The sequence below is a fragment of the Loxodonta africana genome, chromosome 18 (genome assembly GCF_030014295.1).
Source record: "Loxodonta africana isolate mLoxAfr1 chromosome 18, mLoxAfr1.hap2, whole genome shotgun sequence".
NCBI classification, from domain to species: Eukaryota; Metazoa; Chordata; class Mammalia; order Proboscidea; family Elephantidae; genus Loxodonta; species Loxodonta africana.
The window spans coordinates 68711698-68849593 of record NC_087359.1 but is presented as its reverse complement, the minus strand read 5'-3'; the positions used below and the strand labels follow the sequence as shown (position 1 = coordinate 68849593).

The window sequence follows — 137896 nt, the reverse complement described above, 5'->3', positions numbered from 1 at the left end:
CTTATTTGGAAAAAGTCTTTGCAGTTGCAATTAAGGATTTTGAGATGAGAAGGTTACTTTGGATTATCTGAGTAGGCCCTAAATGCAATGAGAAGTGTCCTTATAAGAGACAGAAGAGGACAGATACCAACACAGAGGAGAAGACGATGTTAAGACAGAGGCAGAGACTGAAATTATGCAGCCACAAAACAAGGAAAGCTAAGGAATGACAGGCAGCCACCAGAAGCTTGAAGAGGCAAGGAACAGCTTCTGCCCTAGAGACACCAGAGGAAGCATGGCCCTGCCAACACCTTAATCTTGGACTTCTGGCCTCCGAAACTGTGAAGGAATAAATTTCTGCTTTTTTTTTTTTAAGCCACTGAGATTGTGATAATTTGTTTTGGCAGTCATGAAACTAGTACAATATTCATGTTCATTTATGGGAGACTTTGAACATAGCTTTTAAACAAAGTAAAAGTGGACAGAAATATGAGGAGAAATTGAAAAATCCACACAGTTGACTTTAACATACTTCCCAGAGGCTAACGGATCAAGTACATAAAAAATGAGAAAGATTTTAGGATATTAAAATCATAGACCCTTGAATCTATTGCCCTGAGAAAAGCTTCAAACCATGAACTGAAATTATTCTCTGAAGCCATCTTTAAACTAAAGGACTGTTTAGCTAAACTAGTAAAGAATGTTAGACATGAGCATTTTGCTGTTTTAAAGTATTATCTGTATGAGACCAAATTGTCAACAGTAACTTTAAGGCATAAATGAGAAGTTTAGGAGATAGTGAGTCTAAGTCAACGGTGGTGAAACAATACAGGTAGAGATAGCAAGAATGGTGACACAACATGTAGAATGTAACCAATGTTATTGAATTGTACGTGTAGAAACTGGTGAATGGGTGTATGTTCTGCTGTGTATATTTTCACCAAAATTAAAACTAAAAAAATCTTAGAGGATTTAAGCTATTATACCAACAAGAAATACACATTATTTTTAAACACACATGGAACATTCACAGAAATTAACCATGTATTATGACTTAAATGACATCTCAACAAATTCCAGAATGTTGAAACCATGCATGGAATATATAAAGTCAACTGCAATACATTCAGAAGTTTGCAATAAAAAGGTAGCAAAAATCCACCTGCGAGACTCTACTTCTGAAAAGATAGAGTAGGCATAATTTTCCCTATTCCTTCCATTAAGTGGAACTAAAAACCCTGGGTATTATATATAAAATAAACTTAAGAAGATGAAAAGCAGAGAGAAAAAGGCAGATAGGCTTTGGTGAGTAGCATCTGAGGTGTTAAAAGCCTGTGAATGGCCATCTAAGATACTCCACTGGTCTTACCCCATCTGGAGCAAGAGAGAATGAAGAAAACTAAAGACACAAGGGAGAGATTGGTCCAAAGGACTAATGGACCACAACTACCACAGCCTCCGCCAGACTGACTTCAGTACAACTAGATGGTGCTCAGCTACCATCACCGACTGCTCTGATAGGGATCACAACAGAGGGTCCCAGACAGAGCTGGAGAAAAATATAAAACAAAATTCTAACTCATAAATAAAGTCCAGGCTTACTGACTTGACAGGCACTGGAGAAACCCCGAGAGTATGGCCCCTGGACACTCTTTTAGCTCAGTAATGAAGTCACTCCTGAGATTCACCCTTCATTCAAAGATTAGACAAAAAGAGACTAAAGGGGCACATCAGCCTAGGTGCAAGGACTAGAAGGCAGGAGGGGACAGGACAGCTGATAATGGGAAACCCAAGGTCAAGAAGCCATTTCTTCTCATTTTGAGTCATGCCACACCAGCAAAAGAAGGTCCCAAAAGCTTTACTCCATCCACGTCGTTAAGGTAGACTCTACTTTGAGGAGGCAGCTCTTCCCCAGTCATCTTTTGAGTGCCTTCCAATCTGGGGGGCTCATCTTCCAGCACTATATCAGACAATGTTCCGCTGCTAGTCATAAAGTTTTCACTGGCTAATGCTTTTCAGAAGTAGACTGCCGGGTCCTTCTTCCTAGTCTGTCTTAATCTGGAAGCTCAGCTGAAACCTGTCCTCCATGGGTGACTTGCTGGTATCTGAATACTGGTAGCTTAGCTTCCAGCATCACAGCAACGCTCAAGCCCCCACAGTACGACTGACAGACATGTGGGGGAACCTGGAATTAATAATCAGAACCTAGAATGTACGAAGAATGAATCTAGGAAAATTGGAAATCGTCAAAAATGAAATGGAACGCATAAACATCCATATCCTAGGCATTAGTGAGCTGAAATGGACTGGTATTGGCCATTTTGAATTGGACAATTATATAGTCTACTATGTTGGGAATGACAACTTGAAGGGGAATGGTGTTGCATTCATTGTCAAAAAGAATGTTTCAAGATCTATCCTGAACTACAATGCTGTCAGTGGTAGGATAGTATCCATATGCCTACAAGGAAGACCAGTTAATACGACTCTTATTCAAATTTATGCACCAACCACTAGGGCCACAGATGAAGAAATAGAAGATTTTTACCAGCTGCTGCAGTCTGAAATTGATTGAACATGCAATCAAGATGCATTGATAATTACTGGCAACTGGAATTCGAAAGTTGGAAACAAAGAAGAAGGATCAGTAGTTGGAAAATATGGCCTTGGTGATAGAAACAATGCCGGAGATCGAATGATAGAATTTTGCAAGACCAACGACTTCTTCATTGCAAATACCTTCTTTCACCAACATAAACAGTGACTATACGCATGGACCTCGCCAGATGGAACACACAGAAATCAAATTGACTACATCGGTGGAAAGAGACAATGAAAAAGCTCAATATCATCAGTCAGAACAAGGCCAGGGGCCGACTGTGGAACAGACCATCAATTCCTCATATGCAAATTCAAGCTGAAACTGAAGAAAATCAGAGCAAGTCCACGAGAGCCAAAATATGACCTTGAGTATATCCCACCTGAATTTAGAGACCATCTCAAGAATAGATTTGACACATTGAACACTAGTGACCAAAGACCAGGCGAGTTGTGGAATGACATCAAGGATATCATACATGAAGAAAGCAAGAGGTCATTGAAAAGACAGGAAAGAAAGAAAAGACCAAGACGGATATCAGAGGAGACTCTGAAACTTGCTCTCGAATGTCGAGCAGCTAAAGGAAAAGGAAGAATTGATGAAGTAAAAGAACTGAACAGAAGATTTCAAAGGGCGTCTCGAGAAGACAAAGTATTATAATAACATGTGCAAAGAGCTGGAGGTGGAAAACCAAAAGGGAAGAACATGCTCGGGATTTCTCAAGCTGAAAGAACTGAAGAAAAAATTCAAGCCCCGAGTTGCAATAGTGAAGGATTCTATGGGGAAAATACTAAACGATGCAGGAAGCATCAAAAGAAGATGGAAGGAATACACAGAGTCATTATACCAAAAAGAATTAGTTGATGTTCAGCCATGTCAAGAGGTGGCATATGAAGGCATTGGCAAAAAACAAGGCTCCAGGAATTGATGGATTATCAACTCAGATATTTCAACAAACAGATGCAGTGCTGGAGGTGCTCTCTCATCTATGCCAAGAAATATGGAAGATAGCTTCCTGGCCAACTGACTGGAAGAGATCCATATTTATGCCTATTCCCAAGAAAGGTGATCCAACCAAATGTGGAAATTACAGAACAATATCATTAATATCACACACAAGCAAAATTTTGGTGAAGACCATTCAAAAATGGCTGCAGCAGTATATTGACAGGGAACTGCCAGAAATTCAGTCTGGTTTCAGAAGAGGACGTGGAACCAGGGATATCGTTGCTGATGTCAGATGGATCCTGGCTGAGAGCAGAGAATACCAGAAGGATGTTTACCTGTGTCTTATTGACTATGCAAAGACATTCAACTGTGTGGACCATAACAAATTATGGATAACATTGTGAAGAATGGGAATTCCAGAACACTTAATTGTGCTCATGAGGAACCTTGACATAGATCAAGAGGCAGTTGTTCGGACAGAACAAGGGGATACTGATTGGTTTAAAGTCAGGAAAGGTGTGTGTCACGGTTGTATTCTTTCACCATACCTATTCAATCTGTATGCTGAGCAAATAGTCCGAGAAGCTGGATTATATGAAGAGGAACAGGGCATCAGGATTGGAGGAAGACTCATTAACAACCTGCATTATGCAGATAACTCAACCTTGCTTGCTGAAAGTGAAGAGGACTTGAAGCACTTACTAATAAAAAACCACAGCCTTCAGTATGGATTGCACCTCAACATGGAGAAAACAAAAATCCTTGCAACTGGACCAATGAGCAACATCGTGATAAACGGAGAAAAGATTGAAGTTGTCAAGGATTTCATTTTACTTGGATCCACAATCAACACCCATGGAAGCAGCAGTCAAGAAATCAAAAGATGCATTGCATTGGGTAAATCTGCTGCAAAGGACCTCTTTAAAGTGTTGAAGAGCAAAGAGGTCACCTTGAAGACTAAGGTGTGCCTGACCCAAGCCATGGTATTTTCAACAGCATCATATGCATGTGAAAGCTGGACAATGAATAAAGAAGACGGAAGAAGAATTGACGCCTTTGAATTGTGGTGTTCCTGAAGAATATTGAATATACCATGGACTGCCAAAAGAATGAACAAATCTGTCTTAGAAGAAGTACAACCAGAATGCTCCTTAGAAGCAAGGATGGCGAGACTGCGTCTTACATACTTTGGACATGTTGTCAGGAGGGATCAAGCCCTGGAGAAGGACATCATGCTTGGCAAAGTACAAGGTCAGCAGAAAAGAGGAAGACCCTCAATGAAGTGGATTGACACAGTGGCTGCAACTATGAACTCAAGCATAACAATAGTCGTAAGGATGGCGTAGGACCAGGCAGTGTTTCATTCTACCTGTGCATAGGGTTGCTATGAGTCGAAACCAACTCAACGGCACCTAACAACAACAACAAGGTCAAGAAGGGAGACTATTGTCATGTCATTTTAGTACACATAAAATAATATGTGTACTAACTGTTTAATGAGAAGCTAGTTTGTTCTAAAAACCTTCATCTAAAGTACAATAAGAAATAAAAATAAAATAACACAGGTAAACAAACAAAAAAGTACTTAAAAAAAAATGGCTGAAAACTGCTCAAATTTGGCAAGAGACCTAAGCCTACAGATGCAATTAGCTGAGTGAACCCAAAATAGGATAAAACCTAGAGAAATCCACACCAAGATTCATCATAATTAACATTTTTTAATATTTTTAAAAAATAGTTTTTATTGTGCTTTAAGTGAAAGTTTACAAATCAAGTCAGTCTGTCACATATTAGCTTATATACACCTTACTCCATACTCCCACTTACTCTCCCCCTAATGAGCCAGCCCGCTCCCTCCTTCCAGTCTCTCCTTTCGTGACCGTTTTGCCAGTTTCTAACCCTCTCTACCCTCCCATCTCCCCTCCAGACAGGAGATGCCAACACAGTCTCAAGTGTCCACCTGATACAAGTAGCTCACTCTTCGTCAGCATCTCTCTCCAACCCATTGTCCAGTCCCTTCCATGTCTGATGAGTTGTCTTCGGGAATGGTTCCTGTCCTGGGCCAACAGAAGGTTTGGGGACCCTGACCGCCGGGATTCTTCTGGTCTCAGTCAGACCATTAAGCCTGGTCTTTTTATGAGAATTTGGGGTCTGCATCCCACTGTTCTCCTGCTCCCTCAGGGGTTCTCTGTTGTGCTCCCTGTCAGGGCAGTCATCAGATGTGGCCGGGCACCATCTAGTTCTTCTGGTCTCAGGATGATGTAAGTCTCTGGTTCATGTGGCCCTTTCTGTCTCTTGGGCTCATAGTTATTGTGTGACCTTGGTGTTCTTCATTCTCCTTTGATCCAGGTGGGTTGAGACCAATTGACGCATCTTAGATGGCCGCTTGTCAGCATTTAAGACCCCAGACACCACACTTCAAAGTGGAATGCAGAATGTTTTCTTAATAGAATTTATTTTGCCAATTGACTTAGAAGTCCCCTTCAGCCATAGACCCCAAACCCCCGCCCTTGCTCCGCTGACCTTCGAAGCATTCAGTTTATCCCGGAAACTTCTTTGCTTTTGGTCCAGTCCAGTTGAGCTGACCTTCCCTGTGTTAAGTATTGTCCTTCCCTTCACCTAAAGTAGTTCTTATCTACTAACTAATCAGTAAATAACCCTCTCCCACCCTCCCTCCCTCCCCCCTCTCGTAACCACAAAAGAATGTGTTCTTCTCAGCTTATACTATTTCTCAAGATCTTATAATAGTGGTCTTATACAATTTTTGTCCTTTTGCATCTGACTAATTTCACTCAGCATAATGCCTTCTAGGTTCCTCCATGTTATGAAATGTTTCACAGATTCGTCACTGTTCTTCATCGATGCGTAGTATTCCATTGTGTGAATATACCATAATTTATTTAACCATTCATCTGCTGATGGACACCTTGGTTGCTTCCAGCTTTTTGCTATTGTAAACACTGCTGCAATAAACATGGGTGTGCATATATCTGTTTGTGTAAAGGCTCTTATTTCTCTAGGGTATATTCCGAGGAGTGAGATTTCTGGGTTGTATGGTAGTTCTATTTCTAACTTTTTAAGAAAACGCCAGATAGATTTCCAAAGTGGTTGGACCATTTTACATTCCCACCAGCAGTGTATAAGAGTCCCAATCTCTCCGCAGCCTCTCCAACGTTCATTATTTTGTGTTTTTTGGATTAATGCCAGCCTTGTTGGAGTGAGATGGAATCTCATCGTAGTTTTAATTTGCATTTCTCTAATGGCTAATGATCGAGAGCATTTTCTCATGTATCTGTTAGCTGCCTGAATATCTTCTTTAGTGAAGTGCGTGTTCATATCCTTTGCCCACTTCTTGATTGGGTTGTTTGTCTTTTTGTGGTTGAGTTTTAACAGAATCATATAGATTTTAGAGATCAGGCGTTGGTCAGAGATGTCATAGCTGAAAATTTTTTCCCAATCTGTAGGTGGTCTTTTTACTCTTTTGGTGAAGTCTTTAGATGAGCATAGGTGTTTGATTTTTAGGAGCTCCCAGTTATCTGGTTTCTCTTCATCATTTTTAGTACTGTTTCATAATTAACATTTTGAAAACTAAAAATTTTGCAAACAGCCAGAAAAATAATGACACCTTACCTATGGGGAAAAACAATTTGAATGATAGTGAATTTCTTATCAGAAACCATCAAGGCTAGAAGGAAGTGGTTCCATATTTGTTCAAGTAAAAAGCTAAAGGGAAAGAACTGTCAGCAAAAATATCCTACAGGACTGAAGGGGAAATGAAGGCATTCTCAGGTGAAGGTAAACAAAATTTTCACCGGCAGACCTAGCCTAAAAGAATGGATAAAGGAAGTTCTCTAAACAGAAAGAAAATAATAAAAGAAACATTGGAACATCAGGAAGGAAGGAAGACATGATAAGCAAAAATATGGGTAAATACAACAAGTTTTCCTTGTTCTCTTAAATTTTCAAAATCATGTTTGACAGTTGAAGCAAAAATTATAACACTGAAGTGGTTCTAAATGTATCGACAGGAAATATTTAGGCCAATTATAAATGCAGGAGGGAAAAAGGGACATAGTAGAGGTAAGATTTCTACACTTCATTCAAACTGGTAAAATGACATCAGTAGATGGTGATAAGTTACGTGTTTATAACGTAATACGTGGAAAAAAAAAAAACATTGCCATCGAGTCAATTCTGACTCATAGTGACCCTATCACTAAAAATGTTATTTAAAAAAAAAATGTTATAGAAATAGATAAATTCAAAAACAGTATAAACTCATGGCCATCAAATTGATTCCAACTTACATCAACCCTATAAGACAGAGTAGAACAGCCCCATAGAGTTTTCAAGGAGCAGCTGATGGATTTGAACTGCCAATATTTTGGTTAGCAGGCAAACTCTTAACCACTCTGCCACCAGGACTCCATAGGAGGCTAGAATTCAGGGCACTAGCTCCAGGGGAAGGCTTTCTCTCTCTGTTGGCTTCGGGGGGTGGTTCTTGTCATCAATCTTCCCCTGGTCTAGGAGCTTCTCAGCACAGGGACCCCATGTCCAAAGAATGTGCTCTGCTCCCAGCACCTCTTTCTTGGTAGCATGAGGTCCCTGTCCTCTTTGCTCATTTCTCTCTTTTATATCTCAAAAGAGATTGACTCAAGGTACAACCTAATCTTGTAGATTAAGTCCTACCTCATTAACATAACTGCCTCTAATCCTGCCTCAATAACATCATAAAAGTTAGGATTTACAAGACATAGGATAATCACATCTGATCACAAAACGGACAACCACACAATACTGGGAATCATTGCCTAGCCAAATTGCTACACATTTTTGGGGGGACGCAATTCAATCCATAGCACAGGTTAAAAGTAAAAGGATAGTAAAAAGGTATATCAGGCAAACATTAATCCAAGGAAAGCAGGAGTAGCTATCTTAGTATCAGGTAAAGCAAATTTCAGAGCAAAGAAAATGACCAGACAGAGAAGGATGTTGTATAAAAGGATCAACCCACTAAGATGTAGCAACTCTAAATGTGTATGGACTAAACAACAGAGCTGCAAAATACATGAAGCAAAAACTGATAGAACTGAAAAGAGAAATAAACAAGCGCACAGTTAAAATTGCAAACTTCAACACTACTCTATCAATAAGTGAAAACTACCCAAGTTTGGCAAGATATCTAAACCTAGAAAGAAGATCATCAAGGATAAAGAATAATCTTGAAACGCTTGGAAACTAAACGACATATTTATAAGCCATGCTGAGAGGGAAATTTATAACACTAAATGCATACATTAGAAAAGAGGATAAGTTTCAAATCAATGTTCTAAATTTCCACTTCAGAGCCTAGAAAAAGAAAAGCAAAATAAATTCAAAGGAAGCAAAGGAAGGGGATAATAAAGAGCAGAAATCAATGAAATCGAAAATATAAACACAATGGAGAAAAATCAATAAAACAGAGAGTCAGTTCTTTGCAAAGATGACTAAAATTGACAAATCCCTAGCAAGACTGACAAAGGAAAAAAACAAAAGAGAGCAAGAGGAGACACAAAGCACCAATATCATGAATGAAATGGGCTAACACTATAGACTATAGAGGCACCAAAAGATTGATAAAGGAATACTTTGAACAATTCCACACACATAAATCTGACAACTTAAGTGAAATAGACCCCTTTCTTGAAAACACGAACTGTCACAGTTCACCTAATATAAAATAGATCATTTGAATTGCCCCGTAGCTATTTAGGAAATTGAATTTTTAATTAAAAAACTCCTCCTTCTCCCCCCAAAAATCTCAAGGCTCAGATTGTTTTGCTTGGAAATTCCACCAAATGTTTAAAGAAGACTTAACAGCAATTCTACACAAGCTCTTTCAGAAAATAGAAGAGGAGGAAACACGTTCCAATTCATTTTATAAAGCTAATATTACCCTGATACCAAAAACAAAGTCAGTACAAAAAAATTAAACTACAGACCAATATCTGTCATTCATATGTATGCAAAAATCCTCAACAAAATATTAGCAAATACAATTCAGCATTATATTAAAAGAATTATACACCATGACCTAGTGGGATTTAGTCTAGGCATGCAAGGCTGGTTCAATATTTGAAAAATCGGTCAATGTAATCCAGGGTATTAACAGGCTAAAGAAGAAAAAAATCAATTGATCATATCAATAGTTGTAGAAGAATCATTTAACAAAACTCAACACCCACTGATGATTAGAAAAAAAAAACTCTCAAAGAAATAGGAACAGAGGGGAACTCCCTCAACTTGGTAAAGAGTATCTACAAAAAAAGCCTACGGCTAATTATTCACTAAAAGACTAAATTCTCTCCCCCTAAGATTGGGAATAAGGCAAGGATGTCTGCTCTCATCATTCTTATTCAGCATGGTGCTAGAAGTTCTAGTCAGTGCAATAAGGTAAGAAAATGAAGTAAAGGCATGTGGATTAGAAAAGGAAGAAATAAAACTGTTACTATTTGCAGAAGACATGATTATCCACATAAAAAATCTCAAGGAATCTACTAAAAGGAAAAAAAAACTCTTAGAATAAGTGAGTTCAGCAACATTGCAGGATACAAGATAAACATAGAAAAATTAATTGTACTTCTATATACTGGCAATGAACATGTGGGCACTGAAAAATTAAAAAAAAATACCATTAACCATTGCTTAAAAATACTTGGGTGTAAATGTAACAAAACACGTACGTGTATGACAAAAGCTACGCACACCGATAAAAGGAATCAAAGACCTAAGTAAATGGAGAGATTCTGTGCTCCTGGATTCAGAGACTCAACATACTGAGTTCTCTCCAAATTGATATATAGGTTTAACACAATTTCTATCAAAATTCCATCAAGATACTTTGTAGATACAGACAAGGTTATTAAAAAATTATACAGTAAGACAAAGGCACTAGAATTTTTTAAAGAATCAAGCAGGAGGAATCATTTTGCATTAGGCAAATCTGCTGCAGAAGACCTCTTTAAAGTGTTAGAAAGCAAAGATGTCACTTTGAGAACTAAGGTGCCCCTGACTCAAGCCATGGTCTTTTCAATCACCTCATATATGCACGTGAAAGCTGGACAATGAATAAGAAGACCAAAGAGGAATTGATACATTTGAATTATGGTGTTGATGAAGAATATTGAATATACCATGGACTGCCAGAAGAACAAACAAATCTGCCTTGGAAGAAGTACAATCAGAATGCTCCTTAGAAGCAAGGATAGCGAGACTGTCTCATGTACTTTGGACATATTATCAGGAGGGATCAGTCTCTGCAGAAGGATATCATGCTTGATAGAGGGTCGGGGAAAAAAGAGGAAGACCATCAGTGAGATGGATTGACACGGCGGCTGCAACAATGGGCTCAAACGTAGCAATGACTGTGAGGATGGCACAGAAGCGGGCAGCATTTTGTTCTGTTGTACATAGGGTTGCTGCTATGAGTCAGAACCAACAACAAAATAAAATATAGAGAAAAGAACTTCACCTGAGATTTTAAAAACATCCTTGTAAGTAACTTGGTTTAAGAAGAAAATAGAAAATACAATCTTTATGCCTTAATGCTCATTATGTTGTAAGTAACAATTCCAATAACAGCCAACTTAAAAAAAAATAAGGGAATTTTTGGCTTACTGAACTTCAGAATTGGTTTGACACAGCGGCTCAAAAACACCATCGAGGACTTATTTTCTTTCCATTTTTTCATTGTATCTTCTGTGACATCAGCTTTATCCAAAGGCCAGAGCCCCCTGTGATCACAAGATGGGTGCCACAATCCACCTAACCAGTTAACCAGTTGCCATTGAGTCAAATTCAACTCATGGCGACCCCATGTGTTTCGGCGTAGAACTGCGTCCCACAGGGTTTTCCATAACTGATTTTTCAGAAGTAGATTGCCAGGCCTTCCTTCCAAGGTGCCTTTGGGCAGACTCAGACAGCCACTGTTTTGGTTAGCAGCCACATACATTAGCCATTTGCACTACCCAGGGACTCTACAGTTGACCTGGGGCTACATACTTTCTTGTTCACAACCAGAGAGACTATTTCTACTTCAACCATCACACAATAGTTTTGGGCTTCACTTTGAAAGGACCAACTTACTTCTCATTTCTGTCCCTGGACCAATCACCATGACTTATGTCAGGGTAGTTGTTTGGGCCCTTAAGTGTGTCATGAGGACGGAGTCTAGTGAATGATTTAAGTCCAGTCATGCAAATGGGATGGAGTCAATGCCACCAAAAATGCTAAGGATGGCTTAGGAGTAGTTTCCCAAAAGAAAGAAAGGAAAAGTTAAATGGAACTTGGGTACACCTCCAACTAACGTCTTGTACAAAGACTCTTTAGAAATGAACCACACCTAGAGCACTGGATTAGATTTCTTTGGATGCATGCAATAGAAATCAACTCTAACTACCTTAATCCAAAAGAGAAGTCTTGGAAAGATAATGCAGGAGCTCACAGGATTCAAGAAAACATTGACAATCCAGGACTACTCAGGAATCAGAGAGTTCTGAGGGCCTTAGTAACAGGAACGTCTCTCCTGCTTTCCTGAGCACTTTGCTGAAATGAAGGAAGTCCAGTTCTACTTTGTCTTCTTCTGTCACTTCACTCACCATTGAAAATCTTAGGAGAGTGAGTTCAGCTGTCCATGATTAGTTCATACACCTGGGCTGAACTCAGGTGGTGACTGGGACGATCTAGTAAAAGGAACTTCCAAAGATGTCTTTGGTTTCCATAGTGAGAGGCCAGGGTGGCTACTTTTATAGTCCCATTAAGTTTGCCCTCATTTGGGAAGACATAATCTACTATAAGGAAATTGGAGTGCTCATATCAAGGAAGCCAGCACCCGTCTGTCAGTTTGTCATACTGTGGTGGCTTGCATGTTGATCCAATGCCGGAAAACATGCCACCAGTATTTCAAATACCAGCAGGATCACCTATGGTGGACAGGTTTCAGCAGAGCTTTCAGACTAAGACAGAATGGGAAGAAAGGCCTGGCAATCTACTTCTGAAAATTAACTAATGAAAACCTTATGGCTCACAAAAGATCACTGTCTGACTTGCTTGCTTTGGGCACGTCAATAGGAGGGATCAATCACTGAAGGAGGACATCATGTCTGATGAAGTAGAGGGCCAAGTGAGGGTTGGGGAGAGCCTCAGTGAGATGGATTGGCACAATAGCTCCAACGATGGACTCGAACATGCCGGCCATCATGAGGGTGACACAGGACTGGGCAAGACATCATCCTAGTCTACATAAAGTCACCATGAGTCTACTGAATGGCAGCTGCCTATCTACCTATCTCTATCAAGGAGGAATGGACGCTGGGTGAAAATTTTTAAATATTGCAAATAATTATGTGGGGTGTCACAAAGCAGTACTCATACAAAACATAATTTAAATGCTTTTACTGAAAAAGCAAGAAAGGTTGAAAATAAGTGAACTAAGATTTCAGTTCAAGGCAGAACTATAACTTTAAAATAAGCCCAAAGTAGGAGAAATTATTAAAAATAAAAATAGACATTAATCAAAAAGAAAATTAAAAAAATAGCATTTGATTAATAAAACCAGAATGTGATTTTTTTTAATAAATCCAATAAAGCAGACGAATCTTTGCCAAGTGTGATGAAGGAACGAAAGGGAGAGAGAGAGAGAATACAAATAAATGACATTAGAGGTCATGACTACAGATATGGAGATTTTAACAAGCGGTAAAAGTATAAATCTAAAACCTTACGATAATAAATTTGAGCACCTGCACAAAATAGATGATTTTCTAAGGAAATATAAATTATGAAAATTGACTCAACATTAGAAATCTAAACAGACCAATAATTATTGTAGGGGTTATAAAGGTATTCAAAGAGCCATCCTTCAAATGACATCAGGTCCAGATGGTTTTATAGGTGAATTCCAACCAAAACTACATAGAACAGAAAATGATCTATAAACTGTTCCAGAGAATAGAAACCTTACTAATGGATTTTATAAAGCTATCATAACCTTAATAGCAAAATAAACAAACGAACAAATAGGCAAAGCCTCCAAAAAGAAATCTATGGGGCACTCCGATTTTTGAACTTAGATGCAAAAGTTCTAAATAAACTGTAAACAAATCATCCAGAATTATATTAAAAGAAAAATTTATAATGACCAAGTAGGGTTACTCCCAAGCATTCAAAGAGGCAAAATTTGAAAATGTATTAATTCAGGACCCTTGTGATTTGAGGAAGGTAAGACATAGGATCATCTCAGTCGGTGCCAAAGCATATGAATCTCATTTCTATGTTTGGAAAGTCCTTCAACTTAGGAATCTCTGGAGAAGCAGAACCTGCCTCTTACTACATAAGCTGAAAGTGCTAGATGCTTGCTTTCCCAACTCTCTTGGAGCAGAGACAAAAGCACGTGACCAGATGGACTCCCACCTAGACTTTGAATCAGGGACTAACATCACGAGGAAGCAGGAATGGTGCAGGGTTCTCTCTCTGCAGCAGTGGAGGTTGTGGGAATGCTGAGTTCCGGCTCAACAGTTCAGTGGTTGGTGCAAACTCCAGTGACCTGGTCTTGCATCAGGAAGAGTTTTGCTCACCAGACTGGTTCTGCAGCCTGGCTCTGGGCACTGTTCCTGGCTACCTAGCTCCAAGCCTGCTTGTCCAGCCCTTACTGAGAATTTTGTGAAGTAGCCAATGTATTTTTAATAAATTTCTTTTCAGCCTAAATTAGCCAAATTTCTGTTGCTTATAACTAAAACCCTAATGGATACCAACGCAGTGAAAATCAACAGCCTCAGAGCTGTCCTCCATGCCGTGCCTTTTCCCCACTTAACGTTCTACTTCCCTTCCCAATGCTCACTGCCTCACGTTCTCCACATCTTCAATTTTTTTTTAGTTATTTATATAAAGGGCAAATCTGTGGATTAACTGCATCTGGCTCAAGCATCCACCCCAGGTCCAGTCACCAGTGATGCAGCAGGCTCATGTGGTTGCATTTGGTGTCCCTACTGGGGGACAGTAGGTGGGGCATTTTTATCATTCAAAGGGGTAGTGACCAACTAACATGGCAGCTGACTTTCTGAAATAGACACCAGGCCGGGCCTTGGGAAGTCAGAAAAGTCTTCCCAGAGGAAGAAATTCTAAGCTGGGCCTGCCAGATGAGTTAGAATTAGGCAGGAGAGGGTAAGAGGTGCGGAGAAAAACCAGGCTGGGAAAAGAGCATAATCCCAAGTAAAAAGTGGAAGGGAAAGAGATGGGGCTGGACCGCAAAGGTCAGCTTCATGCAGGACCCTGTGGGCCCTGTTGGGAATTCTGGACTTCCTCCTGAGAGCTCTAAGGAGCCATTGATAGGTTCTGAGCAGCAGCAGGACAGGAGCAAACGTGCAGGTCTGAAAGACAAGTCTGGTGGGAAATAGAGAGAAACGGAGGCCAGATGCGAGGCTGTGGCAGTGAAGCAGTAGAGAGAAGATGGCCCATGGACTAGGAATGATGGCAGTGGGGATGGAGAGGAGTGGACTCAAGAGAGATTAGAAAGTAAAATCACCAGGACTTGGTGATAGGTTGGTTGTGGGGATGAAGGAGGGAAGGAGTTAGGGATGACCATCAGGGCTTTTGTCTGTATTGATTGACTGGCTAGATAAATGAGTAGAAGAGGGTCCCTTCACTAGGCTGGAGAACACAGGGGAAGGAGCTATTTGGAGAGATGAGGTCTTAGCTTCCTAGTGCTGCTGTAACAGAAATACCACAAGTGGGTGGCATTAAAGAACGAAAATTTATTTTCTCACAGTTAAGGAGGCTAAAATTCCGAATTCAGGGGGCCAACTCTAGGGAAAGGCTCTCTCTGTTGGCTCTGGGGAAAAATCTTTGTCTCTGTCAGCTTCTGTAGTTCCATGATTGATCTCCATGTGGCATCTGTCTTCCCTGTTTCTTCTCTTTTGTCTCTGTGTCTATGCTACGCCTTATAACTCAGATGCAATTAGATTTAGGACACACATACACTGATACAGCCTTATCAGCATAAGAAAGAAAATCCTATTTCCAAATAAGATTCCATCCATAGATACAGGATTTAGGATTCCAACACATAATTTGGGGAGACACAATTCAATCCATAACAGATGATAAGCTCTGCTTTGAGCATATCGTTTTAGTGCCTGTGGAACATCCACGTGGAGAAGTACAAAAGGCAGTTGGACATATGTGTTTAGGTCTCAGGAGATGGGTCTGGGTCAGAGAGAAACGTTTGAGAGTTACTGGGGATAGGCAAGGAGTACTAACAAGTCTGTCGTGGAAGAAATATAGGCAGAATGTTCCTTGGAAACAAGGATGGTGAGACTCGATCTCACTTACTTTGGACATGTTATCAGGAGGGGCCAATCCCTGGAGAAGGACATCAGGCTTGGTAAAGTAGACGGTCAACAAAAAAGAGGAAGACCCTCAGTGAGATGGACTGACACAGTGGCTGCAACAATGGGCTCAAACATAGCCAACAATTATGAGGATGGCGCAGGACCGGGCGGTGTTTTGTTCTGTTGTATATAGGGTCACTACGACTCAGAATTGACCTGATGCCACATAAGAACAACAACCAGGAGCCCTTGTGAGGCAGTGGTTAAAAGGTGAAACATTGGTGGTTTGAACCTACCTGCTGCTCCATCGCAGAAAGATGTGACAGTCTGCTTCCGTAAAGAATACAGCCTTGGAAACTCTATGGGGCAGAGTTCTACTCTGTCCTATGGGATCGCTGAGTCAGAATCAACTTAACAGCAATGTGTTTGGTTTGTTTTGGGGTATAGGTGGCAAGGAACTGGATAAGGTGCTTGTGTAGCAGAAAAAAGAAGAGGGCTCATGGACACTATGTTGAGTCAATCACAAAAGGACAAATATTATATGAGACCACTATTATAAAGAAACAAGAAAAGGTTTGCACATGAGGGAAGAAAACAAAAAAACTTTGATGATTACCAGGGATGGGGGAGCGGAAAGAGGGAGGGAAAATTACCAAATAGTAGGCACATGTTAATATTGATGAAGGGAAAGGCAACACGAAATATGGGGGAAGTCAGCAAAACATGACCAAGGCATGGGAGGACACTGAAAGGAATGAAAGAACAAAGGGCAAAAACGTAGTTACTGCAGCCTAGACAATCTTGCAACAATAGTATAACAAACACTAATTCACAAACGGACACATAGGTAGATATATATGCCAAGAGGTGTGCGAGGGTATAAGGGAGCACACTCATCTGCAGATATAGGTTTGGTGGTAGATATTTCTACATACATTATTATAAACAATAGGCCACACAAGGGATACTGTCAGGGCAACTTCTTAGAAATAACCAAAAACCTCAGGGGACGAAGTTTCTAGGCTCAAAGGTGAAGGACCATAGACTCGGGAGACATCTATGTCAATTGGCACAACATAGTTCATAAAGAAAAGTTCTGCATCCTACTTTGGCAAGTACCTTCTGGGGTCTTAAGAGTTTGAAAGCAGCCATCTAAGATACAACTATTGGTCTCTTACCGTCCAGAGCAAAAGAGAATTAAGAAAACCAAAGACCCAAGGGACAATTAGTCCAAAGGACTAATGGACTAATGGACCACATGAACCACAGCCTATACGACCCAAGACCAGAAGAACTAGATGGTGCCCCACAACCACTACTAACCACTCTGGCTGACATCACAACAGAGGGTCCCAGACAGAGCAGGGGAAAAATTGTAGAACAAAAAATCAAATTCACAAAAAATATCAGACTTACTGTCCTGACAGGGACTGGAAGAACCCCCAAGACTATGGCCCTAAAACATCCTTCTGAACTGGAAGTGAAGCCATCCCCAGAGACCATCCTTATGGGCCTGTCACAGCATAGACAGGCCCATAAAATAGTAACACCCGAGAGGAACATGCTTCTTAGCACAATCAATTACATGAGATCAAAAGGGCAACATTTGTCCCAAAGCAAAGACGAGAAGGCAGGAAGGGGGAGCAATTCAGGACGAGAGGAAATAAGGAACCTAGGATGGAAATGGGGGAGTGCTGGCACACTATGAGGAATGACACCAACATCATGGAACCCTTAATGTACAAACTATGGAACAGGAAACGAATTTGCTCTGTAAACTTTCACCTAATGCATGATAGAAGACCAAAATAAATAAATCTCAGTGATAAAAACCAAAAAACAAAAAGAAGAAGAAGTGGGCTCAAGGTCAAATCCTGGGGCATGTTAAGTTTTCAGCAAGTGCAGAGGAGTCCATAAACGAGACTGAGAGGTAAGGGGAAACCAGGGAAGTCACAGTGTCATAAAGGCCAAATGGCAATTCCAAGGACGGTGTGGCCATGAGCTTACAAGCTACATCAAGTACGATCATACTGGAGAAGTGTCTGGAAGATGGAGGGCACTGGTGGCCTTGGCAAGAACTGAGTCAGTGGAGCAGGGGGAGAAGCCAGCCTGGAGTGGGATGAGGAGGCAGAGGGAGGCAAGGCACGTACAGAGTTAAAATTAGGCAACTCTAAGAATGTAGCACAAACAGTTAAGTGCTCAACTACTAGCCGAAACATTGGTGGTTGGAACCCATCCAGAAGCACACTGGAAGACAGGCCTGGCAATCTGCTTCCAAAACGTCACCGCCTTGAAAACTGTATGGAGTAACTCTACTCTGTAACACATCAGGTCTCCATGAGTCAGAATCAACTCAAGGGCAAATAAGACAACAAAGAATGTAGCTGTGAAGAGGAGAAGAGACAGGGTGGCAGCTGGGGAGGTTTTTAAAAGATGGATACAGGTGGCTGAAAGTGTCCATCCTGATCTCCCCAGTGTGGAAGGAAAGTGGAAGAGTGCAGAACCAAACGGAGTGTTTGGGGGAAGTTGTGGAGGGAGTTGATAAGGGCCTGTGTCTGGGAGGGACATTCTGTTCCTAGGTCATTGGGGACCCTATCAGGCTGGCATTTCCTCCCCATCCCCAGCCCCTTCCTGCCCTTTGCCAGGCCCTCCCCGGGGCTGGAAGACAGAAGGACCAAGTCACACCCTAGAAGAAGCTCTGTGTCTTCAGATGTCTTTCTGCCTCTCTGTAAGCTGGGGCTGGGGTGCAGGGAGGTGGTGGTGGTGGGGTCTGAGGGAGGGATAAGAGCCAAGGACTTGTGAGGAGTAGTTTGGGCTTTGGGTGCAAGGGTGGGAAGGCTGGGAGGTGTGGAAGCTGAGTTTTGGAAAGGGAACCTGGAGGCTGCAGCAGGGCCAAGGGACAGGGGGAATGATGCCAGTGGCTGGTGGTGCATCCGCTCAAGTCCCCCTCGCCCACAGGTCCCCATGCTTCTCCTCTTCTTGCTGCTCCTGTTGCCAAGCCCCTCACATCTCCACTCCATCTGTAATGTATCCGAAGTGGACAGCAAGGCGTTAGTGAACTGTCAGAAGCGGGGGCTGAAGGTGCTGCCCCCAGACCTGCCAACAGACACAGCCATCCTGTACCTGGATGAAAACCCGCTGGCCACCTTCTCCACGGCATCCGTGGTGAATCTAACTCACCTCATCCAGCTGCACCTGGAGCACTGCCAGCTGGCCAACCTGCAGACTGATGGGATACTGTCACAGCTGAAGATGCTGGATCTATCACACAATCAGCTAAAAAGCCTGCCCCCACTAGGGCGGGCACTGCCAGTTCTCATTAGCCTGGACGTCTCCTTCAACCAGCTGGCCTTATTTTCAGGGGCCCTGGATGGCCTGAGCCAACTGCAAGAGCTCTATCTTCGTGGCAATCACTTGAAGGCTCTGCCCCCAGGGCTTCTGGCAAGCACACCCAGGGTGAAGAAGCTCAATCTGGCTAACAACGAGTTGGACGAGCTGCCCCCTGGACTCCTGAATGGGCTGGATGACCTAGACACACTCTACCTCCAAGAGAACTGTCTGCGCACAATACCAAAGGACTTCTTTGGGGACTCCATCCTGCCTTTCGCTTTCCTCCACAGCAACCCCTGGGTCTGCAACTGTGAGATTCTCTATTTCCGTAATTGGCTGCGTGACAATGAGCAAAATGTCTACTTATGGAAAGAAGGTATGGAGGTCAAGGCCATGACTCCCAATGTAGCCAGTGTGCAGTGTGCCAACTTATCTGACGTACCCGTCTACACCTACGAAGGGAAGGGTTGCGCCACCCTTGGTGATGACTCTGACTATGACAACTATGATGATGAAGAGTACCAAAACGTTGATAAGGTACCTGCCACCACGGCTGTGGTCAGACTCTCTACTGACACTGAAGCCCATACAGAATCTACTGCTTCTTCAGGTAACCATACGCTCTACTCGACTCTACTCCAACGATTCCCTATAATACAGACTACATTCACAACCGAAGAGCCCTCAGATTCCACCATATTCCCAAATACCGCAGAATCTATCACATTTTCTGAAATTCCAAAACTCACTAAAGAACACACCACAACCGCAGCCACCCCAGAAATGACTACTATGCCAACCAGTCCAGAACCCACCTCACTCCCTACTACCTTTGAACCTTTCAACTTCCTGAACATCCGTGGGGTGGCTCAAGGGAATGTGGATACTTCCAGAAATGACCCTTTTCTCCACCCCGACTTTTGCTGCCTCCTCCCCTTGGGCTTCTACGTGTTGGGTCTCCTCTGGCTCCTGTTTGCCTCTGTGGTCCTCATCTGGCTGCTGATCTGGCTGCAGCGCCTGAGACCCCAGGCTGCAGCTGTGTACACCGCACATCTGGAGCTGCAGAGGGGAAGGCAAGTGACCGTGTCCCAGGCCTGGCTCCTCTTTCTTCAAGGATCACTCCCCACTTTCCGCTCCAGCCTCTTCCTCTGGGTACGGCCCAGTGGCCGTGTGGGGCCTCTGATGGCAAGACGGCAACCCTCAGCCCTGAGTCTGGGTCGTGGTCAAGACTTGCTGGGCACAGTGGCTATTAGGTACTCTGGCCACAGCCTCTGAGGGTGGGTGGTTTGGGGACCTTAGAGAGGCCCTGAGGAGCTTTCCTGTGGAGATCTAGCTGTGGGTAGGTGGATAAGGAGCCAAGCGTCAGGGGGAGGTCTTAATTACTTTTTATCACAAGCCTCCTCTTCACACCACAGGCACAGCAAACCAGGAAGGGCAGCAAGATGGGGGTTGGGTGGGCCACAGATTCAGTTGCATGGGTGGGGGTGGGGTGGGGCGGGGTGGGGGGTGTTCTTAGGCCACGTAGTTATTACCATCTCTGTCGGGAAGAGTTTTAGGAAAAAGCAAATAATAAACAGCACACCACATGGTTTCCCCGTGTTCCATGCGTAAAGGAAAGCTTAGAAAAAGCTTTATCAAGATGTGAGCATTGGTTGTCTCTGCGTGATGTAAATATGGGTTTTTTTTTTTTTTTTCTCCACTTAGCATTTCCTAGTTTTTTTCCATCATGGTATATTATTTGTATAACAAAAAATAATAAAAAAGTTCATTTTCTTCTGAAGAGAGAGTGGCTGGGGCACCTGCCACTAGAATTCCCGAGGCCCCAAGGGGCCCCTGCTATTCACTATTACTCATGCAATCAGCCCCTAGTCTCAGCCTGCGTTTCCCCTGCATGTGGTGGTATCTTCCTCACCCAACTCCTGCCCTCCCCTCTCCTTCAGGCCACCCCAAGAGCCATAGGTCTCCCTGGTGTTTAGTGACACCGCTGAGGCCTACTGTCCGCAGCCTGCAGTGCTGGGGGAGGGAAGCGGGGACCCGCTCACATCTGCAGGCCCAGAAATGCAGCTCTCTCGCACCACTCAGGCGGCCTGGCTGTGTGTTCCATCTTGGTGGGTTTCATTGAAGGGTCTCGTTTCCTGCTCTCAAGCTAGGATGCAGGCAAATGGAACCACTTAATCCCTGTGCCAGAGGTGCTGCCATTCCCCTTATTACACTTGGCAGGGCATTCTCACCTGCTGCCTGGTCTCCAGCCCAACCCAGGGTTTCAGGCCCAGGAAATGGGGGTAAAGGCTGGGCCTTCTTGGCTCCATGGAGACTCCTCCTCCAGATGGTGCTACATCTTCCTAACTTGAAACTCTGACCGAAATTCTCCTGCTCTGACCTCTTCCCTGGTACAGGCCACGCTCCTCAGCTCAGCAATCGAGGACGTCCACGCACTGACTCCACCTAACAGTCCAGCGTCGTCTCTCCCGACACAGTTCACAATTTATGCTCCAGCAGTTACACACTTACCAGTTTACCTGCTCCCCAGCACTGCCTCTCCTCTAAGCCTTTGCTCTCGCTCTAGCCAGGGCTACTCCCGTCCCCTCCTCCTGCCCCAGCCAGTCTACCTGCCACTGTGTAAGCCTCTCCTGCCCTTGGGCTAGGCCAGGTGCTCCAAGCTCTCCTGCACCTACCTATTGCTTCACTCCCGGCTCCTAATCACTTCTGTGACATCTTCCCATCTCACCCTGAAACTCAAGAATGGTCTGGGCTTCAAGTATCTCGAAGTGGCCACTACAGCCCAGCACAGGGTATGCATGGAGATGAGAAGGGAAGCAGGGCTAGGAAGAACCAAGCAGGATACCAGGCTGCTGGGCACTACCGCTTCTCTGACCACAAGGGGACTCTGCCAAGGGGAGAGCTCCCACCTGCTGCCTGCCTGTCCCCCAGCCTGGCATGAAGCCCTCAGCCCTCCTGCTGCCCAGATCTCCTCCCAGTTTGACCTTCCCATGCCTTTATATGCCCCAAGAGGATTTTAGGTTTCTTGATGGCAGGGCTTGGGAACCACAAATCTCAAGAAACGGCGAAGGCAGTCACTTTCCTCAGGCAGGGGACCAGATCAAGTCTCCAGCCAACATCCTCCCTTTCCTCAAGCCTCCAGGCTTTGGGGGCCTGGCTCCTGTGCTCACCCCAAGCCCTATCCCCTCATCCCCCACTGGCTCCAACCTTCAAACATCTGTTCCCCTCTCAGTCTCTTTACTCCCTCCCCCATCAGGCTGCAGAAGCAGGGACCAGACCCCATAAACTTTTACAGGGGTTAAGTGAGATGATTTGAGCCGTCTGTCACATTCTTGGGCAAAAAGCTGGAAAGCAACAGATGAACCTGGAGTTTTGGGTTTCCTCACTCTATCAGCTTCTGAGACTTGGCTAATTTACACAGTATTTGCATAATACCCGTGGGTGCTTTTTCTTTAATGATTTTTCTGAAACACTCCAGTTCCTGTTCTCCAGGGGCACCAGCTTCCCTGTCCAGTCTCCTCCCGCTTCTGACCCCTACGATGCTCCAGATTTGGGGGTAGTGTCATCAATCCAATTTATTGAGTAAGCCCTCAATGAGATGGAAGGAGGGAGGGCCACATCCTCCCACTGCAGCCGCTTCAACCACTGTGAGTAGCTTCTGCTCTCTCCTGGCCCCTCGGCTTGGCCTTAGCGTCTCCACTGAGGAAGAGGCCTTCTGCTGTCCTGAAACTAACACCCAAGAGGAGGGAAGATCTCCTTGGAAAGGTCATGAGGATCAGGACAAGCAGGGCAAACTGGAACAAGGGTAGAACAGACCAACGTCCTTTATGACAAAGGAACAAACCACACACTGTGGATGGGAAATAAATAGAGGGGCCCGGGGCAGCAGAGTCCAGGCCCCCCAGGGGCACACCAACTATGGCAGTATTGGCCCCCCACCCGCCTCAGCCACTGAGGAAGAGCCGCTTGTAGGCCTTGTTCATCTGCTCCAAGAAGATGAAGGTGAGGACAGTGTGGGGACCCAGGCGGGCATAGTACGGCGTGAAGCCCTTCCACAGGCTGAAGAAGCCCTCGTAGCGAATGACCTTCACCAGCACGTCCTAGACAGACAGGCAGGGGGCTGGGGCCAGGACCTGGCCTCGATGGCTCTGTCCCACATCCTCCCCCCGCCCCGTTACCCTCGCAGCCCTCCCCAGGGCATCCGACCCTCTAGTCCGGGGCTCCTGGCCCTGCTTCCTCACCAGTCCGTTCTTGTATTCCGGTTTCCCATCAATCGTTCGCATGTTTTGGATCCTGGTGGAGAGAAGATGGGGTATAACAGACATAAGGGGGGCCCTCTCACCATTCTCAGGCCCAGGCCTACACACTCACCGAGTCTTGACAATGTCCACGGGCATGGAGGCGGCAGTGGTGACAAGGCCGCTTATCATGCTGGCACAGAAATGGCACAGGATGTTGTCAGAGAAGTACCCTGTGGGAGTGGGGCAGGGGGTGGCACACCGTCAGCTTGGAGCTGGTCAGGCCAGGCTCGGAGCTGAGGGCCCAGCTCTGGATCTCACCTGAGTCCAGCAAGAACTGCTTGGACTGGGAGTAGGAAGCAAGCTGGGCAGCGTTGACGACGACAGCCCGGGCCATGGTAGGGATGCAGCCCTGATGTGGGGGAAAAAGGGAGAAGAGTCAGAAATGTCCAAGATCAGATCCCATGCCCCTGCAACCTCCAGCCCCTCCAGTCCACTCACCCGCCACAGTGTGGCGACCCCCTCCTCCCGGACAATTCGAAACAGGGCATTGAACACGTTTTTGTAGCCACGGCGCTGGTCAGGTGGAAGCCTGGCAGGAAGGTAGGAGGAGCCCAAGCTCAGGATGGCCCACCCTGCCCACGGGAGCAAAGAAATGGAGGCCAGAAAAAGAAAACACTCTGCTCTAAACCAGGTGGCAGAAATCCGACCTTTGTGTCTAGATTCCAAGAACAGGCCTGGGGGAAGGCTCAGGACTGGAACTCACCGGCCATCAGCGGTCATGCGGATGAGAGCCACCTCGGCTGGTGTTCCCACAAAGGCACCAGTTGCACCTGCAGTCATGCCAATCACAGCCTTCAGCAGAAACCCAGGGGGTGTACCATCTGCCCCAGTCAGGCGCTCAAAAAGCACGGTGTAGATGCCAAGGCGAGTGGTGGTGTAGGTGGCCTGGCGCAGCAGGCCAGCTGACAGACTAGGGAGTGAGGGGCCAGCACATTAGGCCAAGGTGTGGAGCTGTCAACCCCAATCCCACCCCCCATCCTGTGGCCCCAGTACCCGGTGTAAATGCCCCGCAGTCCTTCGGCCCTCAGGATGCTGGCGAGGGCATGAAAGCTGGTTTTGTACTCCCGTGTCTTGGCCCCTTCGCCGCTCAGCTGCATCCGGTTCTTCACCAGGTCCAGGGGCTGCACAAAAACTGTAGCTCCCATCCTGGGGGAAGATGGGAGTGGAGTCAAACACCAGGTGTCACAGACCTACCAACGATCACTGGAGCCTGGCAGTAAAGGGGTTACAACAGACAAGGCCTGTCGTGGGCCTGACAGAGTCCAGGTAGCTGGCAGGCATGTAAGTCTCTGTGTGTCTGAAAAAGCCAGTGGTCCAGAGAGGCCCTGCAATGAACGGGCTTCACGCAGCTCCATGGGGCTTAAGCAGTGACCTGGGGGTGCGTTCGGGGACGGAGGCATGCAAGACTGAGACTCCACGTAGTCCAGCAAGAGTCATGTAATGACCTGGGACCCCACACGGCCCGGCGAAAACAACCAATGGGTTGGGAAGCTCTTGTGGCCTGGACGGGACCGTGTAAGGACCTTGCATGCAGTCCAGTGAGGGGCCCTGCAATGCGTGAAAAGCCCATCAAGGGCCTTGCAATGCGCTGGCGACCACGGTGACCCGGCGCCGGCTCGGTTCACTGCAACAGAACCAATGATGAACAAGGCCCAGTTCTTTGCGCCCGTTTCTTTCTCCTTCTTTCCCATCCTTGGGGCCTGAGCTTACCCGGCCAGGCCCCCAAACAGGAACTTGACGGACTTAGGGGAGGTACGGGGCTTCCCGTCTATCCCGCCGGCCCCGGAACTCGCCGCCGCCGCCATCGCCTCTCAATGCCCCTCGGCTCCCGGTCCCGTGCGCGCGCGGCCCCGCTCGCGCCCAAGGTGACACCGCGCGCGCAAAGGGGCGAGGGCGCGCGCGCACGCCCCTCCGGCTCACAGGTTCTGCACCCGGGGAAGTTCTCGCAGGCGCGCAACGCAATGGAAGCCGGGAATAAGGCGAAGTCGAAGGAGGAGCTTGTAGGATGGGTGGGGAAAGAGGTGTGGCATATTGGGAAACCAGAATGTGGGCGCAATTTGTACCGAATTGGAATCGCGGGAAAATAGACAAGAAGCTGTTCGAAGGTCTCGCGAGATCGAGTGAGCCAGGCCCGCCAAGGTTAGGCGGTCTCTCGCGATAAATGTAGCAAGATTTCAACCGGGGCGGGGGGGGGAGGGGGAAAACGTAGTCAGCGCTCTCGCGACACTTGAAGTACCGCGGCGGCGGCGGCGGCGGCAACCAGAGGGAGGAGGAGAGGTTTGTAAACAGGGGTGTTTCAGGATCCCGAGGACTAGAGGGGAAACCATCAGGGCGTCTTTTGGGGCATCGGTGCTCCCTACATCTTCTCAAGCACTTCCTCTGCCTCTAACCTTTCTCTTAACCGGCCTTTTAGGACCGGAAGCCCTTCCTCTTGAGCGTCCAGTGCTTGAAGCTGCTGCCTTTCTCTACCGGAAGCCTTTTTCCAGGGGCTAGGAAGACGGCCCACCCGGCCGGAAGTCCCACCTCCTTGCGCTCCCCCACCCTTCCAGAAGTTTTTCTGTCACCCCTGCTTCCTTCAATCCCCTCTCCCGGTTTTATCCTCAACCTAGAAACTAGGAAAGGATACGTTTAGTGTTTCTCTACCAGCTCTACAAAACAGGTTGACTCCCTCACTCCCTGAGTCGAGGTTCCTTCTCCGGCGCCCCCATGTAGCTAGGAAGTGGAACCTGGGGGTAGTGGGACCCCTGGGATCCTGAGGGAGGGGCGAGGAGGACGCAGAACCCCGCTTCTGCTCCTGCTACCCAGGCGGCGGCTCCTCAGCCTCTCCCCTCCCGCTGCCATGCACCCTGCGGCCTTCCCGCTTCCTGTGGTTGTGGCCGCTGTGCTGTGGGGAGCGGCCCCCGTCCGGGGGCTCATTAGAGCGGTGAGTCTGAGGGGCGGATGGGGGAAGGGCGCCGTAGGGAGGGCTTGCAAGCAGAATAGGGACGTGGACTCTCTGGCCGCAGACCTCGGACCACAACACCAGCATGGACTTTGCAGACCTCCCGGCACTTTTTGGGGCAGCCCTGAGCCAGGAGGGACTCCAGGTGATTTTCTTCCCTTTTCTCATTTCCTCAAATCCTCGGTCTTGAGTAGGGGTGGAGAAGCCTTGCCACTAGTGAAGCTGGTGATAGTCAAGTTAGGAACGAAGGGTATGAGGACGTCAAGCGTGGAATTCAGAAAAGAGGGAGAGACAAAAGAGCCCACCTCTGGAACTCCCAGCCTTGCGAGGGAGCCTGAAAGCGGACCAAGAGAAAAGGCATGGCGATGTGGCGCTTATCAGTAGAGTCTCTGAAGCCAGCTATTACTGGTCTGACCTTGGGCGAGTTAATTATTTTCAGAACCTTATTTTTCCCATAAAGTGGGATAATGATAGAAATCCTGTCAAGTTGTTGTTAGGATTAAAGTGGATAAACAGTTTTGTTAATACTTCATCACAAAGATTGCCAATAGCAAGACTTCATTTGGGTCATGGATAGTATAGTCGTTTATGAGATGGGCTGGGAGAAATGGAAGTGAGGAGCCTGCTCTCTGAGAGTGTTTACTGGAGAAGGGAATGTGAAGCAGAACTTGACAGAGTGGCACGGACGGATAAGTAGAATTACAATTAGTGGGAAACGTGAATTAAGCATGGAGTATGGGATACTGGTCAGGCCATCTAGGACAGGGAGAGGGATGCTGGGAGGATCTGCTAAAGGGCTGTCGTTTGCTGTAGTTGCATCCTCTGGAGGGTAAGGGAAGATTAGACTTTTGATTGGGGTAGGATGCTCAGACCCAGGAATGACCAGGGAAGTGGGGATGGAGGATGTGAAGCATGTGGGAGTCAGTGTGTTTGAGGGGCTCTGTGGGAACAGAACCTAGGGAGGAGATTTCCAACTGTTGTCTGCTTCTCTCCCTCAGGGGTTCCTTGTGGAGGCTCACCCAGCCAATGCCTGCAGCCCCATTGCGCCACCACCCCCAGCCCCAGTCAATGGGTCCATCTTTATTGCACTGCTTCGAAGATTCGACTGCAACTTTGATCTCAAGGTTGCTGAATGTGAAGTGGGAGCTGGGAAGCTGAGGGTAAAAAAGTCACCAGGAATGAAGGGAGACAAGGCCCATGATGGCTTCTTATCCCCTGCCTTGTCCTTAGGTCCTGAATGCTCAGAAAGCTGGTTATGGTGCAGCTGTGGTACACAACGTGAATTCCAACGAACTTCTGAACATGGTGTGGAATAGCGGTAAAGTCGGGATGTCTGGACAACTGAGTTTTCAGTAGCGCTCAGACCAAGGGGTGGTGGGAGGGCTGAAGGATTAGGGAAAAGAAACTGATCCCGGTGTAACGCCCTGGTTCCTACAGAGGAAATCCAGCAGCAGATCTGGATCCCATCTGTGTTTATTGGGGAAAGGAGCTCTGAGTACCTGCGTGCCCTCTTCGTCTACGAGAAGGGGTAGGACGTGTGCCTCCTTCCCACCCTTCCTTTGGCAGTTCCATGCCAACCGGAGCCCAGGCCTTGCAGCCCTGACCCATTGAGTTTCAGCCCTATCTTGCCTTTTGACTTTTTTCCCACCCCCCTCTCCACCCATGGGCCTTGTCTGGAGCCAGTTACTTTGTCCTTCTTTTTTAACCCTTTGTCAGTCCTGTTCTTCTGACACTGGTCTTCTTTTCGCCAGGGCTCGGGTGCTGCTGGTCCCAGACAATACCTTTCCCTTGGGCTATTACCTCATCCCTTTCACAGGGATTGTGGGACTGCTAGTGTTGGCCATGGGAGCAGTGATGGTGAGTAGCTCAGAGAGCATGATAGGAGGAGGTGGGGCCTATAAGGCCGGGCTGGATCTGGAGTGGGAGGTGAGGTGGTTTGTACTAGGTTGTCCAGTTTTGAAACCCAGTGCAGTCGAGTCGATTCCGACTCATGGCAACCCTATAGGACAGAGTAGAACTGCCCCATAGAGTTTCCAAGGAGCACCTGGCGGATTCGAACTGCCGATCCTTATGGTTAGCAGCCGTAGCACTTAACCACTTCACCACCAGGGTTTATGAGTCAGAATCAACTCGACGGCAGTGGGTTTGGTTTTTTGGTTTTGGTCCAGTTTTGTTCCCTAAGGCTGGTCCGTCCGCTCCCCAGATAGTTCGTTGTATCCAGCACCGGAAACGGCTCCAGCGGAATCGACTGACCAAAGAGCAGCTCAAACAGATTCCTACACATGACTATCAGAAGGGTGAGTAGGTTTGGGGGCAGGAGGGCCTCTCCCACAGCTTACCCGGTTCTGAAGACATTTGAGCCCAGGAGATGAAAGAGTAACAATGGCAGGGAGAGGTATCAGGGAGTTCTGAGATGCCACCTTCTTTTACCCACAAATACAATGAGAACAGGAAAGGAGATGAAGAGCAGAGTAGGACAGGAAGTAGAAAGCAAAGATGATTAAGTAAGATATTTGAGGGAAAAAAAAAAGGAGGGACAGGCCCTGCTTATGAAAAAGAGGGTAGAGGTGGAAAATGGGGTGGAGGAATGAGAGGACTCAGCCTGAGAAGGAACAGGTGAGGAGGGGCTGGGTCAAGCCCTGGAGCCTCCAGTGTCCATATAAGGCTACGGCAGAGGGCCAGCCCCCATTTCCACTCCTTCTACTCCGGATTGCTCTACCCTCACCACCGCCCCCCCCGCCCCCCCCCCCCCCCCGCCGCAAAAAACCACTTCCCTTCTTACCTCTGCTTTTCTTTGCTTGTTTCTTCTAACCCCAAATTCTTCTGTGTCTGCCCTGGCCTTACCCTACCCAGATTAGCTCTTCCACTGGCTCTGAAGACGAGAAACTCATTTTGCAGAACTTAGCTCCACCCTGAGCCTCCAGAACGAGTTCTTGTAGGCCTTGGTTCAGAATGGGTCAGTGACTGCCCCTCTTCTCTTCCTTCTCCAGGAGACCAGTATGATGTCTGTGCCATCTGTCTGGACGAGTATGAGGATGGGGACAAACTGAGGGTGCTCCCTTGTGCTCATGGTGAGGTCCTCACCCCGTGTCCACGCACCCACCCCCCCAGCAGGCGTCAGGGGCCTCACCTCATTCTTCTCCCCAGCTTACCACAGCCGCTGTGTGGACCCCTGGCTCACTCAGACCCGGAAGACCTGCCCCATCTGCAAGCAGCCCGTCCACCGGGGTCCTGGTGAAGAGGATCAGGAGGAAGAAACTCAGGGGCAAGAGGAGGGTGATGAGGAAGGGGAGCCAAGGAACCACCCAGCCACAGAACGGACCCCACTCTTGGGCTCTAGCCCCACTCTTCCCACCTCTTTTGGCTCCCTAGCCCCAGCCCCTCTTGTTTCTCCCAGGCCTGCAGATGCCCCACCCTCTCCTTCTTCAGCTGCCATACTGGTCTAATATCCCTTCCCCCCATCTCCAGTGACCTATTTGCACAGCCCCTCTTCTTCCCTCTGGTCTTCTATGTGGAGGTAGGGGACATTCCAGCCCCAGGTTTCTCCTTTACCCCACCCCATCCTTTTGAGCGGTTTGGGGAGGGGCAAAGGGACTGGGTCTTCACTTTTTAATAAAATTGTTTTTCTGGACTAAGGGTGAGATCAGCCTTACACAGGTGAACTTATCCTTTGGGGTAATCACCCCCTTTTTTGCCATAGTTTTTTCTAATCCTGCTTGGCAGAGGGTTCTGGGAGAGACTAACCTGTAGTCATGGGGACAGCCCCAGTAGGCACTCACTGACTCAGAGGGGGAGCCCCACCCACACGTGGGGATGACTCAACTTGTCCTGCCTTGCCTGCAGGCCTGGGCCCATTCTCTGGCCTGGATGGCTCTATTCCATTACCCCCCAATGCACCCAGCACGCTGAGGAGTAAGAACCTGTGGCACTGCCACTCTGGGAGGCTGGGCCCCCAAGCCAGGAAGGCCTGAGGCAGGTGCGTCTTGGACATGGAGGCAAACTCAATTCCTGAACTCAGTAGTGCCTCAATCTTCCTCCCAGTCACCAAGCCAGGACAGAGACCGTTCACGGTGCCTTTCCCCGATCCTGACACTCAGGCTAAAATCACACAGCACCTTGTTAGTAGAATCTTTTTTATTCAGAAAAAAACCCAAAAAACAAAAAAATTTTCCAACCACACACAGGAGGGGTATGGGTAGGAGGAGGTGTCTGTCCGTCCAGCCCCGGCCCCCGCCCCACATGGTTTTGGCAGCAATAAGGGGTGTGGGGTAATGGCCCAAAAAATAAAAATGGTGTATGTGTGTATGGGCAGGAGAGGGGTGCAGAAGCAGTGGGAAGTGGTGGGGGGAAGGGGCAGACGAGGTCAGTACTGGGAACGCCGCAGGTGGGAGGCCATTTCATAACATTTCTTGTTGATCAAACCACCGTGGACACCTTCTTTGCCCATCAGCAGGACTAGCGCTGGAGAAAAGAGAAAGGAGGCTAGTACCCAGGTGTCACAATTACACCCCCTGCCAGCTGTTCAGCAGCTGTCCAGCCCTGGGGGCTGTAACCCAACCTCATCCCTTCCAACCCCTCCCCTCCCATACACACAGGCAGGCTGTCAGTCACCCTGAAACAATAGGGCTTTTCAAAAGGAGAAAAATCAAGCTTAAAAGGCTGGGGAAGAACAGGCTAAAATTTAGGGGTCAAAGGCTAGTGGACTGTTGACTCATGTTCAGGCCAGAGAGGGCTCTGGATGAGCCTGCCACCTCAGGTTTTAACAACAAAAAAAAAAGGCTCAAAAGATGAGAGCTTAAATGATGGCTTACAACCCCAACATTCTACCTCTTCTGTGAAAACAGTTTCTAAGCAGAAAAGAAGGCTCAAGGCAGAAATGAACTCAGGAGGTAATGTGGTTTCAGCTTCTTTAAATTACGAGATGAGGAACTGAGACAAAACATCCTAGCATCCAGAACTGGGAGTACTGGTCTGCTTCCCTTCACATTGGGAACCACAGACAGAAAACAAAAACTGAAGGAAATATGTTAAGGATCTCAGAGGCAGAGCAGTGGTAAGGGTCAGAAACTCACTCTTGGCAGTCATGGTGACAGTGAGGTTGAAGGTGGGGGCTCCGCCAGTGCTCTTGGTGCGAAGATCCATGGTATATTCCCCATCCAGCAGCAGTGAGTCCCGGATCACAGAACATTTCTGGCCCCCAAGTGTCAGCCCATTCACGAAAAAACTTGACCGATCTTTGCCAACCAGAACTGCAACCTCTGCTGGCTGAAAAGGGAACCAAGGACCTATCAAGGGAGTCAGTGCACCAAGGTTCCCACTCTGTTCTACAAGGACCCACCTTCCTTCCACTTCTCAGGGAGCTAGAACCCCCAGGAAGGAGAGATATTCGCTTTGTGTAAATCCATGAAATTTGAGAAACTCCTAAGGCTGGGAAGTTAATGCACAAAAAATCATGATCCTCAAACCTAGAGAATGGTAATAGGGAAAAGAGGGTGCCATATCCCTCTGGAGACTTAGATCTCGGATTTTAATAAGGGAGGCAAACCCAGGAATTAAAGGGGACCAAAAGTCAGGGAGAAGACTGGGGTGGAATAGAGTGGGGAGCCTTTGGATGCTCAAAACTCTCCTTCAGGAAAAGCAGAAGCAGAGAGGAGAAGGGAGGGGGCGGGTGAGGCATGAGAAGCAACTTTGTCCTTATTTGGTCAAAGGTTCTGCAGTTGTTGTTAGGGACCCGGACGCCTGGGTCTCCAAGTAACCTAGAGTTTAGGTCCAGGTGTCTGTGCCCCAAGATGAGGAAGCAGACCCCTGGAGGCTCTCTGGGAAAGTTGGAAAACTTCTGAAGTATGCCCCAGGCCATACCCGGCCAGTCAGCTCTCCCTTCTAGCTACCCCAGGGAACCCTTCTCCCCCTTACACCCCAAACCCCCACATCCGGTCCCCTCCCGCCCGGAAATCCCCTTCCCCCCTTTCGAACTTCCGCTCCCCCTCCCCACTTCCGGGCAGTGTGGACTGGGGAGGTGGTGATGGGACAGCGATAGTCATCCCTTATTCCACAACTTGTACTAGACCAGAACTTCTCACAAAGTTCCCCGCTCTAGGCCCCAGTGGGTGGCGGGAACGGAGGGCGAGGGGACTTCCGGGATTGACCTCAGAGGAATGTTGGGTCCTACGTGCCGAGTTAGGGGGGCGTGTGGCGGCCTCGCCCTCTCTAACGGAGCTGGGAGGGGCACGGAGCCCATGGAAGGCCGGCATGGGACCCAGACCACGCGTCCGGGGCTCCCTCCCGTGTAGGGGAACAATGGTGGAGGGGACGCGTGCTGGAAGCCGGAAGTAGTACAGGGGATTCAGGGGTCCCCTAGCCCCTTCTCAATCATCATTTCTGCTGGAAATTGCAGCGCGTGCCCGCCGCGCCCTGGAGGAGGCGGAAGTGGGCCGCCGCACCGGGAGGCGCGCCCCTCCCCGCCCTGTGCCCCGGATGTAACGCCCCGTCGCGGAAAGCGGGGCGGCCGGCGGGATGGGCGCCGCCGCCTGGGGCGTAGGACCCTGGCGGGCAATGCATGGATGCGTTCCCATGCAGCCGCCATTCGTGCCGCTTCCCGGGCAAGGACCGGGTCACGGCCTTTCACCGCTCTCCTCAGACCGCGCCCGCCCCCACCCAAGTCCCTCCCTCAGGCTCCAAGCCCCGCCAGTCCCCCAGACCGCGCAGGCTTCGCAGTACCGTGATGTTGACGAAGGTTTTCCCGGGGACGGCGGCCCAGACGGAGGGCGAGTCCTTATAGCCCACGATGGCCGCGTCCTGACAGGTCCCGTCCGCCATGAGGTTGTCGATGTAGGCGTTCCACCCGGCCATGGCGCTGCTACTGGGGCTGCTCTCGGTGCTGCTGCTGGGGCCGCGGGCTGAGCTCGGACTGCCTGGGGCTGGCGGGCGCGGGGGGAGGCGGGGAGCTTGGGGCACGCGCTGCCGTCCGGACCGCGGCTCTGCTAGCTGTGCAGCAGCCCTCGCACCGCCACTTCCTGCTCCTCCTCCCCCCGCCAACTAGATTTTTATTTGCAATGGGCGGCAGGGGCGGGGCCTGCTCCTGTTCCCTCCCTCCCCCCTCGCCTGCCCAGATACCGAACTTCGCAAATGCAATTTAAAAAATCCCTCCCCCTATTGCAAAATTTGCAGAGTTCGATGGAAAGCTATGTAAAAAGGATGGGGGGAGGGAGCGAGGCTAGGGTTAGGGCTCCGCCTCGCATTGAGTATAAACCAGATTTTGGTATAGGGGGAAGGGAGTGAGCCAGAGGGAGAATTAGCAAGCTGCAAATTTAGCAAATGAAAGAAGGTTTGGGGAACCCGGGGTTAAACGGAACGATTCTCCCTTCCCCCCACCTCCGCCGGAGGGAAGGGACGGCGGGCGGCGGCGCGTGCGTCTGCGCTTGCGCCTGGGCCGGAGGGAAGGCGCGTGGAACGGTTAGGGCCGGCAGCCGGCTTCCCGGGCGCGCGCTGAGGCGCGACTTGCCGGAGCGATTTGGACTCTCTCGCAAAGGAAGGCGGGTCGGGGACGTGTCTCCCGCCTGGCGGAAGGGGCGAGGGTGCGCGCGCTGTCGTCTCTACAGTCTTGATTTAAGAAGTGAGGGAGCGAAGGGGAGGTGGACAAAACACCCCGGCCGTTTTCAGAGCTGAAGGCACCACCGGGGGCACCCAAGTTGGGCTCACTCGAGCTCCCCCTCCTTACAGGGGATAGTCCTTTTGTGAGATCAGCGGCAGCCCAGGGCCTCGCCCACGCCCTACCCCCGCCGTGGGCCGCCGGCCTTGCACCTTGGCCCGTCTCTACAGAGGTCACTGAACGCGGGCGCCCGCAGGGCGAGACGGGCGGGACTATTTAAGGCGGAAGAATACCAAGAAGTACCCAGACTGGAAACTTTCTCAAGAAGGGGAAAGTCCCTTGTATTTTGGACACGTTTGCTTTGGGTTTTTTTTTTTTTAATTTTCCTTCAGTAAAATTTAAGCTGTGAAACTGTGCGTGATTAGTTCGCTCGTCGCCAACCGGGAAGGGGGTCCCTTTGCTTGGGTAAAATCGGTCCCGGTCCTGCCCCGTCGCCGCCGAAGGGCTGGGCTGCTTCCGGTCCCTCGGGAGCGGGACCCCGGGCTCACGCTGCGCCTCCCGGGCGGGAAGGGGCTAGGTGTCTCCATCGTCCTCGGGAGCCGGCAGCGGCTCCCTCACGGGCACCCCCGACCCGCACCCGACGCCTCCCGAGCCCCTGTTCCTCGACAGCCGCCGCGGCTGAGTCACTGGCCAGCTCGGGAGGAGCCGCCCTCGGGCACGTGGCGGTGCTCCCCGCCCGCCATCTCCTGACCTCTGGCCCGCCGTGCCCCTTACCCGGGGGTGGAAAAATCCCGGGAGGGAGCGGCCGAAGTTAAGGGGGAGAGACGGGATGGGAGACTGGGGGGCAGGGATCCTGGAGTGGGGCCTGGGAGCGCAGACGCCGCGGGGCAGGCGGGCCGGGAGCAGAGCTGGGGGAGGCCGCCGGCGAGAGAGATCTCCGAGCCGGGAGCCCAGTGCTTCGCCCGCTCGAGCCTCGGCGTCCCTCCGTTTCCCGGCTGGGGCTGCAGACAGAACTCGGGGCGACCCCAATCCACCCAGACCCGCCAAAGCGGAAAGCGTGGCCGAGTGCAGGGACCCGCTTCCCTAGGACGCTACGGGCTGATCGCCCGACTAGCCACAGGCGTTCCGGCGCTCCCGTCCATTCATTTTTTTCACTCCTGACTCAACATCATCCTTTGATGGGATCCATCATCCCTGAAGCGCTGGCGGTCGGTGGGGAAGAGAGCTCCTGACCGACAGTCCCCACGATGGAGCGTTAAGTGCTGTCCTAGCGCTATCAGTCGGGCGCGGCGCCAGCTCTGAGGGCCCATCTAAATTCATCGCCCTGCCCTCTCCTCGCCCCTTTGCTGGCCGGCACTGGGTCCGGTGGGGTGGAGCCGAGAGTGGCTGTTATGAGGAGGACCCTAAAAGGTGAGACCCTCTCGCCTCCTGGGTGAGGGTTCACTTTACGACCGAGAGCTTGCCCAGAGCCCCACCCCCTTGCTCCACTTGAGGGCCGAAGCAGCCCCGCGCCGCCAAGTGAGCTGAGCATGTGTGGATGTCAATCCAGCAGCCCCTCTTCCAGGCCCCCTCCCCAGCCCCGCAGGCTCGGGTTACACCTGGCCTTTCCTAAAGGGCACTAGTTCCTCTTTAACCTTTGCAAAAGGGGACTTATACGTTTGAGGAGGGTGAGACTCCCTCGATCTGAAGCTCCTTTCCTGCACCTCCCAAGAGGTAGAATTAATAGAAGGACTTTTATGGGGGGGGGGCAGGGAAAATGGGGGGCATCGCTGACCTTTGGGAGGGGGGCAGTTCCCAGGGCCAATGGCTTCATACTTTAGGCTGCAGTGGGCACTTGGCTGCCAGCCTGGTGTGGCGAGGGGAGGGGGGGTGATGGGGAGAGAGAGAGGCGGGGCTGGCAGGGACTGAGGTGGATCGGGGATAAATGCCCAGCCTGAGAGGGGGTGAACTGACACTGTCCCGGCTGCCACGTAGACTCGAAGCTCACCCCAAGCCCCCAGCGAAGACATCCCAGGTCTGGTGAATTTTCCAGCCCCAGGGGCTGGGGATGGTAAAGGGTGAGGGTAGTGCTGGCTTGAAGAAAGTGCGGGACATTTCTGATTTCTTTCCACCTGGGACTGGGGAAACTTGAGAAAGACTAGAGGGGCTGGAGGAAGCAGGATGGGACACGCTCTGGGAGCACTCAAAGACACAGGGAAACAAGGCTGGGAGGAGAGGCAGGCAGGGGTGGGTAGGGAGGATAGATAGAGCTGGAGCCATTTGGGGAGTTTGGGGTTCCGTGAGGATTTGGACAAGATTGGAGAGCAGAAAAAGGACAGCCTGAATAGCTGGAGAAGATTTGAGGGCTAGGAGGCCATGGAAAATAGATTGCTTGACTGGAATAAGTGGAAGGAGAAGGCCTAAGTGTAGGTCTGGGGGAAACGGAGGTTCGCGGACTGGACTGGTAGAATCCAAGGAGTTACAAAGGAGAGGACCCCTAGAAAAGTCGGGGAGGGGGTTAAGATGGGTTCTAACCTCCTAGTTAGGTCTTTCACTATCTTAGGATGGGAGTGCAATAGGAAAGGCTCTGAGTGGGGGAGGGGGCTACTCCTCCCTCTTTGGTCTGTGACCTTTTTGTGGGATATTTTTAGCTCCAGCACCTGCCTTCTTGGGGTGGGGAAGACTCTTAAAGGGCAAGGGATTTCTGGTTCCTTGAGGGATCAACTGTCCACACTCACTCCCACCTCTTGTCCAGCAGCCATGGCCATGCAGAAAATCTTTGCCCGGGAAATCCTGGACTCCAGGGGCAACCCCACGGTAGAGGTGGACCTGCACACAGCCAAGGGTAACACAGGCCCACTGGATCAGTTTGCTTTGGGAGACCCCAGCCCTATTTGGCCTTTGTCCCACAGTTCTGTGCCACATCCTCTCCTTTCTCTGGGTAGCCTACACCAGATTCCTCCCCAGGCCCTTCTCTTCCAACTGGTTTCGGAGCTAGGAGAAGCAGAAGCCTCTCGCTCTGGCTCAGGAAGGAGACCTCCGTTCTTAGGGTATGGGCGGGGACTCTTTGTGATCTTCCAATTCCTCCTGTCCCAGGCTGATTAAGGAGCTCTGGTGGTGCAGTGGTTAAGCACTCAGCTGCTAACCAAAAGCTTGTTGGTTCACACCCACCAGCTGCTCTGTGAGAGAAAGATGTGGCAGTGTGCTTCCATAAAGATTACAGCCTTGGAAACCCTATGGGGCAGTTCTACTCTGTCCCACAGAGTTGCTATGACTTGGAATTGACTCGACAGCAAACAGGTTTGATTTTTTTTTGTCCAGGCCGATTCCGAGCAGCTGTGCCCAGTGGAGCTTCCACGGGGATCTATGAAGCTCTGGAACTAAGAGATGGAGACAAATCACGCTACCTGGGGAAAGGTGAGGCAAGGCCAATGCAGGAGGGGTAGAGGATGGGAACTGAAGCTCTTGAGGAGCTGGGTTACACAGGAAGAGACCTGACTAGGAGATCAGAGCTCTTCTGAACCCCCTCCCTGGGTTTTCTAGGGGTCCTGAAGGCTGTGGAACACATTAACAAGACTCTAGGCCCTGCTCTGCTGGAAAAGGCAAGTGAAGGGGCCCGCTCCCCCGCCCTCCTCCCTGCACCCCTGTTGTGCTCACCCCAGACAGCCCATTTCTGGGAAGTACCAAACCCATCCCCTCTCCCCCAAACACCTTCAATCCTTCCTCCTGCACATGCCCTGACTCCTGAGAAATCTGACCCCTGCTCTCCCGCCTCAAACCTGCTCTTTCAGAAACTAAGTGTTGTGGATCAAGAAAAAGTTGACAAATTTATGATTGAGCTGGATGGGACCGAGAATAAGTGTGAGTGAAGGGGGAGGGATGAAGGAGGAAAGGGTGCAGGTTGGGGGTGGGAGAAACCCCAGGGGCAGAGGCCTGGTTAATTTTGTGTCCCACTTTTAGGGGCACATCAGAGCTGGATGGGTTTGTATTCGTTCCACAGGCATTTCCTGATGCCTGCTGTCTGCCAGGCCTGGGCTAGGCTTTGGATGCAGACATGAAGCTGACACATACCCCTGGGGTGGGGTATCCCAGAGCTCCAGGTGCATAAGAGAGATCACTTGGCAAGCTCTGAATGCCCAGTGGTTTGGGGCTCTGGATTCTTCCCAGGGTGACCAAAGAGGGTGTTCGAAGAGATGACCCCATACCCTGGGAGAGAAGCTCTCATCCTTTCTTCCCACTTGCCTCCTTCCAGCCAAGTTTGGGGCCAATGCCATCCTGGGTGTGTCCCTGGCGGTGTGCAAGGCTGGAGCTGCCGAGAAGGGGGTTCCGCTCTACCGCCACATCGCAGACCTCGCTGGGAACCCAGACCTCATTCTCCCAGTGCCTGTGAGTGCAGTTGCCCTGCTACATCCCAGCTCGGGGTGCAAAAACCAAAACCAAAACCAAACCTACTGCCATCAAGTTGATTCCGACTCATAGTGACCCTACAGGATAGAGTAGAACTGCTCCACAGGGTTTCCAAGGCTGTAATCTTTATGGAAGCAGACTGCCACATTTTTCTCCCGAGGAGCGGCTGGTGGATTCAAACCACTGACCTTTTGGTTAGTAGCCAAGCTCTTTAACTACTGCTCCACCAGGGCTCCTTCTGGTGCATAAGCCGCCCCTGGAAAATCCACCTTCCAGAACCAGCTCCAAAGAAGCCATTTCCTGAAATCGAACCTCTCAAACTGCGGTTCGGCCCCTCCTCTCTCTCCCATAATCCAAATCTTCCCTTAAGACTCCCTGAGCTTCCTTCCCGTGCTATGTAGCCCGTTCCTTCACATTCCAATCCTAGGCAAAAACTCCACCCTCTAACTCCAGCCTGCACCCACCCCCCCAGATCAGATCGAGAGCTTTTTCGTGACAAGGATCTTGGCATTTCTTGGTATCTTCTTTAAACCTTAAAAACCCCAGTGCCCTCGAGTCTTTAAACCTTATTGAGCCAAATTCCCTCTTTATGGAAACCCTTTGAATTTAATCTCAAAGATTATGTTACCATTTATTGTGTTACTTACTAGACAGATTGTATAAGAGCACAGACTCTGGGGACAAACTGCTGTGGTTCAAATCCTGGTTCTTCCTGTTCTCTAGTTGTGTGATCTTGGGCAAGTTATTTAATCTCTATATGCCTCAGTTTCTTCATTTATAGAAAAGGAGGTAATAATAAAACAACCAAACCAAACCTGTTGCCCTCGAGTTGATTCCAGACACAGCAGAACTGCCCCCTAGGGTTTCCGAGAAGCAGCTGGTGGATTTGAATTGCCGACCTTTTGGTTAACAGAGGAGCTCTTAATCATTACACCACCAAGGCTCTGGGGACCAAAAAAAAAAAAAAAATTTTTTTAGTACCTAGTTAATACAGTTGTTCTGTGAATGAAATGAGCTAATACAGTATATATAAAGTACTTAGAGCAGTGCCTGGCACAGTAAAAAAAAAAAAAAACCAAAAACCAAACCCATTGCCATTGAGAGGATTCAGACTCATGTCGACTCCACATGCTTCTGTATAGAACTGTACTTTATAGGCTTTTCAATGGCTGTAAGCTGATGGAAGTAGGTTGCCAGGCCTTTCTTCCACTGCACTTCTAGGTGGATTCGAACTGCTAACCTTTCAGTTAGCAGCTGAGCACCAATCATTTGTACCACCAGGGACATTACCTGGCACATAGTAAGTGTTATGTAAGTGTTAGTTATTATCGTTATCAACATCATCATTATCATATACCAAATATATGCTATGTACTTTACATTTGATTTTTTTAATTTTCAGCAAAAGATCCTGCACGAAAGTAGATGTTATGCCCACTTTATAGAAATGAAAGAAGCCCTGAGTAGTAAAATTATTCACCCTAGGCCCCTCAGCTGTAAGTAGGGAAGCCAGGATTCCACCTCCAACCCCCAGCCCTTCTTGATCCCTCGTGCTGCCCCGGCCCAGGTCTGAATACCCTGTCCCCCTCCCAGGCCTTCAATGTGATCAATGGGGGCTCCCATGCTGGAAACAAGCTAGCCATGCAGGAGTTCATGATTCTGCCCGTGGGAGCCAGCTCCTTCAAGGAAGCCATGCGCATTGGTGCAGAGGTCTACCACCACCTCAAGGGCGTCATCAAGGCCAAGTATGGGAAGGATGCCACCAATGTGGGTGACGAGGGTGGCTTCGCACCCAACATCCTGGAGAACAATGAGGGTCAGTGCTCACTGGGAGCGGGGGTGAAACTCCTGCGTTTCCACCAAGAGGAAGGGTGCAGAGATGGGGCCACTGGAGCCTCAGGTCCTCTCTTGCTCCTCTCCCAGCCCTGGAGCTCCTGAAGACAGCCATCCAGGCAGCTGGATACCCAGACAAGGTGGTGATTGGCATGGATGTGGCGGCTTCGGAGTTCTATCGCAATGGAAAGTATGATCTTGACTTCAAGTCGCCCGATGACCCCGCACGGCATATTACTGGGGAGAAGCTGGGGGAGCTGTACAAGAGCTTCATCAAGAACTATCCTGGTGAGACCTCCCATTGCTCCTTCCCAAGTCCCCAGCAACTGCCTAACACACTGACCTCACTGCCCTCCACTGCCACCTAGTCAGGTCCTTCCAATCCTTTGCCCCATCAGTCTCTACCCAAAGCCTTCTGATCTGTCACCCCTCCGTGAGGCCCCTTCTTACCTCTAATGCCCTGACTCTGCCCTCCACTCCCACCAGTGGTCTCCATTGAGGACCCCTTTGACCAGGACGACTGGGCCACCTGGACCTCATTCCTTGCGGGGGTCAACATCCAGATCGTGGGGGATGACCTCACAGTCACCAACCCCAAGAGAATTGCCCAGGCTGTTGAGAAGAAGGCCTGTAACTGCCTGTTGTTGAAGGTCAACCAGATTGGCTCAGTGACTGAGTCCATTCAGGCGTGAGTCTCTCCTGGCCCTGGGGTTCACCATAGCCTCCCTTTGTCCCAACCACTCCAGCTAAAACCTTGCCTAGTAATTCCAAGTCTACCTTTTCCCCAGGACCTGACCCACCCACACCCACCTGACCTGCTATTGTGACCCTGCTATGGACCATGCCCCCACCCCATGCCATTCCTCTCTCCCAAATTCTGCCATTCTTCCCTCCAGCATCTCAGGAGCTCAAATTCAAGATCTGGAATCTCCCCTTCCCTCCTACTTTCCAAAGAACTCAGAGTCACTGCCTTCCTCTCTAAGTGCCCACTGCCCTATTAGGCAGCACTACTTAAAACAGCACTAGCCTGAGGAGGTCTCCTCAGGCCTTATCAAGTCCCCTCTCTACCCAGCTGCAAACTGGCTCAGTCTAACGGCTGGGGGGTGATGGTGAGCCACCGCTCCGGGGAGACTGAAGACACGTTCATTGCTGACCTCGTGGTGGGGCTTTGCACAGGACAGGTACTTGTGGCTCCTCTGCTGAATGTCTAGTTTTCCTGGGGACCTTGGCCCTCAGTTGAATACCACCACAGGCTGCTCCCCCAGGGCCAGGCTCAGCCCCTCCTCTGCAGCCACACCTCACCCTCTGAATTTCTCTTCACTCCTCAGATCAAGACGGGTGCCCCCTGCCGCTCAGAACGTCTGGCCAAGTACAACCAGCTTATGAGGTACTGTGGGTCCAGTGGGCCTGGGGAGCGGAGGGCCGTTGGGCTGGGAGGCAGCAGCTCTGACTTTGTCTGCCTTTCAGGATCGAAGAAGCTCTTGGGAACAAGGCTATCTTTGCTGGACGCAAGTTCCGTAACCCAAAGGCCAAGTGAGAAGCTGGAGACGCCAGGCCCCCACCGGACAGACACAGGTCTTGGAGTATTTCCCCCTGAAATAAACACTGCTGCCAACCAAGCGAGCGTTGCTTCTTTGTGGCAGGGAGAGGTGTTGGTGTCTGGGCTGGTAAGATGGGAGGTGAAGAGGTGGGGGCAGGAAGGGGAGGCAGAGAACAGATGTGTAACTTCCTGGAACAGGGAAGAAGAGGTCTTGGTCAGAGAGGAAGTTGGGCTGGATCTAGAATGACAGAGAAGTTGAAATTTTGAGGGGAGGTTGGGGGAAGCAGGTCCCACACGTGAATGATGCAGAAGAGGCACTGAGGGTACACAGAGCCTGCTCCAGGAGAAGGGGAGCAGGGTGGGGAGGGTCTGGACACCACGAGGGGTGGGGAACTGAGGGTCTGCACACGCTGAGAAAAGCTGGATCAGATCTGCCCATAAGTTGAGTGGTCTGCAGAGCGCTGTGTGGAGGCGTACAGGGAAGAGTGAGTGCTTGGTGAGGATGACGGTAACACCGACAACAGCAGCTACACGGCTATGGAGCTTCCCAAGGTCTGGAACAATTATAACTGCTCGATATATGTGACCTGTGTTACCTTTGAAACTCCATCAGTTGGGTACAACCATTATCCCCATTTTATGGGTGAGGAAACAGGCAAAAAAAGGCTGAATAACTTATGGTAACAGAGCCAGGAAGTAGCAGAGCCAGCACCCCAGCCAGGCCATTTGGCTCTAGGGACTGTGCTCTTAAAATGCTCAATTTTATAAAACCAATGTTTGGCCATCTCTGATCTACAAAAACAGCAATTTTATGCTGTTTGACCTAAAATGATTCCCCTTCCCTCTGCCAGTGGCTCTAGACCCACCTTTGTCTGCACAAATAAACCAGGATGTTGGGTCAGACAGTGTTTATTGAATGTGAACTAACCCCATGAGGAAAACTCCAAGGAGAATGGAGAATAATACAGATTAAATACCCACCTGTGCATTCACACTCTCGCGCGCGCACACACACACGTGCACACACACACACACACACCCCACATACGTATCCAGGCTCCAGCAGTGACGCATCAAACACCTGCTGTCCCAGCCCGAGTGATAGCTGGAGGGAGGTGGTTCGGAGGGGGCTCCAGGATGGGTTTCATAGCAGCAGCCTTGTCTCCCCCTCCCCTGCCCCGGGGGCCAAAAGGAGCTGGGGTGCCTAGGAGGTAGGTGGCAACTCTTCTCCACTCTGCCGTAGACGCTTCTTGGCTCGGATCTCATTCATGGCCTCTTCAATGGAGCGTGTGTCCCTCTTGTTGGCCACAGGCACTGGGGACAGAGAAGAGGAGGCTGGGGAGGGCTTAGGGGCTCTGTGCCTTGGCCTCCACTTCTCTCTCCCCACATCCTGTGCTCTTCTCCCAGCCCTCCCTGGGCGCCGCTGTGGCCTCACCACAGCCATAGGTCTTGTTGGCCTGTAGCATGTGGGCCGCATCCTTGGCTGCCCCCTTGCCGATGAGGTGGCTATACTTGTCCTTGTAGTCACTGGCGGGGCTCACCACCACAGGTCCCTGCTGGGCTGCCTCCTCCTCCTGCTGCTGGGCCAGCTCCTAGGAGTGCAGAGGTAGGGCAGCAAGGTGCAGGGCCTGGCCCCAGCCCCTCGCAAGTGGTAGGCTGCAAGTCTCGAGGGACAGCCCGCATAGCTCACCTTTAGCTTCCGTTTCTCCTCAGCTTTCTGGGGGTCCCACTCTTCTCCACGACGGTAGGACTCCAGTTCTTCATCTGAAGGTGCAAACTCCTGAGGAAGAAGGAGGTAACGGGGCGAGTTCCATAGAAATGTTTTCTCTCATTCCCCTCCCCCAAGGAGTACAAGCTAAAACGGGGAGAGGGGAGGGGAAAGATCTCTGGCCTTTCACCTTTTTGAAGATCATAACATAACGACACTCATCATCTTCTCCGAAGGAGAAAGATGTCAAGCCAGCCACTTCTACCACATCGTGTCTAGAAAGGAAGGGCAGACAAGACAGAAGCCATTGAGCCAAGGGGGTTCTAGTGTCCTCCTCTCAAAGATTCCCCTGCTGGCCCTTTCAAGCCACCCTCACCACCATGTCCTGCCTCCCCCAGCCCAGAGATACCCACAGTATGCTCCTCTCTATCTTGTTCATTGGCTGAAACTTTTTCTTGATTTGCCCACTGTCTTGGATGAAATCTGACACCTCCTTCTCCATCTTGGGAGGGGAGAAAAGAAAAGAAGATATAAGATGATGGCTCCACCCAACACCCCTCTCCCCCTACAGGGCCAGTAGGCCTTCTAGACCTCCCCACACCTCTCCTAGCCTCCATGCTGCCACTGGCTTTCAGACTTCACCTCTCTCAAAACATTTTCAAGAAAACTGAGCCCTCAACCTTCTAACTCTAAGGAAGTCCTTCCTGAAGGCTGCCTTTGATCTCTTCAATTGTTCTCACCCTTTTACGAAACTCCACTTTCTGTTGTTTCTCTTGCTCCTGTAGTTTCTTCAGGCGGGCAGCCTGCTCTGGGGGTGAGAAATGGCAGCATGAGGCCAGGGCCGGAAGCACGAGCGGGGAGAGTTTGTAAGCCTTCAAAGGAAGTCTGGTGTCCACTGGGAGATGTCAGGCTGGGACAGTAAGACTGTTAATTCACCAAGCACTTACTGATGTGTACTATATGCCTGGCACTGTGCTAGGCCCTGGGATACAAAGATGATTAAGATGCAGCCTTGCTCCTCAGGAGTTCACCGTTCAGTGGGAATGACAAAGATTAGAATCCCATTGCCCAACCTCACTGGGGAAACCAATTAACATTCATTTAATGCCCACAACATACAAAAAGCTAGAGAAACAGAAAACTTGGGGAGGTGAGGGAAATACATTAGGCCCCTGGCCTCATCTCATTGTCTACCTAGCAAGAGGGAAATTATTTAACTTCCTATATTTTGTAAAACCCCCCACTTCCTACTTCTATTAGGCACGATCAAGCTGAAATGGCTAGTCTGACTCCGTTCTCCTTCGGGAGTGTAGGTCCCCAATGCAGCTGCAAAAGAATCTTACCTAACCCTTCTCCTCTTCCTCACATCCTGTCTCTGCACCAGACCCTCTCCACTTCACGGAGCAGGGGTGTTGTGTGGAGGACTGTGGGCCATAGTATACTCCTGGGCCTGTACCTGGGCCCTCCACACCTGCCTGTCTCCCCCTTCCCCCCATGTGATCTTATTGCCTCTGGAGCTTGGAGCATATGCCTCTTCGCACTCCCGCTCCTGCTCCTCAGCCTGAAATGCCCCTCTCCTCTCTTCTGCCTTTTTAAACCTTTAAAAAATTCCTTGAAGCCCACTTCTGTGGAATCTAAATCCCTCCTGCTGCAATGAAGCTCTTTCCATTTTTCTAATCACTCCATGCCGTTGCACACGTTGTTCCTTCTGCATGCAGTGCTTCTCCTCCCCTTGCCAACTCTGAGATCTGCCATGAGTCAGTCACTCACTTCTTCCTCCAGGCTTCGAGAGCATGTTTCAGACACCCACTATGGCACCTGCTGAGAACTAACACAATGTAACTTTGTCTCCCCTACCTGACCATGAGCTCCCAAAAGGCAGGGATCCCATTCTGGTCCTGGGTCACGACCATCTAGAATGGCCAGCGGAAGCTCTCACCTCTCTGACTTCCAGAGCACTTATCTTTAGCACAACTCACTTCCACTGCTGTTTCTCTAACTGGTTTGTGAGTTCTCTCTTTCCACCTGTGGAGGTGGCATGAGATTATGGATAAGAATTTAGGCTCAAAAGTTACAACTGGGTTTGAAACTCTGCCACTTACTGTGTTACCTCAGGCAAGTAACTAAACTCTGAATTTCGGCTTTCTAGTCAGGGGCCGCTAGCGATTCCTGCTTTGACAGTCGCGATTAGCATTAAATAATCTCAGTTCCCTGATCCCATTATGTCCCCTCCTTCCTTGCAGCCTTCTGCCTGGAACACTCTGCTTCTCCCTCCCTCACTGTATTACCTATTCTTGAGATCCCGGCTCACTGGACCACTGCTCACTGGACCACTGCGGGCTAGGTTAGGACCCCCAGGTAGACGCTCTCACAATTACTTCTCTTTCACAGCATTTATCAAGTTGGTTATTAAACCTGGGTGACTGCTTCATCAATGCGAGTCTCAGCCCCGGACTGTGGGCTCCTTGAGGGTACTCCTGGCCCCTAGCGCACAGCAGGAGCTCAGTAGATGAGGGATATTTGGATATCAAGCAACCCTTAAGCACTCTGAAGGCACCCTGCCTGCCCGGGCCCGCCTCAGGCGAGCGGGGACCGGGTGCCGGGACGGGGCTCGGCCTCGGCCAAGGCCCGCGCGGTGTTGGGACCTGGGGTCCACCCCAAGGCAGTCATTCCACCAGTCTCGTTCATTCGGCGTAGCGGGAGCAACCCCGGACGGCCGAGACCACCCGCCGAGCCGCACCCCACACGGGCAGCCGTCTCCCGGTGGGGGGACTACGGCCAATAGGACGGCCGGGACATCCCCGTCCCTCCAATCAACAGCACGACCCGCGCCAGCAGCTCGGGAATTTAAGGCCACCGACGCCAGGGGGCAGAAGGGCACCAAAAGGAGCCAGCAACCAATTGGAGGTGCTGGGAGCGGGTGGGTCGACGAAAGGCCGAACGAGAGTTAATAGGTAGGCCTTTAAGCGAGATAACCAATAAAGGTGAAAGGACCGTGAATGGGCATGCCCCGAATCCAATCGAAATAAAGACTGGGAGCGGAGAAACGAAGGCCGGGAAGTGGGTGGAGCCGAGGCGAGGTCGAACACGCCTCTCCAATCCGACAAGAGGATGGGTGGAGTCGGAGGCACCCAGCCAATCAGAGCACGGCAACAGCGGACGGGCAAGCCCATCGACTAATTGATAACAAGGACTGCGGAAGACCAGGGTAGGAGAAAGCGGCAGGAAGGCGGAGCTAAGCTTCAGGTAGCCAATCCTTGCTCGCTAAAAACAGCGGGCGGGTCTGCAGCCCTTTTAGGGACTCTAGGGGGCTCGGAAGGGGCCTGTGAGGGGTCTTTCAAGGTTGAGGAGGCGACAGCGTCCAAAGGGGGAAGAGTGCGGTCCTCAGAACTGGGCGAGGAAAGGCGGCTGTGAATTTGGGATCCTCACCTCGGGCCTTGCGCCGAGTCTCCTGGTCACCGAGGCTGGGAGGCTTCTCCATGGAGCTCAGGATGGAGCCCAGTAGGTCCGCCATCTTGGGAGAGACTGAGAGGAGGCGGTGCGTCTTAAAGGGAAGGGCGAAATGCCTTTAAGGCCGGAAACACGTCGGAGGCGAAAAACCGTGCGTCCGCCCCGCCCCGTCGGACGCTGCCCCGAGACCCGCCGCGGCCGCGGCCGCCGCCGACCCCGCCTCCCGCCCCGCGCGGCCCCGCCCCCGCAGACAGAGGCCGGAGGCTGGCTGGTGCAGCGATGTTTAATGGCAATTCGTAGAAACCAAGCCCATGCACACGTAGAAAGTGCTCGTGGAGCCGGCGGGGGGCCTCCGCCGCGCCGGGGAAACCACAAGCCCGGCCTTGCAGCCCTCCCCGCGGCGCCTTAAATAGATTCTTCACTATACTCTGTATGGTACATTATGTACAAGCCCCCTCCCCTCCGGGGACGGGGCTATATATGCCTTCTCCCCTCTGGCCCCGAGGTTGGTGGCCACGGTCGGGGTGACGGGGAAGACTGGCAGCAAGGGAGGGAAACAGACGCAAACATGCGGAGCCGGGTGGGGGCATGGTCAGCCCTGAAACACGAGGGGCGCCCGCGGCGAAGGCAGAGGGGGACCGAGGTGGATACATTCAGAGACGCGTCGAACAAATAAATAAGGCAAGTCAGGAAGGGGCCGAGTCGGGCGCAGGCAGGGGTGGAGCCGTGGAGAAGGGGCAGGCAGGGCTCTGTAGATCACAGCTGAAGATGCAGGTATGTGGGGCGTGGGTCTTCTGGAGCCAGGGGCCAAAAGGGGGCGCGACCAGGGTGTGAGGAGCAGGGGGTCAGGAAAGGGAGTTGAGCACTTCGGAGTGGGGAGGAGGCTGGAGACCTGTGAAGGCCTCCCGCAAAGGTGAAGGGGCAAAGCTGCCGACTGGGGGCTCCCCCCTCCCCCAGAAAGCCCTCTCCCTGTTAAGACTGCAGGAAGCGCCCCAGGATGGTGAGAGGCCGTGGAGAGGTCAGGTGGCCAGTCCGGGTTGGGGAAGCCCTTCCAGCTCCTGGTTCTGCTTCAGTTCCCTCATCCTGCAGAGACAGGGAAGGAGTCAGGAGAGCAGGGCCTCACGGAGGTGGTGGGAGGCAGCCCCAGCGCCAAATGTCAGCAGGAGAAGGGTGAACACCTGTGTCGGCAGCGCCGCAGGAATCTCATGATCTTCCGCGCTGCCTGGTCCTGCTTCTTGGTGAGGAAGGAGCCTCTGGTGGAAGAAGAGATGGGGGAGACCTACTGAACCCCCAGGCACCCCTGCCCTCGGCCCCTTAGGAGCCCTAAGCAGGGAAGAACAGGCTGCTGAGCAATGGGGCATTGGGGGTCTGTGGAAAACGGACAGGGCTTAGCGGGTAGGCACAGAGGGCTACGGGCTGGGAGGCTGAGGCCGTACTTGCTGCGAGCAGGCAGGGTGCCCGCGGGCCGGTGGGGAGGCCCTGGCCGCCGGCGGTAAGAGCGGTAGTGCTGCTGGATGAGCACAGCTGCTCGGCGGCTTTGCTGAAATCGCTTTTGTTCATAGTAGCTTCGGAACTTGCTCTGGATCAGGATGGCTGCCTGGGTCATCTTCTTATAGAGTGCAAACTGCAGGGGTGGGAGGAGAGACAGGCTGGAACGGAGGTACGGAGACCAGAACCCCTGCACATCACAGTTGATGCCAGTCTGGTTCTCTAGCCCACAGGGTCATGGGAAGACTGAATTACCACAGACACAACCTCACCCCCCGCTCTCCTGCCTGATACCTTCAGTGCAATCCAGGTCAGCTTGTGGAGAGAGAAGGGGAGTTAAAGCTTCGCCAGCATCCTGGATGCTCTGGGCTGGGCTGCGGGTGTGGGTGTGGGGGTGTGGGGTATGGCTGTGGGCCTGTTTTCAAGAGACAAGGGGCTCACCTGCTTGTACTTCCTGTAACAGCGCTGGATCACAGCTGCTGCCACCTCCTGCTGCTCCTTCAACCGACGGCCCTAGGGGGAAGGGAAGTCTCATCACCTAATGACCCACCTATTCCTCTCATGGACATCAGCTGACCTGTGCCTCCAACTTGCCAGGGGTCCCCTGACCCTTTACCCTATCTAAGATCTGCTTCCTCTAGAAGAGTCCTGGGAGTCCACAGTCTCCCCTGACTCGAGATTTTAATTCATCCCTGAGGATCCCTGACCTTATACTTCCGGAAGGCCGTCTGGATGACTCGGGCTGCCTCATACAGTTCCCGCTGCTCATGATCCGATAGTGTGAGCAGGGCAAAATCACTCTCCATCTTGCCACTGGCAGATGCGGAGAGGAACTCTGCCCAGGAAGGTGCTGGAGGGATAGCCAGGCGACCCCGTTCAAAGGGCGGTTCGCTGTAGGGGAGGGGAGAAGAGATGTCACACGGCACCTGCAGACCCCCTTGTCCTGCCTAGGGATGGAGGGAGACTCCCAGCAGCACAGCCTGAGAGCAGCAGCAGCCAGTTCCAGTTCCCTTCTCAGAGGCCCTGGGGCCTCAGCCAGAATGGAGCCTCCTTCCTCCTTCCCTCCCATCTTCCTTTGAAGAAGAGTCCTGAAGCTTTGTCCCGAGCTTGTCACCTGGGAGGGGCTGAGCTAGGGAAATGGTCCACATTCTCCAGGTAGCTGGCCAGCCAGGACATGGTCTCACTGAGCCCTACAGCCCCTGTCCGCTCCCGCAGTGGGGCTCCGGCCTCTGGCAGCCCCATGAAGTCTTCCTGCTTAATCCGCTCTGGTGTGGCTTCGATGATCTGCTTGGCCAGTGAGATCATGTCCACCTGGATGAAGGGAGAAGCTAGGTGAGCCCTGAGGGGCCCCAACGACCAGAAGTTTCTGTCCTGCCAAAGCTGTAACCTCAGACTTCTCTCACCGCCAGATGCTGAGGCCTCAGGGACTGTTCCCCCTGCTAACTTCAGCTCTCGGCTATTGTTCCAGACTCATTTGTTTGTACTTATGGGCTCCCACTTGGGGGTACAATCCTCTGTGTTGGTAAGTTGTGGAGGATGTAGAGTAGGAAGGACATACTCTAAATGGGGACTCAGGAGCTAAGCAGATGAAGGACTTCATCGCCCTTCCATGCTGATCACCCACTGTCCACCCAGGTCAGCCCCATGCCAACCAACCAGCACAGGCCATGCCCACAGCAGTCTTTCCACAGGCCTGGCCATGAAGGCCCCCTGCCCTTTCCACTCTCCAAGAACCAGCCCAAGGCTTGCCAGCCACATGGTACCTCACTGAATGGCTCCAGCCCTCAACCCTACACCACTTCCTGCTGGCCACACTCCTTGTGATGTTCTCTATTTTTTTAAACTTATTTTGCTATCCCATTAATCCATTAGCCTCTCTAAAGCAAATATGTCCCCAGGTTCTAACACAGAAGTATGCCTGGGTACACCTGAAGATTCACTGTCACTCATTTACTCATTCCACAAGACTTTCTTAGCTTTTACCCTGTGCAAGCCTCCCCCACCCCAGATCACTGCCAAGTACCTCCATCTTGCCAACCTCTCCCCTCCATTCATCTTCCAGCTGCCCTCCATCACCCTGGTTCCCCAAGAGCCTGGTCCCTTCATGGATCAACAGGTAAGTGATTAGATACCCCTACAACCCAGCTCTAACTGAAGGTAGGCCCCAGAATTTTTAGCCTCTGATTCCTCTTGGTTTCTGAGTCATGAAGCCTGAAAGAAGCTAAGTAAAAGGTTACCTTGCTTGTTTCAAAATGATGGGGAACGGCCCCTTCTCAAACTGAAGCCAGAGTGGTTCTGCCTCTTGGGTTGCCTGCCTCAGCCCACCCCTGCACCCCAGTCCACGTCTAGCCTTCCTAATTCCATCAGCGTAAACAGTACCGGGATCACATCCACAGCGGGTGGGCTGTCAGATTCCTCTGGAGCAGCCCCGTCATCTGGGGCTGAGGAAAGAGGCTGAAGTGAGGGTCGGGGCCCTTTGAGGTTGGTGGCCTCATAGTCCATGAGGAGTAGGGGTGCTTCTGGGGCACCAGAAGAGAGCTGGCCTGGGACCATCTCCATCGTGATCTCTGGGGCTGGCAGAGGAGCAGGCGGAGGACTGCTGTCTGGGGCACTAGAATAGGCTGAGGTGACAGAGAAGGTGCCATCTGACAGCTCCGAGGGCGAGGAGACACTGCTCAGACCTGTGAGGGGAGGGAAGAGAGGGCAGCAGGAGTCACCTGCCACCCCTCAAGTCTCTTCCTGCCCATCCTTGTGCTCAGTCTCCCTGTCCATTCTTGCTACTGTTATCCCTCACCCCGCCTCAGTTTGCCTCCTCTCCTGTCTCCGGTCTCGGCGTTGCTTTGGCCTATTCTCCCACTCACTTCGCTCTCTAAAAGTTTAGGGGCAGCCCTCACCAGTGTCTGGGCTGGAGGAGGGTGGTGATAGGGCAAGTGGGGGCTCAGTGGAAGCCTCCTGTCTCTGTAGTTCCTCCAGGCAGCGGGCAAGGCGCACGTGACCCCGGGAATGTGCCACAGAGAGGGGCAGCCGACCCAGAGAGTCAGGAATGCTCAGTGCCTGTCGGTTCCAACGGAAGAGGAGCACAGCAGCTTCCAGGTGTCCCAAGGCACAAGCCCACATCTGAGGAGAGGGTAGGGGGAGAAGGACGGGAGGAGCAGAATGGGGGTAGAGGTGAAGGTGAGGCCAGGTCCTTCCTCCAGGTTGCTGGGGCTTCAGTCCCAGCCCTCCCACTCCTCCCCTGCATCCTTCACAAGCCTGTCCTCAGCTACACCATTCTTGTTGCAACAGGCCGTGTATACTCAGCAGTCCAGCATCCTCACCAGGGGGGTGCAAGAGAAATGATCCACGTTGAGCGGGTCAACCTCTTGCTCTAAGTCCAAGCTTCCAGTCTCCACACTCCTGGAGGGTTTGGGAGAGGGACAGCAGAGCCCAGTCAGGGAGAAAGTGGGTAAAGTAGAAACATCCAGAAGTAAAGGGACTGGGAAGCAAGCTGTCTAGAAGCACTAAGGTCAGTGGGATGAGGAAGTCAAGAGATTCATAGATTCAAGAAGATTAAGTTAAAGTCAGAAAGTATCTTCTTCCAGCCCCACCCCCTTCCCACAATGGCCCTAGTTCCCCCCTGGCCGGGCTCCAGTCCTCGAATTCCTCCTTGGTCCCCTGGCACTTCTGTCCCAGAAGCTGTCCAGCCCCCTCCCCACTATCCCTGCTTACCGCCACTGGCTCAGGGTCTCGATGAGGCGGGCGTAGCCCTGGGCAGCAGCCAGGTGCAGAAGGCTCATGCCCCGGAAGGGGCTTCCGTGGGCCAGGCGTTCAGGACTCCTCCAGGTGGAGCGTGGGATCATGCTCTCTACCAAGACCACTACTCGTGCCTCGAACCCGGGGCCCTGGCCTTCATCCTGCAGTACACACACCCTTATGCAGAGACCTGAGAGTCTAGTTCCTGGCTTGGCTACCTAACATGGGTCCTCCCAGTCTCTAACTCTGCCCTTGCCCGCCCTCCCCCCACTTTCTGCTCCAGGCACCCACCACCAGCACCTCTGACAGGCCATCAGTTCTCCCAGTGTGAGTTCCTCTGTAGCCTGAGTCTCCCACTGCCCCCATCCCCTCTGACAGCCTAGGCCTCAGGCCACCTTGTCCATGTTGTGCCCTCACATCCGCTGAGATTGGCAGGGTATCCACAGATGGTTCTCCCCCTCAGAACTGAGTTCCTCTGAGCCTTTCCCCAGTGCTCTGCAGAGACTGGGGACCCACAGAGCTTTGAGCCCCAACTCTTCTGATCCCCTCCCCCGCCCTCTCCTTCACCACCACCCTCCTTCAGACCAGAAATAGTCTGAAGCCTGTCATGCCAAGAGGGTGCCCAGAATAGCCACTCTTGCCATAGGGCGGGTGTGGGAGCAGGGTGATGTCAGGGAGAAGGGAGAACTGACTGAGGAGGCTGGGACAGGAGTGCAAGGAGGGTCAGACATAGAGCCGTTTTCTTTAAGACGACCCCGCCTCCGCCGCCCCGTCCCCGACCGCAGACCTCCCTCATGGAAGTACCTGGATTGGAGGAGTGTCAGGACCCTGGCAAGGCGCCTGCCCAGCTGCTGCTATCTCAGCCATCCGCTTCTCCATCTGCTCCAGCCGCTCCAGTATGGACATCCGAAACTGGTTGTCTGAGGGGAATGGGGATGGGAGACTGATTGAGCAGGGTCTAGGTGACGCCCTGAACACCAAAACTGGACCTGTCCCAAGATCTGGGAGGTGAAGACATGGCATCAGTTTTCTTGACGATACAAAGATGGTAGGAATTCCAAACCAGCCACTGAGCCTCCAGCCACCCCAAACCGCAGTCTACACACATTCTCCCGCCTTTTCCTAGGTGAAATCTTCTGTTAGTTCTCCTTGCCCCAGACGCTACCTTTGTCCCCCATGCTAGGGCTGAAGGACTCTGGGGTCCCTCCTCTTCTGTTAACCACTGGCCAAAAGAGCTCAGGGACTGAGATTTGAAAGCACCACCCCCTCCTCCCGGCCCCCCGCAGCTGTCCACAAAGAGGATGGCGGGGGGAAGGGAAGGTGACAGAAGAATAGCTACGTCCATGCCTCCTCCTCCTCCCCTCTACCCCATATACAAATACACATGTGCACGCATGCACACACACACACATACCCCAAGCTATATCTGTCCCCTCCAGAGATCACACAAGGACAAGGAGGGGAGGCGGGAGGGGATCAGAGCCCTGGGAAAACAGGCTCAGGGAGACAGGGTGGAGGCTGGGAATGTTCTGAGATGCCAGGACTAAAGTAGACAGGTTAAAGGGGATGGAGGCATCGCGATGATGTGGGTAGAGAATGATGGGTAGAGACCCTGCTATAACACAGAGGAGGGAGAGCACAACAGATAAACAAGGCAAAGGAAGGGGAAAAAGAACAAAAAAGAACTGGGGGAGAAAACCAAATAAGCAATTAAGAAAGTTGAGAAGAGAGGGCAAGTTGAGACACTGGATTATGAAATGGAAATGGAAAGAAGAACAAGGGAGGAGACCCGTGGGAGAAATGGTGAAACAGAGATGAGACAGGGACAGAAAAATAAGGTGATGCAAAGTCCCAGGGCAGGACCCAGAGGCCTGGCAAGATCCAAAGGCGGACAAACTCAAGTCTGAGAGACAGGCGACCCGGCACACACTCGGGCTTTATGTGGCTTGGGCACCTCCAAGGGGGAGACAAACCAGGAGCCCCTGAGCAAGATGTGGGTAGGCAGGGAGACAAACTCAGCAGGGGCGACAGCTGAACTGAGAAGCCGAGAGGCAACAGAGACACCAAGAGGAAGAAAAAGAAATGCAAACCTCAAAAAGAAGCAGGTACAGATGGAGACAGTTCTCAAAGCCACAGAGAGGGAGAGTCAGTACCAGGAACAAAAACAGTTCCAGACTTAAATAAACACACACATATACGTACATGTGTATGTTTGTACGAAAAATTACACTACGATGTTAACAACGGTAGATATCACTGAGTAGTAAGATTATAGACCATTTTTATTTTCTACTTTTCTGTAATTTCCAAACTACCTATCATGAACACGTATCTTTAAAACTACAGGAAGGAGCAATGAGAAATTTAAATGCGTGTGTAAGTGTACATACGCTGATCGCATCACATACGTATTGCTCTCGATCCTGGCCGTGCCCCAGCCTCTTGGCCTGGCTTGCCTAGATCCCATCCTTTGGGATGGAGAGGACAGGGCAAGAACTTGGATAAAAGGGAGTCTAAGAGTTATGGGGAAGAGGAGGTGAGGAAAACTTGTTGCTGCATTCAGAAATGACTGATGAAAGAGAAGCTGAAAGAAGGGTGGTAAACTGGGGGCTAGGCAGTAGCCACCTGAATCCTGAGGGGTGCAGAAAGCATGTAATGAGACTCAAAGGTTGTGGAGCTGGATACTTGAGTTCAGAGGGCTAGGTACTCACCGTCCAGGGACAACCAGTCAAGCTGAGTGCTAGGCAGCGACAGGAAACGGCGGGCTCGATACTCAAAGAGCACAGAGGCAGAAAGAGGCCCCTCCCGCCCTGCCACCTGCAAAGACACCAGCCCTACCTCATGGGCTGGGGAGGGCGGTATCAGCAAGAACGGCTCTCCCTCCTGGGCTCCTTCACTGGCCACCTGGGTCAGAGCCACCAGTGATCATTCCATATCTGACCCACCCTCCCCCTTCCACCAACTCCCCTGCTGTGGTCCAAGAAGCCCTGGCATCAGTGGCTTTGGCACTACTGGGAAGAGATTCCATTCGCTTGAGAACTTAATACCTACGATGGGCCAGAGACTCCTTGGATTTAGACCCTGTTTTTAAGAATGTTCATTATTCAACACCAAGGCCTAGAAGCTGAGGTCAGGAGATCTCTGCATTTTACAATCTGATGGGAGAATAAACCCCTTTCTTGATCCCCCAAGATCCCAAGATGAGAGTCTGGAGGTTATGATCCTGTTACTGAGGTGGGGGAAGGCAAGACACTGTCGGGTAACAGGGAGGAGTCTCGACGAGTGCTATCTGACAGAATTTTCTGCAGTGACGGAAATGTTCTGTATCTGCGCTGTCCAATACGGTAGCCCATATGGCACTTTTGCACTTGAAATGGGGTGAGTTAGAAAAAATGAGTTTTTAATTTTAACTTAAAAATTAATGGCTACTCTACTGGACAGTGCAGGCCTAGAAGCCAGTGTCCTTCAGTCCCAAGACTGGTCAGAGGAGACCAACATCTCTCACTTCTCACTCTTCCAAGAACTCCCTGGGCCAGAGTCAGAGACTCTTACTCCAGCTGAGCCAGGTGGCCAGCACAGACACTGGCGATCGCCTTGGCCAAATGCCTGATCTTACAGAACCGGAGGCCAGGGCACCAAGAAAAGAGCTGATTGATCCAAGGTCACTAGGTAGTTAGTGAGTAGGTTTCCTGGACCAGAATCTAGGCTGCCTGACGCCTAAGCCCAAGCTCGTCCACCTGCTGAGGGAACCTGCGCATAGCCTCAGGACTGGACGAGATCCTTGTCCTCTCAGGAACAACACAACACCATTTATTCCCAGCGCTTCCCTTCTCCTACTGTTCCCAATCCCCATACCAGGACAGTAGCAGCGTAAGACACCAGGCTGGACAAGTGAGGCTGGCACTGCAATGTGATCAAATACACAGGAGTAATGCTCGGTGGCCTCAGTCCACGGACCCGTGATGAGCACCTTGACCCCACCCTGCAGACAGAGGTCAGAGAGTCACTTGAGGGGGAGGTCTGTTGGGCATTCATTCACTCTTTCATTCATTCGTTTAGACCCTTAGACAGTATCTGCTTCATGCCAGGCTCTGTGCCTAGGTCTGGGGTTAGGGTCTAATGACCCAGTGGGGTGACGTCAGCTTGTTGATCCCTCCTCCCCAACTTTGCTGCCAAGTGGTTACTAATCTCTATCTGAATCTGCCAGAAAGGGGGAACTCACTGGTTCCCCCAAGGTTAACTCATCTGCGGAGAGTTCTCATCAAGAAGTTCTTCTTTTCAGCTAATTTATCCCCACTTTCACTATGAGTTGGAATCGACTCAACGGCAATGGGTTTGGTTTTTTTTTTTTTTTTTTTTGTAGTTCCTCCTCTACCTCTCTGGGGCAACATAAAGCAGAACTTCTTCCCACTGCTCTGTGGCATCACTTGGGTTGGTGGCACCCAACGCAGTAACTCATGATGTCATCCCCCTCCACCACCGTGGGAAGAGATAGGCCTGAGACTCACCTCTGGGTAGGACCACTCTGGGGAGAAGTCTGTGATGGTGCTAACGGCAGGAGAGAGCTGGGGGGCTGGTGCAGGGATGCTTGGAGCTTCGTCACTGATGAGTTCTCCCATAAGGTCTGGGAATGATGAAAGACTGAAAGGCTCCAGTTCGCCGGCCCCACCAGGTCCTCCAAACAAGGCTTCCCCTCTTCCTGCCCTGCCCACTGGCTCTAGGGGGGCAGGTGAGGGTGGGGGTGAAGGAGGGGGTGAAGATACAGGTGGGGCAGTCCCCTGGGCCTTGAATTCCTCCCCACCGTCATCATCTTGGATGAAGAAGCAGTTTCCTCTTCTCCCACCTGCTCCCGACTGCGGAGGGGGACCCCGAGCAGCCGCCTGGGGCTCCAGGGCAGCTGCGGGCTCTAGGGCAGGACAGGGGGTATGCGCAGCCTCTGCCTCAGGGAAGTCTGGGCTTACTCCTTGTCCCCCTCCATATGTCTGGCCCCTCTGGGGGCTGTTGAGAAAACGATCAGGGTCAAAGGCAGGGCTGGGAGGATCGGGTGGGGCAGAGGGCTCAGAGCCTACAACCACAGCCAAGCTCACGGAGGGCCTAGGATCAGCCTGGGGAGCCAGCTGTCTGGTGGGTGTCAAGCCCCCAGTTCGCTGCTCCAGTCCCGTCAGCAGGAGGATTGCAGTGCCTCCTCTGGACGAACCTCCTCGGGAGGTAGGGGGGCTAGGTCTGATCTCTAGGGGTTCGGCAAAGCCTGAGGAGGAGGAAGAGGAGGAAGAAGAAGATGGGGAGGTATGTGCCTTGGGGAGCTCTGGGGGAAGTGGGGCTATCAGTGGAGGAGGCTCAGGGGGGTGGGGATGGGGGACAGAGGTCAGGGTTAACGTTTGGGGCTCCACTTTGGGGGAGATGATGCGGTGTTTTGTGCTGCTGCATTTGTGAGTAAGGCTCCCGGAACCTGGAGTGGAGAGGGGTTGGGGGTAAGACACATCTTTCTCCAACCTTCCCCTACTGGAAGTCTTTGGAGACCAGAAGTGTAATACTGATTGTGGCCACTGGGAGGCAGCAGAGGTTTCCCCTTTACTTCCTCACACCCCTCCCTCCACCAAAAAAAAAAAAACTGAACAAGCACTGCAAGGGAGGACTACAGGCTTGGAACAGTAGCTGAAAATAGGTGAAAGCATTGAAAAAATAAAAAAAGACAAAAAGCAGAACCAAGGGGACGCCAGCTAGGAATAAACCATGGCTGGATGTGACTGGTGTGCTGGGTGGCCAGGAATTGCTATGGGTAAAAAAATTAAAGGGTAGATGGCAGAAAAGCGCACAGGCTGCCAGGACTCTAGAGTGAAAGAAGCCAGGGAACGGGAAGGCCTCTGTTCACATGGCCCATCTTTCCCGGACATGCAAATCAGCATGCAAATTCCACCCAGACAGATTCCCCTAGGCTTGTGTAAGAGCCCTATGCACAGATGGGAAGAGGGCCCCAGTGTCAGGAGATCACTAACCAAGGCCCCCACTGCAGAGACAGGCGTGGGTTCGGGGCGCGGGCTTGGTCGGGTGGGTGTCCAGGATCTGCTGCACCAGCTGTTCCACAGAGAACTCCTCTGCCCCGTTCCCACAGCTCCACTTGATGCCATGAACTAGAGGAAAATTGGGGGGAAACGCTGTGGGAACCCCACAAAACAGCTGCCAAAGTACTTTGATGGCTCCTCCAAGCTCCAAGACTTCTGGCTGGGCGAGCAGAGACCAGCAGCCTCCAGACTGCTGGAACATGTAGCTCACAGCCGTCCTTTAGTCCCTTCTCCATATTCCACCCAGCACCCCCATAGAAAAGCATCGCTCTGACTTGGAGGGAAATGGTCACCCACAGGCTTCTGGGTATGCAGCCCTGGCCCCTTTGAGGGGCTCCTGTGTCTGTGCTCCCTGGTGGGGCTCCACCCTAGCCCTGCCGCCTTACACATGGGCTTCAGCTGTCCCAACAGCTCCTCCCGGGACCACTTCAGCCACTCTCGACGGTCGTTGCTGATGGAACAAAAGATGGGGCTGCAGCCCTTTCCACAATCCTCCAGGGCTGGGACGTTCAGGTAGTGCACAAGGACGATGTCGGGGTTCTAAGAACACAGGGTACATGCACAGAGAACATGGGGTCCTGAGGCCCCGGGGGCTCAGCTTCCTAGACCTCACTTCTTTCCAGGGCACCTCCCGACCTCACCCCCAATTTCTGGCTCTCTCCATCCCCAGCCCACTCTCTCTCCTTCCCCGTCTCCTTTCCCCACTTAGAACCTGGCGACCCTCCCACTTCATCCTTTTAGATCCCACTTCTCTCAAGAAGCCAGGGAGACTCTGGCTCCCTGAACTCTTCCATCCTTACCTGGAGCAGCCAGTAGCAGCGCCGATGGAATGTGGGGACGATGGAAGAGTGAACGTAGCAGCCATAGAGACACTGCCAGGAGACAGGCTGGGGTGGGGGGAGGGCTAGTCTGCTCCCCAACTCTTCCTCTGTTCAGTCCCTTTGCAGGAATCCCAATCTTTCCACCAGTTCCTCTTGACCCTCTCCCTACCCCCACCTCTTTCAAGTCACAGATGAGGGATGGGGAGAACGGAACGGTGGGGCAGGCCCTACAAAGAGGACTCTGGAAATCAGAGGGCAGTATAAGGATGCTTGGGAGGAATGAAGATTTGGGGAACAGAGGTTCATTACCTGGAGCCCTGAGGGAAATGCAAGAGAAGTGGGGGGCTGAGCATGTATCCTTAAGAGGGAAGAACGGCCTAAGGCCTGAAGAGTCGGGTCATGGAGGGAAAGGGGAACCAGGGAGTAGATGCCGACACTCTTACCTCCATGCCCTGGACCTTCAGCTTCATGTGGTCCTCTCGGGTGGTCTTCCCATCCTTCCGCTTCTTCCAGAGGTAACCATCCTTTCGGTATTTCACCTTCTTGCGGTTGTAGAGGATGATGGAGCCATTCTGAGGTCTGGGGAGGGGAGGGTTGGCCTTGAGTTCTGTGAACAGAACTTGGGACCCCTGCCACTCCCCACCTTTCTTAACTTCTTCACCTTGTCTTTGGGGCACACGATAGCCACTCGTCATGCTTCTCAAAGGTGATCAAGTAGGATGCAATCTCCTGTAGGGCAGAAGACACTCAGGTGGGCGTCCCCTTTATAAAGTGTCTCAGCCTGGCCTGAGTCATCCCCTCAGAGTCTGACTCTCTGCTGAATTCTGACAGCTAGTGGATGATGCTTCCAGGTATCCGGACCCAGCAAAGACCACTGCACTCCTAAGAATCCCAGGCTTCACTACAAACAAAAATCTAACCTTCCCTCCTTCTCTCTCTTCCAACTGGGGTCTTTATCTTGAAGCTAGATTCAAGTTCTTCACCACCCATCCTCGTACTGCGTATTATTTTACTCTCCCCAAATGCCATTTTTGTGCCACTTCCTATCTCAAAAAACTTGAACGGCGTGACACTGCCAATATTTTCAGATTCCTCTGCCTGACTCTGAGATTCTCCCTGACCAGGGACCAAACGAGTGTTCCCACTGTTTACCAAGACTGCGCCTAACACTCCTGCCTGGTCTGTGGATTCTTCCCTGGACATGTCCTGAACGCTCACTTCCTGAGTGGTAGTGCTCTATCAGCCTCAGATGCCACGTGCACGAATCTCCAGGTTTGGAAACCCTAGACACCAGACAAACCAAGTCCCTTTTCAGATACTCTACGAAGCCCCGCTGGCCACCCTGGCCATTCCTGGAGGCTCTGCAGTACTTACGATAACACACACACACACATATCCTTTTATTGATGGCTCTTTCCTAACGTCAAATCAGTAATTATCATCGATGGCAGTGGAGTGGGTTAACTACATGCAGGAAACCCTGGTGGCGCAGTGGTTAAGTGCTATAGCTGCTAACCAAAAGGTCGGCAGTTCAAATTCGCCAGGCGCTCCTTGGAAACTTTTGGTTGTTGGATGCCTCTTCTGGATGGCAGGGGCCTTGTGTTAGACACCTTCTGTGCTCCCCCACATGGCATTGCATGTAGTTAACCAAAAAAACCAAACCCGCTGCTGTCGAGTCGATTCCAACTCATAGCGACCCTATAGGACAGAGTAGAACTACCCAGTAGATAAGCTGCATGAGGTCATTCGGGTTCTGTATTTACGTCACTGGGTCCACAACAGTGCCTGCCTGTATTACAGAACTAAATGAGATAATGCAGGTCAAGTGCTTAGGACAGTGCCTGGGATGGAAAAATTACTTTACAGATGGTAGCTATTACTTTTACCCAGGTGTATATGCCAAGAAGTGAGCCCCTATGAGGTCCACATTTTTATATCAAAAAAAAAAAAAAAAAAAAGCAAGCAAACCCACTGCTGTTGAATCAGTTCCGATTCATAGCAACCCTATAGGATAGAGAAGAACTGCCCCATAGGGTTTCCAAGTCTGTAAAGCTTTATGGAAGCAGACTACATCTTTCTTGCACAGAGTGGCTGGTGGGTTTGAACCGCCAAGCTTTTTCAGTCAGTAGGCAAGCGCTTTAACCACTGTGCCACCAGGGCTCCTTCTATGTCTTTATACCTCTTCTATGATCCCCCAAAGCCCTACAAGACAGTGCTTTGCACTTAGGAGTGTCAACCCATTTTACCCTCTTCCAGACCACGAGGTCTTGCTAGGCCCACAGCCCCAGGCTCCCTAGAAAACCTCATTTGTATTCCACCGTAGCCGCTCTGGAGGCAGCAGCGGACAGCGAGGAAGACACTCCAGCAGCTTCTTGGGGAGAAAGATCTTCAGGTGGCGGCTGTTCTCTAGAGGGAATCAGAAGGGAGGACATAGTGTGTCACCCCTGACATCCCTGTGACAGCCCAGGCAAAAGGGGCTGAAAGCAATTCAGAGGATTGGGGGAAATGGAGGCCACGACAAGGGGAGCAGAGCAGGGGATCCAAGAATTAGAGGGTCACCCTAGTGTGGGGAGGGAAAAAGGCTATGCCCAGACTAGGACCCTGGCTTGTGAACTCACCAGCAACCTCAGTGGTGTCCTTGGTATTCATGGTGAGGGCTCCGGGGGGCAAGGTCACCCCCGGCCTGAGGGGCCGGGGGGAGGGGGAGTCTGTGCTGGGAAGGGAGAGAACAAGGTCATGGCAGAAGCCCCCAAGAGAACTGGGTCAGTGTATTTGCAAATGACGAGGAAGAGAGAGGAAGGGGCTAGACTAAGATGCCAGGGCAGAGGCAGGGAATGGAGGTGGGGGAGAACGCAGACAGGGGGCCAGGAACCAACCAGAGCAGGGACACAGAAAACCCAGTCTCAGGAAGAAGCGGGGGAGGGGAGAGGGTTGGGCCTCAGAGGCACTACGGTTTGGCCTGGGGCTGGGACTCAGGGCAACTGGTCTCCCGAGGATGGTTTGGAAAAGAGCCTGAACGCTGAGGGGAGAGCAGGGCGTTAGAAGACACACCCTGAGCTCCTTCTCTATTTGATTTTTCCCAAGGGGAAGGGCAAATCTGATAAGCAACCCTAACGGACTCTCTCTCCTCCAGGCTGCTCAGGGCCTGGCAGAACTTGGGCTAGACACCCCGAACCCAGCTTCCCACCTCAGGACAACCCATGTTCCACTCTTAGGCTAACAGGCCCTCGGCGCCCTCTATCCAAACACCTCTGCCTGCCCTGGCCTCCAGGCCTACCCTACCCCATCTACCACTCTAGCTCCGCCCGAGGCCCCCACCCTCGTAGGGGAACAGATGGAAGCTGGAGGAGGCTCAGCGCGGGCTCCACCAGGTGTCGTGGATGGAGAAGGGGAGGAGGCCTGTCCCAGGCCGGCTGTGTGCACTGAAGCTGGGGTTGGGGTAAGGACTCCGCCCCAGGGCGCAGGTGCGCACTCGCGGCTAGGCAGGCTGCCAGGGTGCGGAGCGGGATTGGGCCCTGGGCTGCGGGCCCCGGGGCGGCGCCCGACTCCGACGCCGGCTCCGCGGGGCGGCCCCCACGGCCGGGCGGTGGTCCCCGAGGACCTCGGAGGTGGGAAGGTCCCGCCCGCACAGAGGGATGTTCTGGAGAAGCCGCGGGCTGAGTCCGCGGGCGCGCGGCGGACGAGGGAGCGTGCGGGTGGCGGGGCGCGGGGTCCCCGGGACGGTCCCCGGCACGAGCAGTTCCGCCGTGGGACCCTGCACGGAGCGGCGCCCCCTGGCGCGGGGGAGGAGGACGGAAGCGGGAGGTGGGGGCGGGCCGGGAGGAGGGACGGTGGTCCCGGCGCGGCGCTCCGCGTCCGGAGCGGGTGAGCTGCGCCCCCTGGCGCGGGGGCGGAGAGGCAGGCGAGAGGCCCTGGCTCTTACCTCCCGGGGTCCCGCGGGTGACGGCGGCAGCGGCCATTCTACCCCACACCGACCCCCCCCAGCGCCGGCTGACAGCGGCGTGCTGCGTCACTGCGCACGGGGCGGGGCCTCCCAATTAAGGGGACGGGGTCGGGCGGGAAGCGGGGTCAGCGCGTGTGGGGCTCGGGCCTCGGCTCCCAGGTCCCTGAGCCAGCGGGGGACAGGCGTGCTGGGGGCGGCATTCGGGGTCCCGGAGGCGGAAGCCCCGCCGGCGGACGGGACTCGGGTCGGGGCGAGCGGGGCGGGGGCGGCCGTCAGGTGCTGGAAGCCGCGGGGCTGGGCGGGGAACGTTAGAGTGACTCCCGCTTTTCTTCTTGAATTTCGGGGACCCAGCCCGGCTTCGCTTTAGCTGGGTCCCCGGGGAGGGGAAAGGAGCCCTTCCCCGTTAGCCTTCCGTCCCTCCTTCCCAGAGAGAAAGACACATCGGTGCTGAAGCTGCTTGCTTTAATAACAGAAGGGAGAAAAGAGCGCACGGCGCCAGGAGCGGGGCCTGGAGGGAGCCCTGGGCTCCTGTAAGGCGGGCGGGTTGAAACGGGAGGCCGGGGGCACCTTAATGCCTAGCTCCAAGGATGGCAAAAGAAGCTGGAAAAGGCCCGGATGCCAGAAATGGGGGAACTAGTCCGCTGTCCAGGAGGCCGCAGTGTCACCTTTGGGCGTGGATGTTTTTACTCCTCAGACTCAAATTCCATCCGCCAGGGACCATACAGGGGCCTCCTACTGGCTGTGACAGTGCTGTAGGAGGCTAGGAAGCTAGGGCCCCGGGAGAGGCAAGACTCCTCCTGGCCCAGAGGACTCCAGGGAGACCAAAGCAGCTGTAACGATGAGAGAAATTGAAAAGGAATTCTGGAAACGTAGATCTGTCTCTGGATTTCGTAATCCCCAAACCCAGGTACCTTCAAGTCTCTGGCTCTTACCTACTTTATTTTCTTCCTCTCAAACCCTAGACAGATCTCCCCTGTTTTTCCATGCGAGATCAGGGATCCACACCACCCTCCACCATGCCGCTGAGTTCATCTCCAGCCATACCTGGGCCCTGCCAGGAGTGAGGAAATGGTCTGTGGGCTGCTCCTCTTCCAGATCAGGGTATCCAGTGGTGTGGGAAAATCTTGGGCCCTCTCCACCAAGCACCAGGGGCTCAGAGGTTGCCCCAGAGCTGCCCCACTGGGCCTTCTTCAGTCTGTGGAGACTTTAGACTTAGGAGAGGGGCCTGGACTCCCTGCGTCTCCATTCTTCACCATTCTGCCAGAAATACTTCCCGCTGGGACCCAGGGGTGTTGTCATCTGATCTCTAAATCTCTATTCCAACTTTCTGCACTCCTTATAATGAAGTATTTTTGGTCCTAGGACCCAGAGGTGACCCCTATTCCCCACTAACCTCCAGTTCTATGGTGTACTTTCCTGTTTTCAATTAGCCGGTTTCCACTTGATCCTGTGGCTCACCCTCTATCCCCCAGCTCCCACCTCCTTTCCACATTATGGAAATTCTGCCTCAGTCACACCAAGCCCATGGCCAATCCTCCATCTCCAATTCCCTGAAAGCTCTCAACAGGGTCCTTGGCTCAAACCATCCTCCCCTCAGACCCTGCTTGGCTCCCAGAGTCCAGACATCTCTCCTCCTTACTCATCAATGATTCTTTGGCGCCTCCTTAGATCCTCCAGGTGATAAGTGACAGCTCTTACCCGGGCTGGGATGCCCACAGGTCCCTGCTGCACCCCTGCCAAACGTGGCTTCCTTCTCTTTCTTCTGCAAAGCATCTCTGGGGGTGGGAGCCCCCCAGGAGCACACAGGCCAGCCTGGGAGCGACCAGTGGCTCTCTGTACCAGAGAATGGAGAAAAGCAGCTAAGGAGAAGAATGGATCTCACAGGAGAGCTTGGACTGACGTAGGGAATCGGGTTTTGGAAAGCCCATGGCTATAATCTAGAAAACATGATGACTGACTCACACAAAGGATGGCCTGGTCAGTGCTCTGGTTGGGGACACCAGAGGGAAGGGGTAATAGGGAGAGCTGGGGACAGGATGGCTACGGGTGTATTTTTAACAGAGAATTGTAGAAGGACAGAGAGTTTGTCCTACCAGCATGGGTGGAATGTACTGTTCCTCCATCCAGATGGGGCTGTGAAACACAAAAAGTGGGCTAGTGCAGGGACAATACAAACCAAACCCCGTTGCCGTCGAGTTCTTCCTTACTCATAGCGACCCTACAGGACAGAGTAGAACTGCCCCACAGGGTTTCTAAGGATCACCTGGGGGATTTGAACTGCTGACCTTTTGGTTAACAGCTGAGCTCTTAACCACTGCACCACCAGGGCTCCACAGGTAGGATACCCATACCCAAACTAAAGCAATTGTTGTGGAGTCGATTCTGACTCATAGTGACCCTATAGGGTTTCCAAGGCTGTAAATCTTACATAAAGCATACTGCTACATCTTTCTCCTGCTGAGCGGCTGGTGAGTTCAAACCACCAACTTTTTGGTTAGCAACTGACTGCTTTTACCACTGCGCCACCAGGACCCCTTCCAGGGAGGATACCCCGACCCATATTACTTCTCTAATGACCTCTCCCAACCACCTTTCAGGCATTAGGAGCTATAATATCCATCAGCCAATGAGGCAATTACCCCTAAAAAAAAACCCCGAGATAGGGCTTATTGCTGCATGGCTTTATGGTAATTTAAAATTGTACAGCCTCAGCTCCCCACCTCCAGTGAGTTCCCATTTTCTCCCTCACTACTCACCTGGTCCTTTGACTAAGCTTCTCCCAGAAGATGTCTCCGTAACGCTGAGGTGTCATTCTGAGGTTCTGGGAAGGCAAGCTGGGGGGTGGAGATCGGCTGACCACCCTGGAACGCCTGAGGTGAGGACAAGGTAGGCTTAGGTCTGGCTCTTCCAGCATCTGCTCACACCAAGGATTCAAGGGCCCTGTCTTTCCATGGGACCATATAGCTCACCAAGCTCCCTGCCTTAGCCACTTCAGTTGAGCAAGGTAGTGAGGCCTCGGATTTAAAAGGAGATTGGAGCTGGGGTGAGGGTGGAGACTGGCAATTGTTGGAAAGTCAGATCTCACTGAATCTCAAGCTTCTAAGCCCCACAGCCAGAGAACATCTCATATTTAGCAAGTGGGGTTGCTTGGCTACTCGGGTGGTGTGACAGACAGGGTTCCTTTTGGTCAATGCAAGGATCCTCTGTTTACTCCTGTTTGTCTCCCTTATCTCAGAAGAACGAATATCCTTATAGACAGGGAGGGGTGTGCAGAGCTGTTTGAGAACAGTGCTGTTCATGTCCAAAGCCTCCAGATTGAATGATGAGTGCCCTTCTGATCTCCAGAAGTGGAGAGTCCTAGGGCTTAGGCCTGAAGCCCTTTATCTTTTCTATCTCCATCTTTCCTTAGGTGACCTCACTCCTTTCCATGACTAAATACCACCAATGTGCTGATAACTCCAGATCACTCTTTCCAGCCCTGGCTCCTTCCCAAGGCTCCAGACTTGCCGGTTCAACTGCCCACTCAACATCTCCTCCCCAACATTCTCCATCTCACTGAAAGGCACCCCATTTCTAGGCCCAAATACCTTGTATGCCTCACTTTCCCTTACCTCCCCCATCCAATCCAGCAGCAAGTCCTGTTCCACATCTAAAATATACTCCGATTTGACCACTTCTCCCCATTTCCACTCCCACCACCCTACTCTAGGCCATTACCCCGTGCCTGGACTGTTACAATAACCCTCGTCTCTCCCTGTTTCCATTTCCATCCTCCAACTATCAGTTCTACATAGAGCGTTGAGTAAAATCTTTTAATACATGATCACATGAAATAATATCAGGTTCGAAATTTACTTCACAAATAACCTGGGCAGCAGTGAATAGTATACAGTAGTGTATAGATGAAAAGATTATCCGTATAATACTTAATAAATCTGAGTGAAAAGGGTATGTTGGGTTCATCATTTTTTCTACTTTTGTATTTATTTGAAATTTACTTAATAAAAAAGATGCCAAAAAAAAAAGTGTGATCATATCACTCTCTTGCTTGAAAGCTTCCAGTGACTCCCACTGTCCTTAGAATAAAATCCAAACTCTTTTTGATGGCCTATAAGGCTCTGTAGGATCTGGCCTCTGCCTACTTCTCTGACTATACTCTCTACTTTTCCCTTGATCACTGTCAGTCACTGCTTCCTGTTTCTAGAACTTACTAAGCTTGTTTCCTTCTTAAGACTTTCATGTGCTACTATAAGTCAGAATAGATTCAGCGGCAATGGGGATTCCTTTTTCTTGCTCCTGTTTCTTACCATGACTAGCTCCTTCTTATTTTTTAAGTCTCAATTCAAACTCACCTCCCCAGAAGTCTTCCACAATCACCTTATCTAATCTTGTGTCCCCCAAAACACTGTATTTCCCATTATAATCCTGTTTTATTCATAGTACTTATCACTAGTTGAAATTACATTTGTTTACACAGTCTGTCTCCTCTCTCTAGAGCGTAAGCTGTATGAGAGCAGGCCCTGTCTTACTAGTTGCAGTGTTTAAAAATGATATGGTGAATAAATTAAGGAATCATCAATCCCCTGAGACCAGGCATTGAGTTTCCTGATTCTTGTTTCCTACTCCTCTCAGGACAGAACTAAGGCATGCAATCCTCCCTCCATTTTGTCTCTGTCCTCCCTATTGGGCGGGGAGGACTCACTTGGCAAAGGGAATGAAGTTGTCTCCATCTTCCTGTACCTGCATGACTGGACTGGGCTGGATGGCTGGACCAAGTTTCCTTCTTGGCTTTGGGAGGATAACAGAAAATGAATCATTCACTCATCTAATAGCTCAGGGGGTAAACCAGTAGCAGATTTAGAAATTGGGAAGAGGGTATATGGGTCCCAAAAAAGGAGAAACAGCATAAAAGGTTAGTTTTAGTGTTGGACCGGGTATATTAGTTGAACATACAGATTGAAGATGGTGAGCATAGGAAAGTAAATTTTCTGAAGCTAAATGTATATAGTAAGTGAAATTTACAGTTGGAAGTTCAGTGACTGAACTGGCAATATGGGATGATAAAATGAAAAAGGACAACAGGTGGAGACTGCATGGGGTAGGGGCATTTGAGGGTAGTTGGTACAGAATTGGTGGTTAGGGGCAGTTAGAAAATTGGCAGAACTGAACATTGATAAATAAATTGGGTATAAGTGGTTAGTGAAATTTAAGTGTCCACAGAGTGGTCAATTGGTGACAGGGAAGGAAAGGGCAGTTGGCAATGTTGATGGGTAAAGGTGAACAGAGGAGTCAGTTGCACAGATCCAGAATTAGGGGCAGCCAATGATCACGTGAGAGCTAGCTGTGGTGTGCAGAAAAGACAGTTAAGAATACCAGATGAATTAGGAAAGTGAATTTAGGCAGCATAAAGGACAGAAAAGGCCAGGTGGAAACTCTCAGAGGTGAACAAGTATATTCAAGGGCAACTAGGCATGGGGTGAGAAGGCAGTTAGGTGAGGTAAAAAATGGAGAGAGGAATATTTAGGGCTGGCTGACAGATAGGGATAGTTAGAGCTGGGCTTATAGGGCAGGTGGGGCCTAAATGGGATGTCCTGGGCCAGAAGAGGGTGAGCAACACTCACGGTCCAGTTGGGAACTGAGGGGCATCCAGACCTCGGGTAATTGGTCCTAAATGGGTGATGGAGATGTAATGGGCAGTACGAGGCTAGGAGGTAGGCAAGGTCTTGAAGGGCAACCGAGCCTGTGAGGGTGGATGAAGACCTGGGGGTCCACGCTGGGGCTGGGGAGTTGGTCTGAGTCTGGGGGCATGAGGTAGCCCTGCCCTGAAAGGAGGGGCCGGGCCTGAGGGGGGAGCTTGTGCCCCAGCAGATGGGCTGGAGGTGCGGCCAGAGCCTTGTAGGGGGGACAGCCAAGCCTGGGGGCATAACTGGGGGTCTGGGGAGGCAATCCTGCCTGCGGTGGGCGACCCATGACTGAAGGGACTAGGTTGGGTTGAGGGGTGGCTGGGGCCTGAGCGCACAGCCCTGGCCTGAGGCGGCACCCAGGCCTGAGGGGTTTGCTTCTGTCTGAGGCGAAGACCGCGACCTGGGGGGACAGCCGAGCTTGAGGGGCAGGCGAGGACAGGGCGCCGGGGGCGTGGCACTGCCGCCGACTGCTCTTGGCCACAGCACCTGAGGCAGCTGCGCGGCGAATTCTAGAACGATAGGCCCGGAGGGAAGGAGACAGGCGACGACGAGAACCGAGGGAGGAGCCGGCCGGCGTCTCGCGCTGGGGGCGGGGCCTGGGCTGAGCCGCCTCCTGGGCGGGGCCCGGTTGAGGCTCCGCCCCCTGTGCGCGGGTCAGGGGTCCGGGTCCCCTCCAGGGTCCGCCCCCACCTTTCCCCGCTCCTCAGGCGCTGGCGACCCTCGCCAGCTTCGGCGTCTTGCTTGCCCTTCTGCCTCCGCAGCTGGGTTCCCTCGCCCCCATGCGGTGGGTCCCGCGGTCCTGGCAGCATCGCCCCTTTAACGAGAGCAGGCCGGGTCGCTCCCTACCCCTCCCGGCCCTTCTCGGGACGGCGCGCGTCCTCCGCCCGCGCGCGCGCCCGCCGGCCCCCCGCCCCTCGCTCCCGCCCCAGCTCGCGCTGCCCGGGCGGGCGCCGGCCGCTGGCGCCGCCGCTGCTGCTGCTGTGCCGCCGCCCGGGGCGCAGGTCCGCCGCCCGCCGCCCGGGGACCCGGCGAGGGGCAGGGGCAGCCCCGAGCCGGCCCCGGACCTCCCCGGCTGGCGTCCCACGCTGACCGGAAAGTTCGTCCCCTCGCGCCCTGCCGAGCCGCTCCGGGAGCCCCGCCGCGACGAGGTGAGAGCCTGGGGGGAGGGGAGGGAGAGGTGCCCGCCCGCCGAGGAATGTGTCGGGCTGAGGGGTGGGGAGCCGGGGTCCCCGGGCGCCGCGGCCGGCGGGGGCCGGCTGGGCGCGAGAGCCGGGATCATGTGCTATTTGTCCCGCGGAGGCGGAGAGAGGTGCCAGGCCCGGGGCGGCCGTCGGTTGGCTGGACAGCAGGACGGGGTCTTCATGGCCGCCCCGAGAGGCCGGGCCGAGGCCTGCCTGGGAGCGGCCGGGTGGGCAGCGTACAGGTGTCCGGGGCCCCTTTCGGGTCGGCCGGCCCCAGCCCGGCCGCGGGCTCCTCTCCGTGTCCCACTGTGCTTTTACGCTGCACCGACCGACCCCTGACCCTACCCCCGTTCCTTTCCCGCTGTTCACCGGCCTTGCCGCCCTATTCCCTGACCCGTTAGCCTGCAACGGCGCTACCGTTGCTTGTCCCCACCAATGCCCCTTCTCAGGGTCTGGGGGTCAGGGTTGTATTTCCTGAGACAGCCTCTGTGATCTCAGCCGCTGGCTTCCTGTCCTGAGACTGACCAGCCCCTTCGTCCCTCCCATGCCCTGCCCAGGAAGGCTGGTGAGGTGAGAGCCAGCATGACAGGGGGTCTTTTGGGGCTACGGAAGGGGCCGGGGCATCCCTGAACGCGCCTCACAGTCCTCCACCCTTTTGTCCGTGGGCGTGGGCTGCTCAGGCTCTCCTCCCAGGGTGTGGGCACCCGGATCACCCACATTCCTGGGCTCCAGACTGGCACCTTCCCCATGGCAGCGGACGCCATAGCACTAGCCCTAGGCTGGGGCTGGGTCTGCCTGTTTTCTTTCCATTCTCTCCCCTTTCGGGGAGTCCTCCAGGGCCTCCTCTCCCATAAAGTCACAGGTATTCTGGGTCCCCCAGCAGGAGCCCTGGGCGTTGGTAGGGATGGATACAGGATGACCCCACCCTACCCTGCTCATTGTCCTCGATCCTGGGGAGGAAGTGCTGGGGGTTGGGCAAGGGGTTTGGGGCCCACAAGGCAGGCCTTGTGGATCCCAGTCCTGGGCTGTACTTCCAGCCCTCGGACTTTGCCCCTCAGTTCTCCCTCCCTGATGAGTGGAGTGTGTGGGCCCTAAGTGGGAGCTGGTTTCTCCTTCTTCCTTGCGGGTCCTGTGGGGAATTTAGGGCAAGTTCCGTAGTTGGGGTTTTCTCCTCTCATCTGTCTCCTGTACTTCTGATTTGCGCTTTTGCCCCAAAGCTCCCTTTCTGCCTGTTTAACGTCGCTGTTTGGTGTCCTTTGTGTCTCTTCTTCCTTCCCTTTTCCCGTTTTTTCTTTCACAGCATCATCTCAATCTTGTCTTCTTTCTCATGTCCCTCATTTTCTCGGTGTTTGTGGCTTTCTGCCCCTCCTCACCCCCATTCCCACCACCCTCATTGTTTCTGGCCATGTGTCCCTCTCTCTGAATTGCCCCTCTGTCCAGCCTCTCTCTCTCTTCTCTATCTGAATGTTCAGTATGCTTGTGACTGACAAGGAATAAAAATATCATCGTCTCTGCCCTTGGATTCACATTGCATTGGGCCACTTCAGAGGGGCAGCCATTCTTAACCTTTTTTAATGCTACCCCCAGACCTCTGGAGCCACAGGTACCTTCTAACCAGTCTTCCCCCACAACCAGGGCTTCCCCCACAGCCACAGCTGGCGTGGCCAGGCCCCAAAAGTAGGATGGGGCTCCCCCTACGAGGGCCGGTAGCAGCCAGAACTGATACAGCCCCCCTGATCTGCGGCCAGGACGCCAGGTAACTCTGGGGTGAAGGCCCAGGTCCCTGTGAGCTGGGATATGGCTGGGGAGAGAGGCAGGAACATCTTTGGGATTCCCTCAGGAGAATGACATTTGGGAGAAAGGCCAGGGGAATAGGAACTGGGTCCTTGAAAAACTGGGTAGCTGGACAAGGAGGATGGGGAGCCTGGTTCCTGGGAGAGGTTAGGAGGCAATGTCTGGGCTGCCGAGGGGCTCTAACCACCTCTTCCTTCTCTGTCCTCTAGCTGAGGAGGGTGGGAGTATCTGGAGCCATGGCTGGCGCCTCAGTGAAAGTGGCAGTGAGGGTTCGGCCCTTCAATGCCCGTGAGACCAGCCATGATGCCAAGTGTGTGGTCACCATGCAGGGCAACACCACCTGTGAGTGAGTCCCAGGGGTCTGGCTGGGCACGGTGGGGAAGCTTGGGTCCACCACACAGGCCGGTCACACCAGGCCGGACCAAGGGGAGAGCCGTGTTGGGCATAGAGCAGGTGCTAGTTGTAAGGGCGGGGCTGGGGCAGTCTGGCCTTTCTGAGGGGAACTGTTGGCCTGGAGCCCTCCATTGCCCAATCCAGAGAGGCAGCTCAGTGGGGGTGGGCCCTAGAAAGCCAAAATTAGCTTTGGTGACTGGAGGGGGTGGGGTGTATTAAAGGGGAGAGATGAACTAGCACAGAGGTGGGGAGGGGGGTGCCTGGATTCCAGGGTTGTGGGGCATGGGCAGAGGTTGGGAGCACCTGACTTTGGCCTTCCTTTCTTCATTTTCTCCTGCTCCTCAGCCATCATCAATCCTAAACAGAGCAAGGATGCCCCCAAAAGCTTCACCTTTGACTACTCCTACTGGTCACACACCTCGGTGAGGTCTTTGGACTGGAGAAGGAGCTAAACAATGAGGGATAGGGGATTTGTATCCTGGGAAGGGGCATTGCTAGGAAATGGACCTCCAGGGAGGTGGTTGGGAAAGCCAGGATCCCTGGGTGGGGGTGGGTGGTTAGGACCCTTAGATTGTGATTGGGACAAAGATTGGGGAAACAGAAGCCCTTGGGATAGTTAGGTCTGGCAGGGAGTTGGGTAGAATTTTCAGGAATGATTAGGACATGATGATGGAGGGCGGCAGGACCTTTGGGCAGTCATTGATGATGAAGGCAGGACACTTGGGACCTAGAAACTAAGGACACAGTCATCCAGAGCTCTCTGCTGTGGTTCTCTGCCTTCCTTTCACACAGGCCGAGGACCCCCAGTTTGCATCTCAGCAACAGGTGTATCGGGACATTGGAGAAGAGATGCTGCTCCACGCCTTTGAAGGCTACAACGTGTGCATCTTTGCCTACGGGCAGACCGGGGCTGGGAAATCCTACACCATGATGGGGCGGCAGGAACCTGGGCAGCAGGGCATTGTGCCCCAGGTACACACCTCGGACCTGGCAGGGCGTCCAGGGCAGGGCCATCAGCAGCTGCTCTCTGGGAGAGCAAAGACAGGATCTAAGGATTACAGAGCAGAGACCTGGTTGTCTGAGGCTGTTTGTGATAGGGGATGTGATGGAGGACTTGGCTATAACCTGGACAGCCAGGGCACTTTGGGGAGGGGGTCTTCTCCCACCCCTCCCAAGACAGCGAGATTCTGTGAGAAGAGCCAAGGCGTTGAAGCCAGAGTCTTGGACTTGAACCCTGGCTCTACCACTTACTACTGTTTGACCTTGCCGTGTAATTGTTCGTGGGCTTAGTTCCCCTAGAGGCTTGTATTCTGTAGGCAAGGTGTTGACTGTAGAGAAAGCCAATCTTGAGTAGCTCAAGTTTACCATAATTGTCTCTGGTTGTGCAGCATATAGGTTTGCATTCTGGTTTACTGAATGCTATCTTGTGACCGGGGCAAGTGTGAAACCTCTCCGAGGTTCAGCCTTCCCATCTGTAAAATGACAGTGACCCCTCCTTCAGAGGTTTGGGGTAAGGGTTAAACACAGTCCCATGGGACAGGGCTTGGCCCGGTACTGGGCACTGTAGGTGTGCCATAAATAGGAGCTACAGTGGTGTGTCTCTGTGCTCTCCCAGCTCTGTGAGGACCTCTTTTCCCGCATTAGTGAGAACCAGAGTGCTCAGCTATCCTATTCTGTGGAGGTAAGCCCAGGTTTTGGTGGGGGTGGGAGTGGGGATGGGAAGGGTGGGAGTGGGGATGGGAAGGGTGGGCTTTTCCTGGGCAGGAAGGTAGGAGAACTGAGTAAGACCGAGGATAGTCTCTGGAGTCAGACAGCCTGGGATCCAGTCCTGGCCCTGCCAGTTACTGACTGTGGCTTTGGGCAAGTGATTTAATCTCTTAGTGCCTGAATGTGTTTTATTTGTAAAATGGAGATAATGACTGGATCCACCTCCTAGGGTTGTTCGTTCGGAGAATCAAATGAGCTAGCCAATGCAAGATGCTTAGTACTGTGCCTGGTGCATAGTAAGTGCTCAGTATGTGTTAGCTACAATTACCTGTATCGTGTCCGATGGAGATCAGAGTCAGTGTCATTGTCAGGGTTGTTGCAGCTTTGCTACTTACTTGCTTCTCTCTCAGGTGAGCTATATGGAGATTTATTGTGAACGGGTACGAGACCTCTTGAACCCCAAGAGTCGGGGCTCTCTGCGGGTCCGGGAGCACCCCATCCTGGGCCCCTATGTGCAGGACCTCTCTAAATTGGCTGTGACCTCCTATGCAGACATTGCAGACCTCATGGACTGTGGCAATAAGGCGCGGTGAGGCAGGGTGACAGAGTGGAGGGAAAGGGGGCCAGGGCTGGGAGAAGGGGAGGTAGGACCCCACTGACCCATCCTTCTCCTCCCCAGGACTGTGGCTGCCACCAACATGAACGAGACCAGCAGCCGTTCCCATGCTGTCTTCACCATTGTTTTCACGCAGCGCTGCCATGACCAGCTCACTGGGCTGGACTCAGAGAAGGTGAGAGCCCACTTCCCATCTCCCACCGCCACCTGGCAACAGGGATGATGATGTGATGGGAAGGCCTGGATGCCTCCCTCCCTGCTCATGCTGGGTCGGCTGCCTCCTCTGGGCTTCTACAGCTCCCTGTCCTTCCCCCACCAGACCTGTGTGCAGCAATCTTGTTTGCTGGTTTCTTCTTCTTATTAAACTTCTCAGGGCAGGGCTTGGATCCCACCGTGTCTCTTTTCCAGACGTTTAACAGGCATATAAACATTTGTAAATGAATAAGTCAACAGAGGGATGAGTATCCAGCTTCTCACTCTTGCGTTGTGTATCCTTTCATCCTGCCCCTTTCCCTCACCCCCTTTTGACTTTTCTCCCTTGCCAGTTACCCACATTCCTGCTGGATATTCCCCTGATTTCCCTGCCCCATCCCCTGCCAAGCCCAGTCACCTCCTGCCTCTTTCCTCTGACCCCCAGGTTAGTAAGATCAGTTTGGTGGACCTTGCTGGGAGCGAGCGGGCTGACTCCTCGGGGGCCCGGGGCATGCGCCTGAAGGTGAGGGGGCCTAGTGCAGAAGCGCTGGGGCTGTGCACGAGGTCTTCCATGACCTGGGACTGGATGAGAGAGGAGGCTGGAGAAGTGGACTCAGCTAGGAGAGGAGGGTCTCATTCTTTACGTTCCTCATTCCTTTCCAGGAAGGCGCCAACATCAATAAGTCCCTGACAACTCTAGGGAAGGTGATCTCGGCCCTTGCAGATATGGTAAGGCCTGGGGGTTGGGGAGAGAAGGGGCTCTGGGGAAGGGGGCAAGGGGGCAAGGGGGGTGGCCCACCCTGACCCCCCTCCCCCTTCCATCCCCAGCAATCAAAGAAGCGGAAGTCGGATTTTATCCCTTACAGGGACTCTGTGCTCACTTGGCTGCTCAAGGAGAATTTGGGTGAGGACCCCCTCCTCTCTCTCTGCTGACCTGCTGCCATCCCACGAACTCCTTTTTGTTTATCTGAAAAATCCCTTTGCCACCCTAGAATCCCAGATTCCTCAGTTGTCCCCCTGACCGCTGCTCCAGGGAACATCCATCAAAGACTTCCCGAAGCTGAGATCAAGGCCATGCCCCCTCTGCCCAGCCAAGGGCCTTGTGGCTGCCTGTGACTCCCTGACCCACACCCACTGCTGACTTCACCTCCCCCACTGCTCTGTGAATCCCCACCCTTCTCTTATGTGTCCCTGACCCCATTCCCCTCCCTGTGACCCCCAGATTTCATGGTTAGCTCTACAGCTCTTAGCTTCATCCGATCTCAGACAGGGATCTTGTCAGACCCCTACCTGGGCACTAAGACTCACTTGACCCCGTGATCCAGTCTAACTTTTTATAGGAACTAGTGATCCGGCCTCAGACTGGGATCTTGTCAGACCCCTGCCTGGGCACTGAGGCTCACTTGCCCCGTGATCCAGTCTAACTTTTCTTAGGAACTAGTGATCTGACCTCAGACTGGGATCTTGTCAGACCCCTCCCTGGGCACTGAGGCTCACTTGACCCCATGATCCGGTCTGACTTTTCTTAGGAACTAACGGTGCTAAAGCCTTTCTCTCCTCTCCCTTAATAGGTGGGAACTCCCGGACAGCAATGATTGCAGCCCTGAGCCCCGCTGACATCAACTACGAGGAGACCCTTAGCACCCTCAGGTAGGGCTTCAGACTCTGGCTGGGGTGGGCAGTGTATGAAAAGCACTGGGAACTTAGAGGCCAGCTACCCTGGGCCCTGCATATGAGATGGGGTGGAGCCCACCCTGCCCCAATATCTCGAGACCTGGGAGGGAGAGAGGGAAATAGGTCACAGACCAAGGGTTCCCCTGTGGGCCTCACCCACCTTGCTCCTCCCTTCTCACCCCAGGTATGCCGACCGCACAAAGCAGATTCGCTGCAATGCCATCATCAACGAGGACCCGAATGCCCGGCTGATCCGAGAGCTGCAGGAAGAGGTGGCCCGGCTGCGGGAACTGCTGATGGCTCAGGGGCTCTCAGCTTCCGCCCTGGGAGGTAGGGGTTCCAGGAGAGGGGCAGCTCACCAGTATCCCGCCTCACTTGCCTTTGCCCAGTCCTGGGGCCAGGGAGGGGTCACTCATTATGCAGCCCTTTACATGGCAGTGATGTGGATGACATGGACGGGACTTCTCACATCTTTAGATGTTACAAAGCTGGGAGAGACTGATTGTCCGTGGAGAGTCAAGATTCAGAGGGACCTTGAAAGACTGCTGAAATTAATAAAATGACAGAAGCAGAAATCAACGTCAAGTTTTTCATTTATGGTTCAAAAAAAAAAAAATCATAAAGAATAGGCTGGTGGGGGCAACTGTCTTGGCAGAAGTTCTTGTAGAAACATTAGGGTTTTAGTTGATCATAAATCTGTTGTTGTCGATTCTGACTTGTAGCGACCCTATAGGACAAAGTAGAGCTGCCCCATAGGGTTTCCAAGGAGCGGCTGACGGATTTGATCTGCTGATGTTTTGGTTAGCAGCCCATCTCTTAACCACTGCACCACCAGGGCTCCTTGGTTGATCGTAAGCGTAACAAAAGTCAACAATAAAATAGTGTTAAAACGTAATGCTTAGTCTCACTAGTACAAAGCAGCTTCCATATAAGAAGATGTATAAGCAGTCTTGGCCAGGTCCAGTATGCTCTTCATTCAGTCTTGGGGTCTATCCTGTTGAGAGCAGTCAAGGTGCTGAGGGGCATGGAATCATGTGGGCAACAGGACAGGGAATAAGGGTGTTAATTCTTCACAAGACAAGGATAAGATAGACATGATGTCTGGCTTCCAACATTTGAAGGGTTGTCATGCAGAGAAAAAACCAGTATAGTGTCTTTCATTCCTTGGGGCTGAAGTAGAAACACGAGGCAGATTTCAACTCAGTGAAAGGAACTGGTTTGCTCAAAAATGAGCTCTCCATCCCTGGAGGGGTGCAAACAGAGACTGGATGCCCATTTGTGCATCAGGATTGTATCCTTTCACCATACTTACTCAGTCTGTATGCTGAGCAAATAATCTGAGAAGCTGGACTGTGTAAAGAATAATGTGGGATCAGGATTGGAGGAAAACTCACTAACAACCTGTGATATGCAGATGACATAATCTTGCTTGCTGAAAATAAAGAGAACTTGAAGCACTTACTGATGAAGATCAAAGACCATATAATCTCCAGTATGGATTGCACCTCAACATAAAGAGAAAAAAAATCCTCACAAGTGGACCAATAAGTGGAGAAAGGATTGAAGTTGTTAAGGATTTCATTTACCTGGATCTACAGTCAAAGCCCATGAAAGCAGCAGCCAAGAAATCAAATGATGTATTGCACTGGGCAAATCTGCTGCAAAAGACTTCTTTAAAATGTTAGAAAGCAAAGATGTCACTTTTTGTGTCTGACCCAAGCCATGGTGTTTTTAATCACCTCATCTATGTGTAAAAGCTGGACAATGAATAAGGAAGATGGAAAAATTGATGCATTTGAATTACAGTGTTGGTGAAGAATATTGATTATACCATGGACTACCGGAAGAATGAACAAATCTGTCTTGGTCTCCTACAACATGTGTCTTTCTGTGATTGACTTATTTCATTCAGCGTAGTGTCCTCCGGATGCATCCATGTTATGAGATGCTTTACAGATTGAACAAATCTGTCTTGGAAGACATACAGCCACAGTGCTCCTTAGAAGCGAGGATATTGAGACTTGTCTCACATACTTTGGACATGTTATCAGGAGGGACCAGTTCCTGGAGAAGGGCAGCATGCTGGTAAAGTAGAGAGTCAGCAAAAAAGAAGACCCTTGATGAGATGGATTGACACAGTAGCTGCAACAATGGGCTCAAACATACCAACGATTGTCAGGCCGGTGTAGGACTGGGCAGTGTTTTGTTCTGTTGTACATAGAGTCGCTGTGAGTCGGAACTGATTTGACGGCACCTAACAACAACAACAGCAACGGCCGTAGGAGAAAGGAGCCCCTGTGACGCAATGGTTAAGCACTCGGCTGCTAACCGAATGGTCAGTGGTTTGAACCCAACAGCTGTTCTGTGGGAGAAAAGACCTGGTGGTCTGCTCCTGTGAAGATTACAGCCTAGGAAACCCTATGGAGCAGTTCTACTTTATCCTGTAGGGTTGCCATGAGTCTATCAACTTGATGGTGCCCAACAACAGTGGGATGAGTTCCCACTTGGTGTGAGGTTGACCAGATGTCTTCTGAGGCCCTGCACATACTTGGCCTCTGTGAAGCGCCTGGCCCTCACTGTGTCTCTCATCAGCTTTCTGTTTCCTTAGTCTTGCTCTTTTACCTCTCTCTCCCTCCCAGGCCTGAAGGTGGAAGAAGGAAGTCCTGGAGGTGTTCTGCCAGCCGTATTGACTCCCCCTGCCCCAGCTTCACCCTCCTCTCCCCCTGCACACAATGGGGAGCTGGAGCCATCGTTCTCCCCCAATGCTGAGCCCCAGATTGGGCCTGAGGAGGCCATGGAGCGGCTCCAGGTAGGAAGCTGGAGTTGGCAAGGCCGTGTGGATCTGGGGGCTCCTGAAAGTTTATTTCTTCAAAGCCAGGGATTGCAGAGAAAGAAGGAATCTCAGGAGTAATGTGGCCCCTTTGGTAGATACGTGTCCCAGACTGTCCTGATTCCTGCCCGTCCTTGTGCCCCCAGGAGACAGAGAAGATTATAGCTGAGCTGAATGAGACCTGGGAGGAGAAGCTACGCAAGACGGAAGCCCTGAGGATGGAGAGGTGTGAGGGGTTGGGGCCAACAGCTGAGGCCTAGGAGTGGGGTGGGAAGGGAAAGTCGAGCTCCCTTGAGGGAAGGAGGCTGGGGGTCATGATGCTAGACCAACATTTGCCTCTCCTTCTCCCACAGAGAAGCCTTGCTGGCTGAGATGGGGGTGGCCATGCGGGAGGATGGGGGAACCGTAGGTGTCTTCTCTCCAAAAAAGGTGAGTGAGGGGTTGCGTGAGGTAGGAGCTCTCTGGATCCTTTTAGAGGGTTGAGGAGGTGGCAGGGTGGTGGGCTCTAACCCTGGTCTCTCTGCCCCGAGGTCTCTGAATTGTCTATCATCTCTGTTCCCTTCTCTACTGCCTCCTCTCTGTATTGTCCAACCACCCCTGCCTGCCAGCTCCTTGCATGTGCGTCAGCCAGAAAGTGAGCGCAAGTGAAATGCCTGGGGCCAGGGACTCTACAAGGATGGCAGGGTCCCTCCCCTTAGGGGGATTTCAAGAGCTGCTTAGAATAGTTTTTACAAACATCACCTTACACGTGTATGTATGTTAATTCGTGTATAGAATTGATTTCTGGAAGGGTTCGTAAGAAACTGGTTATAGTGGTTATTTTTGGAGAGGAGAACCAGTTAAGCAGTTGACATTGAGTGGATTCCAACTCATGGTGACCCCATGTGTGTCAGAGTACAACTGTGCTCCATAGGGTTTTCAGTGGCTCATTTATTAGAAGTATATTGCCAAGTCTTTCTTCCAAGGTGCCTCTGGGTAGACTTGAACCTCCAGTCTTTGGGTTAGCAGTTGAGCATGTTAACTGTTTGCACCACCCCAGGATGGGGAAGAGACTTACCGTATAGTCTTTTGTCTCATTGGGACTTTGTACCTTGCGCATGTATTACCTACTTAAAAAAGAAAGCTAAAGACAATTTTTTTTGAAGGATAACTTGGGAAGATAAGACTTATAAAGGCAATAGAGGAGGAGCAGGCACCAAACTGTAGGATGGTGATTTTAAACGCAGCGAGGGGTTTAAACATGGAAGCGGAAGTGTGGCCTACAGGTATTTGGAGAGGAGTTTCCTGGAGAAGGTGGCTTGGAAAGTGGAGCCTGAAAGATGAATTGGATTTGCGGGGGTCGTGAGGAGCAGGGAGATCCCCGACTAAGCAAACATGGGGTACATAGGCAGTCCTCGGAGCTGGGCGGGGCACGCCAGCCTGCCATGTAGCATGTGTTCAGTAAACCTTGGCTGAGAGGAAGGAAGGAAGCAGGACAGGCGTGACCAGGCTCAATTAAAACTATTGAACCACCAGCATGGCCCAGGGCCTGACCAACCAAAATGGACGCAGGCTTAGACAGCTGGCACAGCTGTAGCGGTGCATCCGGATGGATGGATGGTGTGGAAGCCACGTGAGCAGAGCAGGAGCTTCCAGCCCCACAAGAGAACCAGCCAAGCCTGTCTGGTCCATGGTACAGAGCAGAGCAGGATCAGGCCCTCAGTCAGATCCACCGTGCTCTGGCGCAGACGACATCACTGGGGGCTGCCTGGCAGAGCTGCCTGGCTCTGTATTTTGTCAGGTCAGGTCCGCCTGGTCAACTGAGCAAGCAGGGATCATTGAACAGGGATCTGAAAAGAGGAGAGGGGAGCTCACTTTACGATGGCAGAGGTGCAGCAAGAAAGCTGTGGGTGGATGGTTGAGAGTAGCAGGCTTGGTGTGAGGGGCCTGGCCTAAAGCTGGGTTGCAGGGCTTTGGGGTTCTTCTGAGGGAGCCAGACCTTCCTGGCCCCAGCCAGATCTAGGGGAGAAAGAGGGGCTACCAATGACTGTCAGCGTGACTTCAAGCCCCTGGGGTGCCTGGCACCTGAAGCGTTTCCACCATGCTTGGAGGGTTGGAGAAAAGGCAGAAGAGGGTGGGAAAACCGGTGGCGTGGGAGCATCTTCCGGGAGGACTTGGTCTGCACAAGAGGTGCCACCTGCTAAAGCCCAGAGACCAAAGGGAGGGAGTTGCTGTTTTATTTTTAATAATTCTTTTTGAAAACATAACGCACACCAGAGAGAACATTCAAATAGTGCTAAAAGGTGTGTACTGTGCAAAGTAAGCCTCCTTCCTTCCCACCCCCAGGCTTCCTTCCCAGAGGTGGCCTCTGTTCTCAGAGGTTGCTGTGTTCTAGGGAGAGTCTTGTCGTGTACAGGCACGTGTTACGTGTAATTATACAGCGGAACCTGAGAAAGCTGGAACCTGTGTAATACAGGCAGAAACCTGTCAGAGAAGGGAAACTCAAATGTTTCCTACTAAAACGAGTGGTAGAAAAGTGTTAAGACTGTACCCTGTCAAAGGCGGAAAACAAGGTGGTCCCGTCGAGTTCTGGCTCTCGCAGGTTTCACTGTGTAGGTACACACAGACAGACAGACACACACACACACAGACATCCTTCCTTTTTGGTAGCGATTGTATAGCCTACATTTCCTTTTTTCATGTAACAATGTATCGGGGTTCCGTGCACATAGGCATGTAGAACAGGTGTCCATTCTTTTTGACAGTGGCAGGGTATTCCGCTGTATGGACGTAGGGATAATTTGATCAGCTTCCTACTGATGAACGTTTAGGTTGTTTCCAACTTGCTACTGTAAACAGTGCTACAATGGATGGCGTCATAAATGAGCCTAGTCCGTCCGACAGATTCTTGGAAGTGGAGACTTTGGGTCAAATGGTAGCCATTTAAATGGTTACAACCATGCCGGTTTGTACTCCCAAGAGCAGCATACGGCCTTCCCTCACCCTCATCAACATTCTAGGTTATCAGACTCTTTGATCTTTGCAGTCTGGTTGGTGAAAAAGGTGTCCTAGAATAGTTTAATCTTATATTTTTGTCAAGGTGGTGAGGATGAACATAGTTCTAATAGTTTAAAAGGCGTTTTAGAAGGAAGAAGTGTTACACTTATACAGGAACCAGGTTTGGTGGGGGTGGCTCCAATCCAGGAATTGCTGGATAGGGAATTGAGTCCTAGGGAAAAGCTACAATTTGTCTTGAAGAGAGCAAAGACCCTTAGGGAAAGACCCTTCTTGCTGAGATCCCTCCACCAGGCCTAAAAAAAAAAAAGGACTTCTTAAATCAGATTTTCAAACCTGGCTCGGGAGCTTCCTTTCAGAGGCCAAGGGCGAGGCAGGAGCAGACTCTGGGTCCCTCCCCCAGCCTCAGCCTGAGCGGCTCTCTTCTTATCTGCTTTACAGACTGGTCTTCTAGGTAAGGTTTCATGGGAACAAAGGGTCTTGGGACCGAGCAGAGATTGAAAAGCATTGCCCTAAATCATGTCCTATCTCCCCAGGGGTAGATCCCTTTCAGCTCCGGTGCCCATCCGTGCTGCTTTCCCCAAGCAGGCCTGACACCAAAGTATGGGGAGGAGGCCTGACGGGATGCCGGGGTGGGGGCAGACATATGGATGTTCATTACATCCTGAGGCTCACTGCCCAGGGCAGGGGACCAAAGAAACACTGGGCCCAACTGCTGGCTCTTCTTCCTCTGCACGCTGGGCTGTCCGCCCCCATGCTGCGCCCATACTTTCTTCCACGCGGCTCGCTCTTCTGCACGTCCACGTTCTCCTTATCCCCAGTGACCAGCTCTGGTGCTGTGTTTTCCACACAGTTCTCCTGGTCCCCCCGAGCGCTCATACTTCTTCACCTTGTCCACCTTTGCATGGGAACGCCTCCCAGAAGAGGTGACACTTAGCTCTCCAGAGCAAGTGAATGAGTGAGCAAATGAACTATGTGAGGGAGTGGAAAGATCAGAAACACTTTTATGAAGCAACAGCTTCTCACTTGTTGCAGCATTTCCGCGCCAACTCTTACCTCCTCAGGTTGACTCTGGTTTTCTTACTGACGGCACAGCAGCACCTGGATTTGACTCGTCTCTGGGTCCAGCCCAGCAGCTCACTCGCATGTAGAAAAAAAAAAAAAAGCGCGCAGTAAATCCTTGTAGATTGGAGGCAGGGGGTCTTGTGTTCGGTTGGAAGATTTAGGAAAGCTTCGTGGAGGAAGCGGGATTTGAGACAGACTGTGAAGGGCGCGAAGGAAATGAATGATTTTGACAGGTGGGGGTGGGGGTGGGGGTGGAGCCAGGAGGGGGGCTGTTCAGGGCAGAGATCTATGTCGGGGATACAGGAGGTCTGCCTCTGACGTGAGCGCTCGCAGTCCGCTGGGTGGGAGGATGAGGAGGAGAGAGAGGCTGGGAAAGGCGTTGGCCCCGACGTGGAGGTTCTGGGAGGCCAGGATACAAAGCAGGGCTCAAGTCAGGTGCGCATGGGTGCCAGTGGGAGAAACCTGAGCCAAGAATCAATGAAATGGCTGTGATGTGGTGTGAGCAGGAAGCTGGGAGACTGGAGATGGCAGGAAGTCAGGCATCACCTAAGGCTGGGTGGTGCAGAGAAGGCGGACAGATGGGGCCGAGGGAACAGATGTGACAGTCAGTGCCTGAGCGGGCTGTAGCAGGAAGAAGGCTTGTGTGCTGCTCTGAGTAACATGCTGTGGAGAGCGGGGATATCAGGAGAAGCAGAGAAGTCAGGAAAGGATAGTTTTGGGGACAGAAATGAGCTGAGTCTTCAGTGTGGAGCAGTATGGTGATCGGCCAGGTGTGAGGGAGGGTTTGGGTAGGGTGGACTTGGCAGGGACAGCACCAGGCAGCTGCTGCAGTGACCTGGGCACAGGTGAAGCAGGCCTGGGGAAGGCAGTAGCTGTGGGGAGTGGGGGGAGTCTAGTGTGAGACGGGTTTCTTTGATTCTAAATTGAAGTGACACTTATTTTTAAATAATAGAAGTCATACACACACCTAGGAAATTCAAGTTTGGTGAAAGGTGAAAAATACCAGTCCCCTGCCTTACTCTCCAGAACATGCAGGATATATTTTGGAGGGAAGAAATGATGGAGCCTGGGGGACAGAGGGAGAGAAGAGGAATCCTTAGTGGATTCCAGGGTTTCCAGTCAGGGGGGCTGGTGGGTCGGGGCGCTTTTCCCAGGAGTGGCCTGGGGAAAGGTTGCTAACTTGGGAGCGGGTGTTTTTAGTAGGCCACGTTGTGTATGAGGAGAGCGCGGGTCAGGCCAAGGTGATTAGTTGATAGAATGGGTGTAAGTAAGAGGTTAGAACCAAAGCTGTCCCTCAGGGCAGAGGTGATAATGAGGGCGGGAAATGAGCGAGGGGAAGGGAGAGCGGCCAGCAATGTTAGAACCAGGAGGGCTGTCTCCTGAATCTCCTTCCCTCCCTTCTGCTTGGTGGCACCCCCTGGCTGACTTGTGATCCTTCCCCTGATGACCTGTCTCCCCTCTCAGACTCCCCACCTGGTGAACCTAAATGAAGACCCCCTGATGTCGGAATGTCTGCTCTACCACATCAAAGATGGCGTCACCAGGTAGTGTTTGCTCAGTGGCCTGTGGGGTGGCCTCTCCCTTTGGGGTTTGGTTACAGAGGGACAGCCACAATGGTGACTCCCTTTTCTGTGCCCTCACTGGAGAGCCACAGACCTCTGGAAAGCTGCCCCACAGTCTTGCCTGCTCTCTGGGCTTCCTGGGAGGTTGCTGAGCCTGCCCACCTGCCCAGTGGCTGTCCAGCCTCCACCCACTCATTTGGTTAGAGTGAGATGGCTCCTGGGATCAAATCAATCCAGTAATTGCGAGGAGAGCCTCTGACTTACTGGGGCAGAAGAATTGGTGGGGAACTTTTTAGACCACTTCATTCCTAGCTTCTGCCACTGTTGCCTTGGCATCCCTTGGTGGGACTCTCTCAACGGACAGAGAAGGGAAACATGGCCCCGGCCCCATGTTGATGAAGGGCAGTGCCCACGTGACAGCTAAGGGCAGGTGGCTTCACTGGCTGATGCTAACGAATCCCTGGGTCTCAATGCCTCTGAGGTCACCTCCTGAAGTTAAGGAGTGAGGGCCTTTTCTCTCCCACCACAGGTGTTTGGCTGTCCTTGGTGATCATTGCAGGTAGAGAGTGAGTGCTCTGGGTGGTTAGCCCTCAGGATGGTTGGAAGGCCACCTGCCTAGAGCACCCATCCCACTCCAGGTTCCCTTCCGTGAGTAACCTGGAATCTCCAAACAGTCCCCTTTTGTTGTATAACATGATGACTTAGGAACTCGGGTTTTGGAGTCAGGCAGACCTGGGCTCACATCCCAGCTTCATCACTGCTCAGCTGTGAGGCTTCAGGCAAGTTATTTCACCTTTTAGAGCCTCCGTTTCCTTATCTGTGAGGTAGGAGTAGTGATGCTTGGCTCACTGAGTTGGATGAACTCATGTTCATGAAGGGCTTGGCAAATGCTTGACATACACTCAGAAAATGTTGGTGTTGCTTCCCCAGGGTTGGCCAGGTGGACGTGGACATCAAGTTGACTGGGCAGTTCATTCGGGAGCAACACTGCCTATTCCGGAGCATCCCTCAGGTGGATGGAGAAGGTAATGGCTGAGGGGGTGAGAGTGGAGTGGCCAGACGCCCCATGTTCCACCTCACAACACTGAACACAGAGGCCTGGGCCGGGCACTGTGGGGTGCGGTCATGTAAAGAGGTGATGTGTCCTTGCCCTTGAGAAGGGCTTCTAGCTGATCGGTAAGCAGTAGGGGGATACCAAGGGCCCAGCTATCTGAGCCCACCCTGAGGGTGCAGACAACTGGGGTGGTCAGAGAGTGGTGAGGGTCCCTGAGGCAAAAGCAGAACAATATGGTGCACCAGCAGTTTGGTGAAGAGGAAATTCCCACTTTCCTCCTTGATTTCTTTAGCCTAGAATAGTATCCTGGTCATTTTTTTATGAAAACCTGTATTTCTTTCAGTGGAATATCTGAATTTATCTCTATGGAGAACGTGCTTCTATCCAGCTATGGTGGCAAAGGTTTTGGTCCACGTATCCCTCTGGTTCCAAAACTTTCAGAGACTTTTAGCCCTTATATGGCCAGAGCACAAAAGCTGTTAGGAACCCTAAGTCCTCAGAGTAAAAGCGGAAATAACGCCTGGTGACCTACTTCCAAATAATCAGCCATTGAAAACGCTGTGGAGACAAATGTTCACAGATGGGAGTTTATTAGTGGTTACCAGGGGTGGGAGGGAGGGGGAAAGAAAGGGGGGTAGCTACTGCTTAAGGAGTACTGAGTTTTAGTGTATAGTGAAGGAAAAATGGCATTGATTAAGAGTAGGGTTGCGTGGCTGATTAATGTAATTGCTGTCAATAAGTTGTACACCTGTAAAAAGCTGTGTGATAGATACACTTACAACAATGACAAAAAAAAAAAAAAAGTAGCTGCTGAGACTGCTTATGTATAACCAAACATCTCCTGGGATTTGGTTCCTTGGTTTGGCGGTTTAGGGTCATAGTTTCATGGATAACCCAGTTAATTGGCCTAATACCATGTTTAGTGCTTCTGTTGTATACCTCCTAGTTTGTTCTGTAGTGCCTGGGGTCTTAAAAGCCAGCAAGTGGCCATCCAAGGCACAACAGTTGGCCTCTATTCACCTGGAGCAACAGACGATGAAGGAGAGTCAGGAATAAGAGGAGGAGATGGAATGTGTGGCTAATTGCCTCCATGAACAACTGCCTCTTCTGCCATGAAACCAGAAGAAATAGATGGTGCCTGGTTACCATTACTGAACGTTTTGATCAAAGATTCTATAGAAGAATCCCGATCAAGAGGGGGAAAATGTAGAACAGAATTTCAAATTCTCATGAAATCTAGAACTTCTGGAGTCATGGAGGCTGGATGTAACCCTGAAACTAGTGCCCTGAAATAATCTATAAACCTTAAAGATTAAACCAAAAAATTCCCCCAAAGTCTTCATAAAACCAGACAATAGTTTAGCTTGACTAGTAAAGAATATCTGCCTTGAACTATCTATATGGGACCAAATTGACAACAGCAGCTTGAAAGATTAGTTATGAACCTGAGGGGCAGTGAGTTTATGTTAAAACAGGGGGAATAACTTGCAAAAGGAGGGCGAGAATGGTTGCACAACTTGAAGAATGTAATTAACATCACTGAATTGTACATGTAGAAACTTGAATTGGTGTTTTTCTGTGTATATTCTCAACAACAACAAAATAAATGATCAAAACAAAACAAAACCAAAAATCTCTGTGAAGCACAGTTCTACTCCAACACACACGGGGTCACCATGAGTTGGAGTCGACTCACTGGCAGCTGGTTTAGGATCAAGGTAGTGGCCCGTCTGACCTGTCAAGACAATACTCACGTGGCTCAGGCATATTTCGGGGTGATCATTTTATTCTGGGCCAGTCATTTAAAAAAAAGAATGATTTGTTGAGTCCACTTAGGCCCAGATGAAGTTGAGGTCTCTGTAAATGAGCTGGGAAGGGAGGCCAGGGAGGCAAGACACCTTACACACCAAGCTCTCCATCCGACAGACCCTGTGTGTTGTGCCTCCGAAATCTGGAAGCGCCTAAGCTAACATCTTGAGAGGAAAGGGAGATGGGCATGCATGGTCAGGAAAAATACTATTGGGTGCCTTACAGCTCAGGTTTAACATAATGCCTGTTGGGTTTCAGTTTGATTCAGGGTCCGCAGATAAACATAGTTATTCTGGCCTGGTTCAAGTCCCTGGTGGCAACACCGTTTTGGCATTGTGGGCTGAAAGCTATTGAATCAGTTTCGCCCAGTGAGTTATTGCGGAGTTTCTGGTGGACAGTTACCTGGAGCCCTGTGCTCGGGGAGATATCAGAGCCCTCCAAGGCCCCTGGAGCAAGCCGACCCCCAAGGGGCCCATAGGGTTTGGAGAGATGAGACAGACACGTGCGAAACTGTTATATCACAGTAAAAGCAGCTGGCGATTCTGTCCTCACAGGTGGGGGCCGTAAAGATTGAGTCAGCTTGGGGCCTCTGTTCTTGTGGAGTCCCTGGGTGGTGCAAACAACCTGCTTGGCTGCTGACCAAATGAGGATCGAATCCATCCAGAGGCAGCTCGGAAGGAAGGCCTGGCAACCTACTTAGGAGAAATCAGCCATTGACAACTCTGTGGAGCACAGTTCTACTCCAACGCACATGAGGTCACCATGAGTCGGAGCTGACTCCATGGCGACGGTTAATTTTTTGGTTCTTAAGGCAGATTTAAGACTTTACCAAAGATAGGCCAGAGGCAGGGCAACAGCATGGGCAGGGGTCTAGAAGTAGAAGAATGGTTATTACTAAGCCTTTACTTTGTGCCTTCACATTTTCCACATAGCTCACAGACAAGGGAGCCGGGCCCACAGACAAGGGAGCCGGGCCCACAGACGAGGGAGCCGGGCCCACAGACGAGGGAGCCGGGCTCACAGACGAGGGAGCCGGGCCCACAGACGAGGGAGCCGGGCTTACAGACGAGGGAGCTTAGGTCGTTTGCCCAAGACCAGACAGCTAGAAAATGGCAGAACTGGATTCAAACACAGGATGTGAGCGCTACCTGGCGCTGCCTCAGTACAGATTGTTGTGGACTTGTGGACACGAAGAAGGCTGTTCTGGCCAGGCTGGGCATTCATCTCCTCACCTGGCCTCATGTCCCCTCCTGTCATGACACCTGCCCCCGCTTGACTTTAGATTATCTGTTTATTGTTTACTGTCTGTCTTATCAGCCAGACGTAAGCTCTATCAGAGCAGGGATTTTTGTTTTTTATCTCTACTGTATTTCCAGGACCTAAAATAATGCCAGGAGTCCTGGTGGCACAGTGGCTAAGCACTTGGCTGCTAACTCACAGGTCAGCGGTTCAAACCTACCAGCTGCTTATCATGGGAGAAAGATGTGGCAGTCTGCTTCCATAAAGATTTCAGCCTTGGAAACTCTGTGGGACAGTTCTACTCTGTCCTGTAGGGTCATTGTGAGTTGGAATCGACTCAACAGCAACAGGTTTGGTTTGGTTTTGGTTAAGATAGTGCCTGGCATCTAGTAGGGACTAAATATATACGTGGAATGAATGAATGCATTTTGGGGCATGGTGGGAAATAACAAAGTAAGGGTAGGGGTGAAGACCTATTACAGCCACTTTCTGTTGCCGTTCCCCGGACACATGGTGATGTCCTTACCTGTCTCTGTCTTTCCCTTCTCCAACATTTCTGCCCATTGAAATCCAAGCCTCCCTTCAAGTGTCGGCTCATGTAATTGTTTCACGTAATCATTTCCAGTTCTCTGCCCCTAAGCTGAGTTCTTCTCTGCTTTCTTTGTACTCCCACAGTTTAGAAGTGCCACATTCTGCTTTATGTTACAATTAATTCTGGTTTCAGTGTTTATTACTTTTAATATAAATGATAATAACTCACTTTTGTGTGTCACTTTTTAAATAAATACTGAGTTTTTGGTGGAACTTTACACAGCAAATTAGGTTCTCATTTAACAATTTCTATACATATTGTTCAATGTTCAGTGACACTGGTTACATTTTCCACATCGTGTCAACATTCTCCGTATTTCCATTCTGGTCATTCCATTTCCATTAATCCAGCTTCCCTGTTCCCTTCCCCCCCTTCTCATCTATGCTTTAGGGTCAGTGTTGACCATTTGGTCTCATATAGATGATTTTTTTTTTTTAAACACAGGACTCACTGTGATATTGTTTATTTTATGAGCTAATTTGTTATTTGGCTGAAAAGTGACCTCCAAGAGCTTGCATATCATTTTATGGTTTATTTCTTTGAACCGTTCAACCACTCTATAAAGGAAGATTTCATTATTCTATTTTACAGAGGCTTACAGCAGTTTTTTTTTTACAGCAGTTAGATGACTTGCTCAGTGTCCCTTAGCTGAGAAGTTGCAGCGTCTGGGTCTTTGGGATACAGGGGTTCCTCCATGACAGCAGAAGCCCGGTGGCTCAGTGGTTAAGAGCTCAGCTGCTAACCAAAGGGTTGGCCATTCGAATCCACCAGCCGCTCCTTGGAAACCCTGTGGGGCAATTCTGCTCTGTCCTGTAGGGTCGCTATGAGTCAGAATCAACTTGATGGCAGTAGGTTCCATGACAGCAGGCACCACTACTCAAGGGCATGCACCTTTGTGTCCCCAGCAAATGACAGGTTCAGTAATTAGCAAAGGTTTGGGTTGGGTTGACTTCGTCTTGTGGTTTGACAAGATTAGCCAAGTGGCTGTTTGCAAGTGGCCTGGAGACAGAGAGATTGGCTAGGAGCCTGCTGAAGGAATCCAGGTCTAGTCAGGGATAATGTTATTGGAAAGGAAGGAATGGATATCTGGAAGGCAGAAATGGCAAGGCCTGCTGACCAGTTGGACATGAGGGATAAAGCCCTCTGAGAATTACTGGTTTTCCAAGCTGCTGCTGGGGACGGTGATGGTGGGTGAGTAGGGAGCCACTCTAAAGGCTTCTGGGAATTGTAGTTGGGGCTCTAACCCTTCTTCTGCTCTTCCTTTCTGTGCTGCCTGCCAGCAGAGGGGCCATGGCACCCCGACAGGTACTGGGGGTGGGGCTGGTAGTGCATGTATGTTTCTCGGGGGCTAATTGCAGATGGGAGTCTGTGACTGTAGCCCACCTTCGCCTGTGGTCTGATCTTTCCCTCTGCTGTCTCTCTCTGCTCAGTGGTGGTCACACTGGAGCCTTGTGAAGGAGCCGAGACATACGTTAATGGGAAGCTGGTGACTGAGCCACTGGTGCTGAAGTCAGGTAGAAGTCCCGTGGCGTGAGGATTGGGGGTGTGGCTGTATGTAAGAAGTCCCAGGCAGAGCTTTCTGGGTGAATCCTAGGGTCGGACCCTAAAATGAATAGGTAGTGGCATGGGAATATGAAGAAGGAACTGGGAAGAAAAGAAAAAGGAGTCAGGTTTTGGGTCCACTTGCTGCCCTAGAGAAATGGGGAAAGGGTATCAGGCCCTCCTGATGCCCTTGACCATCAGGGATAGGGGTGGTTTCTGAGGTCAACTAGGAGAGCGCTTGGCTCTGGCTCCCCTCAGGCTTCGGGTGATGGGAGAGAGGGTGTCAGGGCCCTGGGACTCGGGGTAATGTCCTGACGCCTTGGACACGGGTGGGTTTGTGGCTATGGGGGAGTGGGTCCACATTGCCCTCCTCCCATCTCCAGGGAATAGGATTGTGATGGGCAAGAACCATGTTTTCCGCTTCAATCACCCGGAGCAGGCACGGCTGGAGCGGGAACGAGGGGTCCCCCCACCCCCGGGACCGCCCTCTGAGCCTGTCGACTGGAACTTTGCCCAGAAGGAGCTGTTGGAGCAGCAAGGCATTGACATCAAGTTGGAGATGGAGAAGAGGTGCGAGGGAGGAGACTCACCCCGTGGCCCTCCAGGGCCGTCCCTTGCAAGCCCCCAGCCCCCAGCCTCCCCCTGTGGTCGTTCACCCCATTGAAGTGGCTCCTGAACCCCACACAGCTCCTCCTTCCCTCCCTACCCAACCCCAGATTGCAGGATCTGGAGAACCAGTACCGGAAGGAAAAGGAGGAAGCCGATCTGCTGCTGGAGCAGCAGCGACTGGTGAGGGGCTGAGCAGGGGGAGCGGGATGGCCTGGGATGTCGGGCGTGGGGCGCGGGGCATGCCGAGCATGTGGCTGAGAGGCTGGAGATGGGCTGGTGAGAGGGCCAGCAGTGAGGCTGGGCAGGGGGAGCCGTGGGGCGTGGGGCATGGGGCGTGCTGGGCATGTGGCTGAGAGGCTGGAGATGGGCTGGTGAGAGGGCCAGCGGTGAGGCTGGGCGGGGGAAGCCGTGGGGTGTGGGGCATGGGGCGTGCCGGGCATGTGGCTGAGAGGCTGGAGATGGGCTGGTGAGAGGGCCAGCGGTGAGGCTGGGCAGAGGAAGCCGTGGGGCGTGGGGCGTGGGGCGTGGGGCGTGCTGGGCATGTGGCTGAGAGGCTGGAGATGGGCTGGTGAGAGGGCCAGTGGTGAGGCTGGGCGGGGGAAGCCGTGGGGCGTGGGGCGTGCTGGGCATGTGGCTGAGAGGCTGGAGATGGGCTGGTGAGAGGGCCAGCGGTGAGGCTGGGCGGGGGAAGCCGTGGGGCATGGGGCATGCTGGGCATGTGGCTGAGAGGCTGGAGATGGGCTGGTGAGAGGGCCAGCGGTGAGGCTGGGCGGGGGAAGCCGTGGGGCTTGGGGCATGGGGCGTGCTGGGCATGTGGCTGAGAGGCTGGAGATGGGCTGGTGAGAGGGCCAGCGGTGAGGCTGGGCGGGGGGAACCGTGGGGCATGGGGCGTGCTGGGCATGTGGCTGAGAGGCTGGAGATGGGCTGGTGAGAGGGCCAGCGGTGAGGCTGGACGGAGGGAGCCGTGGGGCGTGGGACGTGCTGGGCATGTGGCTGAGAGGCTGGAGATGGGCTGGTGAGAGGGCCAGCGGTGAGGCTGGGCGGGGGGAGCCGTGGGGCGTGGGGCATGCTGGGCATGTGGCTGAGAGGCTGGAGGTGGGCTGGTGAGAGGGCCAGCGGTGAGGCTGGGCGGGGGAGGGCGTGGGGCGTGGGGCGTGCTGGGCATGTGGCTGAGAGGCTGGAGATGGGCTGGTGAGAGGGCCAGCGGTGAGGCTGGGCGGGGGGAGCCGTGGGGCGTGGGGCGTGGGGCATGGGGTGTGCCGGGCATGTGGCTGAGAGGCTGGAGATGGGCTGGTGAGAGGGCCAGCGGTGAGGCTGGGCAGCAGTCAGCCTGACTCCTACTTTCATTTCCCTGCTCTGAGGCAGAGGGGAGTGGCGATGGAGATGAAGGCTGGGGTGGCTTCTAGGAGGAGAACGTGAGAGAAATGTGACTTGGGAAGGAAACCATTGTGTGCAGGGAGCTCAAGTTCCTTCTGGTTGACCAGGGTTTCCCAGATACCAGTTGAACCTTGGCCACCTTTTACGATATCCAGGCGTGATCCAGAATGCTCACCTTCCGTGCAGGAGACCCAGGTTCGATTCCTGGCAAGTGCTCCTCCTGTGCAGCCACGGTCTGTCAGTAGAGGCTCACCTGTTGCTGTGAGACTGTACAGATTTCAGTGGAGCTTCCAGTCGAAGACAGACTAGGAAGAAAGGCCTGGTGACCTACTTCCAAAAAATCAGCCAGTGAAAACCCTATGGACCACAGCGGTCTGATCCTGTCGTGCACAGGGTCGCCACGAGTTGGGGTCTGACTCGACAGCAACCAACGATAACAAACCATATCCCAGTGCCACCCGCACTGGTACTTAGTTAAGGGTTTTCTTTAAGTGCACTTACTGGATGCAACTGTACCCAGTATGTGTGGATGGCTTCCTCCCGTCAGCCCCACCTGTAAGCACTCCTCCGCGTACACGGAGCTGGGGCTGTGTGAGGCATACACTCTCGTGTCCATTTCGAGGATGAGCAGAGGTTGAGCAGCCTGCCCGAGAGCACATGGCTAGTAAGGGGTGGGGCAGGACTGGAGCCCAGGCACCCTGATGGGGTGTTTCTCCTGTATTTGGGGACCTCTGGGCTAGGACTCCTGGGCCTGGGGTGTCTTAGCCCTCTCCCTCTCCTCTGTCTGCCCCAGTATGCGGATTCGGACAGCGGGGACGACTCTGACAAGCGCTCCTGCGAGGAGAGCTGGCGGCTGATCTCCTCCTTGCGGGAGCAGCTGCCCCCCACCACGGTCCAGACCATCGTCAAGCGCTGCGGCCTGCCCAGCAGCGGCAAGCGCAGGGCCCCTCGCAGGGTTTACCAGATCCCCCAGCGACGGCGGCTGCAGGGCAAAGACCCCCGCTGGGCCACCATGGCCGACCTGAAGATGCAGGCGGTCAAGGAGATCTGCTACGAGGTGGCCCTGGCTGACTTCCGCCACGGGCGGGCGGAGATCGAGGCCCTGGCCGCCCTGAAGATGCGGGAGCTGTGCCGCACCTACGGCAAGCCGGAGGGGCCCGGAGACGCCTGGAGAGCTGTGGCCCGGGATGTCTGGGACACGGTGGGCGAGGAGGAAGGCAGCAGCGGTGGCAGTGGCGGTGGTGAGGAGGGAGCCCGCGGGGCGGAAGTGGAAGACCTCCGGGCTCACATCGACAAGCTGACGGGGATTCTGCAGGAGGTGAAGCTGCAGAACAGCAGCAAGGACCGCGAGCTGCAGGCCCTGAGGGACCGCATGCTCCGCATGGAGAGGGTCATCCCGCTGGCCCAGGTAGGGAGGCCCTGCCGCCGCCACAGCCCGGGACCCACCAGTCCCTCAGCTCTTCCCTTTAGGGACCTGAACCTCCCACCTCAGATTCCAGCCCTCCTCCTTTCTTTGAACAAAATATTATAACACAGTTTCTCTTAGTACAGTTTGTGAATCCCTCGCTGCACAATCACCAGGTCACTAGTTAAAAAATGCAGATTCCTGGGTTCCGCTTCCAACCTACTGAATCAGAATCTTCGGAGGTGAAAGTGCTTTATGATAAGCTACCCAGGTGACTCTGAAGTACAATTAAGTTTGAGAACCACTGATTAAAAAAAAAAAAAACTGATAGGAAGCCTACAATTCTTAAGTTATAGCTCAGCAGATGTTTACATAGGTACATCCGTCAGGTGCGTGTACCTACATACATAGGTACATGTACCACGCTCCCCTTTGGCTGACCACTTGCTCTGTGAGAACCCCTGTGCTGAGTGCTTTTTGCGTGTTCTCATTCAGTCCGCACTGAGCCCTGTGAGTGGTAGGGCAGTCACCTGTCCCCGTTCTGCGTTTGTTCACTCGGCAATAATTTCTTATAGTGCTTTAGATGAAGGTTTACAGAGCAAATTATTTCTCATTAAATAATTAATACACATACTGCTTTGTGACATTGGTTGCCAAACCCATGATGTGTCAGCACTCCCCTTCTCAACCTTGGGCTCTCTTCACTATTAGCTTTCCTGTCCCCTCCTGCCTTCTTGTCCTTGCCGCTGGGCTGGTGTGCCCATTTGGTCTCATTTTGTTTTATGGGCCTGCCTGTCTTATCTTTGGCTGAAGGGTGAACCTAAGGAGTGACTTCTTTACTGAGCCAAAAGGGAGTCCGGGGGCCATACTCCCAGGGTTTCTCCAGTCTCTGTCAGACCAGTAAGTCTGATCTTTTTTTTGTGAATTAGAATTTTGTTCTACATTTTCTCCAGCTCTGTCCAGGACCCTCTATTGTGATCCCTGTCGGAGCAGTTGGTGGCGGTAGCTGGGCACCATCTAGTGGTGCTGGGCTCAGTCTGGTGGAGGCTGTGGTAGTTGTGGTCCCTTAGTCCTTTGGACTACTCTTTCCCTGTGTCTTCAGTTTTCTTTATTCTCCCTTGCTTCAGACAGACTGGGACCAGTGGAGAATCTTAGGTGGCCACTCACAAGCTTTTAAGACCCCAGATGCTTGTCATCAAAGTAGGATGTAGAACATTTTCTTTATAAATTAGGTTATGCCAATTGAGCTTGATGTCCCCCGAGACCATCGTCCCCAGCCTAGTAATTCTGTCCCTCATGGAGTTTGGATGTGTCTGTGAAGCTTCCATGACCTTGCCTTGGTCAAGTTGTACTGACTTCCCCAGTAATGTGTACTGTCTTACCCTTCACCAGAGTTACCACTTAGCTATTGTCCAGTTAGTGTTTTTCCATCTCCACCCCTCCTGTCCCTACTAATCATCAAAGATTGTTTCTTTCTGCGTGTAAATGTTTTCTTGAGTTTTTATAATAGTGGTTTCATATAGTATCTGTTCTTTCGTGATTGACTTATTTTACTCAGCATAATGCCCTCCAGATTCATCCACGTTGTGAGATGTTTCGCAGATTCATCAGTGTCCTTGATCATCGTGTAGTATTCCATTGTGTGTTTGTACCACAGTTTATCCATTCATTTGTTGATGGGCACTTAGGTTGTTTCCATCTTCTTGCTATTGTGAAAAATGCTGCAGTGAACATAGCTGTGTGTATGTCTATTCTTGTGACAGCTTTTATTTTGCTAGGATATATTCCTGGGGTGGGATAGCTGAATCATATGGTATTTCTATTCCTAGCTTTTTGAGAAAGAACCATATTGTTTTCCAAAAGGGTTGTTTGCATTCCCACCAGCAGTACACAAGATTTCCAACCTCCCCTCGGCTGCTCCAACATTTGTTGTTCTCTGTTTTTTTTGAATCATGCCAGTAATGTCGGGGTGAGCTGGTATCTCATTGTAGTTTTGATTTGCATGTTTTTTAATGGCTAGTGGGAAACCCTGGAGGCATAGTGGTGAAGAACTACATCTGCTAACCAAAAGGTCAGCGGTTTGAATCCTCAGTGCGCTCTTTGGAAGCCCCATGGGGCAGTTCTACTCAGTCCTGTTGGGTCGCTATGAGTCGGAATCTACTCAGCGGCAGTGGGCTTTGTTTTTGTTTTTAGTGGCTAGTGATTCGAGCATTGCCTCATGTGTCTGTTAGCTGCCGGAATGTCTTCTTTGGTGAAGTGTCTTCATATCTTTTGCCCATTTTTTAATTGATTATTTATCTTTTTGTTGTAGAGGTGTTGGATTTTCCTGTAGATTTTAGAGATGAGACCTTTGTCAGATTTGTCAGAGCCAAAACTTTTTTCCCGGCATATAGTTCTCTTTTTACTCTTTTGGTGAAGTCTTTTGACGAGCATAATTTTTAGAAGATCCCAGTTATCTAGCTTATTTTCTGGTGTTTGTATATTGTTAGTTATGGTTTGTATCCTATTTATGCCATTATTTGGGCCTCTAGCATTGACCCTATTTTTTCTTCCATGATCCTTATAGTTTTTGGTTTTGTATTTAGGTCTTTGATCCATTTTGAATTAGTTTTTGTGTATGATGTGAGATATAGGTCCTGTTTCATTTTTTTTACAGATGGACATCAACTTTGCCAGTACCATTTGTTAAAAAGACTATCTTTTCCCCCATTTAATGGACTTTGGACCTTTGTCAAAGATCAGGTGACCATAGGTGGATGGATTTACATCTGGGTTCTTGATTCTGTTCCGTTGGTCAGTGAGTCTGTCGTTGTACCAATACCAGGCTGTCTTGACTACCGTAGCTGTATAGTAGGTTCTGAGGTCAGGTAGTGCAAGTCTTCCTACTTTATTCTTCTTCAATAGTGCTTTACTTACCTGGAGCCTCTTTCCTTTCCATATCAGGTTAATGATTAGTTTTTCCATCTTTTTAAAGAATGCTGTTGGTATTTGGATCAGGATTGCATTGCATTTGCAGATTGCTTTAGGTAGAATTGACATTTTCACAATGTTGAGTCTGTCCATGAGCATGGTATGCTTTTCCATTTATGTGGTTCTCTTTTGGTTTCTTGCCGTAGTATTTTGCAGTTTTCTTTGTATATGTTCAACGAGTAAATATTTGAGTGCTTATGTGCCAGCCATTGTTCTAGCCACCAGGATTACTTAACCAAAACTTCTCTAGTCCAGTTGATTTTCCAGTGGGGGAAGATAGACAGTAAATCATGATGATAGCTCGTGGTTATTGACTTCTCACCTCTCTGACCTCATCTGCTCCTCTCCCCTTGCTCACTCCACTCCAGCTCCGCTGGCTTCCTTGCTGTTCCTTGAACTTGCTAGGCGTGCTCCTGCATTAAGGCCTGTGCACTTGCTGTACCCTCTGCCCAGAATGCTTTTCCTCAGATATCCATATTGCTCCCTCACTTCCTTCAGGTCTTTGCTGAGATGATAACTTCTCAGCGAATCCCTTCCCGTCCATTCAGTGCAGCCACCTTCACTCTGACCTTTCTATTCCTCTTCCCTGCTCTATTTTTCTCCCTCCGACTCCAGATACAGATAGACTGTGTGTGCGTGTGTGTTGTGTGTGCGTACACACAATAAAACCTGTGGATGCCATAACCTGGGTAAGGCGGAAACCTGTCAGAGAAGGAAAACTCAAATTTTTTCACTAAAACGAGTGATAGAAAAGTGGTAAGACTGCACCCTGTCAAAGGCAGAAAACATGTGACACCCTGAAAAACAAGGCAGTCCTGTCAAGTTCTAGCTCTCACAGGTTTTATATGTCTCTATCTCTCTCTTTGTGCGTGTGTGTTTATGTATACGGTCGCTGAGTTGGAATCCGCTTGACGGCAGTGGGTTTTTTGGGCATATATGGTGTGTATATATGTGTTGTGGGTGTATGTGTATGTATGTATATGTGTATATACATATATATCTCATATGAGTTCCCTGGGTGGCACAAACAGTTAAGCACTTGACTACTAGCCAAAAGGCTGGTGGTTCAAACCCACCCAGAGAGGCACCTTGGAAGAAAGGCCTGGCAATCAGTTTCCAAAAGTTTATAGCCTTGAAAACCCTATGGAGCATTTCTAGTATGTACACATGGAATCATCGTGAATCGATTGTATAGCAACTAACAACAATGTATATATTATATACATGTTGTATACATATGTAGTGTTTATATACACGCATAGTGTGTGTATATATGTAATTTACTGAAGTATAATATATGTACTATATGTTTTTCTTATTTGTTTGTCAACTGTCTCACCCCACTAAAATGTAAGCTCCATGATAGCTGATATTTTTCTTCTGTTTTGTTTATTCAGCAGATATTTGCTGAGTGCCTACCATGTGCCAGGCACTGTTCTAAGCACTTTGTACGTTTAACTCATTTAATTCTTACAATAGCTCTATGCAGTAGGTACTGTTATTATTGATGTCATTTTATAGACGAGGAAACTGAGCAGTCACAGGCCGGAGATCCAGATCCCACAGCTAGGAAGTGGCAGACCCAAGCTTGAACTCAGACTGTGTGGCTCGTGAGCCAGCGCTCCTGCACCACCACCCTTCTGGCACCTTTATCTCCCAGCCCTGCTCGGGACCCCTCCAGGTCCTCCTGACCTCCTCAGGTCTGCGTGCCCTCAGGCCTGAGCTCTCCTCACATCACTTCTCTCTCACCCTCTTCTCTCCCAGGATCATGAGGATGGGAATGAAGAAGCCAGTGAGGCCACCTGGACCGCCCCCGAGGGCTCAGAGGCAGCAGAAGAGGCTGCCCCCAATGACCGAGCACCCTCAGTCCGGCCCCCCTCACCTCCCCTGTCAAGCTGGGAACGGGTGTCGAGGCTGATGGAGGAGGACCCTGCCTTCCGTCGTGGCCGCCTTCGCTGGCTCAAGCAGGAGCAGCTGCGGCTGCAGGGACTGCAGGGCTCCGGGGGCCGGGGAGGGGGGCTGCGCAGGCCCCCAGCTCGCTTCGTGCCCCCTCATGACTGCAAGCTACGCTTCCCCTTCAAAAGCAACCCCCAGCACCGGGAATCCTGGCCGGGGGTGGTAGGGATGACAGGTGGAGAGGCCCCAACTCCTCCCCCACCCCCAGAGGAGGTCACTCCCCCTGCAGCCACCCCTGCCCGCAGGCCCCCAAGTCCCCGCAGGTCCCACCGCCCCCGTAGGAATTCCCTGGACGGAGGGGGCCGACCCCGTGGAGGGGGTTCGGCACAGCCTGAACCCCAGCACTTCCAGCCCAAAAAGCACAACTATTATCCCCAGCAGCCCCAACCATACCCAGCCCAGAGGCCCCCAGGGCCCCGCTACCCCCCATACACTACTCCTCCGAGGATGAGACGGCAGCGCTCAGCCCCTGACCTTAAGGAGAGTGGGGCGGCCGTGTGAGCCCCGTGTGCTGGGAGGAGAGATGCCTGAGACACTGCTTCCCCCAGAAGCCCTGGGCAGGGAGGCCCGGGAGACAGAGAGAAGGTCCGAGTAGGTGACAGAAGACGAGGGGGCGACTGGGCCGGAGGCCGAAGGAGGGAAGAGGGCACGGAGTTGCCAGGAGCAAACCAAAGTGAAGGAAGAGAGAGAGGAAGCTGCCTTGGGGCCACCCCATGCCAGGGGGAGGAGGGGTGTCCCACAAACGCTGCTATGGGGGGGTGGGGACTGGGGTGCTGCGTAGCCAGTGTTTGACTTTCTTTTCAAGTGGGGGCAGGGGAAAGAGAACCACGAGTGAGGCAAGTTCTCTCCTGCCCCTGTCTGTCCGTCTGTCTGTCTGTGGTGGTTTCTGTTTCCAGGGAGGTGTGGTGGGATCATAAGTCATTCCCCTCCCTTTCCAGGCCTCCTGCTGTATTCGGGGGACCTGTCTGGTTTGGCTGGAGTCCCATGATGGTATGGGACCCTTTAATAAAGGATAGCAAACAGAGGGAGCTTGTGACTCTGTGTTTGGTTTTGGTTTTCAGTGGAGGTAGAGATTACGTAAAGTGCAAATCTTAAGGGCGCAGCTCGGTGAACGTTCACACGCTCACCCGTGTACACCCATGTACTCATTACCCAGGTCAAGGCACAGAACATTTCCATATTGTTGTTCTTTTGAACTTTCGACGTCGGATCTCCTCTCTTCAGGGTGCACCGCCGTTCATTTTTTCCTTCACTTTCACTGACACTGGTGGCTCCATCTCTGCCCACCGTCACTGTCCCACTGTCCTGGACAAAGAATGGGAAGGGATGAGAGAGAAGGGAGAGGGGGCGAGGGGGCTCTGCTTCATGACATCACCTAGCCCGTTTAAAGGTTCTCCCGGATAGCCACAGTGCCCCCAGCTCTGTCCTTATGTGTTAACAGTGAACGTGTTGGTCAGACTTACTGCATCTACGTGACTATTTGCATCTTGTCCATGTTACCTGCCTTTCAGAAGGATAACATTAAGTATTCCAAGTAGTATTTTAAGACTGTTTTCACTAAGGATGCTGCGTGCTTATTTTAATGCTCTGGCTTGGAGGCACAAGCCTGTGGTGATGCCACCTTGCAAAGGCTTTGCAGGTTAGATTGTATCCTTGCTCTGCCCTCACCTTGACAGATTGAGGAATCCTGTGTTTTCTGATCAGGAAAGCACTTCCCCCCACGTGAAAATCTGTGCTGCTTTTCCACAGCTTCCTAATGTCAGTCGTGAGGTGCAAGCGGCCAAAAAGCATAGACTATCTCAAATGCAGCCAAACCACAGCTCTGGGCAAGGTGTGAACTGGTTGACTCTCGGTTGCCATACCTTGATGCTGGCTATCTCCTAGGCACCTTTCACTGCCAGGTCTTCAGGGACCTGTCAAGAGTGACCAATATCTGGGATGTAATGGATAGTTTGGCGAATGTTCACTTGAGCAGTTTATAATCTGGTCGAGGAGCCTTAAATGTGACCAAGAAAATGACAGAAAACAAAGCCGACAGCAGTTCTGAACAAGCTGAATGGTGCAGACAAGTGGGCGTCTCAATGGGAAGGATGGCTCAGTGTTTTCAAATATAATTGAATTATTTTTCCCTAAAGACTCTGCCTTATTAAATATGTATGGTGTGTCATTTTTACCCGTTGGTCCAAACTTCCAACTCAATCTTTAAAATGCCTGTGGGCTTTGTTTAGATTTCAGAGAAGTGCCCCTTGATGTCCATTCTCAGCTCCATGTAACCATGGTGCTAGCAGTCGATATGCGTATCATTTAATCCTGAAAATAACCCTGTAAAGTAGGTCTTTTTGTCTCCATTTTTCAGATGGGAAGACTGAGGTTTAATTAGATGAATGAGTTGCCCAAGGTCATACAGACCTCAAGGGCAAAGATTCCAGCCCAGGTCAACCTGACTAAAGCCCTGGCTCCATCTCATGCCTCTATAGGCCTTCGAATATCACCTTTCTTTCTAGAAACCAGGTCGTCTTCCCCTACGTTAGGCCTTTTCAGGTACTTCATTGAAACTTCCTCTGATTTCTGATCTCTCCCAAGTTGCCCTGCAGAGAAGCCAGAGCCACGATTTTGTGGGTCTCTTCCAGAATGTGGGCAGAAGGAAACCTGCCAGGCTTCTAGCTCCCTCAATTTGGACGTATGTACAATTTCATCCTTGGTCTCCTTGGAAATTCAGTTTTCTTAAATTTTTCTTTGGAGGCCTGTTACCTTTGTTAATTATTCATTTAGATTTCTTGTTCAGTCACCTGGAATTTTTGTATCTTGAATACATTTGGGAATGCCAATACTTATTTTTCTAAATTTTTTAAAAATGTGTTTCCATACCCATAGTTAGTGTTAGCAACTATCTGATGCCACTTTGGTTCAGTCGAACCCTGTGTAGGTTCTCCTTACTGTCCTCAAAGACCTGCCAGTTCCTGCTGTGTCACAGACTGCTGTATCCTCCTCCTAGTCCTTTACCTGTACAGTCTTTGCAACCCTGGTTGTCACTGGGGTCCTGCTTCCAATGCCAGAAGAATTTCAGGGAATATTCCATAAGGCAAGATGGTTTTAAGTATCATACTAAACTTAATTTGGCTCACAGGGTCTCCCTATGTCCCTGTGTCATGGATTGAATTGTCCTCTAAAAAATGTGTATCAAACTGGTTGGGCCATGAGTCCCAGTATTGTGTGGTTGTCCTCCATTTTGTGATTGTAATTTTATGTTGAGAGGATTAGGGTGGGGTTGTAACACCACCCTCGCTCAGGTCACCTCCCTGATCCAAGGTAAAGGGAGTTTCCCTGGGGTGTGGCCTGCACCACCTTTTATCTTACAAGAAATAAAAGGAAAGGGAAGCAAGCAGAGAGCTGGGGACCTCCTACCACCAAGAAAGCAGCATGAGGAGCAGAGTGCACCCTTTGGACACGGGGTCCCTGCGCCTGAGAAGCTCCTCAATCGGGAAGATTGAGGATAAGGACCTTCCTCCAGAGCTGACAGAGAGAGAAAGCCTTCCCCCTGGAGTTAATGCTCTGAATTTAGACTTGTAACCTACTAGACAGTGCGAAAATATATTTCTCTTTGTTAAAGCCATCCACTTGTGGTATTTCTCTTGTGGCAGCACTAAATGACTAAGACACCCTGGTACTCTAATCTTCCTCATTAACAACATCTGGCTACCCAGCCCAATTCCACTTAGTGTCCACCTCTCTCTTCAGGTCAAAGGTCAGCAGACTCTGCCTTATGCAAGTTCTTACTCCTACCACCCACTTCCGCCTCTCTTGAAAGGCAAGAGGAGTTGGTGGTATCATCTGGATAGTGTCTCATCTAAAGGTCTGGTCTCCAGATGTGTGTTATAGAAACGGTTTCTTTCATCCCTAAGCAATGCCATGGTTCTAGGGGCTGACATTAACCTGCAATGTTCCTGAAAGCTTCATCAATAAGGATTTCCGTCTCAGTTCCTCCTATTCCTTCCCCTATCCCTCCCCCTACTCTAATCCCTAAACAAACAACCAAACCTATTGCCTTTGAGTTGATTCCGACTTGTGGTGACCCTATGTGTTACAGAGTAGAACTGCTCCGTAGGGTTTTCTTGGCTGTGATCTTTATAGAAACAGATTGCCAGGGCTTTGTTCCATGGCACTTTTGGGTGGGTTCAAACTGCCAACCTTTAGGTTAGTAGTTGAGTGGAAACCGTTCATATCGCCCAGGGCCACTAATCCCTAGAGAAGGAATATGTTTTCAGATACTTGGAAAGGTCTTGTCCTGAGCTTCTGTAGCTCCTAGGCTGTAGCTAGGTTCCTGCCTGGTATACCAGACAGGTGGACTGGCCTGAAATGTTCTCATGCCTAACTTAATGTAGGGAGTGAACCTGGCTGCTATCTGCAGTGACTCTCCTATATGATGTTAAAACTTCCTTGAAAATGACCATGGAAACTGTTCTGGGCCTTCCTGCAGAGCCTTCTCAGCTGGAGAAAGAAGTCTCTCTCTCCCAATCCAGGGCCCCATTCCCAACAGGTTAGGGTTGCAATCAGACCTGTGTGGAGCACACAGACTTGAGCTCCAGCCTTGTCACTAGTCAGCCACGTTACTCTGGGTAAGTCGTCGTTTCTGGGCCTCAGTTTTCCTCTTCTCTGTAAGTAGGTCTAATAACTCAGTGAAGCTGCTGGGAAGATTTAATGAGATACTACACATAAAGAGCCTAGGACATATTAGGAGCTCAAGCTTCGTGCCTTCCTTTTTCCTCCCTCCAAACTGGAAATGAAACCTTGGGAAAGAAGGGAGGTACTGGAAAACGAAGTCAAATCCCAAAGGGGTAAAAGCTCCCCTCCAGCTGACCCTTGGGCAATGGCCTGCACCCTCCCTAACTCCCAAAACGTCTCCCCCAAGCCCTGTCGTTTCACTCCTGTCCGCCAGGGGGAGAAAAGGCGCCGGTTCCCCGCAAGGCCGCTTTTGTCTGCGCGTTCACAGAGCCTTGAGGGAACGCGGCCGTGCGCGCCTCCGCGGCCGTGCGCACTCGTGAGCCTCCGGGGAGAGGGGCAGGAGGAGGCGCACGCGCAGAAGGCTGGGCGGTGGGAGACGCCCGCTCCCCTCTTTTGGGGACCGAGGGATGGCGGCAAGAGGCAGGGGAGGGTCCTTCGGGGGCGTCCCGGGTGCCTCACCCAAGCTTGAGGGAACAGAGGTTTTCTTCTCCCTCTACCTAGATGGGGGCAGGGACCAGCGTTCATCTTCGTTTTCCAGAAGGTACTGGAAGAGACAGAACATTCCTTGAGCAACTTTTGCCTGTAAAAGTGGATCAGCCCTAGAGGAAACGACGCTCCCATACTAGAAGAGGCTTTGTTTGAAAGGTAGAAAATACACAAAAGTAGAAGGAAGAAAATGGAAGTAATCTGTATTTCTATCACCCCAGTGTATTCATTGCTGTCTCCTGTGTCCTAAAATATTTGCTCAACAAATATTTATTGAACACCTACGTATACTACTTCGCTCAGCACTGTTAGGTTGTGTGGTGACTTGAGTGCCATCTAGTCGAGTCTTACTACAGAGGGAAAAGAATGATCAGGAAACAAGATTTTAAGGAAACCCTGCATGTTAGAAGGCCTTAAGGGGAAATCCCACAACGAATGCCAGAGAATCATTTTAAGAAAGATTCCAGACCAGAAAATGCATAGAAGTGGTGGATATGATAAGGAAGGCAGGGTTACAATCTGTATCAGATCGAATTGCACCTTAGAGAATATATACAAGAAATAAATCATTTAACCCAATTTCCTGATTTCATTAAAGTTTTCTTGTATGGTTTTTATTAGATTTTTAAGTCACAAAATAACACACGCTGATTGTATATAAAATTGTCAACACTATCAGAGTTTTAATACTACTGAGGAAAATGAGGCCCAGAGAAGTCAAGTGCTTACTTAGAATCTGGTAGGGTAGGGCCGGGACCAGACCCCAGATTTCAGATTCCCAGACTGGTACTGTTTCTGTTGTATCACGATAGCCAAATGTAGTTCAAGCTTTACATTAAATTTTGACACTTTTATTGCGTGTCAGAGAATTCATCCTGGAGGAAAAAAGTATGTGAATTTAATTGAAGCTGCAGTTCTAGGTAATAATTAAAAAAACAAAAACAAAAAAACAGTTGCCTTTGAGTCGATTCCAACTCATAGTGACCCCAGAACTATGCTCCATAGAGTTTTCAGTGGCTGATATTTTAGAAGTAGTCAACAGGCCTTTCTTCCGAGGTGCCTCTGGGTGGACTTGAACCCCCAACATTTTGGTTAACAGCTGATCGCCTTAACTGCACCATCCAGGGATTTACACCATGTAGTAGGTGCTCAAATAGTTGTTGAATGTATGAACCAATGAAACCCTAGAGCTGTGTTTAAAAGAAAAATACATATTCCCTGGATGATTTTGATGTGACCCAGGCTTGGCCTCATTACTGAAGGAAAGGCTAAACCAGATCAAAATGTGGTCAGATTTAGGTCCTCATAGTAATGGCAAACAATGGTGTTTCTGATACTCTGAGAGAATTAGATGTAAAAATACACTGTCTAAAAAGAAAAAAACACTGTCTAGAGTTTGTTTGGGATGATGAAAAACTTTCAGATAATAGTGGTGATGGATGCACAACACTGTGAAATGTAATTAATGCCACTGAATTGTACGCTTAAGAATGGTTGACAGGGGACATGTAGGTCAACTGGCATAACATAGTTCATAAAGAAAATGTTCTACATTCTCCTTTGGTGAGTAGCATCTGGGGTCATAAAAGCTTGCAAGCAGCCGTCTGACATACATCTATTGGTTCCATCCCATCCGGAGCAAAGGAGAATTAAGAAAACCAAAGACACAAGGCAAATATTAGTCCACAGGACTAATGGATAACATGAACCCCAGCCTCCACCAGCCTGAGCCCAGAAGAACTAGATGGTGCCTTGCTACCACTACCAGTCACTCTGATAAGGATCACAATAGAAGGTCCAGGACAAAGAGGAAGAAACATGTAGAATAAAAATCAAATTCAGAAAAAAGACCAGATCTACTGGTCTGACAGAGACTGGAGGAACCCCCAAGACTACAGCCTCTGGACACCCTGTCCACTCAGAACTGAAGCCACTCCTGAAGTTCACCTTTTGGCCAAAGATTTGATAGGCCTATAAAACAAACAGTAACACACGAGAAATGGGCTTCTTAGTTCAATCAATTATATGAGACCAAATGGGCAAAATGCCCAAAAGCAAAGATGAGAGGGAGGAACGGACAGGGAAACTGGACAAATGGACTTGGAGAACCCAGGGTGAAAAGGAAAAGGGGGAGAGTGCTGACACATTGCAGGGATTGCAACTAATTGCAACAATACGTGTCAAGGTCCTTAAACATGTACATATATTTAAAACAGTAATTCTATTAGGAATTTATACCACGGAAATAGTCAAATGTATTTGTGATAGAATTATTTATAATTATAGTTTCTAATAGCAAAAAATGGAAGCAGGAAAATGGCCAATAAGAAGGGAATGGTTAAATGAATTGTAATACAGTTGAATGACATGCAACCAGAAAATGTTTTCAACAGAATCTAATGACTTGACAAAATGCTCACCATAAGAGGTTGAGTGGTGAGAGCAGAGTACAAAACCATGAATAAATCCTGTTACATTAAAAAAAAAAAAAAATCAGTTGAAATGGCAAATTTTATGTTATATATATTTTGCCACAATGAAAAAAAGGCGCATTGATCCAACGCTTTCATGGTGCTTATAACGCATTCTCTAAGAAAATATTAGAACAGGCACCGTTCTAAATATTTTAAAAAATATGGACAAATTTCACCCTTGTAACAGCCCTAGGGAGTGGTTACTACTACAGTTATTCCATTTACACATGAGGAAACTGAGGATCGTAAAGGTCAGGTAACCTGTCTAAGCTTCCGCAGCTGGTAAGCAGAGTGGGATTTTAAACCTTGAATGGCCTGACTCCTGCGTCCATGCTTTTAATAGGATACCCCCAGGCCAGAGGCTCCTGGCCCACTCTGCCTGTTTGTGAACCAGTTATTGACAATTTCTTGACAAGGCTGCTTCTGTGTGAGATGCCTTGCAGAGAAGGGAAGGAAATACAACGAAGTGCAGATACTTCTCTTGGAATAAGTTTGAAACAAGAGAGCCCGCAGCGTCTTTAGAAATGGAGCTCTGTAACTGAGGAAGAGGCAGAATGCAAGAAAGGCTCCCAAAAGACAGGCAAGACCCACATGAAGGAAGTCAAGGGGTAGGCTGTGAACAGTTACTGTTAAAATTAAGTGTGCCTGGGGTGGTTGTCATTTGCAGGATGACAAAAGTGTCTTTTGTCTGGGACTCGCTGAGGAATGAACATGTGAAGGAGGAAGTGCTAGAACCTTACTTAATGAAGAAGAAGGTCGCTGAGCACTGTTGTGTGTCCGACGATCTAGTGGGATCCTGTCTAGGGTGAGAGGTCTGGCACAAACGAGAATAAAGGTCATTGTAGCTCTCAGTAAGAAATGCCTCAAACCTTAGAATCCACCCTGAATATTTGCATAAGGGCAGAAGCTGGTGGTCCTAAGGAGGGCGCTGAGGGAGATAGCCAAGGGGACAAAAGACCTACCTTGCTAGGGCCCAGAGCCATCCTTACCTGGAAGATCCTTGTGCTTCCCGGTGGAGTGGCTCCCAGGGTCACTGTACAGCAACTAAGCAGCCCTAAGGCCATAGCTTGCCAGCTTCAGCCCACCCTGACCCTGTGGTACCATGCGCCTAGGGGACAGGGCATTCTTAGATTGGGAGTGAGTTTAGGATGAGACAGAACCCCCATGGTGCTGTATTCTTTACCTGGCTTCCTCCCCTACAGTGTGGTATTACAAAATGGTTTTCTTTGCTGGTCTCCCCACCCTCAGCTTTGTATTTGAATCCTGCTTTTGATTGGAGGTTATATGTAAACCCCATTGCACCTGCGTAGTATGATTGAGAATGTTGCTGATGTCACTTGTATGAACTCTTTATTGGAAAACCCCTTTAAAAGTAACCTGCTTGCCCACGCTTGGGGAGCAGTCTTGGCAGCAGTAAGCACCAAATGACTCCATTTCCTTGTGCAATGAAATAACGGTGCATTTTTGTTCTTCCACCTCAGTCTCTCATTTATAGGCCAATACGAGTCATGCCGAGTAAGAGCCTGGGGTTTCCACCCAGTGACAGGGAGACCTAAAGCTGTCCTCATTCTGTGGATGGATGGTTCCTCAAGCTCACTCCTAGTATCTAGTGCAGATGGGTAGAAGGGCTAGTATCCAACCCCCGGTTTTACATGTCCCCAACTTCCTTACCTACTAGCCAGAAATTACTTGGAATCACAGATACTTTCTAGGGTTCCTATTTTTAAGACCTCACAGCAGCATTTAACATCCTAATGTTGGCACTGGGTAGGGAGGGTGGACACATCCTTGTGAGAAACTGGGGCTGAACTTGGGGTAGACAACTTGAAGGCCCTTTAGTTGTGAACTATTGTTCCCAGAGAAAATCTTCCGCCTGATTCCAGTGCCGTATTACACGTGTGTAGAAGGTAGTCATCACAGATGAATTTTGCTATCTGCTGGTGTTTGCCTTCTGTGTCGGTGGTAGATCTCCACCTCTCCTCTATCTCAGGAACACCTGGTCTTGGATCTCATAGGAGGGGAGGCCAAGTCAGCTGGAATCCTTATCTTATTTCTTCAACTCAAGCTGACCCCTCCCGGACCCGGGATCCCAGAACCTCCCTGTGGGTGGTGGTAAAGGGCTCACAGTTCTTACCCTCACCTCGACGGCCTCTATTCCAGGGCCTGATTTGTACAACTCACCTGGGGGAGAGCAAACCTAGCTGAAGGGTATAGCTTACCTTTAAGGATAATTTAATATCTCACCTCCTCCCTCAAATAGATACTTTTTAGAGCAAACTTTTTAGAAAATAAACTTAGAGGTGAACTTTGATACTCTCATTGGAATCTTCACGTGTTGGGAACACAAATCACGGAGAGAGGTCTTGAGCAGCAAATATGACTTCGAGGGCTGGAAATAACTTTGGAAAACATTTAACCTTTCATTTCTTTTAATTTTGTTGTTGTTGAGAATATACACAGCAAAACATACACCAATTCAATTGTTTCTATATGTACAATTCAGTGACATTGATTACATTCTTAAAGTTGTGCAGCCAATCTCACCCTCCTTTTCTGAGTTGTTTCTCCCACATTAACATAAACTCACGGCCCCCGAAGGCTGCTGTTGTCATTTTCATCCCATATAGGTAGTTCTTAAAAGAGCATAATGTTCAAGGCAGACATTTGTGACTAGTTATGATAGCCAACACAGCCAGGAGTTGCTTGGCCATTAGCCAACAAAACCTTAGGTGATGGCGATGGGTGTGGCTCAATTGGGAGCTGCTCAGACCAAGCAGAACCTGCCCCCTCCTGTCCATTGTCCTCAAAGCCCCGGGTGTGGCTCAAGCCAGTCAAACCCAGTTTACTAGCCCACATACCAAAGAAAAAAATGCAATTTGTGTTATTGCACCTGTATGCCATGATAACCTATATGGTCCATAATGTTTATATGTACTTCCTTGTGAGAGATGGTATAAAAGGTTCTGCCTCACTTCGTTCAGGGAGCTTGATTTGAGGTACACGCCTCCTTGCTCCTTGCCTGCACGCTTGCAATAAAACACTCCCTCCTCACCTCACTGTGTCTTTATTGACGAAAGGCCACACTGAGCAGGACCTGCTTTGAGTAATACTTAAACCACATTATTGTTTGTGTTGCCTGGTTAGGGTCCATGCCCTGGAGCAGTCGAGCCAAAGAAACTGCTCCAAGTAAGAAAGAGTGAGAAGGTTTATTTCGGAAGTGACACCACTGGAGTTTTGACAGTAACCCAGACTGTCTGTATGTAGTCCCAAAAAGCGATTTTACATTAGAGCTTATACAGGATTTTTACAAGGGTTAGAAGTGTCTTTGAGGCCTGTAGATGGCACGGCCGGAGGAGTTATTTATTACAAGATAGTGACAAAAGGCTGTTTATCAGACTAAAGAGGTACACACTATCCAACTCCAGGCTAAAGATATGCATATCAGACATCTGGGCTCTGATTTCCCTGTGGAGGGTTGTAAGTCACAGGTTGACAGAACAAAACAAAGTTATTAGCATCAGATCAAAACAAAGTCCTTAACAAAGATGTGAGAAAAGGAGAATGTAGGTGAAGGAAAGAGAAAAACCTATAGGTTCATCATGGCGTTAGTTATGTCAAGCCCTCAGTCGCCCATTTGAAAAGGAGAAAACATGCTGGGGAGTATTACGGTCACATTTGGCTTTGAGAAGACTCCAGGGAATATTTTTGGATTAAGGTTTTAAAAGGTGTTTATGTAGTATAGCCACTGTGGAAAACAGTTTTGCAGTTCCTCAAAAAGTGAAACATAAAAATACCATATGACTTGGCAATTCCAATCCTAGGTAGATACCCAGAAGTGAAGGCAGGAACACAAACAGAAAACTGCACACTAATGTTTGTTGTAGCACTTTTCACAATAGCCAAAAGGTGGACACGACCAAAATGTCCATAAACAGAAGAATAGATAAAGGCAATGTGGTATATACATACATTGGAATATTACTCAGCCGTAAAGAGAAATGAAGTCTTGATGCACGCCACAGCACACAGGAACCTTGAAATACTATGCTGAGTGAAATACGTCAATCGTGAAAGGGCAAATACTACATGATGTGAAATAAGCAAAGACATAGAAACCAAAGGTTACTAGGGGTTACCAGGGTGAAAGGGAGAGAGACGGGGAGTTTTTGCTTAGGGAGAAATGAGTTTATGTTAATAATGGTGGAATGATTTGGAAAAGGATAGCAAGAATGGCTGTACAACTTGAAGAATGTAATCAATGTCACTGAATTGTACATGTAGAAATTGTTGAATTGGTGTGTGTTTTGCTGTGTATATTCTCATCACAATAAAGAAATTTATGGTTAAAATGAAAAAAGAAAAAATATTTATGCATATGAAGCATTTTGCTCTGTATTTGGGATGACACAAAGCTATAGTAAATATATATATAAAATCCTACAGGGCATAGCCCTATCTTTCCTCTCTGCCTTCTTTCTGGTGCTCTCTGCCTCACACCAAATTGCTTATGGTTTTTTATGGACCCCACCCAATTTCCTGCCCTTTGTGCCTTTGTTCTTCCTGGAAGTTTTCTTCCACCCCTCACAGCCCCTTTCGACTGGCAGGCTTCTACTCACCTCTGGATCTCAGCTGAGCTGGTGTGGTCCCTGGAAACGTTGATTTTTTCAGTCTGCATGAGGTACTCTTTCCTTTTCAAACTTCCCCTGGGCATATCTCTATCATGACACTTACCACTTGACAATGTAATTACCATTTTTATGTTTGTCATTCCCTCTTGACTCTGGATTCCTTGAGGTTGGGGACTGAAGTTTATTCACCCTTTGAATGAGGTCCAGATTTTCCTCTAGTGGAGATCACAGTCTAGTAGGAGAGAGAAGCCAACACAAGGCTTGTAAAATGATTACGTCAAGGTGGATGTGATAAATGCCATGAGTAAGATAAATGAAGAACCTTGCCTAAAGTCACTCTCAGCTTCTTGGCAGCAGGCCAGAGCTAGAAGTCAATGCCTAGCTGAGGGAGATGGCCTGGGAAGGAGTGTGAAGCCAAGCCAGCCTTTATTTAGCCTCAGCGGTAAAGACCTTTAGCCTCAAGCTTGTGACCAAGAATAAGAGCCCAAGTTATAAACAGTCAAATGAAGAGTAGTGGAGGGAGCTCAAGACTGGGTGTCCGGAGACCTGGGTCCCGGTTCATGCTTTGTTCCAACTGACCTCTTGCCTTAGCGTTCACTTCAGTCCATGATGAAAATCCATGCTGTGACCAAATGGGACTCCCCAACATGTCACATTCTTTCCTCCATCTGGAATGACTTTGATCCTTCCCCAAGTATCTACTGGTCAAAATGCTGCCCTTCTTTAAGATCCAGCTTAGATCCTACCTCCAGAGTAAAGCTTCTTTACCTTCCTACCCAAGTGGGTGTCCTAGTGAAAACATTAGACTGATGCTCCACTAGAAATTAAAACCAATTTTATTGAAGGAAAAAGACAATTAAAATCATTCTGTGAAATGGAGAGACACATAGCACTCAAACAAGAGGCTACAGCATGTGCTCTGGCTTGCAGGGAGAGCAGTGAGGTATTTATCAGGCACAGCACCAAAGGCAAATGGTTTCACATCAAGCGGAGTACGGGGGAAGGAATGAAAATTTACAAGGGATTGTCAAGCTACAAACTTTCCCAACATCACTTCTATCCTGACATCAATCTCTTATTTCCCAATATAGATGGACTAAAGCAATATTTCTAAAGCAAGCCCTGTAAACATTCCTGATGTGGGAGTTTAGTGACTGATTGTAGGCTAGGTCAACCCTAGCTGCAGTCCCTGAAATGTAAAAGTTGACCATTTCGTTAGGAAAGAGATCAGCTCCAACTTGAAGCCATTCAAAATGTAAACAGTGCCCATCTGGCTAAGAGGGAATGAATTAGGGCCTAGGCATTTAATGAGAGCAGTTAAGATAGCAAGATCATTTATATAAGCTAAGGTCTGGATCTCTCCATACTGTTTGTGTCAAAAGTAGTCAAAACTTTCACAGGAAGCCAACTTGTCTTTTGTAGAAGGCAGAGGCAGGCTTCAAACCTATTTGCAGCTTAATTTAAAATAGAATTTCATTTTAGGTCTGGGATTAACCATTTCAATCATGCCAAGCAACCCCAGTTTAAGGTTTGCTTATTTGTGTGAGAAGAAGATTTCTCTTTCTTCTTCTGAACCCCCACAGAAAAATTTATATAGCTTTCTTAGGAAACTTAATCTTACTCTGCTTTACTATTTACTTGTGTGCTTACCTTGTTTTCCCTGTTAAATTACCTCCATTAAATATCCCCCTCCTTGAGAGCAAAGAGCTTATTTATTTGTATAGCTCCCATATTACCTAATTTATGGTACACACTCAAATTATTTGTTGACTGAAAGAATGACTCCCTTTGTCAGTAAAGTCTGGTGTTCACAGGCATGGACTCTGAGTCACTCACTAGCTGTGTGACTTTGGGTAAGTTACTTAAACTTTCTGTGCCTTGGTTTTCCCCAAAATACATTGGAATGATAGCACCCATCTTATGAGGCTGTTTTGAGGAGTCAGTGAGCACTTAGCCCAGTGTCTGGGACACTGCAAGTGTTAGCTATTCTATCATTATTATTTCCTCTGGATCACTGCTAGTCCACTCCTGCTTCAAAATGTTCTGGAGAAGCATTCATATGAAATATCTAGAATACACAAGTGTATACAGACCAAAGTTTTATTAATGGCTCCCAGGGTGAGAGGGAGGGGAAAGTTGGAGTCATTGTTTAGGAAGCAGTGAGTTTCTCTACGGTGATGGAAAATTTGACAACAGACATTGGTGATGGCTGCACAACATGATTAGCATAATTGATGCCACTAAATTGTACATGTGAAAAATGTGAAATTGGCAAATGTTGTGTAATATATATTTTTACAACAATAGGAAAAACAAATGTGTTAGAACAGAAAATGCTATGTCAGTACTAAACACGGTCAGGTAGTGAGCACTTTTCCTGCCCCTGACTCAGTGACTTCCTTCCTCCACCCCCAAAACTGCTGTGGCCAAACCACTGATGAGTTGTAAAATCCTCCCAGAGAACTTCTATTGTCCTAGATGTTTTTGTGGATTACTTGGTATGGGTCTGCAGTTTAAAGCTGAGTTTGGAAATTTGAGATTCTGCGTTGTGTTTTCCAGTTCATGTCAATTACTCATTAATTTGGGTTTTTTTTTTTTTTCCCAAGGAGGAATGACTTTAGATAGTGTTATGGATTGAATTGTGTCCCCCTAAAATGTGTGTCAACTTGGCTAGGCTATGATTCCCAGTATAGCGTGGTTGTCCAAAATTTTGTGATCTGATATGATTATCCCATGTGTTGTAAATCCTAACCTCTGTGATGTTTAATGAGACAGGATTAGAGGCAGTTATGTCAATGGGCAGGACTCAATCTACACAATCTAGGTTGTATATTATCTTGAGTCAATCTCTTTTGAGATATGAAAGAGAATTGAGCAGAGAGGAGAGAGATCTCAGATCACTAATACAGAAGAGCCAGGAGCAGAGTACATCCTTTGGACCCAGAGTCCCTACACTGAGAAGCTCCTAGATTGGGGGAAGATTGATGACAAGGACCTTCACCCAGAGTAGACAGAAAGAGAAAGCCTTCCCCTAGAGTTGGTGTCCTGAATTTGGACTTCTAACCTCCTAAACTGTGAGAGAATAGATTTCTGTTTGTTAAAGTCAGTCATTGTGGTATTTCTATTACAGCAGCTAGGTAACTAAGACAGATAGGTTCCTGATTTTCAGAACACCCACAGAAGTTTTTGTATTGGTCAGGTTAATTAAAAATAGTCCAGTGGTACCATAGAAGGTTAATAATGACCAAGTGGGTAAGTCAAGTCAACCTCTTACAAGGAACATGGTTTACAACACAGGGAACAGACAGTTTTCTATAACAAACACTCAAACAAATGTAGATTTCTGATAAACATTCATAGGCTCAAGGTTGCAGGTTAATAGTTTTTAGAATTATTAAAATGATCTTCTAAATACTAATGAAAAGCTTTTTGTCCCTTTTAGAAAACCAAAACCAAACAAACAAAATACCTGAAACCCATTTTTATCAGGACAAGATACAGAATAAGTAAAGAGTTAACAACAATTTTAGGGCCAGTGGTATGTAAATATTTCCTCACCTTGTTTCCCATCCTTCTGAAAAACAAAGACTGATGACTAATCTCATGCCTTGCATTTTCTAAGCACTACAGGCCTGCATCAAAGGTATGTATCATGTTGTTTGTGTGTGTGTGTGTGTGTGTTTTTTTTAATTCCACTGGGTGAGGTGGGTCAAAGACATTAAGATCTCAGAAGTGAGAAGACCTGAGATAAGGTAAAAAGCGGAGCCAGAGGGTGGCTATGGTCAGTGGGTTCAGCTCAACGGTTCAATAGCAGAATTCTCTCCTTCCATGTGGGAGACCTGGGCTAATCCCCAGCCAATGCACCTAACGTGCAGCCACCACCTGTCTGTCAGTGAAGGCGTGCGTGTGGCTAGGATGCTGTGATGCTATGGGGCTTCCAGATTAAGACAGACTAGTAAGAAAGACCCGGTGATCTACTTCTGAAAATCAGCCAGTGAGAACCCTATGGATCCCAACAGTTCAGTCTGTAATCAATCCGCGTTTGTTCCGTTGTTCGTGGGTCACCGTGAGTGGGAGCCGAATGTGGCAGCTAACAACAACAACAGGTCAATGGAGGGAAAAGAGACGTGTTTCCCCAGTTCTGACTCTCCGCCATTAACCGTGCTAAAGTTCACAAGCTGAATCTTGCGAGTCCTCTGCCTGTATTGTCTACACTACACCACAAGTACTTTGTTTGTTAGAAGCTTTTATTTTGAAGGCCCCCGGGTGGTCCAGTTTGTGCTTGACCACTAACCTAGAGATTGGGCAGTTCAAACCCACCCAGTGGTGCCCTGGAAAACAGGCCTGGTGATCTGCTTCTGTAGAGATTACAGCCAAGTAAAGTCTGTAGAGCAGTTCTACCAGGTAGTAACAGGGGGTCACCATAAGTTGCAGTCCACTTGATGGCATAAAACAACAACAACAATACTACAAATACTTTGTTTTTAGAAGATTTTCCTATTTTCAGGCCCTGGGTTGTAGCTGCACTTGTTTTCACAGTACCTGTCATGGATTGAATTGTGTCCCCAAAAATACCTGTCAACTTGGCTAAGTCATGATTCCCAGTATTGTATGATTGTCCACCATTTTGTCATCTGATGTGATTTTTTTTCCTTACGTGTTATAAATCCTCTATAATGTTGATGAGATGGGATTAGCAGCAGTTATGTAAACTCAATCTATAAGATTAATCTATAGTTTAAGCCAATCTCCTTTCGAGATATAAAAGGGAATCAAGTAGAGAGATAGGGGGACCTCATACCACCAAAGAAGCAGCATCGGGAGCAGAGTTCGTCCTTTGGACCTGGGGATCCTGTGTGGAGAAGCTTCTAGTCCAGGGGAAGACTGATGACAAGGATCTTCCTCCAGAGCCAACAGAGAGAGAAAGCCTTCCCCTGGAGCTGACACCCGGTGTCTCAGTCATCTAGTGCTGCTACAACAGAAACACCACAAGTGGATGGCTTTAACAAATAGAAGTTTATTTCCTCACAGTAAAGTAGTCTAAAAAACCGAATTCATGGCCTTATCTCCAGGGGAAGGCTTTCTCTCTCTGTTGGCCTTCCACAGGTCTTTCCTGGACTAGGAGCTTCTCCACACAGGGACCACAGGTCCAAAGGACGAGCCCTGGCACTGCTTTCTTGGTGTTATGAGGTCCCCCTTTCTCTCTGCTCTCTTCTCTCCTTTATATCTCAAGAGATTACTTCAAGACACAATCTAATCTTTAAATTTAGTCCTGCTAACACAACTGCCACCCATCCCCCCTCATTAACATCATAGGGGCAGGATTTACAACAAACAGGAAAATCACCCTCCCTCATTAACATCATAAGGGCAGGATTTACAACAAACAGGAAAATCCCGTAATACTGGAAATCATGGCCCAGCCAAATTGATTGGTGGACATAATTCAATCCATGACACCTTGCATTTGGACTTCTAGCCTACTAGACTGCGAGAGAAGAAATTTTGTTAAAGCCATTCACTTCTGGTATTTCATTATAGCAGCACTAGATGACTAAGACAGTGCCTATATCTGGCACCAGAGGGAGACTTGCAGGGAAAGGAAACATTTTAAGCCCCACATCCTTTCAAAGAGGGAACAATTTACAGACAGACACCCATCCTGGGTGTCTTCCCAGGCACGGGCCCCAGAGTGAATCTCAGTTCTGGTACAGGTCAGAGTAGGGTAAGGAGGAGGCTGCTGGGCACACATCGTCATCCTCCTGCTGGCTCTTATCTCCTTTTAAGGGCATTGATTTTGTTTCTGCTCTGACAAACGCATAATAAGATTTTCCGGGGAGGACTGGAAAATCAGAGGAACTTGGCAGGGGTGGGGGACCACATTCCTGTTTCTCTGCAGAGCTTTGCAAGGGGGAAGGTAAGAAGAAGGGAAAAGACTGACTTGGAAAGCTTCACTGGCATCCCTGAGCTTATTTTATGTTCCAGTTAAATGCATATTGCCCTTTACCTTCATCACACATACGCCTTATTCTAGAGCTGAAAGAGATTTCAGAACAATAATCGTAGAGACTACATTAAGGTTACATTTCACTCCCAGAGCCAACATTCTGGTGTGGAAATGATGAAGTCCAGATGGGCAGAAGGCAGAAAAGTAGCCTGTGTACCTTCAGAGGTTAGTCTTTTTTTTTTTTTTTTTAGCTTTTGCCATTTGATCAAGTCATCAAACAGAAACATCAAGAAGCAATTCCAGCACATTGTATCATTCCCATTTATATGAAATGTCTGTTGTTGTTGTTGTTAGGTTCCATTGAGTTGATTCTGACTCATAGCAACACTATGTACAAGAGAATGAAACACTGCCGGGTCCTGTGCCATCCTCACAATTGTTGCTATGTTTAAACCCATTGTTGCAGCGGCTGTGTCAATCCGTCTCATTGAGTGTCTTCCTCTTTTTTGCTGATCCTCTACCATACCAAGCATGGCGTCTGTTATGGACTGAATTGTGTCCCCCCACGAAATGTGTGCCAAACTGACTAGTCCGTGATTCCCTATATTGTGTGATTGTCCACCATTTTGTCATCTGATGTGATTTTCCTATGTGTTATAAATCCTGCCTCTGTGATGTTAATGAGGTGGGATTAGCGGTAGTTATGTTAATGAGGCAGGACTCAATCTACAAAATTAGATTGTGTTTTAAGTCAATACCTTTTGAGATATAAAGTAGAGAATTGAGGAGAGAGACAACGGGGACCTCGAACCATCAAGAAACAATAGCCAGGAGAATAGCTCATCCTTTGGACATGGGGTCTCTACCCTGGGAAGATTGATGACAAGGACCTTCCCCCCAGAACCAACAGAGATAGCCTTCCCCTGGAGCTGGCACCTTGTATTTGGACTTCTAGCCTTCCAAACTCTGAGAGAATAAATTTCTCCTTGTTAAAAGCCATCCACTTGTGGTATTTCTGTTACAGCAGCACTAGATAACTAAGACAATATCCTTCTTCAGGGACTGGCCCCTCTTGCTAACATGTCCAAAGTACATGAGACAAAGCCTCTCCATTCTAAGGAACGTTCTGGCTGTGCTTCTTCTAAGGCAATTTTGTTTGTTCTTCTGGCAGTCCATAGTATAGTCAATATTCCTCACCAACACCATAATTTGAAGGAATCAATTCTTCTTCAGTCTTCTTTATTCATTGTCCAGCTTTCATATGCATATGAGGTGGTTGAAAATATCATGGCTTGGATCAGGAGCACCTTAGTCCTCAAAATGACATTTTTTTTTTTTTTTTAACACTTTAAAGAGGTCTTTTGCAGCGGATTTGCCCAATGCAAAATGTAGTTTGATTTCTTGACTGCTGCTTCAATGGGCATTGATTGTGGATCTAAGTAAAATGAAATCCTTAACAACTTTAATATTTTCTCCTTTTGTCAGGATATTGCTTATTGGTCTAGTTGTGAGCAGTTTTGCTTTCTTCATGTTGAGGTGTAATCCACATTGAAGTCTGTAGTCTTTGATCTTCATCAGTAAATGCTTCAAGTCCTCTTCACTTTCAGCAAGCAAGGTTGTGTCATCTGCATATCACAGGTTGTTAATGAGTCTTCTGCCAATCCTGATGCCCCGTTTTTCTTCATATAGTCCAGCTTCTCAGATTATTTGCTTAGCATACAGACTGAATAAGTATGGTGAAATGATACAACCTGATCACACTTTCCTGATTTTAAACCATGCAGTATCCCCTTGTTCTGTTTGAAAGACTGCCTCTTGGTCTATGCACAAGCTCCACATGAGCACAATTAAGTGTCCTGGAATTCCCATTCTTCCCAGTGTTATCCACAGTCTGTCATGATCCACACAGTTGAATGCCTTTGCATAGTCAATAAAACACAGGTAAACATCTTTACGGTATTCTCTGCTTTCAGCCAAGATCCGTCTGACATCAGCAATGATATCTCTCATTCCATGGCCTCTTCGGAATCCGGTTTGAAGTTCTGGCAGTTTCCTGTCTACGTACAGCTGCAGCTGCTTTTGAATGATCTTCAGCAAAATTTTACTTGCGTGACATTTTAATGATACTGGTCTATAATTTCCACATTCTGTTGGATCATCTTTCTTTGGAATGGGCACAAATATGGATCTCTTCCAGTCTGTTGACCAGGTAGCTGTCTTCCAAATTTCTTGGCATAGGCTAACGAGCACCTCTTGAGCACTGCACCCATTTGTTGAAACATCTCAACTGGTATTCTGTCAATTCCTAGAGCCTTGTATTTTGCCAGTGTCTTCAGTGCAGCTTGGACTTCTTCCTTCAGTACCATCGATTCATCATATGCTACCTCCTGAAATGGTTGAGTGTTGACCAATTCTTTTTGGTACAGTGCTGTGTTTTCCTTCTATCTCTTTTGATGCTTCCTGGTTCATTCAAAATTTTGCCCATAGAATCCTTCAAAATTGCAACTTGAGGCTTGAATTTTTTCTTCAGTTCTTTCAGCTTGACAAAAGGCCGAACATATTCTTCCCCTTTGGTTTTCTAACTCCAGGCCTTTGCACATTTCATTATAATATTTGTGATCATTAGGGTTGTGGTTTGGCAGTTATGGTGTAGTTTGGCAGTGGTATGATGATGTGATCACTTCCATGATGAGATTTGATATAATGTAATCATCTCCATGATGGGATCTGCTGTGAGTAGCCAATCAGCTGAAAGGGAGTTTCCTTGGGTGTACGGCCTGCATGGAATATAAGTGAATCTTCTGGCAAGGCTCGTGGACTTTTGCTTGCTCTGGATCCTGCAGCTGGCTCCTGTTCATCTGACCTCCAGTTCTTGGGACTTGAGCTAGCTGCTTACCTGATGATCATGGGATTTGTTGGTCTTCCCATCTGTGAGCGAGAGACCTGCTGTCTGACCTGCTGATCTTGGGTTGACCAGTCCCTGTGGCTACATGAATCAGAAGGAGCTTCCAGTCTGACCCACAGATTTGGGGCATTTCAACCTCTGCAACCTCACCAGTCATTTCCTTTATGTAAATCTCTCTCTGTAGATATTTATATGCGTTTGGAAACTCTGGTGGCATAGTGGTTAAGAGCTAGGGCTGCTAGTCAAAAGGTCAATAGTTCAAATTCACCAGGCACTCCTTGGAAACTCTATGGGGCAGTTCTACTCTGTCCTATAGGGTCTCTATGAGTCAAAATTGACTCGATGGCAGTGGGTTTGGTTTTTGGTTTACTGGTTTTACTTCTCTAGAGTACCCAGCCTGAGACAATACTTTACTTTGTCTTCTTGAACCACCCTTTGAAATCTTCTGTGCGGCTCTTTTACTTCATCGTTTCTTCTATTTGCTTTAGCTACTCTGAGTTCAAGAGCAAGTTTCAGAGTCTCTTCTGACACCCACTTTCATCTTTTTTTCCTCTTTTTAACGACCTTTTGCTTTCTTCATGTATGATGTCCTTGGTGTCATCCCACAACTCATCTAGTCTTCAGTCCTTAGTGTTTGATGTGTCAAATCTATTCTTCGGATGGTCTCTATATTCAGATGGGATATACACTTGTGGAGTTATTTGAATTTTCTTCAGCTTCAACTTGAACTAAACTCCAACTTCAACTTGAGCAATTAACAGTCTGTACCTCAGTTGGCCCCTGACCTTGTTCTGACTGATGATATTGAGCTTCTTCATCGTCTCTTTCCACAGATTTAGTTGATTTGATTCCTGTGTTTTCCATTCAGTGAGGTCCACGTGTATAGTCACTGTTTATGTTTTTGAAAAAAGGTATTTGCAATGAAGAAGTCATTGGTCTTGCAAAATTCTATCATGTTATCTCCAGTGTTGTTTCTATCACCAAGGCCATATTTTCCAACTATAGATCCTTCTTCTTTGTTTCCAACTTTTGCATTCCAATCACCAGTAATTATCAATGCATCTTCATTTCATGATTGATCAGTTTCAGACTGCAGAAGTTGATAAAAATCTTCAATTTCCTTGTCTTTGGCATTAGTGGTTGGTGTGTAAATTTGAAGCATAGTTGTATTAACTGGTCTTCCTTGTAGGCGTAACACTATTATCCTATCATTGGCAGTGTTGTACTTCAGGATAAATCTTGAAATGTTCTTTTTGACAATGCATGTGACGCCTTTCCTCCGCTTTGTCATTTCCAGCATGTTGTTGTTGTTAGGCGCCATCGCGTCGGTTCCGACTCAGCGACCCTATTCACAACAGAACGAAACACTGCTTGGTCCTGAGCCATCCTTACAAACATTGTTATGCTTGAGCTCATTGTTGCAGCCACTGTGTCAATCCACCTTGTTGAGGGTCTTCCTCTTTTCCGCTAACCCTGTACTCTGCCAAGCATGATGTCCCTCTCCAGGGACTGATCCCTCCTGACAACATGTCCAAAGTATGTAAGACGCAGTCTCGCTATCCTTGCTTCTAAGGAGCATTCTGGCCGCACTTCCTCCAAGGCAGATTTGTTCGTTCTTTTGGCAGTCCATGGTATATTCAATATTCTTCGCCAACACCACAATCCAAAGGCATCAATTCTTCTTCCGTCTTCTTTATTCATTGTCCAGCTTTCACATGCATATGATGCAATTGAAAATACCATGGCTTGGGTCAGGCGCACCTTAGTCTTCAGGGTGATGTCTTTGCTCTTCAACACTTTAAAGAGGTCCTTTGCAGAAGATTTACCGAATGCAATGTGTCTTTTGACTTCTTGACTGCTGCTTCCATGGCTGTTGATACGAAATCAAGTAAAACGAAATCCTTGACAACTTCAGTCTTTTCTCCATTTATCATGATGTTGCTCATTGGTCCAGTTGTGAGGGTTTTTGTTTTCATTATGTTGAGGTGTAATCCATACTGAAGGCTGTGGTCTTTGATCTTCATTAGTAAGTACTTCAAGTCCTCTTCATCTTCAGCAAGCAAGGCTGTGTCATCTGAATAACGCAGGTTGTTAATGAGTCTCCTCCAATCCTGGTGCTCCGTTCTTCTTCATATAGTCTAGCTTCTCATATTATTTGTTCAGCATACAGATTAAATAGCTATGGTGAAAGAATACAACTCTGACGCACACCTTTCCTGACTTTAAACCAATCAGTATCCCCTTGTTCTGTCCGAACAACTGCCTCTTGAGCTATGTAAAGTTTCCTCATGAGCACAATTAATTGTTCTGGAATTCCCATTCTTCACAGTGTTATCCATAGTTTGTTATGGTCCACACAGTAGAATGCCTTTGCATAATCAATAAAACACAGGTAAACATCCTTCTGGTATTTTCTGCTTTCACCCAGGATCCAACTGACATCAGCAATGATATCCCTGGTTCCACGTCCTCTTCTGAAACTGGCCTGAATTTCTGGCAGTTCCCTGTCTATATACCGCTGCAGCCGTTTTTGAATGATCTTCAGCAAAATTTTGCTTGCGTGTGATATTGATATTGTTGTATAATTTACACGTTCTGTTGGATCACCTTTCTTGGGAATAGGCATAAATATGGATCTCTTCCAGTCAGTTGGCCAGGAAGCTGTCTTCCATATTTCTTGGCATAGACGAGTGAGCACCTCCAGCATTGCATTTCAGCTCGCTAATTTTTTTTAATGCCTAGGATCTCAATCTTATATGCTCCATTTAATTTTTGATAGCTTCCAATTTTTTTTCCAATTTTCCTAGGTTCATACTTTGTACATTCCACGTTCCAATTAATTATGAATGTTTGATGCTGTTTCTTCTCATTTTCAGTTGTGCCACATCAGTAAATGAAGGTCCCGAAAGTTTAACTCCATCCATGTTATTAAGGTCAACTCCATATTGAGGAGGCAGGTTTTCCCCAGTTGTATTTTGAGTGCTCACGTTTTGAGTATATTGAAGAGCTCATCTTTTGACACTGTAGTGGACAACGTTTCACTGCTATTCATAAGGTTTTCACTTGCCAGTTTTTTGCAGAAGTGGACTACCAGGTCCTTCCTCCTAGTCTAAGTCTAAACAGTTCACCATGGGTGACCCTGCTAGTATTTGAAAAACCTGTGGCATAGCTTCTAACATCAGAGCAATGTGCAAGCCACTACAGTACAGCAAACTGACAGATGCATGGTGGATGAAATGTCTAGAATAGGCAAATGTATAGAGACAGAAGGTAGATTAGTAGTTGCCTATGGTGGGGTGGGGTTGGAGATGATGAGTGACAGCTAATGGGTATAGTTTCTTTTTGGGATGATGAAAATGTGAAATAAAATTGTGATGATGATTGCACAACTCTATAAAGCTATTGAATTGTATAAAGTGCAAAATTTATGATGCGTAAATTATATCTCAATAAAGTTGTTAAATACAAAATAAAGGAACCCCTCCCAAAAGCAATTCCAACTCTAAATATAGTAAAGGAGGGAATATTCCCACTGAGGGAAGGGTTGCAGATGAAATAAGATTGACTCTGAGTTGATGGCTGTTGAATTTGAGTGATGAGCACTTCAGGGTTCATTCTTGACACAGTGGCTGCAAAGATGGGCTCAAGCATAGCTATGATTGTGAGGATGGTGCAGGACCTGGCAGTGTTTTGTTGTACATAGGGTGACTGTGAGTCCAAATCGACTCAAAGGCACCTAACAACAACAACACTATATACACTTTGTCCCTGGGTGACGTAAACATTTGTGTTTGACTACTAGCCGAAAGGTTGGTGATTGGAACCCATCCTGGGGTGCCTCAGAAGACGGGCCTGGAGATATGCTTCTGAAAGGTCACAGCCTTGAAAATCCTATTGAGCAGTTCTGTGCTGCACGCTTGGGGTCACCATGAGTCGGAAATGACTCAACAGCAACTAACTACAACTATGTACTTTGCTATGTGTTTGAAATTTTCCAGAATAACAAGTTAAACAAAGTCTTAAAAAGTAAAACACACACAAACTACCTACAAATGCTGTGAGAAGTGAAAGGGCAGAAAATGAATAATGATAAAACACACAGATACCACCTGATAGAAGAGTTAACTCAAGTTCTAGGGAAACATGAGAAGAGTCGGTCCTATTCTGGTAATTTAGAACCAGGCACGCTGCACAGAGAAATCTACAATGTCCGTAGCTTAGAATTTACATTCTCATTGATATTTCTTTTCCTTATTCAAGTATTATACATATTTTCTTTTTATGAAGCCCTGGTGGCACAGTGGTTAAGAGCCATGGCTGCTAACCAAAAGGTCAGTAGTTTGAATCCACCAGCCACTCCTTGGAAATCCTGTGGGGCAATTCTACTCTGTCCTATAGGGTCACTATGAGTCAGAATTGACTTCATGGCAATGGGTTTTATATATATATAATATTATATGTAAAGAAAAATGAGCAAGAGGATGTAGAGATAAGAATTGTCTTTTTTTGAGATAAAAATTAAGTAAATACTTTGAAAATAAATGGTAGAAAAAACTCGCACTATATGAAAAAGTATATACAATGAAAAGTGAATCTCTCTGCTACACTGAACCTCAAGTTTTATTCCTGAGAGACAATCACCATCACTATCTGCAGTTCTTATAAATGCAAAACGGATGGATGGACGGATGGACGGACACACACACACATACTACTCATCTTCTATAAATAGATACCTACTGTCAAGTCAACTGCAACTCATGGTGACTTTATGTTCAATAAAACCAGGGCTTCGAAGTGGAATGGAACTGAAAATCGAAACCAAAAAATCCCAAAAATTTCTCCAGAACGAACCCAAAACCCAAAGTGAAAAAAAAGTTTTTTTGAACCAGAGCTGAAATAGAAAACCGTTCTTTTTTTCACTACACTATTTTCAATTCAACGATAATTTTTAAGTTGTAAGCAAACCACCGAACTGTTTATGTTCGTTTTCCATCTGGCCCCACGTACGCTGAGTCCTTCTCCGGCACATGGCTGGTAAACACAGTTCATCGCTTCCGCCTGGGAAGCCCGGCAGGCGCAGCTATTGGCCACGGCTGCTATGGGAGGCGATGCACCAGCCAATCAGAGTTTGCTATTTCCACTCTGTCCTTGACCTCTCTCACAGCTACTCCAGGTGTGAGAAACACTTGGCCATTGAGAACACTTGTAGTCAGAAACCTGAAAGAGCTGGTTAAGCTACATCGAATTCTGAACAGAGTTTCATGTGAACGGAGATTTGTCAGGTGAGTGTAAACATTTTAAACGTACATTATCCACATTTTTAAAGTGTGATATTCAAATTCAAGAAATAGAAAATTGGGCATAATTTATGGATGATTCCGTTCTTGTAGTCAATCTTGATTAAAATGTACTATCACATATTGTTTGTACTTATATGTTTAAATTTGTTATTTATATCACAAATCAAAATGTTAACAAACAGCAACTAGGGGGAAGAAGATTAATGTTTCATTTGCGATATACAATTATTTCACTGAAAACAACTTGATGGCATCACTGTGAAGTGAGATTTTTCTTCAAAAGGTGCTGGAAAATGTATGAGAATGTTTTAAGGTGGTATTCCAAATGGAAGAAACTGGCAACTGTGAGAGTGTAAAATCGGAGTTACTCCAGTTTTTCTAAAATACTGACGGCACAAAGCTAGAAGCACTTTGATACATACTGGCTCTAATTCATTTCTACAAATGTATTTATGCATTCTATTCTCTTTATGTTATCAAATCTAAGACTTGTTTTTACTGTAATGTAATATTAAAAAAAAAAAAAATCATTGCCGTCGAGTCGATTCTGACTCATAGCAACCCTATAGGTCAGAGTGGAACTGCCCCATAGTTTCCAAAGAGCGCCTGGCGGATTTCAACTGCCGACCCTTTGGTTAGCAGCTGTAGCACTTAACCACTACCCACCAGTAATGTAGTGACTGTAAGATATGCCCTAATGTAAATATTATTTCTTATCCCTTGAATTCTAGTATGGGATGAACCAGAGACAATCCATATCAAGAATTTTTCAGGTATGAAAAGGTTGAAAATAAAAGCATGTGTAAAATTTGCAACACAGGTATGGTTGGAGCCCATGCAGCGAATTCAGAGAGGCACGTGAAGTGTCACCATAGGGATGAATACAATGCAGTGCAAAGCAAGAAGACAAAGAGGATTGAAGAAAGGGCCAGAAATGTTTCGAAAGAGCAACAAAAAACATTAGATGAGTTTTCCCTTCCAGGCTGCGTTACGGTGAAACTAGATAAACAAAAAATTGTCAATGCATGTGTTGAAGTCGTTACTGTTAACTGTTGCTGATTTGAGTTAATTGAATATTCAGGATTCCATAAAATTTTAAATCCAATTATTCCTTCAATCGGTCAAAATTTTTTCGGTTAACTCAGAATATTAAAGGAATGGTGCCCCATTTGTCCTTAAAACGTAGCTCCAAAATTAGTAGTCATCTAGAACAATGAATATGCTCTTTGAAAGGGAATGTGGCCAGTAGATTCAGCCAGTCAGTTCTAAGCTGGTAGATACGTCTGTTGACACTGGGAATGAAAGAATTATAAGAAGGACACACAGATCAGTAACGTAAGGAAACACTGTACGTCAAATTTTAGAGAAGTAAAACATTGATTTACAACGGATTTAGTCTGTAACCGCTGACAATGCTCTAACGTGATTAAATTTGTTGATCTGCTCAGAAATGATAGTGAAATTGAACGGCAAATGTCAGGGCAAAAAGACAGTTTTGAAGACCCTGACTTGCTGCGCTCTGACTTGCAGACATTAACCGCTGCAGAGTGAGGAGAAAGCGACAAGGTTTATAAAGCGATTAGTCATTAAGATGCAATATAGGATGCTGAATTAGAAGAGTTTTTAGGAGAATGTCATGAACTCATTCTAATACTTCATATTCCGACATTGTCTATGAAGTTTTCAGGAAATAATTTAAGGAAACCTGTGCGGGATTGCCCAACAAGATGGGACAGTATATACACCATGTTAGAAACGCTACTGTGCGAAAATCTCTGCGATGTATTAGCTGAGACGAATATGAAACAGTACATTTCTAATGATAAATGGACAGACGTCGGATTACTTTTGGAAGCTTTAAAACCTTTAAAGAAATTACAGTAAGATTGCAAAGTGGACAATTAACCACGAGTGATGTTTTTGGTATGTGGGTGGAAACTAAGTGAAGATTAAGAACATTTGGAAACACACTGATTGGAAAATCTAACGTCAGGGAAAAAGTTATCATTGAAAATGATAGCTTATTGGGAGCAGTTTATTTAGATCTTCGTTTTCAAATTCTAATTAGTTCTGAAAGTAAGGTGAAGGCCATATTATTTAAAAAGCATTTGGAAGATGATAGAAAATGTGAAAAGGAGCAATACTGAAAGCGTAACAAAGGAAAGCAATTCAGGAAGTGCTCTCGTTTCAAAGGATGGTGTTGATGAGATGGAATTATTTCTCAGAATGAAAGAAAAAACATTAAATTGAGATCAAATGACTGTACTGTTAATACTGGCTTTTTATTAACAAGCTTTGATGATGTACAAAGCGTTGAGAAAAAAACAATTATTCTTGAATTTGGGAAGAAAATGGCTCCCGATCTCTCCAGTTATATGGAATTGCTATGGTAGTTCTGGGTACACTAGCTACTCAGGTCAGTGCTGAGTGAGCTTTCTCAGGTGTGAAATTCATCTTGCGAGACAACAGGGATAGCTTAAATGAAAAAAATATTAGAGGACATTCTTTTAAGTAGGTGTAATTACGGTTTTAATTATGGTTTATTTCAATGATGTTTTCTTCATGAACTGTGTAGTTGTGTATGCATTAAATCTCTATTTGTAATAAAATGTTCATCTTATGTTTGGCAATTCCTCCACTTTGAACTGGGTGAATATTAAAGCATCAAATATTTTATTGCACTTTGCCTTATATATTGGTGTATTAGATAATGATAACACAGTTTGTATTTCTAGTATTTCGTGAATAAGTTCTTACCAATTTTATGTGACTATTAAGTGCTTAAAAAAAATTTTTTTTTAAATTAAGTGCTAGTAGTGAAATGTCACCTACTTCAAACTTTAGTTTGTTTTCAGTGTATTTTATAGTATTAAGTTGAAAATTTCCTGCTAAAAAAGTATTTCAAATCTTCAACTGAATGTTTATACAGAATGATAGGAGTGTTTTTTTATCACAATACTGTTTTTAAAGTGACTCTGCTGTAGTTTTTGGGTCTGCTGTAGTGAGTTCTAGTATGTTTTAAAAAAATAGAATGAAAATAATATATTTTACATCATGTTTTTCTTTGTACTCATGTTTTCCATTTGCAGAATATAAATTTGAGATTGGAGAGTAAAAACCAGGTTCAAACTGGTTTGAACCAGCTCAGTCATGGTCGAAGAAGCAAAATCAGAACACAACTGAATTTTTAAAATTTTAGTGAACTGAGATGGAAAAATTACAGTTCAAAGCCCTGGTTCTTCTATTCTCAGTTTCTTGTGAACTGTGATTGAGAGGCTTGATTAGATCCAGTTTTGATTTTTTTGTGAAGAGGTGGAGGTTCCATACTCTCTTCACCCAGGTCCCCCAATTATTATTACGTTTTGACCAGTTGCTTTATCGTTCTCTTTCCCTCTCTCTTTACTTTACATTTTTTCTTAAATTTTTTTTTACTGTCCTTCAAATGAAGGTTTACAGAACAAACCAGCTTCTCATTAAATAGTACATATCTTGTTTTACGACATTGGCTAACAACCCCACGACATGTCAACACTCTCCTTTCTTGACCTTAGGCTCCCTACTACCAGCTTTCCTGTCCCCTCCTGCCACCTAGTCCTTCTCCCTGGGCTGCTGTGCCCCTTTAGTCTCATTTTGTTTTATGGACCTGTCTAATCTTTAGATGAAGGGTGAACCTCAGAAGTGACTTCATTACTGAGCTAAAAGGGTGTCCGGGGGCCGTGCTTTTGGGGTTTCTCCAGTCTCTGTCAGACCAGTAAGTCTGGTCTTTTTTTGTGAGTTAGAATTTTGTTCTACATTTTTCCCAGCTCTGTCCGGGACCCTCTATTGTGATCCCTGTCAGAGCAGTCAGTGGTGGTAGCTGGGCACCATCTAGTTGTTCTGGACTCGGTCTGGTGGAGGCCGTGGTAGTTGTGGTCTCTTAGTCTTTTGGACTAATCTTTCCTTTGTGTCTTTAGTTTTCTTCATTCTCCCTTGGTTGAGAAGGGGTGACATAAGTGATGTATCTTAGATGGTTGCTCACAAGCTTTCAAGACTCCAGACGCTACTCACCAAAGTAGAATGTAGAACATTTTCTTTATATCAGCTTTAGCATTCTCCTTGGAGTTCTTTTGTTCCTTGGAGTCATGAATTGAGTCCAGGCAAAGATTGCTGAGAAGGACCTTCCTCCGGAGCCGATAGAGAAAGACTTCCCCTGGATCTGATGCCCTGAATTTGGACTTCTAGGCTACTTTACTGTGAGGAAATAAATTTGTCTTTGTTAAAGCCATCCCCTTGTGGTATTTCTGTTATAGCAGCACTAGATGACTGAGACACTTGGTGATCTTCATGTGGCATCTGTCTTCCCCTGATGTGCTTGCATGTCTCTTGTGTCTATGCTACTCTTTATATCACTCACATGTGATCAGGTTAGGACACATCCTACACTGATATGGCTTCATTAACATAATAACCCTCTGCGGTCCAGTGGATTCCGACTCATAGTGACCCTATAGGACAGAGTAGAACTGCCCCGTAGAGTTTCCAAGGAGCGCCTGGTGGATTCGAACTGCTGACCTTTTGGTTAGCAGCCATAGCACTTAACCATTACACTACCAGGGTTTCCTTAACATAATAAAGAAAACCCTATTCAAAAATGGGGTTACACCCACAGGTATAACATGTGGCCATCAAGTGAATTCTGACTCATAGTGACTTTATAGGACACAGTAGAACTGCCCCATAAGGTTTCCAAGGGGCGGCTGGTGGATTCAAACTGCTGACCTCTTGGTTAACAGCCAAACTCTTAACCACTGGTAGAGGTGTGAAAATGGCCTGGCGTCAGAGGTCCTCTAACTTCAGGGGGAGGAGAGAGAATCGAGATTAGTATCAGCCCAAGGCTGATTCCTATGAGGTAGAGGTCAGACTTACCTCCACCCTCCAACCTTTTTACCAATTCTGACACGAGATGTCCCTCCCACAACACTCTGCTTCTCTGCTGGGTTCAATAATTCATTGCAATGGCCACACAGAACTCACAGACCATTCTCACTATTATGAGGTTTATTAAGGAAGTAACAGGTTACAATTCAGGATTGGGATCAACTTGGAAGTAACAGGAACGATTCAGGATACAGTTCTTTCATCAGGACAGCTTCTTGGCTGTGCCTGCAGGCAGGCCTCTTTCTTGTCCCTTGGCCTTCAGTCCTAAGCCTGGCCTCTGCCCCGCTCAGGCAAGTGTTACAAAGCTCTTTAGCTCTGCCAATAAGTGCCAAGAGGCACCCCACTCTGCCAGGAAGCCTCCTGCCTGAAGGTGCTTAGCTCTCTCACTCCGTGGGTCAGTAAGCATACCTGCGGTCCCGTGCCACTGCCGTCTTGTATTGTCTTCAGTGTTACAGGTCTGTCTTCTGGGTCTAGGAGGTTCTCGGTGCGGAGATGCTGGGTCCAAAGGACACACTCCACTCTCTGCTCTTCTTGATGGTAGTCAGGTCCCCTTCCAACTTCTGGGATTGGCTCTTGTTATGGATTGAATTGTGTCCCCCCAAAATTATGCCAACTTGGCTAGGCTGTGATTCCCAGTATTGTGTGATTGTCCGCCATTTGTTGCCTGAGGTGATTTTCCTGTGTGTTGTAAATCCTCCCTCTGTGATGTTAATGAGGTGGGATTAGTGGCGGTTACATTAATGAGGCAGGACTCAGTCTACAAGGTTAGGTTGTGTTTTAACTCAATCTCTTTTGAGATATAAAAGAGAGAAGTGAGCAGAGAGACAGTGGGGACCTCTACCACCAAGAAAGCAGTGCCGGGAGCAGAGCGCATCCTTTGGACCTGGGGTCTCTGTGCCTGAGAAGGTCCTTGACCGTGGGAAGATTGATGACAAGCACCTTCCCCCAGAGCCGACAGAGAAAGAAAGCCTTCCCCTGGAGCTTATGCCCTGAATTTGAACTCGTAACCTACTAGGCTATGAGAGAATAAATTTTTCTTTGTTAAAGTCATCCACTTGTGGTATTTCTGTTATAGCAGCACTAGATAACTAAGACAGTTCCCTTTAAGCCTAGCAGGATGGTAAAACTGGCCAATCCCCTACAAGGGTTCCATGCACCTTATTTGCATGGTCCCACTCTTGCAAGCATTCCATGCACCTTATTTGCATTAGTGAAATTGTCCAATCCTTTTGGTGGGCCACAACCACCTTATTTGCATAACCCACCCAATCATTTTGTGGGAGTCACAAGACCATGGCTAGAAGGGCTGTATTAAAGCAATCACTGCACTTCAAGGGGTTAGGATTCCAACACATATTTTGAAGGGACGTAATTCAGTCCATAAAAAATGACTAAAAAGTAATCTTCAGAAAGATTCAAATCCCGTTGCATATAAGGGTGACTCATTTGAAGAAAAGCCCTAATAAATTTGATACAAATGCCAAAAATTTTTATACCATACTCTACATTGGAGAATTCATACTGAAGGAAAACCACATAAATGTAATGAATGTGAGAGGTTTTTCAAAAGAAATTTAGAGACCATTGGGTATTGTTGAATTCAAAGTGGGAAAGCTTTTAGGTGGCACTCTCATCTTGCTCAATATCGGGGAATTCACAGTGGAGAAATGCCACAGGAATGTCATGAGTATGGAAATTTTTTCTGGAGGAGCACAGACATTGGTCAACATCAGAAAATTTCTTTGGGAGAAAACCCCTGTGTAATGGATGGAATTGTGTCCCCTAAAAATACGTGTCAACTTGGTTAGGCCATGTGTGGTTGTCCTCCATTTTGTGATTTTCCTATGTGTTATAAATCATAATCTCTGCCTGTGCGTAAAAGGATCAGGGTGGGATTGTAATACCACCCTTACTCAGGTCACCTCCCTGATCCAATGTAAAAGGAGTTCTCCTGGGGTGTGGCTTGCACCACCTTTTATCTCTCAAGGGAAGCAAGCAGAGAGTTGGGGACCTCATACCACCAAGAAAGCAGCGCCAGGAGCAGAGCGTGTCCTTTGGACCAGAGGTTCCTGCGCTGAGGTGCTCCCAGCCCAAGGGAAGACTGATGCATCACAAGGACCTTCCTTCAGAGCTGACACTGAGAGACAGCCTTCCTCCGGAGCTGGCGTCCTGAATTCGGACTTCTAGCCTACTGGATTATGAGAAAATACATTTCTCTTTGTTAAAGCCATCCACTTGTGGTATTTCTGTTATAGCAGCACTGGATGACTAAGACACCCCGTGAGTACACTGAGTCGGAAGAGACTTCAACTACAGCTTAAAAAAAAAAAAAAAATTAAACCACTTGCCATCGAGTCAGTTCCGACTCATGGGGACCCCGCATGTGTCAGGGTAGAACTCTGTTCCAAAAGGTTTTCTGTGGCTGGTTTTTTGGAAACAGGTCACAGGGCTTCCTTCTGAGGTGCCTCTGGGTAGTCCGAGTGTGTGAACCATTAGTACCTCCCAGGGACTCCAGATACGGCTTAAGTCTTATTAAACGTTAGAAAATTCACACTGGGCTAAAACTCTGTGAATGTAAGGAGGACGGGGAAACGTTTAGACACAGTTCAGCCTTGCCAGTTCAGACGCTTCATGCTGGAAAAAGAAACTCTTGGAACGTAGTGACTGCAGGAAAATGTTTCCCTAAGAACAAACATTTTATTCTACATCACTGAATCCACTCAGGAGAGAAGCCCTATAATTTATTGGATGTGGTAAAACTCTTAATCAGAGCTCGAATCTTTTTCAACATTAAAGAATTTATTCTGGAGAGAAACCCTATGAAGGCCATAAATGTTGAAAGACTTCCAGTTATAGTTCATACCTTGTTCGACCCCAGAGAATTCATACTGGAGAAAAACTGCTTGAATGTATTAAATGTGAACATGCCTTCTGGCCTAGGTCATAAGACGACATCCAAGAATTCCTTTCAGGGAAGAATCTTATGAATGTAACTGAAGTCAGAATACCTTCAGCCCAATTTGTACCCGAGGATCTACTTTGAGAAAAAGAAATGATAAAAACGTGAGCAACTCAAATGTATCTATGTATTTATTTCACCACGTAAAGCTGCTAGCTGAGTTCTGAATGCAGTGCCTTGGTTTATACGTTTTACCTGAATAATTGATCACGTGGTAAACCTGGAGGAAAGTTTGTCTACAACTCCTCCTTAGAGATAACTGTAAGTGTCACACCAGATGACAAAAGCAGTGAATGCAATTTTGGAAGTTCATAGAACCATCCTTACTTGTCATGAAACATAAGCAGTTCAAATTTACGTGTCTACAAGGGTCCTGGTATCTCATGGCCGTCTCCCATCCCTGAAATTGTTCATCCTCTTTGGAAGGTGCAGGTAAGTTTTCTACCATCAAGAGGCAGTTTGGAAACCGGAGAAAGATTCTCAGACGCTGTGGAAGGACAGCCTTCATACCTCTGAGGGGGCGGAGTGGTGAAAGAGTCCTGGTAAACCTCAGTGGATTCTGACCGTCAGACTCATTTCAGGTGCTTTCTGGCACTTAACGTTAATTGAATTATTCTTTAGAACCAGTTGCCATCAAGGCGGTCCCAACTCACGGAGGCCCACGTGTTGCAGAATAGAACTGTGCGCCACAGGGTTTGCGTGGCTGTGACCTTTTCGAAGCAGACTGCTAGACCTTTCTTCGGAGACACCTCTGGGTGGGCTTGAACTGCCAATGTTTTGGTTATTAGCCAAGAGCTTTACCATTTGCACCACCGAACCAAACCAAACCCATTGCCATGGAGTCCATTCGGACTCACAGCGAGCTTATGTGACAGAGTAGAACTGCCCCAAAGGGTTTCCAAGGAGTAGCTGGTGGATTCGAACTGCCAATCTTTTCGTTAGCAACTTGAGCTCTTATCCACTGTGCCACCAGGGCTGCTAGCACAACCCAGGCACCTCCAATTACCCTTCAGGATGGTACATATTAAAGGAAAGGATGTGAAAACATATCAATGCTTACCCGAGTTAGCAGAATCAACGCTCAACTCTATGTCCCAGGATTAGGCGCTGTGTGCTTCTTCTCACAGCTCACCATTCCCTCTGAACACGCACAAAACCTGAGAATGTGAGTTCCCATCCAGAGACTCTTTTAACACAGAACATAGGGCCAGTGCGGGCCTAGGGGACAAAATTTAAGGAGGCACCCACTCTCTTGCATGACCCTGAGTTCCTCGTTAAGTATAGTGTCCTTGACACCTCACTTGTCTCATTCTAGTCCTGGCTCTGGACAGAAGTCCTGAAGCCGGGGTGGCTTGCATGGGGTGGGGGTGGTGGAGGGGAGGGAGAGGGAATGGAATTGGCCTCTGGATCTTAGAGGTCTTGGAATAGCTGGACCAGGAAAAAAGGGATGGAAAGAAGAAATAAGGGAAATAATCGAGAGGAAGCTAGCCAGTGGAAAGAGCTGTAGGAATGAATTGTCAGTCACTGGGCTACAGGTGGAAACGCTGTGTGGCTCTAAGACACAGATTTTCCACGTTCGGGGCACTCAGTAATGGATCTCCTTTTATTCATTCACAAATTCCCTGAATGCCCGCAATGCCAGCATGTTACTAGCTGTTAGAAATGTATTTCTTTTGGGCTCTTTTCATGCAAGGAACAGAGGTCTTCAGAAGCTAGCTCCAGTTAACAGGGTTTTAGGATAAAGGTACTGTGCAGTAAAGGGTTAACTCGGCAGGCCGGGACTGAACAAACCCTGCACATTCCAAAGGTCTTCAGGACTGGTCCTTCACTGACTCCTGGGAGATGATCTCCGAGCCCTTGGAGTATCTTGCCTGAGGCCTTAGACAATGCCACATAGTTTATGCTATAAATATAATTGTATGCATGGCTTTGGGTCAAGGTTTATCAGTCTGACTTCTGCAGGGGCTGGAGACTGAGTAGCTAAGATCAGTCATGTAGGCCCTCCACATCTGACCCCCAATAAAAACCACAGCATGACTGATCCCCAGTAAAAACCCTGGATACTGAGGCTCAGGTGAGCTTCTTGGGTGGCAATAATTTGCAAGTGTTGTCACACATGTTGCTGGGAGGACTAAGTACTGTCCATGTGACTCCACAGGGAGTGGACAACTGAAAGCTCATGTCTGATTTCTCCTGGACTCTGACCTATATGCCTTTTTCCATTGCTGAGTTTAATCTGTATTCTTTGGCTGTAATAAACTGTAACCGTGAGTATGACAGCTTTTATGAGTCCGGTGAGTCTTTCCAGAGAATCATTGAACCCAAAGGTGCTCTTGGGGACACCTGACATGGGGAACCCATGAAAGAGCTGAACAGACAGACTTCAGGTTCCAAAAGCTGGATCCAGAGCTGCTCCAGGGGCTTCAATAGTAGGAGATCGTGGGTCTTCACCTTTTTAGTCCTCCCAGTGTAGACTTCCCTCGTCTCCTTTTCAGGCAGCACCGAAAAAATAACTTACTACATCATTGTCAACGTTTTCCTTTCTTACTCTATTTGCGATGCTCCTCAGTCTTAGAATTTTGAGGGTTGTCCTTGTATCTCTGACACCATCTTCTCTATTTGACCTTTTATTCTTTCCCTCCATATTTTTTTCTATGAAAGTATTCTTTAAAAATAAAACTGAGCTTCTTAGTATGCTGTATCAGTTGGATTGGATTTGACTCTGAGTAACGGCGAGTCCATAGGTGGTGCGAATGGTTAACATTCCTGGCGGTCAACAGTAAGTTTGGCAGTTTGAGTCCACCCAGAGGCACTTCAGAAGAAAGGCCTGGCAATCTACTTCTAGAAAATCAACGACTGAAAACCCTATGGAGCACCCTTCTACTCTGACACACATGGGGTCTCCATGAGTTGTAATTGACTCCACGGCAGTATTTTTTTCATAGAAATAATTAGAAAAAAATCTATAACGGAGGAATTAATCTGTGTATTTTTTTGCGTGTGTGTTGATTGAATTGTAAACGTCTGATTTTAGATCCTATTTAAACAAAGTTCATTTGCATCAGGTTGACAAGTGTCCCCTAAGACTCAACTTCTTTCCTTCTCATCCACTTTCCCGGCTGCAGTTGGATTCTTGTTTGTAGGTTTCTGGCGCCACCTGATGCCCAGAGAGGAAAGTGTCTCCACACCCATGCAGGAAGAGGAGCCCAAGTGTACATATGAACATACCTCCTTCTCCTGTGTCTTTCAGGATTCCAGTTCACTTAATTCCACTTCAGGTCATCTTTCTCACACAAACACCCTTTCCTTCTATCCATTTCTTTCCACTGTTACCTGTTACGTCAAGAACTAGTAATTGCCATTAAATACATTCTAGTGCCTGGCACAGGCTAAGCGACTTTAGCATGTTATCCTATTTAATTCTCACAAGACCTCTGTGGACTAACATCATTCCCACTTTACAGGAGGGAAAAGTGAGGCTCAGTGTTCAGGTCACCTTCCCAGGTACACAGAGTTAGTAAGGGGCAGGAGCCAGAGTGGTGTGCAGAGCTGTTTCTAAAGCCCAGGCTTTGACAGGGGTTCTCAACTCTGGAAAGCTCCTAAAAACAAAGCAATCCTTGCCCTCCGTCCCCGAAATGCTAATTTAATTGATCTAGGGTGAAGCATTAAAAAAACAAACAAACAAAAAACCAAACCTGTTGTTGTGGATTCCGACTCATAGTGCCCCTAAGGACAGAGTAGAGTAGAACTGTCCCACAGCACTTCCTAGGAGCACCTGGTGGGTTTGGACTGCCAAACTTTTGGTCAATAGCCTGAATTCTTAACCACTGCGCCACCAGGGCGAGGCATGGGCATCCACTTTTTTTAAGCTCCCAAGATGATTCTAAGGTACACGTAGGGCGAGAATCAGGGAGAATCTAAGCTGTACCACTGCCGTTGGTGGTGACCCCCAGAGAGGCTCAGGGAGAAAAGGCAGCCTTGGAGACCGGGGTGAAAATGAGCTAACAACCTTTAGAGCACTTGAAAGAATGCAAAAGTTTTCCTCAGAAACTCCATCTGCCTCCTCATTTTCTTTTATTTTCATTCTATTTACTCAACATCAGCATTCAAGATAAAAAAATATTTTTCTTGCTCATTTTACCTCTCTTTGGTTTTGTGGTTGGTATTGCAAGAGCATTGTTTTATATTGTTCATTGCAAGGGTATGCTATTTCACTTGCGTTACTGGCTAAATAGATTTTTACGGGTTTCTAGCAGATGAATAAATCTGTCTTAGAAGAAGTACAACCAGAATGCT

At 49.1% G+C, this 137896-nt stretch overlaps 9 protein-coding genes across 27 annotated transcripts; 4 read left to right on the top strand and 5 right to left on the bottom strand.

Annotated features, from left to right (window-relative positions):
* The first annotated feature begins 17528 nt into the window (after positions 1–17528).
* GP1BA (glycoprotein Ib platelet subunit alpha) lies at positions 17529–20667 on the top strand. Its single transcript, XM_064271644.1, has 2 exons — positions 17529–18619; positions 18850–20667. Exons 1-2 carry the CDS (start codon positions 18602–18604, stop codon positions 20494–20496), a joined length of 1665 nt encoding a protein of 554 aa, XP_064127714.1. The 5' UTR covers positions 17529–18601; the 3' UTR covers positions 20497–20667.
* Positions 20668–22778: 2111 nt separating this feature from the next.
* Positions 22779–25444, bottom strand: SLC25A11 (solute carrier family 25 member 11). Its single transcript, XM_064271648.1, has 8 exons — positions 25233–25444; positions 24516–24668; positions 24226–24432; positions 23961–24051; positions 23781–23871; positions 23593–23692; positions 23463–23514; positions 22779–23321 (listed from the first exon to the last, which is right to left on the bottom strand). Exons 1-8 carry the CDS (start codon positions 25325–25327, stop codon positions 23166–23168), a joined length of 945 nt encoding a protein of 314 aa, XP_064127718.1. The 5' UTR covers positions 25328–25444; the 3' UTR covers positions 22779–23165.
* A 276-nt stretch (positions 25445–25720) lies between these two features.
* RNF167 (ring finger protein 167) lies at positions 25721–30098 on the top strand. Of its 2 annotated transcripts, XM_064271647.1 has the most exons (10): positions 25721–25799; positions 25936–26445; positions 26528–26608; positions 27462–27587; positions 27694–27781; positions 27901–27991; positions 28215–28320; positions 28667–28760; positions 29454–29534; positions 29611–30098. In XM_064271647.1, the coding sequence occupies exons 2-10, from the start codon at positions 26362–26364 to the stop codon at positions 29907–29909; spliced, it is 1050 nt and encodes a 349-aa protein (XP_064127717.1). In that variant the 5' UTR covers positions 25721–25799; positions 25936–26361; the 3' UTR covers positions 29910–30098. The 2 variants fall into 2 exon arrangements, with proteins under 2 accessions (XP_064127717.1, XP_003416773.1); XM_003416725.3 differs by lacking the exon at positions 25721–25799 and having other exon boundaries at positions 25806–26445.
* A 481-nt stretch (positions 30099–30579) lies between these two features.
* Positions 30580–33414, bottom strand: PFN1 (profilin 1). The gene is made up of 3 exons (XM_064271650.1): positions 33181–33414; positions 31536–31728; positions 30580–30924 (listed from the first exon to the last, which is right to left on the bottom strand). The coding sequence occupies exons 1-3, from the start codon at positions 33310–33312 to the stop codon at positions 30827–30829; spliced, it is 423 nt and encodes a 140-aa protein (XP_064127720.1). The 5' UTR covers positions 33313–33414; the 3' UTR covers positions 30580–30826.
* Positions 33415–34942: 1528 nt separating this feature from the next.
* On the top strand, positions 34943–41889 carry ENO3 (enolase 3). Of its 7 annotated transcripts, none has more exons than XM_003416870.4 (12): positions 34943–35461; positions 36789–36875; positions 37352–37447; positions 37574–37632; positions 37822–37891; positions 38283–38416; positions 40031–40253; positions 40361–40558; positions 40757–40958; positions 41343–41451; positions 41599–41657; positions 41738–41889. In XM_003416870.4, exons 1-12 carry the CDS (start codon positions 35443–35445, stop codon positions 41805–41807), a joined length of 1326 nt encoding a protein of 441 aa, XP_003416918.2. In that variant the 5' UTR covers positions 34943–35442; the 3' UTR covers positions 41808–41889. The 7 variants fall into 7 exon arrangements, with proteins under 7 accessions (XP_003416918.2, XP_023412117.1, XP_064127715.1 ...); XM_023556349.2 differs by having other exon boundaries at positions 36786–36875; XM_064271645.1 differs by having other exon boundaries at positions 34943–35764.
* Positions 41890–42703: 814 nt separating this feature from the next.
* SPAG7 (sperm associated antigen 7) lies at positions 42704–47104 on the bottom strand. Its single transcript, XM_064271649.1, has 7 exons — positions 46948–47104; positions 44259–44326; positions 43932–44020; positions 43709–43793; positions 43501–43590; positions 43246–43402; positions 42704–43124 (listed from the first exon to the last, which is right to left on the bottom strand). The coding sequence occupies exons 1-7, from the start codon at positions 47030–47032 to the stop codon at positions 43015–43017; spliced, it is 684 nt and encodes a 227-aa protein (XP_064127719.1). The 5' UTR covers positions 47033–47104; the 3' UTR covers positions 42704–43014.
* Positions 47105–47215: 111 nt separating this feature from the next.
* Positions 47216–61824, bottom strand: CAMTA2 (calmodulin binding transcription activator 2). Of its 8 annotated transcripts, none has more exons than XM_023556343.2 (21): positions 61690–61778; positions 61374–61477; positions 59733–59800; positions 59515–59650; positions 59051–59137; positions 58637–58790; positions 58185–58319; positions 56697–57637; positions 56044–56170; positions 54900–55034; positions 52993–53108; positions 52165–52349; positions 51774–51852; positions 51351–51573; positions 50836–51137; positions 49571–49767; positions 49164–49347; positions 48898–48969; positions 48405–48592; positions 48147–48221; positions 47939–48051 (listed from the first exon to the last, which is right to left on the bottom strand). In XM_023556343.2, exons 1-21 carry the CDS (start codon positions 61718–61720, stop codon positions 47988–47990), a joined length of 3603 nt encoding a protein of 1200 aa, XP_023412111.1. In that variant the 5' UTR covers positions 61721–61778; the 3' UTR covers positions 47939–47987. The 8 variants fall into 8 exon arrangements, with proteins under 8 accessions (XP_010594834.1, XP_023412113.1, XP_023412114.1 ...); XM_064271643.1 differs by having other exon boundaries at positions 56697–57436; XM_010596530.3 differs by having other exon boundaries at positions 59051–59122.
* A 1492-nt stretch (positions 61825–63316) lies between these two features.
* On the bottom strand, positions 63317–69347 carry INCA1 (inhibitor of CDK, cyclin A1 interacting protein 1). The gene is made up of 7 exons (XM_064271642.1): positions 69185–69347; positions 67717–67802; positions 65771–65884; positions 65108–65147; positions 64654–64847; positions 64059–64209; positions 63317–63844 (listed from the first exon to the last, which is right to left on the bottom strand). Exons 2-7 carry the CDS (start codon positions 67758–67760, stop codon positions 63698–63700), a joined length of 690 nt encoding a protein of 229 aa, XP_064127712.1. The 5' UTR covers positions 67761–67802; positions 69185–69347; the 3' UTR covers positions 63317–63697.
* A 382-nt stretch (positions 69348–69729) lies between these two features.
* On the top strand, positions 69730–100283 carry KIF1C (kinesin family member 1C). 5 transcript variants are annotated; one of them, XM_064271637.1, is made up of 24 exons: positions 69730–69846; positions 70378–70449; positions 71515–71635; positions 71883–72015; positions 72412–72488; positions 72859–73038; positions 73682–73747; positions 74184–74362; positions 74453–74564; positions 75027–75104; positions 75245–75310; positions 75410–75485; positions 76153–76231; positions 76440–76585; positions 78895–79064; positions 79232–79311; positions 79439–79514; positions 84609–84688; positions 85637–85731; positions 90831–90914; positions 91326–91512; positions 91659–91731; positions 93722–94336; positions 99068–100283. In XM_064271637.1, the coding sequence occupies exons 4-24, from the start codon at positions 71910–71912 to the stop codon at positions 99758–99760; spliced, it is 3318 nt and encodes a 1105-aa protein (XP_064127707.1). In that variant the 5' UTR covers positions 69730–69846; positions 70378–70449; positions 71515–71635; positions 71883–71909; the 3' UTR covers positions 99761–100283. The 5 variants fall into 5 exon arrangements, with proteins under 5 accessions (XP_064127707.1, XP_064127708.1, XP_064127710.1 ...); XM_064271638.1 differs by lacking the exon at positions 70378–70449; XM_064271640.1 differs by lacking the exon at positions 71883–72015.
* Positions 100284–137896: the final 37613 nt, after the last annotated feature.

Excerpts from the sequence above, each read along its gene's own strand:
- INCA1 (XM_064271642.1), bottom strand. The coding sequence starts at position 67,760 with ATGCAGGTACAGGAAGATGGAGACAACTTCATTCCCTTTGCCAA. Across the intron at positions 65,885-67,716 it reads AACTTCATTCCCTTTGCCAA|GCGTTCCAGGGTGGTCAGCC; the intron begins GTGAGTCCTCCC and ends TCCTCACCTCAG. Across the intron at positions 64,848-65,107 it reads AGTACATTCCACCCATGCTG|AGAGCCACTGGTCGCTCCCA; the intron begins GTAGGACAAACT and ends TCTCTGGTACAG.
- KIF1C (XM_064271638.1), top strand. The coding sequence starts at position 71,910 with ATGGCTGGCGCCTCAGTGAAAGTGGCAGTGAGGGTTCGGCCCTTCAAT. Across the intron at positions 74,363-74,452 it reads GACTGTGGCAATAAGGCGCG|GACTGTGGCTGCCACCAACA; the intron begins GTGAGGCAGGGT and ends TCTCCTCCCCAG. Across the intron at positions 75,486-76,152 it reads GCTGCTCAAGGAGAATTTGG|GTGGGAACTCCCGGACAGCA; the intron begins GTGAGGACCCCC and ends CTCCCTTAATAG.
- RNF167 (XM_064271647.1), top strand. The coding sequence starts at position 26,362 with ATGCACCCTGCGGCCTTCCCGCTTCCTGTGGTTGTGGCCGCTGTGCTG. Across the intron at positions 27,588-27,693 it reads ACTGCAACTTTGATCTCAAG|GTCCTGAATGCTCAGAAAGC; the intron begins GTTGCTGAATGT and ends CCTTGTCCTTAG. Across the intron at positions 29,535-29,610 it reads GGTGCTCCCTTGTGCTCATG|CTTACCACAGCCGCTGTGTG; the intron begins GTGAGGTCCTCA and ends TCTTCTCCCCAG.
- CAMTA2 (XM_023556343.2), bottom strand. The coding sequence starts at position 61,720 with ATGAATACCAAGGACACCACTGAGGTTGCTG. Across the intron at positions 56,171-56,696 it reads CAGAGTGGTCCTACCCAGAG|GGTGGGGTCAAGGTGCTCAT; the intron begins GTGAGTCTCAGG and ends CTCTGTCTGCAG. Across the intron at positions 48,970-49,163 it reads CGGCCTTCCGGAAGTATAAG|GGCCGTCGGTTGAAGGAGCA; the intron begins GTCAGGGATCCT and ends CCTTCCCCCTAG.
- ENO3 (XM_023556348.2), top strand. The coding sequence starts at position 36,554 with ATGGGTTCTAACCTCCTAGTTAGGTCTTTCACTATCTTAGGATGGGAG. Across the intron at positions 37,448-37,573 it reads ATCACGCTACCTGGGGAAAG|GGGTCCTGAAGGCTGTGGAA; the intron begins GTGAGGCAAGGC and ends TGGGTTTTCTAG. Across the intron at positions 41,452-41,598 it reads TGGGGCTTTGCACAGGACAG|ATCAAGACGGGTGCCCCCTG; the intron begins GTACTTGTGGCT and ends TTCACTCCTCAG.
- PFN1 (XM_064271650.1), bottom strand. The coding sequence starts at position 33,312 with ATGGCCGGGTGGAACGCCTACATCGACAACCTCATGGCGGACGGGACC. Across the intron at positions 31,729-33,180 it reads AAACCTTCGTCAACATCACG|CCAGCAGAGGTTGCAGTTCT; the intron begins GTACTGCGAAGC and ends TTCCCTTTTCAG. Across the intron at positions 30,925-31,535 it reads TGTCACCATGACTGCCAAGA|CGCTAGTCCTGCTGATGGGC; the intron begins GTGAGTTTCTGA and ends TCTTTTCTCCAG.
- SLC25A11 (XM_064271648.1), bottom strand. The coding sequence starts at position 25,327 with ATGGCGGCGGCGGCGAGTTCCGGGGCCGGCGGGATAGACGGGAAGCCC. Across the intron at positions 24,433-24,515 it reads CTGCGGGGCATTTACACCGG|TCTGTCAGCTGGCCTGCTGC; the intron begins GTACTGGGGCCA and ends CTCACTCCCTAG. Across the intron at positions 23,515-23,592 it reads GTGGACATTGTCAAGACTCG|GATCCAAAACATGCGAACGA; the intron begins GTGAGTGTGTAG and ends TCTCTCCACCAG.
- SPAG7 (XM_064271649.1), bottom strand. The coding sequence starts at position 47,032 with ATGGCGGACCTACTGGGCTCCATCCTGAGCTCCATGGAGAAGCCTCCC. Across the intron at positions 44,021-44,258 it reads AAGTGGAGTTTCGTAAAAGG|ATGGAGAAGGAGGTGTCAGA; the intron begins GTGAGAACAATT and ends TCCCCTCCCAAG. Across the intron at positions 43,794-43,931 it reads AAGATAGAGAGGAGCATACT|ACACGATGTGGTAGAAGTGG; the intron begins GTGGGTATCTCT and ends CTTCCTTTCTAG.